Genomic DNA, 142,184 nt, shown 5'->3' on the forward strand with positions numbered 1-142,184 from the left:
AAAATTGCCACATTGGTCAGTCTTACAGCCAAGCAGTGGTACACACCTCTTTAATCCCACTAGCATCAGTAGTTGCCAAAGAAACCAGCAAAGCATGACTAGAGAGGGTTATAAAATGGAAGGAGACAGCTCTCACAGTCTCATTCTGAGATTCCTGGAGGTAAGATCACCATTTTCAGACTGAGCTCTAGGTAAGAGCCAGAGACTGGCTGCTTCGCTATTCGGATCTTCAGGTTGAACCCCAATTTCTCTCTTGAGTTTTTACTAATTGTGCTTCATTTCACATCCAATTGTTTTGTACACAAGTTTATGAAAAAGTCGTTTGCCTGAGTCTTTTTGGCCACCATCCCAGGGAGTCTTGGGACTGGAATTCTATCTAGCTCCAAGATTTGGAACCCAAACCTAGCCACCTGGGTTCAGGAGAAGCATTTGTGATCCCAACTGAGTTCAAGACCAGCCTGGTCTAGAGTTAGATCCAGGACAGCCAAAGAAACACAGAAAACCTATCTCAAAAAGCCAAAACCAGTGATAAAAGACATTTGAGTAGAAGTCTGCTGGATTATTCCAACCTAGATATTTGAAAAAGACCTTGAGTTCAAAATGTTTAATTCAAAGGATATTTTACTTTGGAGAAGTTGTGCATTTGTTTCCACATGAAGGGAGAGGTTGTGGGTTCATTCAGGGTTAAAAAAAATAAGGATTGTTCAAGACAGACCTCCTGAAATATCTCATAGGGACAGATGGCCCAGATGATCCAACGTTGCTGAGCACCACTGTTGCTGTTTCCTCTGAGTTCCACTTCCACAATAGTTTCAAGACTGCTGCTGAGATGATCCAGCCTCAAGAATACTCCAGCCAGGACTTGACCATAATCCTAAATGTTCTTTGTGTCCCCATAAGATTGTCAGCTCTTCCGATCATCAGGAAGCAGCCTAGGAAACAATGCCCCTTTCTCCCCACAATGGATTATGGATGGTTTGTCTTTGTTTAGTGTGTTGGTTACAAGTTATGGATAATGGTCAGGAAAACAGCTAAACAAAGGAAATTAGATTCAGTGTTTTTCTGAGATGAGGTTTCTCTACATAGCTTTGTAGCCTGTCCTGTCAGTAGCTCTGTAGACCAAGGTGGCCTTGATCTGAGAGATCTGCCTGCCCCTGCCTCCTGAATGTTGGATTAGAGGTGTGTGCCACCCTTTCAACCTCCCATTGGCAATGCTGACGTTTTTGTCAATTTAAGATAGGTATTCTACTTTGGGGTGGGGGATATAGAGCTTATTAGTGCGTGATGTAAGGAAAGGGGAAGGGAGAGAGAGGAAAGGAGAGAGGCAGCAGCCAATTTGCTGAAATGAGACTGTGAGAGAAAGAGAGAGAAAGAGAGAGAGAGATAAACTACTTATTCTTGAGCATGCCTTAAATCCCAGCAATAGGGAAGCAGAGGAAGGCTGATACTTACTTGTGAGTTTGAGATCAGCCTAGGCTTCACAGTGAGTTCCAATCCAGGAGGTGTTGGAATGCCATTTCATCCTAACATGTAGCAGACACAGGGAGGTGGATGTCTGAGTTGGAGGCCAACCTGGTCTACAGAGATTTCCATGACAACCAGAGTTCACAGTGAGTTCCAAACAGTCAGGGTTAATATCTTGTTTTGAAATAGAAAATGAAAAAAAAAATTGCATCTGTCGATTGATGCATGGAGCCTATAGTGTCCTCGAATTTGCAGAAAGCAGCCTGCTTTCATTCAGTGTCCATCTGACATTTAATTAGAAATCCTGCCCCCTGCAGTCTCACTAGATTCAGAAGAACTCAGGAAGCCATTCTGGTGCTCAAGAAGGGAACAGTTGTGGCACTGTTCTAGTGAGTTTCCTTCTCCAGAATGTGAATAATCGTTTCCATCTCTAGTCCTTTCCCTTTTAGTTGTATTTTTCTTTTTGCCTGTTGTCCTGTCCTCTTTCTTTGGAGAGACTACACACCACAGAGAGGTGAATCGTGGCTTTATTTCCAGCAGAAGGTGATCAAAATTGGTCAATGGAGATCTCAACAATCCCTCAGCACTGACTGCCCTGACAGCTCCCTGTGTGTGCAGAAGGACTTCCTAAGTGCATAGGCATTAATGGTATCTTTCTTTACCTGCTTCCCCAGGATCATTATTCCTGAAAACCAGTCACAATGAGAGTTCAAGCCCCACCAACACTCCAGCAGCTAGCGATAGAGAGCCTACTGAAGAAGGAGGCCGTGGCCATTTCTGCTCTGCCGGGCTTGCCCTGGTTGCTGTTCCCAGCAACATTTGAGGTGGCCTTCAGGAACAATCAGACCAACATCCTGCGGGCCATGGTGCCTGCCTGGCCATTGACATGCCTTCCTGTAGGAGCCCTGATGATGGAGGGCCCACACCTGGAGACTTGGAAAGCTCTGCTTGATGGACTAGATGTGTTGATTACAGAGGAGGCTTCCCCCAGGTAAGCAAGATCCAGCTCGATTGGAGGAGGCTCTGTGTGTACAAAGCAAGAACATGTGGGGCCAAGGACTATTTGGTCAAAGAGGGTTGAGAATTCTAATAGCATCTGCTTAGAGGATTTTAGAGGCTTTGGCCTGGTCTCAGCCGTCTTGGCAATAATAATGTGGAGAACACAAGAGAACAGCCCCTGACGAATCCCTCAAGGGTATTTGTCACTCTAAGCTCCAGATGGAATGAGGCTGGGATTAAGGGGAATGGAAGGACGTGGGACAGGGCTGAGGATGCCTCCCTGGTAAAGTTCCCTTTACACTGAGCATGAGGGCCTGGCCTTGATTCTATGCAAAGGAAAAAGCAAACTTTTGGAAGGGAGAGCTGAAGTGTGAGATGTGGATGAGAAGATTGTAATATGTGTGTTATTTGCTGAGATTGCTACCTGTTTCTCCCACAGCAGCGGGAAAATCAGAGTGCTGGATTTGGCAAGTAGGTATTTCGCTACCAGATGGAAAAACTGTGACTGGGAGTTTTCTCATCAGGTCACGAGACAGAAGAAGCAAGTGGAGACGTGTCCTTATTCTGGAGTAAAGAAATATTTAAACGTGGTAACTGACCTAAACTTTCTGCAGAGTGAGTACAAAGAATGTTACGCATACTTGTGGCAATGGGCCCAGCAGAGAAAAGGTTCTGTTCATTTATGCTGTCGACAGCTTGAGATTTTGTTTTCAGACTTTCTCATTGCCATAGACTTCTTAAAGTCTGTAGATCTCCACTGTGTAAGAAATCTGCAGTTGAGATATACATGGACATGGCTCCTTTTGGACTGTACCTGAGACAGATGAGAAACCTTCACACACTCAAATTGCACATTAGGACGAATTCAAGCATCAGTGAATCTGAACAGCTGGAAAAGGAGTGCATGAACAAATTGGTATCACAATTACCCAAACTCCACTGTCTCCAGCATCTCTATATCCACTATTCTAATGTTCTAGTTGGCAGCCTGGCTGATTGTCTCAGGTAAGGAACGATAAAGAGAGGTTCTGCAGACAAATAACCCACCTTTTGCTTATAGGTTAGGAGGTCCTTGAATGTCAGGTATGCACTATCAACCTTGTACATCCAAGGAGATGAGCTCTGTGCTAAGATACCTGTGACCAGGCCACCAGGATGCCAGTAATTGCTCATTAGAGAAAGGTTGTTGAGTGCATAGAAAGGGACTGAATTAGTGGAAAATATGTGACACCTGTATTGAAGTTGTGGGACCAGGACATGGCAGTGTTGAGGAAAGGATGTCAGGGGACCCTACAGGGAAACCGCTATGGTGTTGTTGAAGCTTGCTTGGGGTAGGTAGTCCTTACAGTCATCATATTTACTGCTCCTGAGAGGAAAATCACTGGTTTTTGTCCTGTGGCCTGAGCATGGCCCATGCTAGAGTTCTGTGATTTGTGAGCTGACCACAAAAGGGAGAGTCATGGGGGTTGACCTCTATCAGAATGAATGCGGGAGAAATACCAGCTGCTACATTGTCAGTTCTAACCATCCTCTTTCAACACCATTTGACAGAAATCTCATTCTCTCTCTAGGTGCACGAAGAAGCCCTTGGAGTCCCTGTCCATCACCTACTGTCTCATCATACAGAGAGACTTGGATTACCTGCCCCGATGCCTGAACCTTTCTGTGCTTAAACATCTCGACCTGTCTTGCACAATGTTTGACAGGTGTATAAAGCCACTTAGCGATCTCCTTGAGACAGTGAAAGGCACCTTGCAAACTCTGAACATGTTCAGATGTGGGCTGGGGGATTCTCATTTTCGTGCTTTGATGCCTGCCCTGAGTCAGTGCTCCCAGCTCCTTGAGATCAATTTCAGCTGGAATGAACTGTCTCTACCTGTCCTGAAGCAACTGCTTCACCACACGGCCAAGCTGAACAAGCTAACCAAAGAGAGATACCCTATCCCTCTGGACTGCTATGATGGATGCCGAGTGCCTCTTCACAGACTTGATGAAGTTGGTCCTGAGCTTCTGGATATACTCAGGTCCGAAAGACAGCTCAAGGCAGTCTCTTTTGGAACATTCGAGTGCCCTAAATGTCAGGTGAGCTTTGTCTATGACCTGAACGGCAGCCGTTACTGGGGAAATCCTGCGTCACCACGTTGCCGCGTGAGGCCGATGGAATACGGGCATGAACAATGGTTGAAATTCTTTGGTTTTATTGCACCTTGAGACTGCTCCCCACAGAGACCCCTACAAGGAGTAGCAGTGCCCTTCTGTCCACTGCACAAAATAAATGTGCTGTGATTCTGGGTTGCTGGTGTCAGAGCTTCATGGCACAGAGTCCACTCATTCCGGCATTATGTTTCTGTTTTTTCTTTCTCCATCCTACTCACCTATAAGTCTCAAAGTTGTATGGGCCATGAAATTCTTTGGGACACAGGGCACATGACTTGAGACCCTTCAGTCTAGTCGTCTGAATTCTAAGATTGCTACCCATTACCAGCAGGCCCATCTCATAAGCCTCATAGAAGTGGGGCCTTACTCTTCAAAGCTCCTCCCCTGTGGGTGTGGCTGGTGAGCTTCACAAAAACCTCCTTTACAGGGGCTGAGGAGATAGATGGCTCAATGGTTAAGAGCACTGACTGCTCCTCCAGAGGTCCTGAGTTCAATTCCCAGCAGCCACATGGTGGCTCAACTATCTGATCTGGTCCCCTCTTCTGGTGTGACAGGCAGAACACTGCATCATAATAATATACATAATAGTAATCTTAATCTTTTGTAAAAAAATATTCATTACTAGGGCATGCTTCATTTTAAGAAGTGTACTTTAACCTTACAATTTTGGTGTTGCTGTTCCTGATGCTACCCTATTCCCTTTGTATAATTTGGTGCCACATTTTTCTTAATCATACTTATTGTTAGAAGATGATGAATAGAAGTCCTACACTCATTCATCACAGGTGTTATGTGCTTATTTCCTAAAACACGACTGAAGAAATGTTCCAGGATACTACACATGCAAGTAATATTGGGTACCAAGTGATAACCAAGAGGGACAATGTCCTTGTATTTGACCCTTGCTAGAATTTCAAGGTGACATTATTTACAATACATCAACATTCAGAGACCTAATCTCACAGTGAGATGGGCACTTTGGAACCACAAAATATGTATTTCTTCATACAGCCAGAAGAGTTTGTGTATTTGCTAGGGAAGAGCACTTTCTTTAGCATATCCCCAGGTAGAGATGTCAAATGCCATTCAATAAGAGTCTTACATTCATCCATCTGCTGTGATCTGAACCCACGCTCAGTTGTTGCAGTTTTTTAGGTTCTCGACAGTGTCACACCCTGTTTCATGCCTGTATGCATGGCAGACAGTAATGTGTCCTTTTAAAAGGTGAATCTCCACATTCATTCTCCTTTGTCTCTCTCTCTCTCTCTCTCTCTCTCTCTCTCTCTCTCTCTCCTTCCCTCCCTCCATCTTCCTTTCTCTCCCTCTCCTTCTTCTGCAGCTCCTGTCCCCAGAGACTGGTCCCTTCCCTGCCCTTTTTCCTTCTATCAGTAAACTTAGTTAAACTCTGTCTGCATAACCCTTTAGTCTGTCCCTCACTTGCCTTGGGCTCTCACCTGCCACGAAGGCAAACACTCGTAAAATAAAAACAAGTGAATCCTAACAGACACACACACACACACACACAGAGAGAGAGAGAGAGAGAGAGAGAGAGAGAGAGAGAGAGAGAGAGAGGAGAGATATTCACGTCTTTAATCCCAGCACTCAGGAGGCAGAGGCAGGTGGACCTGCCTGGTCTACAAGAGCTAGTTCCAGGACAGGCTCCAATGCTACAGAGAAACCTGTCTCGACAAACCAAAACCGAACACAAAAAAGAAAAAACCGCCTGGGCATTGGTGGTGCACAACTTTAATTCCAGCACTCGGGAGGCAGAGGCATGTGGATCTTTGTGAGTTTGAGGCCAGCCTGGTCTACAAGTGCTAGTTCCAAGACAGGCTCCAAAGCTACAGAGAAACCCTGTCTCAAAAAAACCAAAAAAGAAAAAAAAAAGGAAAGAAAATCAAGCAAATAAAAAACAAAATTAAATAACAGCAACAACAACAAAAAAAAAATAGTACTGGGTTTAAACACCCAGTAAATAAGTTGGGAACAATCTACCTGTTATTAGATTTTTCAGAAGTCTGATCCAAGTTGTCAAAGGAAATCTGCACTGGCTTTTTATTCTTACCACCTCAAACCTGCAGTGACCCCCCAGCCCCACCCCAACTGTATGACACCTGCAGGGGACCCAATCAGAAAGACAAACTGTACGAGATACCGAGGGGAACATGGATGGAGAGCTAGCTGTCCACCCACAGCTAAGCCCTTCTGACTTGCACCAAATAGAGACGCTATCTGCTGTGCTCTATGTGCAGGAATGGGACAGCTAAGGATGACTGGGAAGCTACTGCAGTCCTAATGTCCCCCAGAATGACCCCTGCCAAACCAGCAGGTTCAGCTGCTGTGGGTGGACTGGAAAATGCCAGCGGGTGTGGTTTACAGCCTGAGTCCAGACCTCGAGAGGGTTTCCCCTTAAGGAGAAAGGAGCCAGCAGGAAGGAGGCCCAGATGGAAAGGTGCTCTGGCATCTCCAGGGTCTCCAGATGTGCCCTTGCTCAGCAACTGTGTGAGCCTGCTTGCATGCTAGTTTCTGTTTTGTTTTTTGTTCCAAATTCTAGCAAATAGGAGTCGCTAATACAGACATCTCTGAGATGGGACAATTTTCTGTATTCTGTCAATCATATTTTAGATAAATGCTGATTGATCAGTAGCCTGGTAGAAAGTATAGGCGGGACAACCAGACAGGAAGTAAGGCGGGTCAATGAGAACAGTAGAATTCAGGGAGGGAGAAAGCCCATTCCTTGGCAGTTGTGAGCCCACCACAGAAGAAGCAAAATGCAACTGCATCGCTGAAAAAGGTACAGAGCCATGTGGCTGGATAGACAAGAATAATGGGCAAATATAAGTTATAAGAGTTAATAAGAAGCCTGAGCTAATGGGCCAATCAATTTATAACTAATGTAGAACTCTGTGTGATTTCTTTGGAATTTAATGACTGTGGGAACTGGGCAGGACAGAAACTCCAACACAAGCAGGCCCTCATGTTACACATTTCCCTGGTAATTATGGATTTGCACACCAAGGGCATTTAATTATTCTGTCCTTTACAAACTCACTTATTTCTTTTTCTTTTTTTATAATTTTTTTACAAGTAATGGCAATTTTTATTTAGGTGTTCCATGTCCCTACACTTCCATTTTTTCATTTGTAAGATGGAAAGAGTCATGTTTACCTTTTTCTTTTTTTTATTTATTAAAAATTTCCACCTCCTCCCCTTCTTGCACTTCTCTCCCCTCCCCCTTCCGCTCCTTCTCCAGGTCAAAGAGCAGTCAGGGTTCCCTACCCTATGGGAAGTCCATGATCCTCCCCGTTCCCCCCAGGTCCAGGAAAGTGAGCATCCAAGTGAGTTAACCCAGACCCAAAAAGAGGAATATGGTATGTACTCACTCATAAGTGGATTCTGGCCATAAATAAAGGATGTTGAGCCTATAATTCGTGATCCTAGAGGCACTAAATAAGAAGATGAACCTAAAGAAAAACATATAGTTATCCTCCTGGATATTGGAAGTTGACAAAATTGCCAGGAAGGGGTTGGGAGCACGGAGTTAGAGGTGAGGTGGGGATAAAGCGAGATGAGGGGAGAGAAGGGAGAAGGTGAGGATGGGGAGAGCTTGTGGGAATGGGATGGGTTTTTTTTAGAAATTTTATTTATTTACTATGTATCCAGTGCTCTGCCTGCATGTATCCCTGCAGGCCAGAAAAGGGCACCAAATCTCATTACAGATGGTTGTGAGCCACCGTGTGGTGGCTGAGAATTGAACTCAGGACCTTTGGAAGAGCAGGTAGAGCTCTTAACCACGGAGCCAACTCTCCATCCCATAAAACATACATGTTGTTGTTGTCCTTTTGGGGGGGGGACAAGGTTTCTCTGTAGCTTTGATGCCTGTCCTGGAACTAGGTCTTCTAGATCAGGTTGGCCTGGAACTCACAGAGACTCACCTATTTCAAAGATAACTCCTCGGGGTCAATAATTCATCTGTTGTGTTGACTGTATTTTGCATAGTGCCCCGTGCTCAGTTCACACTAAAATGCCATCTGAGAAGCAAAGGTTCTGGGTTAAATTCTTAGAAATAAGTGACAAAATGCACCTGTGGAAAAGGTGGGGGTGAGCGAGCTAGAGCCCGACAAACAATAGATATGATGTGTCCATTAACTGTGCGCCCAAAGTCCAGAGGTCAAGGTTTGTGGAATCACCTTCTTGAGTTTGTGCACTTCCTCTGTACCCAGCACAGCAAGATAATGTTCCTTTTAAAAATGATTTTCTGGAGCTTGGTGAGGTGGCTCCTGCCTTAAACCACCACACTCTGGAGGCTGGTGAGTCTCTGTGAGGTCCAGACCTGTCAGGGCTGTTTACACACAGAAACCATGCCATAAAATTGATTGATAGATAAATGATAGATAGATAGATAGATAGATAGATAGATAGATAGATAGATAGATAGATGACAGATAAAATGACTTTCCTTTCTATTATTTTGAATTTGAGCTGGGGAATATTTGAATTCCATGTATATAAATGAAGCTCAGTGCAGTCTTGGGAGTCAGCACTTTTCTCTTCTTCCATCAGGTGGGTGTTGCAGATCCAACTCAGGTCTTCAGGCTTGGCTCTAAGGCCCTCGTTTACTTGGTGGACCCTTACCCATCTCACCAACCCTACACTGTCCCAGGGATTGGATTTAGGGTCTCACAGGTGGGGCAAATGCTCTGCCATTGAGCTACGATCCCAGAAACCCTTTCTGTTTAAATTTTAGACAGGGTCTCATTAAGTTCCCTGAGATGGCATTTTAGATTTATATCCTGACTCAGTCTCCAAAGCATCTGTGATCACAGACTTGCACTAACAGATGCAGCTCTTCTTTTTATGGGGTACCGGCATGCAAAATCTCTGTTCTGCCACTGCTTCACCCCAGCCTCTTAGTCTATCTATCTTTTTAAATTCATCTCTTTTTTATTTATTTCACATACCAATCAGTTTCCCCTCCCTCTCCTCCTTCCGTTCCCTCCACACACATCCCTCCTATCACCCACCCAATCCAATCATCCTCTGTCCCCATTTAGATGGGGTAAAGTCATCCATGGGAATCAACAAAGCATGGCATATCAGGTTGAGGCAGGACTAAGCTCTATCCCCCGTCCCCCACTCCCCATCAAGAATGAACAAGGCATCCCACCATAGGGAATAGGTTCTAAAGAGCCAGCTCATGCATCAGGGACAGGACCTGGTTCCACTGCAAGAAGCTCCATAAAGACCAAGCTACACAACTGTCATCCAGATGCAGAAGGCCTAGGTCGGTCCATGCTGGCCCCCCAGCTCTCCATGCACAGTCTGTGAGCTCCCATAAACTCAGGTCAGCCATCTCTGTGAGTTTTCCCATCAGGATCTTGATACTCCCCCGCCCCCACACACACAACTATTCATAATCCCTCCACCCTTTCTTAAACTGGATTCCTGGAGGTCAGTCCAGGGAACACAGTTAATGTATCTATTTTTTTTAAAAAAAAAAATTCATTTATTGAGACAAGTTTTCTCTGTTGCATTGGAGCCTGGAACTCGTTTTGTAGCACTAGCTGGCCTCAGACTCACAAGGATCTACCTGCCTCTGCCTCCCAAGAGCTGGGATTAAAGGCATATGCCACCAATGCCTGGCTTTTTTTTAATCTTAGTTCTATTTTACGTGCATTGGTATTTCGCCTGCATGTATGACTGTGTGAAGTTGTCAGATCTTAGAGTTAGAGACAGTTGTGAGCTGCCATGTGGGTGCTAGGAATTGAACCTAGGTCCTCTAGAAGAGCAGTTAGTGTTCCTAACTACTGACATAACTATCCAGCCCCTAAAGTATATATTTTTTCTTTTAATTTTTTTGTTTGTTTGTTTTTCATGACAGCATTTCTCTGTTGCTTTGGAGCCTGAAGCTTGATCTGTAGCCAGGGCTGGCCTTGAACTCAGATCCACCTGCTTCTGCCTCCCAAGTACTGGGATTATAGGCATGTGACTTTGCATGGCGCATGTGCCACCATAGGTTTTTTTGAGACAAGGTTTCTCTAGCTTTGGAGCCTGTCCTGGAACTAGCTCTTGTAGACCAGGCTGGCCTCAAACTCACAGATATTCATTCACTTGCCTCTGCCTCCCGAGTGCTGAGATTAAAGGCTGGTGCCACCACCGTCCAGTGATATTCAATTCTTAAGCTGGACTTTGGTAATGGGCCCCAAGAGGAAGAGGTGGCTAAACAAAGGAATAGACCTTGAGGATTAGTTTCAGGAGTGAAATCTAAGGGTTTTTAGAAGGCAGAGGGAATCAGGGAGAAGAACAACGCCTGCCAGAGCCAGATGCTGAAGTGGGCTAGTGTTCCTTTACTAAAGTTTGTTTCTTTATTTTTTGCTTTTTTTTCTTCAGAGGCAGACCATCTTGGAATCTAGGCCTTGGGACCTTATAAATTGCTCTTGTTAATGACCCTTAACTCCTAATATTCCTGTGTAGTGAGGGGCTGCAGGCAGGCCTGCTTTTCATCCCACCTGGCTCCCACATGGCTAGCTTAGCCCCAGAAATAATAACACATAAGTTGTATTCATTTAAATACTGCCTGGCCCATTATCTCTAGAGAGTTAGTTACTGACTAACTCTCATATCTTGATATTAACCCATTTTCTAGTAATCTGTGTAGCACTACGAGGTGGTGGCTTACCGGAAAAGATTCAGCATGTCTGACCTGGTGGCTGGCTCCATGGCTTCTGCCCCATTGCCCTCTTCCCAGCATTCTGTTCTGTTTACTCCACCTACCTAATTTTCTGTCCTATCAAGGGGCCAAGGCAGTCTCTTTATTGACCAATGAAAATAACACAATAGACAGATAACCCTCCTCCATCATTCCTGCCTATATGTAATGATCACGTTCTAAAGCAATCCGGGATACCTGACCCTGGGAAAGGCAATTACAGCAGAATTAAACCAAATAAGACACAGCAGGGCCCTAGTTGAGGGAGCCTAACATGGCAAAGCCCAGCAGTCTGAGGAGCCACAAATAGTGACCTGCACTCAGGTGAACAGGATCTGTGATGTGGGCTCTGGAAGGGAGTTTAAGAAAAGTCATAAAGAGTAGGTCAGTAGTGGGACAGGCCTTTATTCCAGCACTCGGGAGGCAGAGGCAGGTGGATCTCTGTGAGTTCGAGGCTAGCCCAGTCTAAAAAGCAAGTTTCAGGACACAAAACAAAGCCAGCATCAATACACACAGAAACCCTGTCTTGGAAAAGAGAAAAACAGGGATAGTCAGAGTGAAGAAAAGTCAGGGAGTTTATTAAGATTAGGGGAGTATACTCTTATGACATTGATTGATTGATTTTATATGCATGAGGGCTTTGCCTGCGTGAAGTTGTTTAAACTTCGGGGCACAGGGCTACCTGGCCACACATAATGGGGCCTAGGTCATGTGGGGCCCAGTGGAGCCTGGCCATTCACGGGGCTCAGGCCTCACAGCTACCACAGCAGGCAAGACAGGGTTCAATTAAAAGTCATAAGCTAACCCCACCCAGAAAGAGATAACATCTAATGGGAAGTTCCTGACAATCCAACCATTAAATAAGATGAGATAAGACCACCAGATGTGCCCGAGCCCAGGACTCACCCTATTCTCCTTTTGCCAAGACCCCTAGACAAATGTCAGCCAATCAGGGTCCTGAACCCTAGAAACTCTGTCAACCCAACATCTACTATGATAAAAACCCTACCCTGACTGGGCTTGGCACCCTCCGCTCTCAACCACTGCATCAGACAGATGGAGAGTCCAAGCTTCAGCTTGAATAAAGAAAGGCTCCTTGCTTTGACATGCAAGACTCGGTCCTCTAGTTAGTTTTTAGGGGACTCTGTGATCTTGGCATAACATAAACCATGTGTGTGCCAGGTGCCTCCAGAAACACTGGATTCCCTACAACTGGCATTAGAGATGATTATGAACCACCATGTTGGTGTTGGGCATGGAACTCTGTAAGAGCAGCAAGTGTTCCTACCACTGAGGGCTCTCTCCAGGCCTTAGTGTAGATATCTTTACAGTCCCTATGGGAGCCTGAGGCTTTCTTAGAATCATTGTTCAAAGGTTTGATTTACAATAAACTGCAAATATTAAGCAAAATTTACAAATAAAGTTTGGGCTGAGCATGGTGGCAAACAACTTTAACCCCACCAATTACTTGGGAGTCAGAGGCAGGCAGATATTTCTGAGTTCAAGGCCAACCTGGTCCATACAGTGAGTGAAAAGTTGTGGCCCCGATAAACCTCTCCACTGATGCAATAATCGAAATTAGACCAAATCAGTCTGAATTAGAAAAAGCCCAGGTTTAATGGATACCAGAACTCCCAGGTGGAATTCCAGCCCCCAAAAAGGAAATGGAGAAGGAAGGTGGAAAAACCAAAACCTTGTGTTCATTCTCTGGGTGTAGTTTAAATACCCTGAGAGAATGGTCTTGAGCCTCTCAGAAGAGGGGTTATTTTTTGGTGGCTTTCTTGGAGGTGGAGTCTGGAGTGAGGCAACTCCCAGGAGATGGGGCTTGGGATGGAACTTTCCACCCAAACATTCCAGACTCCTTTGATATAGGGATGTCAGGGGCTGAGGTGAAGCTTTAACCCAAACAGGGAGTTACAGGAAAGCCATAGATAAACAGTGAGTCTATGTTACAAAAAATTAAGTTTGAATTTGAAGATGACTCATAGGCTAAGAGTGCTTTTTGGTAAAATAATTTCCAATACATTTTTTCTTTCTCTTCTTCTTCTTCTTCTTCTTCTTCTTCTTCTTCTTCTTCTTCTCTTCTTTGTTTTTTTTTTTGAGACAGGTTTTCTTTGTAGTTTTGGAGCCTGTCCTGGAACTCACTCTGTAGATCAGGCTGGCCTCAAACTCACAGAGATCTGCCTGCCTCTACTTCCAGAATGCTGTGATTAAAGGCGTGTATAACCACTACCCAGCAACTTTCAACATTTCTAACATTTGTGTAGGTATATTTTAACTAACCAAAACTGTGAGGAAAAATATAAAGTTTATTTATAAACTCCAACTTAGTATTTCCTCTTACCTAAGATGCTGTGGATGCTGAACCTGGATTTGCTGTTCTTGCTGACTTTGTGGTAGAATTCTGCTTGTTACTGGATAAGAAAGTTCAAGCAAAGATCTAGCCACTTCAGTACTGCCTGAGTATATGCAGTTGGTACACCATGATGGTGGTGTGTAGAAGGAGTGGTGGGCCGCTTCCCGCCGCCCGCCTCCCAGCTAGCTTTTCCCCTGAAATAATTACACAGAAACTGTATTCTTTTAAAGACTGCTTGGCCCATTATCTGTAGCCTCTTATTAACTAACTCTTACATATTGATCTAACCCATTTCTAATAATCTGTGTAGCACCACGAGGTGGTGGCTTACCAGGAGGATTCTAACCTGCAGCTGTCTCGGAGAGGAGAGTTATGGCGACTACCTCATTGTCTTCTTCCCAGCATTCTGTTCTGTTTACTCCACCTATCTAAGCTGCTGTCCTATCAAAAGCCAAGGCAGTTTCTTTATTAACCAATGAAAGTAACACATAGACAGTTAAGCCTCCTCCATCAGTGGTGGTGGTCTGCTGGAACTCCTGAAGAGCTTCTGGTCCCTTAGAAACCAGTGAGTCCAGAAATCCCTTCATCCTGTGTTGGGGGACAGTCCTCACCTTCACTCAGATGTACACTTCAAATGAAATGGTATTGTCCAGAGAATTATTCACATTTAGGGTTCCTAAAATTAAAGAACGGTACTCAACTTCATATGGCAAAAAAAAAAAACAGGATAACCAAACAATCCTGTACAATAAAAAAACTTCTGGAGGCATCACAATCCCTGACTTCAACCTCTACTACAGAGCTACAGTACTGAAAACAGCCTGGTATTGGCACAAGAACAGACAGGAGAACCGATGGAACTGAATAGAAGACCCGAATATCAATACATCCATCTTCGAATACCTGACATTTGATAAATAAGCAAAAAATATCAAATGGAAAAAAAGAAAGCCTATTTAACAAGTGGTGCTGGCATAACTGGATATCAACATTAGAAGAATGAAAATAGACCCATATCTCTTACCATGCACAAAACTCAAGTCCAAATGGATCAAAGACCTCAACAGAAAGCCAGGCACACTGAATCATATAGAAGAGAAAGTGGGAAGTACCCTTGAAAGCACTGGCACAGGGAACCACAGGTTTTGACTGGGAGGGTGGGGCGACAAAGGGGAGGGTTCTGTGGAAAGGTGTATAAGGGTCAGAGCTGTCCAAAAGCCCCGAGGCTTGGATCCTGGAGTTCCTTGGAGTCACTGCCTACCCCTTCTGGAAACTGGGGATCTGTTGTCAGTGTTCAGAACAGTTAAGCCCCTTAGCTCCATCAAGACACCCTATCTCACCCAGCAGAGCCTAGAGTTGGGTTCACCTCCACAGTCACTTACATCTCTTATAGTTTGCTGATTTTTTTGAGATAAGGATTTCCTACTTAACCCTGTTTGCCCTGCAAGAGATTTTGCTAGATAACAAACAGCCAGGGACTTTTGTTTCTACCAAAGTCATTACTTGAGTCAGTTTGTGTATTCTGTTCTGGGTGACCTTGTGTAGCACGTCATGCCTGCCCATCTACACTCTTCCCTGCTACCACACAGTTCATGAAGCAGGCAAGGGACTGGAGAGTGAAATACACAAAGACTCACAGACAGAGACACAGGTCATCGTTGATTCCAGAATGCCCCCCAAAATGCCCTTTTATTGTGTCCAGGGGCAGCTTATATAGGGATAGCCATGCCCCAGTCAAACCCACCAGAAACCACTCCCTTACCATCAGCATCTTCTAAGGGTTTCCTGCTAAGAGAAGCTGTAAGCTGTCTCAGAGCAGAGGAAACAAGTTGTTTACAAGAAATTCAGGATCTGGGGGTTCACAGCTTCCAACTACCTTGAACTCCAGGAAGTTTTGGGGACTGGAGATTGCAGATGTGTGTCATTCAAAATGCTTTGATGGGCGTTCGTTGAAAATCATCTTCAGCTTTGGCTGTAGCCGGAGGTGAGATTCGGCGCCCAGAGCCACAGGGGCCTCAGCTCACCACCTGCTGCCCCAGTGTGGGAGGGTGAAACCCAGGCCCCTACATTCCTGAAAAAAAAAATGCTTTGAATGACTTCTTCAAAATGACGACTTCTTCTTCTTCTTCTTCTTCTTCTTCTTCTTCTTCTTCTTCTTCTTCTTCTTCTTCTTCTTCTTCTTCTTCTTCTCCTTCTCCTTCCTCTTCTTTTTCTCTCTCTCTCTTTTTTCTTTTTTGGTTTTTCAATACAAGACAGGGTTTCTCTGTAGCCCTAGCTGTCCTGGAACTCTCTCTGTAGACCAGGCAGTCTTGAACTCATAGGAATTCACTTCAAGTGCTGGAAATAAAGGCATGTGCCACCAATGTCCAGCTTGTGCTGATCTTTAGTTTTATTTCCACCAGGTATGGTTCTGTACATCTTTAACTTCAACATTTGGGAGGCAGAAGCAATCTCTCTGAATTCCTGGCCAGCCTGGTCTACAGAATGAGTTCCAGGACTGCAGGGTGACATCCTGTAATCAAACAGCAATAACAAGAAGCTCTTCTCTGCTAGTTGATTCATGGTCCCATCATGGAGACTAGGATGTACTCAATCTGGCAGGAAGCATTCTGCTTCTCTTGTCTCAGTGTTCAAATTAAAATTGAGAAGCATCATTTTACACTTAATTTAAGATTTTATGCTTTTTGTTATTGTCTTCCATTAGTTTCTAGAGACCTCAGGTACGATGTTCTAGAACTCTAGAAGTAACCAACCATAACATTGAACTAGTGAGTTTCCTGACTGTAGCATCTAAATTATCATCTCCATCTTAAAGTCCTGTCTTTCCCAATGTTGTACAGTTGCAGACCACGCTAATGATACTGAATCTTTACTTTTTCTATTGAGTCTTTCTTTCCCACCCTGTCCATCTCTGGAGCCCAGAGTACAAGCTTGCAGCCCTTCTGCCTCCTTCGCTGAAACATCAGCACAGGTGACAACTGGCAATTAAAATCAATAACTAATGATGCCCATTTCACAAATGCTTTCAATTGTTTCAGGAAGGGTCATCTAGGTGAATGGAGACTCAGAAGCTGGGAAACTGGGTGTTTCCTTTGCTTCTTTGAGATCATGGAGAACCAATCACCTGGACTGATTCTTTGCTTCCTGTGGACTGTTTCTCCCTGTGGACTGTTTCTCAGTGTGAGTGGATTCAACTGCACTGTGGTTAGAATTCGACAGGGTATTTGGGAAAGAACATTCTATTGACAGGCTTCACACCACAGACAGAAGGATGACTTTAAAGCCAACAGATGGTGATCAAAATGTGTAAACTTAGACCCCCACCTTCACCTGTCAGGAGTGTTTAATCGTGAGCTATTGTGGCCATGATGCAATTAAAGTTTATGGCAATTGATGATTCAGATGTCAACCCTCTTGAGAAGTTACTCTCAGATGGAGGAACCTGCCTGGCAGAGCCGGCAATAGCACTGACTCTGACAACTCTGAATTGCTTTCATCTGTAATTATGTTTTGTAATAGCAGATTTAATATCTTCCCATTAGCATGCATTTTCGTGTAATATGTACATGTAATCTCATGATTACATCTCAAACTTATGGGCACACAACTTTCTGGAATGTCAAAAGATGACCTCTCTCTCTACTATATTCTCCACATTATGGTAAGAAACTCGAAAGTCTTTTCCTATCATTAGCCTTACCGACAGAGGAAGTTGGTCAGACACATGTCCTTCTGGACAGATCACAAATGGAACTTTTGCAGATTTACTTATGAAATCACAGGTCTCTGGCCTTGTTGGATCTAAGCCCTTCAAACAATTTATTTCTCTTTCCTTCTTTCTTTTTTTTAATTTCCTTCTTTCTCTTTTTCTTTGGGTCTTCTCTTTGGTTCAACTGCTTACTGCAAATTATAAGCTTCAGTGATTTGGGATTCCCCTCAGTATGCTGTGAATACTATTGGTTAATAAAAAAACTTTCTTGGGCCTACACAAGGAATATAGGTAATCAGGGAAAACTAAGCTTAATTCTGGGAGAAAGATGGGTAGAGTAAGAGGGAGGAACCATGTAGCCCTGCCAGAGACAGATGCCACAGCCACATGGCAATACACTGATTAATAGAAATGGGTTAGATTAATGTGTAATAGTTAGCCAATAAGAAGCTAGAGCTAATGGGCCAAGCTGTGATTTAAATAATATAGTTTCTGTGTGATTATTTCAGTTCTGGGCAGCAGGGATGAACAAGCAACCCCTTTCCAACAATTGAGATGCAAAAGGCCCTCGTATCTTGCAACAATTGGCAAATATGCTAATATATCAAGGACCACAGCTTCCTCTGGTTGTTTACATAGGTTGCCTGGTTACCTGATACTTTATATGCATGCTGGGAGAAAGTGGCATGCTGTGTAAAAAGATAATTCTCACCTCACTCATGATTTTATTGAATATGAACTCTTTTTTTCTTTACCTAACCACATAAAAATGTAACATAGTACACTAGTCTCCCCCTCTAGAATTCCCTGATGATTTAATCTCTTTCTTAATGAACTTTTCTCTCCCTTAAGGACTTCATGGGATCTTTCCAAAGCTACTCCCACATTAGCTGATAGCCACGGATTTGTGTGTGTTTGCAAATTCTTATCAGTCCTTTATGGTGCTAAAGAAGTTCAGTCCTAGACCCCATTAGGATTGGGGAATTGTTGGTTATAAGTTGGTTATAACTTGGAACATTTATAACAAAGAAGAACAATAAAGAGACATGGACAGAAAGAATGTACTGTGAGGAGATTTTTTTTTCTTTTAGTTCTTTTCAACTATTGAGGAGTCTTTCTTTTGAAGCCAGAGAAAAAATCTTCAGGGCTAAACCTTTAAGGGACTCAATATCTTCTTTTTTCTCTAAATAAAAAGCAAATCTTTGTTGTTCAAAAGGCAGAGAGAACATTCAAATTAACAAAATCAGAAATGAAAGGGGGCATAATAATAGACACTGAGGAAATCCAGAGAATCATTATGTCATACTGCAAAAACCTGACTCCACAAAATTGAAAAAGTTAAAAGAAAAGGACAATGTTCTGGATTGATACCAGATAGAAAAATTAAATAAAGACCGGGTGAATGATTTAAAGAGACCTATAAACTGCAAGGAAATATAGGCTGTCACCAAAAGCCTCCCAACCAAAAAAAGCCCAGCTCGGATGGTTTTAACACAGAATTCTACCAGAACTTCCAAGAAGAGCTAATACCTGTAATCCTTAAAATGGTCCACAGAATAGGAACAGAAGTAACATTGCCAACCTCTTTTTCTGATGTTACTGTTACCCTGACACTGAAGCCACACAAAGATTCAACTAAGAAAGAGAGTTACAGACCAATCTCACTCATGAACATTGCTTTAAAAATACTCAATAAAATACTGCAAACTGAATCTAAGAAATCATCAAAAAAGTCATCCACCATGATCAAGCTTGTTTCATCCTAGAAATGCAGGAATGGTTCAATATACAAAAAGCTATCAATGTAATCCATTATATAAATAAAATGAAACAACCATACAATCATCTCATTAGATGCTTATAAAGCATTTGACAAAATCCAACAAATCTTCATGATAAAGGTCTTGGAGAGAGAGGGATACAAGGAGCATACCTAAACATAGTAAAAGCCACATACAGCAGGCCAACAGCCAACATCAAATTAAATGGAGAGAAACTCGAACTGATTCCACTAAAATCAGGAATAAGACAATACTGCTGTAGGAAGTCCTACAGCCAATAACCAAAAGTGGCCACTGGGGCTTGGCCACTTTTACTATTCATACCAATGTAAAGCATGTGTCCACTCTCTTTATCAGCTGTAGGATTTGATTACTGTTCCCCGTTCCAGCAGAGGATATTGATTTGTGGGTCTACTCCTCAATAAATAACCATCTACTCTTCTCAATTGTTGTAGAAAGGGGCTGCAGGCAGGCCTGTTTTTCATCCTGCCCGGCTCCCGCACAGCTAGCTTAGCCCCAGAAATAATAACACACAAATTGTATTCATTTAAGCACTGCCTGGCCCATTATCTCTAGAGAGTTAGTTACTGACTAACTCTCATATCTTGATATTAACCCATTTTTATTAATCTGTATCACACCACGAGGTGTGGCTTACCGGGAAAGATTCAGCATGTCTGACCTGGTGGCTGGCTCCATGGCATCTGGCTCATTGCCCTCTTCCCAGCATCCTATTCTGTTTACTCCGCCTACCTAATTTTCTGTCCTATCAAAGGGCCAAGGCAGTCTCTTTATTGACCAAAGAAAATAACACAATAGACAGATAACTCTCCTCCATCATTTCCCCTTTTTCTGTTTAAACAAAAAAGAAAGGCTTTCATTTTAACATAGTAAAATTACACATAACAAAACAGTTATGAAGCAAGAATTACAGTCACAATATTTATAACTATATCTTTATCATAATAATGGAAAACTATAACTGTGACGATCTATTCTTCAACTCCAAAGACTCCAGAAGGATATATTACCTAAGTAAACAAGAAGTAAGCAACTTCCAAAACTCTAGAAATGACAGAGACATCTCGCTGCCTGGCACAGTCACCCAAAGTTCCTCTGTATCGTTGGGGCACCCATCTTCAGCCTTCAGGCCCATAATATCCAGAGACATTTCCATGAAGCAGGAAATTTCAAAGGCAGTTCAGTCACTATCTGTTGTGTCCTGCAGAATGTCTCGCAGACTCTTTCATGAATCAAGAACCTCGAAAGATCATCTCACCCTTAGGCAAGTTCAGCAGTCCTCTCTCTGTGGGTTCTCTGTGTCCAGTTTATACAACAGTCCAGGCAAGAGCAGTTTCTTGCCCAAATGGCTAACCAACTCCATAAGGAGCCTCTTCGATGCCCATCTTCCTCTTGAAGTAGATTGGTGCTGCCAGGAGCAGACGTGTCTCATTGTCATGAAAAGTCCTAAGTTATTAAAACATTAAATGCCATGCTCTGTAGTCTTTGAAAGATATGAATGTCTATCTGAAATATATCTGTGCACTTCTAGAAAATCAGACTAACATTACTACAAGCTTGACTATTATCGATATTATCCATTAACAGCCTATATTTTCTAATTATACATTACATTTTTAAAATGAACTACACAATCACAATACATCAGTCAAGATCAGAAATATATATACATATAACAAAATTGACCTTAAAATCCATACCAATGAAATTATTCATAACTATATCATATCCCCCTTTAAATGTAAAAGAACATTTATAAACAATATTTGGGAATATGAACGTAGTTATTTCTCTCCAAACTTCTTCCTGCTGTATAGGGGCGCAGTTAATCAGGTCTTTCATGGTATAACCTGTCTGCCAGGTTCATCTCAGTCGGCAGTTGAGTGAAGAAATTTTTTGAGGGTGTTCACAGAAACCTTTCAGGAGGGCGTGGTCTATCATACCACATTGGGATAGAAGCAATCCACAGGGTCTCATCCTCTGTGAAAACAAAAGAAGGACCTCCTTCCCAAAGCATCATATTCTTAGACCCAAATTCTGAAGTCAAGGTATTTTCAAAATATCTATCTTGGATTAATTTCTGCAGCATTTATAAGTAAATGTTTTTTGGCGACTGTTGCTCCTTCCTCAGCATTCAAACAATTAAAAGAGAGCATAATAGCATACAATATCAAGATTCTCTGTGTATTTTCCATCTTTATGATGGCTTTATTTTAACCTCTATTTCTTTTATTTTTACTTTTACTTTTTGAGACTGGTTCTCTGTATATCTTTGTCCTGGAATAACTCTGTAGACCAGGCTGTCCTTGAACTCAGAGACCCTACCGTCACTGAGAGAACTCAGAGAACCTCCCCAGCACTGGGATTAAAGGTGTGTGCTACCACACCTTGAACTCACAGAGATCTGTCTCTGCCTCCCAGGCATTGGGATTAAAGGCGTGTACTACCACACCTTGAGGTCACAGAGGTCAATCTCTACCTCTGTCTCTTGAAGTCACAGAGGTCAACATGCCTCTGACTCCCAGGCATTGGGGTTAAAGGTGTGTACCACCACACCCTATATCTCCCTTTCTTTTTTATTTTTAATGACTTTAACCTTTTAACCTGCATATATTTTTAACTCATAGTAAACCATTTAGAGGTTTTCTTCCTCTTTGAATCTCTTTTTACTGTATATCTCTCTTTTTCTGACCACATGAGTCTAAAACCGTGGCTTTGACGGCTAGATCCAGTCCATTTCTTAGCTTTCCAGACTCATGGTAGAGGTACCACTGGAGCCTTTTACTGCCACAACTCTATGGCATTTCAAGGTCCATGCCAGCAAGCAAGCTGGAGCATTCTGCTCACAGACCACACTCAGTCAGACTGCCTGCCTGAAAGAGTCAGAGATTGCCCTGGCAGGACAGTCCAGAAAGCCGGCATTTTAAAACAGCACAGCCTTTTTTCCTGCTACGGCTGAAAACCGAAAAGCATGCGTTCAGCTTTTGATCAACACCCATAAGTGTTTCGTGGCAGGACCTCTTAAAGGAGCTACAAAGTTTTGCAGTTAAAGCTGAGTCAGGAAGCCTCTCTTAGATGAGAGCACTTGCTTGCCTCTAGCAAGCAGAGTAGAACCAAGAAATTGCTGCCACCAAGAAAACATGCTTTACTCTATTCTTTCTCAAACTTTCTCAGGCTTTCTGTGGATGCAGTTATCCACGTGAGCGCCATATGTAGTGAGGGGCTGCGGGCAGGCCTGCTTTTCATCCTGCCCGGCTCCCGCACAGCTAGCTTAGCCCCAGAAATAATAACACACAAATTGTAATCATTTAAGCACTGCCTGGCCCATTATCTCTAGAGAGTTAGTTACTGACTAACTCTCATATCTTGATATTAACCCATTTCTATTAATCTGTATCACACCACGAGGTGTGGCTTACCGGGAAAGATTCAGCATGTCTGACCTGGTGGCTGGCTCCATGGCATCTGGCTCATTGCCCTCTTCCCAGCATTCTATTCTGTTTACTCCGCCTACCTAATTTTCTGTCCTATCAAAGGGCCAAGGCAGTCTCTTTATTGACCAATGAAAATAACACAATAGACAGATAACCCTCCTCCATCAAATTCTGAGCTAATGTAGAATTAATTTTAAGCTTCCATCTTCATCTGGCACACATGTGGATTCAGACTCTAAACCAAGGTGGATGGCCTAAAGGCCTAGCCAGTCCATGGCCCAGAAATTCTCCAAACCCTGCCCACTTGGCTTGCTTTTACTTAACGCAGTTTTTTGTAGAACTCCCACCACAGTGGAGCTTACTGAGTGTGGTAACTTGAAAATTTCCCAAGCACACACACAATTGCTGTGTTCCCTGGTGCAGTTCCCTGGCAGGGTTCCTTGCTACATGGGGATTTCTGATGCTTCCGGTTTGTACTCCCTGCCCGTGAGTTCTGGGTTTCTTGCTCCATGTATGGAATTGATTTAATTGCTTTTAATTAGTCAATCAAAGTATACTTCTCAGAATTTAACCAGTACCAAGGCAGGAAACTAAAGCGGCTCAGGACCATTCCTGTCGCCACAAGTTGCATTGTTCCTAGTCACAACTCTGCAACCAAGACATCTCCTGGATAATAAAGTCTACAATTTACCAGATCACATAACAGGTAATTAATACATCAGTATGGCAGACTACATTAATAGTGAAACATTTAGTAACTTTTTTTGCTAAAACTCTAGATTTTATATTGCAAGGCTTATATCATTATGGTGATACTTCAATTTATTGGCTATTGGGACTCAGGTTTTTCCTTCATATTCTATCATTAAGAAAGAATATGGCACTTCTAAGAAGTTTATATTCTTAGGAATGATACAGTCTTTATAGACTAATAATGTACAGCTAGTTGACAGGATTAATACCATCAAAAATCAGAAGTTACCTGAAAAAATTAATACTAATAAAATTGACATTAATTTAGCATACAAAACTGAATCCATATCTAAGAGTACTGAGAGATTATCTGAAAGAATTCATACTGTTGAATTTGACAATCAAAATTTGTTAAAAATTTATTATAGGTCCCAGGAGATGTCATCAAGCGATGGGCCCACACTTCAGAAGACAGAGCATCTTATTGAAGTGAAATGTTAATTAGGACAGGAATTCTTGGAATGCAGCAGCAAGCAGAGGGTTTGGGCAGTGGGGAATCTGAAGCATTATATTAAGGTATTACTCTGTGAGCAAAATATAGAATTAGATCCTTCACTCTGAAGAGAAACTAATAGCTACTGCTTTTACAAAGCCTGGAAGTTTCACAGTTTCTTTCTGTGAACCACCAGCCACCTCTGCAACTATTTTCACCTTGGACAACTGAAATTCACAACCATTGAATTATTAGCTTGGCTCTTATCTCTTCCTTCAATCCCTGGCATCTATTATCCTCCTTCTGTCACTATAAGCATGACTGTTGCGTGTGAGTATACTAATACACTAACTGTCCCTTCGTGACTGCTTCAGTTCTTTTAATTTTGTGGTAGATTGAATAAAAATGGCCCCAGGTGCCATTTTTATGGCACTTTAGGAGATGTGGCCTTGTCCGTGTAGGTGTGGCCTTGCTGGAGGGAGTGAGTAACTGGGGGTGGGCTTTGACATTTCAGATGCTCAACCCAGGCCAGTGTTTTGCATTCTCTTCTTGTCTACAGATCTGAATATAGAACTCTCAACTCCTTCTCTAGCACCATGTCTGCCTGCATGCCTCCATGCTTCCCACCACAACAACAACGCACTTAACCTCTGAACTGTAAGCTAGCCTCAATTAAATGTTTTCCTTTATATAAAAAAAATTATTATAGGTTAGCTGATAGAGTATCTCTCTTGGATGGCAATCTGCATGCAATCCAAGTAATTTTCAAGGATGAAGTGTTATCTTTAAAGGAAAAACTTTAGATCTTGGAATCACATGTACAGAATGAGAACCAGAGGCTAGGTGCCACAATGAAATCACTAGAAATATATACAGGCCAGGAGACTCAAGCTTTACAAAAGACAATAGTAAAAAGATTTGAAATAATTGAGGAAATTATTGGAACTGATTTACAGGAAAAGAAGGCACAAGGACAGGATTCAACATCGCCAATAGCTGTCAGAGATGACTCAACCAGGGTTTTAGCTTCCTACCCTGTAATCTACTCTGACAAAGCATCAAGTTCTAAAAGACCAAAAGGATCCAAAGAAGGAAGGTGGATACCTATAGGAATGAATGATCTAAAAGAAAATAAGCCAGCAGTTGTAACTTATGGCTTAGAACACAAAAAGATACTTGTACCATTAAAGGTTAGATCGGCACTTATGGAACAATGGATCCTGTATACAATGAACATTGAGACATTTGACTATAATAGTGAATCTTGGCTGGGAGAAGCCATTTCCAAACAAATAAGGAAACATCAAAATGCCAAATGTTTTAATTGTGGTAGAATAAGACATCTGAGAAGGGATTGCAGACAAGGAAATCTAGGAATAATGTCTCCTCTGGTAATGGTAAGAATAGGAGGACTCAGTCTTCAGGTATATGCAGAAAGTGTGGCAAAGGCCGACATTGGACCAATGAATCCAGATCAACAAAAAAACAGACAAGGCAACCTGATACCATGGGGAAACTCCTTGAGGGTTCGTTCATAGGTCCCCAAGCCTAATGTGGCCCAGTCATTCCCAGTCACTGTGGAGGACATGTCTCACCGGTAAAAGTAAAACATCCAGAACTTTTTGTAAAAGACCATACTGTTTTATATGATGGCATAAACATCGGGGATAAGTCAAAAATTCCAATAGGAAACGTATATTCTAGCAGACTCTATAAATGATCAAAGACCAAGGTTAAGAGTGCATATAAATGCCAATGTATTTGTTGGTTTGATAGGCTCAGGTGCTGATGTGAGTGTCATTACTCCAGAATCTTGACATCCAAATTGGCCTCTTCAAGAGGCAGATGTTCAATTACTAGGAAATGGAACCATAACTCAAGTTAAACATAGCACAAGATGGGATGACTGTCCTGGACCAGAAGGACCAAGAGGAAAACTGAGGCAATATTTGACTAATATTGCAGTAAATTTGCTATTTATGCTGATGAAAAGTGTGCATCTGCTTTCTTTTCAAGCTGTGGGATTCTGCTACTGTTCTCTGTTTCAGCAGTGAATATTGATATGTGAGTCTACCCCTAAATAAATAACTATCTATTATTCTCAATTCCGTGTTACTGTGGAATTTCTATTAAGCATCCATATTCACAAGGCTCTCCAGTATCTCCAAATCTATTCACCATAGTTCTTTTAGGTCTGGATATAGCAATAAGACTTCAAAAGGAGATCAGGCAGTTAAAATTTTAAAGGAAGAAGTCAAACTTTCATTATTTGCAGATGATATGATAGTATATCTAAGTTACCCCAAAACTCTACCACGGATCTCCTCAAGCTGATAAAAACCTTCAGTAATGTGGCAGGATACCAGATAAAACCAAAAATATCAGTAGCCCTCCTTCTATATACAAATGATAAAGAAACTGAGAAATAAATCTGAGAAATATCACCTTTCATAATAACCACAGATAAAATAAAATATAACCAGAGAAGTGAAAGACCTATTTGACAAGAACTTTCAGACTTTGAATAAATTGGGAAAGATACAAGAAAATGAATAGATCTCCCATGTTCTTGGATAGCAAGGATCAACATAATAATAACAGCAATCCTACCAAAATCAATCTATAGATTCAATGCAACTCCCATCAAAATCTCAACACAATTCTTCACAGACCTTGAAAGAACAATAATCAACTCCATATGGAAAAAAAATTCAGGATAGCCAAAACAATCATGAACAACAATGTAACTTCCAGAGGCAATACCAACCCTGACATCAAGCTCTATTAGAGAGCTACAGTAACGAAAACAGCTTGGTATTGGCATAAAGACTGAGAGGTTGATGAATATAATTGAATCAAAGACTTGGATATTAATCCACATACCTATGAATACCTTATTTATGACAAAAAAACTAAAATTATACAATGGAGAAAAGAAAGCATCTTCAAAAAAAATGGTGCTGGCATAACTGGATGTCAACATGTAGAAGAATGAAATTAGATCCATATCTACTGCCACGCACAAAACAGAAATCCAAATGAATTAAAGACCTCAGTATAAATCTAACCACACTGAACCTAATAGAAGAGAAAATGGGACGTGTCTTTCAATGCATGGGCACAAGAGACCACCTCCTAAATATAACACCAATAGCACAGACACTGAGAGCAACAATAAATAAATGGGACCTCCTAAACATGAAAAGATTTAGTAAAGCAAAAAACATGGTCAACAAGACAAAAAGAGTCTACTGAATGGGAAAAGATCAAAACCAACACCACATCAGTTAAAGGACTAATCTCCAAAATATACAAAGAACTCAAGAAATTGTTCATCAAAAGGACAAATAATCCAATAAAAAATGGAGTACAGACCCAGAGAACTCTCAACAGCAGAATCTAAAATGGTTGAAGACATTTAAGGAAATGCTCAACATCCTTAGTCATCAAAAAAATGAAAATCAAAACAACTCTGAGATTCCATCTTATACCTGTAAGAATGACCAAGATCAAAAACACTAATGATAACTTATGCTGAAGAGGATGTGGAGTAAGAAGAACCCTCATCCACTGTTGGAGGGAATGAAAACTTGTACAACACTTTTAGAAACCAGTATGGTGATTTCTTAGATAATTAGGAAACAACCTTCCCCAAAACCTAAAAATAACACTTTTCAGTATATATCTAGAGGATGCTCAATTGTACCACAAGGATATGTGCTCAAATATGTTCCTCAAAGCATTATTTGTCAGAGCTAGAAACAGCAAACAACCCAAATGCCTTTGACCAAATAGTGGATAATGAAAATGTGGTACATTTACACAATGGACTTCTATCCACTTGCGATTAAGTACATATCCTGTTTGTTTTTGTGAATCTGGGTTACCTCAGTCAGGACAGTTTTTCCTAATACCATCTATTTGCCTGTAAATTTCATATCATTGTTTTTTTACAGCTGACCAATACTCCATTTTGTACATATACCATATTTATTTATTCTTTCTTTTGTTGAGGTGCATCTAAGTTTTATCCACATTCTGACAACTGAAAGTATTGCAGCTATGAACATTGTTGAGCAAGTATCCTTGTGTTATGATTGAGTATTCATTGGGAATTCACCCCAGAGTGGTATCACTGGGCCTTCTGTTAGATTGATTCCCAATTTTCTGAGAATCCACCACACTGAATTCCAAAGTAGCTGTACAAATTTGCAGTCCTGCTAACAGTGGAGAGTGTTTCCTGTTCCACAACCTCTCTAACATAAGCTATCCTCAGCACTTTAGATCTTAGCCACTTTGACAGGTGTAAGATGGCATCTCAGAGTCATTTTTATTTGGATTTCTCTGATATAAGGAAGTTAACTGATTCCTTAAATGTCTTTTGGCTGCTTGAGATTCTTCTGTTGAGCATTCTCTGTTTAGATCTGGACCCATTTTAATTGGATTATTTTGTATTTTGGGATCTAACTTCTTGAGTTATTCATATATATTGGAGATCATCCCTCTTCAAATTTAGGATTGGTGAAAATCTTTTCCCATTTGGTAGGCTTTTGTTTTATTTATTTACCATGTCCTTTCACTTAGAGAAAAAATTCAGTTTCAGGAGGTCCCATTTATTTACTTTTTGCTCTCAGTTTCTGTGTTAGTGATGTTATATTTTAGAAGTGGTCTCTTGTGGCAATGCATTCAAGGCTCCTCCCAGTTTTTCTTCTAACAGATTCAGAGTGTCTGGATTTATGTTGAGGTCTTTGATCTACTTGGGCTTGAGTTTTGTGCATGGCAGTAGTTATGAATCTCTTTGCAGTTGGTGCATGTCACCATCCAGTTATTCCAGCACTCCTTGTGGAAGAAGCTTTCTCTTTTGAATTGCAAAAGTTTGGCTTCTTTATCAAAACTCAGGAGTTCATATGTGTACAGGATAATACAGGAAATTTGATTCAGTGATGATGTTCCCTGCATTTGTTTTTATGTCAATACAAAGCTGCTTTTATCAGACAGATGGTGGTGGCACACGCCTTTAATTCCAGAACTCAGAAAGCAGTTGCAGGCAGATCTCTGTGAATTCGAGGCCAGCCTGGTTTACAAGACCTAGTTCTTTTTTTTTTAAGTAAATTTTATTAAATTATAAAAGTTTCCATTTCCGCCCCTCTTTCCAACACCCTCCCACTCCCCCCACTCCCCCTCCTCCTCCCTCTTTGTCCCTTAGGGCAGTCAGGGTTTCCTGCCCTGTGGGAAGTTCCAGTTCCCTCCCCCTCCCTCCAGGTCCAGGAAGGTGAGTGTCCAAACAGACTGGATCCCCAAAATCCAGTATATGCAGAGGAAACAGGTCCCAGTATCATAGTCAGTGGCTTTTCAGAAAGACTCCGGGCCAGCCACAGTCAGAGAATCCGGCCAAATTCCGAGAATCTGGTTAGATCACCTCCTCGTTCAGTCCCAGTCCAACTGGCCTTGGTAAACTCTCATTAGATCCGTTCCCTTGTATCAGTGGATGATAGCATCCCTCGCAGTACTGATTTCATTTTTCATGTTCTTCCTTCTTCTGCTCCTCATTTGGACCTCGGGGGGCTCAGTCCGGTGCTCCAATGTGGGTCTCCGACTGTATCGCCGTCCTTCGCCAGATGAAGGATCTATGGTGATAAGCAAAATATTCATCAGTATGATTATGGGCCAAGGCCGGTTCAGGCACCCTCTCCTCTGTCCAGAGAACAATCTGGGGGATCTCTCCTTGGACCTGGGATCCCATATATAATCAAGTCTCCTGTAAACCCTAAAATGACTCACTTAGTTGAAATATATTCTTCCCTGATCCCATATTCATCCTTCCTCCCTCCCCCCCCCCATCCCAGGCCACCGAGCTTTCCCCGTTCCTCCCCTACTCCCTTCTCTCTAACCCTCTCCCCTTCCATCAACCCTCCCACCCCCTCAAGCACCCGAGGTTACCTGGGACTCTTGTCTATTTCCTACCTCCTGGTGGATAGCTAAATAATCTTCATCAGGTTCATCTTCTTATTTAGCTTCTCTAGGATCACGAATAATAGGCTCAAAGACCTTTAATTATGGTTAGAATCCACTTATGAGTGATTACATACCGTGTTCCTCTTTTTGGGTCTGGCTTACCTCACTCAGTAAAGCGTTTTCTATTTCCATCAATTTGCATGCAAAATTCAAGATGTCATTGTTTTTTACCACTGAGTAAAACTCTAATGTGTATATGTTCCACACCTTTTTTAACCATTCTTCTATTGAGGGGCACCCAGGCTGTTTCCAGGTTCTGGCTATTACAAATAGTGCTGCTATGAACATAGTAGAACAAATGCTTTTGTAGTATGTTAGGGAATCTTTAGGGTATATTCCCAAGAGTGGAATTGCTGGGTCCTGAGGGAGGTTGACTCCCAGTTTCCTGAGAAACCGCCACACTGATTTCCACAGTGGCTGCACGAGTTTGCATTCCCACCAACAATGGATGAGTGTTCCCCTCACCCCACATCCTCTCCAGCATAGGCTATCGTTGGTGTTTTTGACTTTAGCTATTCTGACAGGTGTAAGATGGTATCTCAAAGTGGTTTTGATTTGCATTTCCCTGATCGCTAAGGAGGTTGAGCATGACCTTAAGTGTCTTCTGGCCATTCGAAGTTCATCTGTTGTGAATTCTCTGTTAAGTTCAGTACCCCCATTTTTTAATTGGGTTAATTAGAGTTTTAGTGCCTAGTTTCTTGAGTTCTTTGTATATTTTGGAGATCAGACCTTTGTCTGATGAGGGGTTGGTGAAGATCTTCTCCCAGTCAGAAGGCAGCCTTTTTGTCCTACTACAAGACCTAGTTCTGTGATAGGCTCCAATGTTACAGAGAAACCCTTGAAAAACCTAAAAAAGCTTTTTTAATTACTATAACCCTATTGTCAAGTTTGCAGTCAGGGATAGCAATGTCTCTAGAAGTTCTTTTCTTGTCCAGGATTGTTTTGAAGAATTGTGTAGGGATGGTGATGGGGATTGCCTTGAATCTGTGGTAAGATGGCAATTTTTATTATGTTGATCTTAACTATCCAAGAACATGGGAAATCTTTCCATGTTCTGATATTTTCTTCAATTTCTTTCTACAAAGACTTAAAGTTCTTGTCATAAGATCTTTCACTTATTTGGTTAGAATTACATTGAAATATTTTACATTTTTGGCTAAGGTAAATGTTGATGTTTCACTGATTTCTTTCTGAATCATTCATTGATCACTTGTATATAGGAGGACTACTGATATTTTTTTAATCTAATCTTGTATCCTGCCACATACTGAAGGTGTTTATTAGCTGTGGAAGTCCCCTGATAGAATTTTTTGGAGTCATTAATGTAAATCTGCAATTAATGAAAGTTGGAGAATTTTGATGTTCATTGATGATACTAATATGGAATGGATCCCATGATTTTGAATGATCCTTTGCTGTAGACTAGACTTGCCTCAATAGCATAGGGACACATCTGTTCAACGTCCTTAGTACGGAGAATAACGGCATGTATATCTCCCAATATTGTTCACCTATTTTAAATGTATACCAACATTATCATTTATTTGTATTGGTTGTATATGATCAACATATTTTTTTCTACAGGTGAGATCCTCCCGGCTGAACAGCCCAGATCATAAAGTTTTTCACATGTTTATTTTTGGTTTTTATTTTTATTTATTGATAGATTTTTTTTGATTTTTCAAGGCAGGGTTTCTCTGTAACTTTGGAGCCTGTCATGGAACTAGCTCTTATAGACTAGGCTGGCCTCAAACTCTAGAGATCTGCCTGCCTCTGCCTCCCAAGCACTGGCATTAAAGGCATGTGCCACTACTGCCTAGCCCATGTTTATTTTGAAATATACAATGAGATCTGAGGAGAACACTAGTTCTCTTTGCCTCATCTCAAACACTAAATTAGTCTTGTCATCACCCACAGCAAAACGCTTGCCCTAGATTTGTCTTACTTTCTCTGTAGTACATTTCCTCTAAAAGATGCTTTCCAGTCTGCACTCAGCAGAACACTCCCACACTGACAGTACAGATTCCAAGTGCAAACTAAATAGAATACTAGGAAAATGGAATAAGAAGAATTTACACATAAATACAACATCACTTCCCAGTTTCTCTTTGCTTCAAAGATACTAAACAAGACTTCTTTATAGGCATTATGGGATTATAAAATGAGTAAAATAATGTAGGACCAAGAAGAAATGGGTCAAAACACAGTATTGATCTGCTTGAATGGAGGACCAGACAGTGAGATCATGTTTAGAAATCTAATACTTGGCTTCTCATTAATAATGATTGGCTGGGAGGAGGAGTGGTAGGTCTTGTGTAGTATTAGTAATTAGGCACAAAGATTTGGTTTTCTCTCTGAATCTTTTGAATACTTAAAATCAGCATTCAACATGGAAATGAACTGTGGTTCCATGATGAGCTGGGTGGTTTTGGAGCAGTAGGATTCAGAAAATTTCTGGGTTTGGCCTGATTAATGGTTTTCAAGACAATGGAAGCACAGGCTTTGGTTAGATATTTTGGACCTGTCACATGTGTAGAATAGGCCCCACCGTGTGTGCTGTATGCTGTTCAATTGCTCTAAACATGGAGCTCTTTTCCATGACATGGACTTAGTCAAATATTTCCAGTGAGGAACCATGAATTCTGACATCGTGAGTCCTTCTGAACCAATGTGCAAGTCTCACTGTGGATCATCGAACGAAATCCACTGACATCATTTCTAAAGGTGTTAGCATAAACACCTTGATAACACAGCCATAGGACCAAATTTTCTCAAATTGTCATCTTCCCAGGGGCATAATTTCCACAAAAATGAGTGGTGTCATGAAACTAGCGTAACTGTCCTTGTGTCTGTTTATAAACCAAATTTCATCACATGGACTGTGGAAATCAGATGCAGAGCTGCAGGGAGGAGAGTGTCAAAGTTTCCCAATGGATAAGAAAACATCTGCACACACACAAAGAAAGGATTCATGAATGCATAAATAGCTTCTCATACGGCCACAGAAATAAAAGCAGGTGCCGACTGGAAGTGCTGATTTGCATGGAAGTTCATAATTCAACTCCCCAAGCTTAGAGCAGACAAACATGCTTACTTTGGTTTTGTTCTTCTTGCTCCAGAACATTTTACCTCAGGAGCCCAGTCTCATTCATCCCAGGTGCTTTTGGAGAATGAAGCAGAATGAAGAGAATGATGGAGACACATTGGGATATTATACCTTCCTTATTTTCCCAACAAATAGAACAGATCTTGCAGAGTTTTTGGGAGAATTCTCTCATGAAGAGTAAGTGCCTTTGAATTTTCTATGTAAATGTCATCATGGATATTTCATGAGGGGCCAAGAGGGTGAACATCTGAACAATGCCTTGTATATTCTGTCCTCTTCTCCCAACCTGCACCCAAATAAAAAACATCATATTATTTAGAAACTACATGTTATTTTTCTTCATTTAAATTTCCAGAGAATGTTCTATTTTTCTCCCAGTCACACTCCAAATTACCAGACTGGGTGCTGTGCGAATAAGTATTCTATACCTAAATGTACATTAATACTGTCCATATACACAGATGCATTCAGACATACATCTTTATAAAATACAACTCTGGTATTTGAATACATTTAAAAATATATCTTTAAAAGGTTATATGACTGAAAAAGATAAACAAGAAAGAAAAAGAAAAAGATGAAGATGGATAGGATGGGATATGTTAAGTATATCACCCACTGATTATAAATAATTGTAAGCAAGAGAGCCAAATATTGCCCATACTACTTTACACTCATCAGACATTTTGACTGCCTTAGCTAATTCAGTTAATTTCACAGAAAATGCAGTAAATTCAATGGTTCACACATCACATACATTTTTATTGTTCAATAATTTAAAACTGAAACCATGACCAGGTTTACTCTTTGGTCAAAGCCTATGGCCTTATCTTTACTTTCTGAGCAAGCACTCAAAAACCAGAGATGGACACGGTTCTCTGTGAAAGATAACAATGGCGCATCTTCTTTGTTGGAGATGCACTCTCATGAAATTTTAAAGTTTTTTCAAGCTTTCAGCTTCTTATGTCATTTGAACATCACAACACAGAGGATTCATTTCAAACATTGGGGGTGGTTGGGGATACCAATCAGTACTCCTTGTATTCATTGCACATGATTTTCTGTAGGTATTTGTCCTATTAAACACCGTATCATTTTACAGAATACTAAATGAAAACTATCAGTTTGTATTGGCCTTAATTTTTTCCGTGGATGAAGTCAACAGGGACCCTGATCTTTTACCAAATATGCCTTTACTATTACAAATTTTTCCAAGTGGGTGTAAGACTGTGCCACAATTACGCATTTGCAATCAATATTATTATACTATCCATGGTCAAGATACTGGTGGCATGTATCCTAATTATCACTGTAAAAACTTGGGAGCATGTACAGTAATGCTTACAGGACCAAGCTGGATAGTATCTTCTATGGATGGAAAAGGCATGCACGGCTTATTTCCTTATCAGGTGAGATTTTGTGTGGTCATGGGTGGCAAGAAATCCTGTCTCCATTGGTGCCATTCTCAGGTGCTAAGAAAAGTGTGAGGAGGAGACCGGCCTACACTTATCTCAAGCTGTTTAGTCCATGGGTACTATTCAGGGGACTTCTGTATTTACATTTTGGAAATAGAAATGAGGGAAGAGTAACAGGCAAGGATATGATTTAGAACTCTTTGCAGAAAAGTGTGTTTAACAAGTCCTTAGCAGTGCATGCTACCTCACGCTGCTCTCTGTTTCCTAGTTTTTTCAGCTCACCTATGGACCCTTCCATCCCACCCTGAGTGATCGTGAACAATTTCCTTTTCTGTATCAAATGGCCCCTGAAGACACATCTCTACCCCTGGCCATGGTCTCCCTCATTCTTCACTTCAACTGGAACTGGGTTGGACTGACCATCTCAGACAATGATCAGGGTATCCAATTTCTCTCATATTTGAGAACAGAGATGGAAAAAAATACACTCTGCTTTGCCTTTGTTAACATGATTCCGCTCAACATTTATTTGTACATGTCAAGAGCTGAAGTGTATTATAACCAAATCTTGACATCATCCTCAAATGTTGTTATCATTTATGGTGAAACAGATAGTACTCTATCTGTCAGCTTTAGAATATGGACATCTCGAGGTATGCAGAGAATATGGGTCACAACCTCACAGTTTGATGTCACTACAAGTAAGAGTGACTTCTTGCCTGAATTGTTCCATGGGACTCTGGCATTTGCACACCACCATGCTGAGATTTCTGGTTTTAAAAATTTTTTCCAGTCAAAGAACCCACTCAAATATTCAGATGAATACCTTGCAAGGCTGGAGTGGATGAATTTTAACTGTGGAGTCTCGGCTCCTATGTGTAATACACTGAGGAACTGCTCATCCAACAGCTCATTGGAATGGCTGATTGCACAGACATTTGACATGGCTTTTAGTGATGGCAGCTATGACATATACAATGCTGTGTATACTACGGCACATGCTGCCCATGAGAGGCTTCTTCAGCCAATGGACAATCAGGAAGTACACCTGGGTAACTGCTTGAAGGTGATATTTCTATTTGATGATACTCATTGTTTTCCATATCAGTCTCTATTAGAGTCTCAGCTGTCCCATTCTAGTGGGTTAGAATATATTTCCCCAAATAGAAAGATTTTTGAACATTTTTCCTCTTGAGGAAGTAAATTTATAGATTTAAAAAATCTCAAATGCAAACGCTGTGGGTTGGGAGACACAATTTCTCGATGAAAACCAGTGATTCTGTTATAGCACACCTGAATATCATCACCACTGCTGTAATACTGGAAACACGGGAGTCTTCTTCATTAATCCTCTCCATGATAAAAAGATGAGCTTTTGTTCCTTAATTGACAGATATGTGGCAATCATTGTAGGGGTGGTTTGCACAGATATTCTAAACTGAATCTGCCCCAACTCTGGGCTCTGGAAAACTCACGAGTGTGTGAATGGATGGTTCTCATTGTATATGGCTGAATGTTTGTGTGTTTCTCTGTACTTCTGGGTATATCTGTGTAGATGTTAAATATGTGTTTCTATCTATCTGCACACCTACCTGACTGTGTAAGTGAGAATAAATTGGTCTTTGTCAATGACTTTCTCTATGGGTGTGCTTCTGTGTGTCTCTCCCTATGTCTATTTGTCGGTGCATGTATCTACAAGTGCCCATGTGTGTGATTTGTCTGTTTTGTGGTTGAGCTTGCACTTATGCATATTTGTGTTAGTGTGTATGGGCGTGTTTGGTGAATGTGTTGTACATATGTATATCTGTGTTTCTGTTCCTCTGTATGTGTATCTGTCTGTCTTTTCATTTGAGGATAAATTTGTCTCTGTCAATGTCTCCCCACATTTATATCTGTTTATATCAGTGTATGTCTCCTTGTGCATATTTATCCATGAATTTGTGAGCATGTGTATGAGCCTGTGTAAGTTTTTGTGGGTTTCTCTTTCTCTGTGTCTGAGTGCATAAGTCTGTCTCTGTGTGTCTGTATTTTCATATCATTTCTTGGCTTCAGGTGTATGTATGTGTAAATAGTACATGCCTATATTATGTATGTATCTATGTATGAATATGAATCTGTGTGTATGTGTTTATGAATATTTAATTCTTACAATTGGTGTTGTCCTGTATGTCTGTGCTTATATTTGGTAGTTCCTTTGAAAAAATAATTTTCTAGGACTGTTATTATATTTCCATTTATCTACTTGCTTTCATTGAGATTTCTCACATGGGCACATTCAAGAAAGTTGCATTGAAGATGAAATCAGAGTATATTTTCTGACTTCAAGGAAGGGCACATTCACTAAAGAATGTTGACTGTCTTTCAGTTGTACTCCATACTTAGGAAGACCCACTTCACTAATCCAGTTGGGGACAGAGTGACTATGAACCAGAAAGAAAAACTGCAGCCAGAGTATGACATTTTCCAGATTTGGAATTTCCCAAATGGTCTTGGACTTAAGGTGAAGATAGGAATGTTTAGCCCATATTTTCCACATGGTCAACAGCTCCATTTATATGAAGACATTCTAGAGTGGGCCGCAGGAAGTAGACAGGTAGGTCTGACCTGATGTACTGATTTACATTACACAGCAGTAACACTGTCACGTGGGTCCAACTGTGCTTCAATGTAACTTAGTAAAAATAGATTGTCACTTTAGGTACCATTTTCTAGCTTCCTACAAAATGTTTCTTCTTTTCACTTTTTTGATGTGACATTGTATGAATTGTTTCAGGATTTTATACATGCATACTGTGATTTTTATCATATAAGAACATGTTTCAAGATTTTAAAATAAATAGCAAACTGGTGGTTACCACTATTTAATCTTATTTCCTGCAATTCAGAAATATTCTGTTGGTCCCATTCTAATTACTACACAGTGGTTTTCCTCTTTTCTGCTGTACTTCTGACACAGATGCTGAAACACTGAGCAAATTGTAAGGGAGGAGTAAAGTAAACATATGCCAATCAATGATTTTTATGAAATAATTTGCTTTAAGCATTTTTGTTAACAAGTTCTAAATCGCCAATATCTTTAGCCATGCATTGACATAACATTTTTTGACCCGTTTAGAAACCTTATGAATTGTAACCTTGTTTTATCTTTCTGTCTTTTTCTTTTCTGTTGGTATGAGTGTTTTTCAGCATGTTTTTGTACAGTACTGCAATGTGTGGTACGTATGCATGTCAGAAAAATGATTTTGATTTCCACGAAACTGGAGACAGCTTAGTTCCACAAAGGGTGAACTATTAATGAATCTTGCATCTGTTCATGAAGAGCAATTGTTATTGACGGCTGAGCCATTTCTCTAGCCCTGAAGCTTATACTGTAAAAGAAATTTCTCACTAGAGGAACATTGCTTGATCACGTTAATTCTTTCATAGTTCACCCAAAACAAACAAGTGTGTATCTAGTTTCCTTATCTCTTTGTGTGGAGTTATTGGTAGTAAAGAAATTTGCTTTTGAAAATTTATAAATGATATATTGTTCTATGGGTTCTATGTAAGTTATAGATAAGAATTCTCATGAAGGTGATTTTAAGGTATCTAATTCAAACTCCCAAACTACAAAGTGGCTAGAATTTTAAAGGAGTTAACTTCAAGAAAGACTCCAAGCTTTATCTGAAGTTATATCTCAGGTTGCCCAGTATGAAATCTACAGTTAATATCCTTTCTCAGAGTGATGAGGAGAGTCATTCTCAGAGAACAGGACATTTGATCTGAAGGCTTAACTACTGAGCTACATGTCCATTCAGAGATCAGCAATGATTTCACATGTGTTGTAAGCTAGCCTCCCTTGAGCATTACGAAAACATCCACTGCAGGAATCCAGAGGATTACGAACAGTGCAATCAGGGCTATACTCCTAGATATGCAAATTTCAATAAACAAACAAGTGAAGAAACTATGAAGACATCCATGCAACAAATATTAGAGTCGGAGGTTTAAACAAGAGTGTGTTCAATGATGTACTGAACAAAGAATTCAAAGATGATGTTGAAAGTCAAACAACCTCCAGAACAAAGAAAGGAGTTCACAAAAACTTGCATACAATACGGATCTGTATGAGTATGTGACAGATACATCCCACAAGTTACAAAATAATTAAAAAATTCAATCTAAAATATGTAAAGGAAAGACAAATGAAATCACTTAAAAATATCAGTGAAAAGTCTCACTAACAGAATACCTCAAGATTATGACAGGATGGCAAGACTCGAAGACCAGGCTGAAAATAGATATCTGAAACTATGATGAAGATAAAAAAATAAGAAAAATTAAAAGATGTGTGAGACCACGAGGGTAAAATTAAAGGATCCAGCTTTTAACCTATAGCCAGAAGAGAAGAAGGATACCCCATAAGCATCAACAGTGTATCCAATAGTATGTAAAAGTGACTTTCCAGAATACAGTGGGACGTGTGGCTATCTAGACACAGGAGGCATTTAAATACCAAACACATAATATCAGAAGAGAATCTTCTCCTGATATACTTTATTTATAGTGCATTTCATAGAAATTTCCCATCTGAATTACAGTAGATTCCTTCATGAACTCTCTTAAAATGGGACAGTATCAGTGATAGAATTGAAGCAGTTTGATTCATAACTGTCAAACCCCAAATACTATACTCAACAAAGTTATCTTTCATAAAAGAAGACTGTGTTACCCCCTCTTGAGTATCAAGTTGACAATATTTAGAATTTAATGAAACCCAAATATGCAGAGCAAAATTGAAAGGGATTTTTGCTTAATGTGAAGTGGGATGATCCACTTCTTATCCATCCATATCTTTGAGATAGGAAAAAACACCTTTCAAAGAGGAGGGGTGGTGCATGCCTTTAATCACAGAACTCTTGAGGCACAGGCAGGTGGATCTCTGAGTTGAGGGACAACCTGGTCAACACAGTGAGTTCCAAGACAGCTAGGGTGAAATATAAACCTTGTCGTTAAAAACAAAACAAAAAAATATAGAAAAAAGAAGTATGACATATAGAAAGGAAGGTTAAATGACTGAAAGGGAGAGGGAGAGGGGGAGAGAGAAAGAGAAAGAGAGAGAGAGAGGGAGGGAGAGAGAGAACCTGCTATTAATTGAGATCTTTTAAGTGTGGAAAGAAGATTTTTATCTGGATTTTCAGTTGGGGAGACACAACTTTAATCCAGATCATTTCATTTAGGAAAATCCACCTCTTATCTGGGATACACCCTTTGCTAGATACACATATAAGGAAATAGAAAAAGAAAATCTTTGCTCTTTGTGTGCTTCTTCCCAAGTTCATTATTTCACTGGAATTAAGGGTGTTTCTTTGGGATTCCAGGGTAGAATGGAGATCAGCTGAGGCATTAAGCCTCATGGACTGAGAAGTTGTTGGATTCTTGAACTTTCCATTCATATCCAGCAATTACTGGGTTAGCTAGATCACAAGACATTCTAATAAATTTCATATGTGTATATATAGAGAAGAGAGCCGGAGATAGAGAAAGAAACAGAGACAGTTTTCTTCTACATGTTTGTTACTCCAAACAACCCTAACAAATACAGATATAGAACAAATTTCAATGATGAAAATGAATTATTGGAATTCACAACCATTCTAACACTATTATGGAATTCATATTAAGACCAATAATAATTAGCTAAAACTTTTCAATGCCAATTTATTGTTAATCTTCCCATTCTCTAGTCAAAATACACAAACATCAAGATTGGCTATAAAACCAGCAGTCATTTTTGCTTCCAAAACCAAACCTCACTTACAAACATGAAGAGACTACTTCTATAAATATGGGGTGGGAGAATTTTGAGGAAATGTAACATAATAAAAAAAATTAGGGACTAAACATTTTGATGGACATAGATGTAAAATTTCTCAACTAATTTTAATAAGTTAATAATAAGACTCAACAACATGACTTTCCATCTCTCTCTCAAAAAGGCAGTTTCTGTCTCTCCCTTCTTCCCACTTTCTCCCCCCTCTCTTCCTCTCTCTTTACTCCTTTCCCTTTTGTGCTTTTCCCTTCCATAATCCACTAAATAAATATCCAACCTCATTCTGCAAAAAACAAAATGAAACAACAACCAAAAAACCCCAAACCTTAACAATACAACAGAAATATCTGCTCCTCTGGTAAAGATGACTGTATTTCAGAGATACAAATTTGATCCAACATATGCAGATCAGTTATGCAAATGTGACACATAAATAGACTCATGGATAGAACTAGAGGATCATCCAAATATGTGCAGAAGGTGTGCATAACAATTTCAACATTCATTCAGAGATAAAATTTAAAAACCAGCACAAAAGAAAGATCACATCTTAACAAAATCAGGTTTTCTTTTCATTAATTAATATTTTCCAGCCTGATCACTTTAAAAATGTTTAGTGTGGCAAAGCATTTGACAACATTGTCCTACAAGAAGAGAAACTCAAGATCTTCCATTAAAATCCTAAGTGAGGCCAGATGTATGTTGAGGTACTTATCTTAATCTAAACTCTTGGGAGGCAGAGACAGTCAAAGCCCTGTCTTTTTATCGCAAGTCTGGCCTACATAGCAAGTCCAAGCCAGCTAAAGATGCATATAGAGACCACACTTCAAAATACATGGGCAAAAAGTGGAAAAGTATATACATGTACTCTACTCTCATTCAAAATAGTCCTTAATATCTTAGCAAGTAGAAAAGGAAATTGCAACCATGAAAACCAGAAACGAATGGAAGAAATATGTCCACTGGTAGCATACATGTCTAACCCCAGCATTCAGGAGGTAGAAGAGGCATATCCTTGTGGGATCTAAGCCAGCCTAGTCTATAGAAAATGTGCGGTCTACAACCACTACACTGTGAAACCCTCATTCAAGGAGGCAGAAAACAAAGGAAAATTTGTCCCTAACCATATTGTGGAGAATATGAAAGAGCCTGGGCATAGGAGACACTGCACTTAACTCAGCACTGAACAGAGCTTGCAATGTGAGCCTGCAATATTAGCAGCATTCCGAAGCAGCGTAAGGAACTCTATCACCAGGTTTTTGATGATTTGAAGATATTTTATTTTAAACTTTAAAAACTCATTCAATTAACCTTAAGTTATTTAACTTTCATCCAGGTTCTGCAGAGTCTGCAGCCTTTGTCAAGCACATTATTCTCAGGAAACACCCCACCTTCCAGCTCAGTGCACATCAACTCAGCACTTCATCACTAGAAATGCACCAGGCTCTACCTAGTCATCTGTCTCTTTACACTATGTAATGCTTTGCAATGTGATTTTAGTGGAATTCATGTGTGCTATCTCAGATTTGAGGAGTATTTCCTTGTTTTAGATTTCTCCCTTAGTCCTAGTTTGCTATGCTACTGCTGTGATTAAACAGACCATAAGCAAAGGGAGAAGAAAGGGTTGGTTTGACTCATGGGTTATAGAAGAGGGAAGACAAGGCAGGAATCTGAAGACTGCAACTAAAGTACTGAACCTGAAGGAACACTGCTTACTGGCTTCTTCTACTTGATTTCTCCTACAGTCTGCCTAGGCAACAGCACTGCCCACAGTGAACTGGAAACTCCTAAATCAAATATTAATGAGTAAAATGTTTTGCAGTTATAGTGACAGGTTAATCCAATGGAAAGAATATTTTGGTTAAGGTTCCCTCTATATTTTTAATGTACTTTGTGTCAAATTTCAAAAATTAAGTAGAAAAAAAACGGTTTGCATGCTCTGTCATGTTTATTTGTCCAGACTGAACAATTCATTCTTCTTCCTAAATTTCCAGCAATATGATGCTATCAATTTTATATTAAATTGTTTCTACACATTCACATAAATTGGCATTCTATAATATGCTAAGTGAAATATGGTGACTCTTTGGTGTATATAAAATAAATTTATTGATATTTTATCAAGGTATTTAAAGTAGTTATGTAATGAATAGGCATATCTCCTGATACCATCATTTGTCTAATTTTCCTCAGATGCCGCCCTCTGTGTGCAGTGCTGATTGTGGTCCTGGATTCAGAAAGTTCAGGCAGGAAGGAATGGCAGCCTGCTGTTTTGAATGCACTCCCTGCTCAGAAAATGAAGTTTCTAATGAGACAAGTGAGTATTTACTTTGACCTTGGTCATCCTCTCTAACATACAGAAGGATGATCAAAGGGTCTAAAATCTGCTGCACAGATTAAATATATCCCTTTCCTAAGTTAGATTTAACGGAATGTGATCAATATCAATGTCCCTTTAAGTCATACTGTTTGCTATGACATACAACTTTAACTCACTGAAAATTCATGGCATATGTCAGTTTCTCAAAGAAACAGTTTTGATCATCAAACTGCAGTGTGAGAGAATTCAACACACTTGGTTGTTGAAAACAAGGTCTTTCCTAGTGATTGTTTAATCTAACTGCATGTGTGTATGTGTCCCTACAGACACTTATAGGCACCATGTACAATATAAGAATCAATGAAGTTCAGAATAGGACATTAGATCCACTAAACTCTGATCCTTCTATCAGTCTCTCACTACAGAACTTTGTTATGTAGATGTTAGGAACCAATTGCAAGTTCTCTGTATAGTTAATGAAAACAGGAATAATTACTTGTACAGTTAAATCAGAAACAGTTAAATATGAGAGACAAGACTTTAAGCAATATCCAGAGACCCCCTTTCAAAGGATCAATGTGATTTGAACTCTAGGGAATATTAATAAGTACTGACACATGATATAGAACATATGAGGAGTCCTGCATTTAATATTTTATGTACAAAACCCACTTAATAATGTCACAAATATGATATTAAAACAGTTTGGTATGAAAATACCATAGGCACAATTATCTGAATGGTGTTGTCACCTACAAGCTCTTATTAATCAGATGATTATTTGTTTAGTGTTGGGTATATACAGATGACAGACTTACTGTTTTTCTGTGGTTCTCACCCCATGTAATAAGATAAAAATCTTTAAGGCATATTAATGCCCAATAATATGACAAAGTAATTAATTCCCTTGCTACTACAGCTGATAATGAGTTCATCCCCAGGACCCATGTAATAAATAGAGGTAATGAATTCCTAGAAATTATCTTCTGACTGTTGGGGGAGGCTGCATGTTCATCCCAACTGCCCAGACTCGAAATAATCACACAGATATTGTATTCAATAAATCACTATTTGGCCCGTTATGTTTAGCTTCTTATTGACTGACTCTTACGTAATAATATAACCCATTTCTATTAATATGTATATCGCCACATGGCTGTGGCTTACCGGGTAAAGTTTTCAATCATCCATCCCTGGCAGCAGCTCCATTGCTTCTCTCTCCTTCTACCTCCTTCTCCCAGCATTCTGCCTCGCTTTCCCTGCCTACCTCTATTCCCTGCGCAGGCCCAAAGCAGTCCTTCATTTACTATCCAATAAAAGCAACACATAAACAGAATGTCTTCCCACACCATTTGACCTCTATACACTCACACATATAACATACAACAAAGTAATGAACAGCATCTAATGAAATGGCTTTAAATGGAAAAATTTATAAGAGTAAATGGTATTGACTGTGCTATCAGTCTTACTTGAGTATTCTTCTGTTATTGTCCTCATGGTGCTATATCTGTATCTATTTCCCACCTGACTACACTCTGTGTCTGTATCTCACAGAAAAGGAAGAAGGAAGGAGCTTGTCTGTTCACAAATTGATGGCAACAAGATGTAGGGCTTATTAATGCTAAATATGCAGAGAGGATTCTACCCTCAGTGATAAGAGTTACTGCTCCTCTTCTACATTTATTTTCATTGCTACTTGTTTGCTAGCTTGTTTTATGTAAGCTCATAGGATTGTGAGTGGTTTTTTGCATTTATTTATTTCATATACCAACAATCATTTCTCCTTCCTCCTCTCTTTCCAATCCCTTCTTTCCCTCACATCTACTTCTGTCTCCATTTAGAAAGGATAAGGCCTTCTATGGAGCCAACAAAGCATGGCACACCAAATTAAGGCAGTACCTAGACCCTTCCTTTTGCATTGCTGCTGAACAATCCATTTCACAACAGGGAATGTGTTCCAAAAGGCCAGTTCATGTGCCATGAACAGATCCTGGCTCACTGCTAGGAATCCCATAAACAGACCAGCCTACACAACAGTTAGACACAAGCAGAGGGCCTAGGAGAGTCCTATGCCAGCTCTCTAGGTGTTGGTACAGATTCCATGAGCTCCCTTGAGCTCAGGTCAGCTGTTTCTGTGAGTTTCCCTGTCATGATCTTCATCCTCCCCTGTTGACTGAGGTTTCTGTCCTGACTGGTTCCCTCAGTCATTAATTCCCAAAGTAATACACAGAGGTCTACATTAGCTATTAACTGATTGGCCCAGTGTATTAGGCTCTTCTTATTAACCAATTCTTATAACTTATATTAACCCATTATTTTTGTCTATGTTAGCCATGTGGCTTAGTACCTTTTTTGGCCAGACAGTCACATCTTGCTTGCTCTGCACCATGTCACAACTCCAGACTGAGACGTCCTTCTTCCCTGAGTTCTCATTGCTGTGCCTCTACTTTCTGCACCCCTCCTACTCTTTCTGCCTGGCTACTGGCCAATCAGTGTTTATTTAGAATAAAATTGACAGGGTACAGACCACTGCCCCACAACACTCCCCTTACTTATATAATCCCTCCTCCCTATTGTCACCTGGTCTCTGTACACTGCCATTTTGTCTTACTGACAGTGTCCTGCCACCAACGAACCCAGTTGGGTATGGAGATCTTGTAAGACATGGTTCCTCAAAGACCATATGTGTATGGATTTAATGGTGACAAACAGAAACAAACACAGAGGCAGTTTGAATCTGAGTGTATTTTGCAGCTCTCAATTAAGGGTTTTTATACAAGATGAACAGGTATTACAATTCTTCAAATCTGTATTCAGTAAATCAGTTACAAAGATCAATTATCATAATCACCTGGCACAAGAAGACACAAAATCAAACAGGTATTACATTTCCTGAACAATGGGTTCAAAGAATCAATTACGAATGGAACAGATAACATCTTTAGACACTAAACAAAGCAATTTAATAAATCACTTATAGATAATGGATGACTCCTAGGTCCAAATCTATACTACAATGTCAAAGCCAACCTCATCTACACATGGATAGCCATACAAATTCATATATTGTCGGGAAGATATTCTATCAAAGTATTATTTTATAATTATGCAAATGATTATGAAGCAAAGTGCTAAATCTCTAAGAGAAGAGGTCATGGCCAGTGACCCCAATTTAAGGGGGTAGCTTTGTCTTGGCCCGGACTCTAAGAAACCTCTCATAAGTACAGAAAGGAAATAGAAGCAAACAAACTGCCATGAGAACTATGGATCAATATTTTCTCTCTGGCTAGAGAGTTCCACAACTGGTTGCGGGAGACCTCCTCCCTTTGGAGTCAAATGCCTCAGTCTATGGAACTTGTCACACAGATTCTACTGGGTTGGTGTGGCAGTGTCCTTGGCTTACAGAAACTTTTCAGGTTTAAGAGGTTCCATTTATTAATTGTTGATCTCAATGTTTGTGCTGCTAGTGTTCTATTCAGGAAGTAGTCCCCTGTGCCCATGTGTTCAAGGCTATATCCTACTTTCTCTTCTATCAGCTTCAGTGTAATTGAATTTATATTGAGGACTTTGATAAACTCGGACTTTGAGTTTTGTTCAGGGCAATAGATATGTTTCTATTTGCATTCTTCTACTTGTTGTTACTAGTTATGCTAGCATTACTTGATGATGCATTCTTTTGTTGCTGTTGTTGCATGATTTTGGTTTCTTTTCAAAAATCAGGAGTTTATAGTTATATGGATTTATGTCAGAGTCTTTCATTGAATTCCATTCATTCCTGTTTCTGTTTTTATGCCAAACCAATCTGTTATTACTATAGCTCTATAGTAGATCTTGAAATCACGATGGTGATACTTCCAGAAGTTTCTTTACAAGATTCTTTCAGGTGTCCGGAGTTTTTGTTTTTTCATATGAAGTTGTGTATTATTCTTTCAAGGTCTTGAAGGATTTTGTTGGGATTTTGATGGAGATGAATTGAGTCTGTAGATTGCTTTGGGTAAGACTTCCATTTTTACTATATTCATCCTAACAATCCATAAACATGGGAGATTTTCTATTTTCTGATCTCTTTTCCAACATCGTTTTTCAAAGACTTAAAATTCTTACAAGTCTTTTATTTGTTTGTTTAGAGCTTCCCCAAGATACTTTACATTATTTGTGGCGATCGTAAAGAGTGTTGCTTCTCTGATTTATTTCTCTGCCATTTATCATTTGTATAAATGAAGACTACTGATCTCTTTGAGTTAAACATCTATCCAGTCACATTACTTAAGGTCTTATCAGATGTAGAAGTTCCATGATATAATTTTTGTGGTCACTTATATATACTATTATATCATCTACAAATGGCAAAAATTTGACTTCTTCTCTTCAATTTCTATCCCTTTGATCTCTTTTTGTTGTCTTATTGCTCTAGCTAGAACATTAAGTATTATATTGAAGAGAAGTAGAAAGAGTGCACAGACTTGTTTTGTTTCCTTTTTCAGTGGAATTACTTTGAGTTTCTCTTTATTTAATTTACTGTTGACTTCTAGCTTGCTATTATTGCTTTTCTCATGTTTAGGAATGTTCCTTGTATCCCAGACTGCTGTGGAATAATTCTCTTGTACCCTGTAAAGATTTGTCACTTGTACTGATGTACTAAAACACTAATTGGCCAGTAGCCAGCCAGGCAGGAAGTGTAGGTAGGGTGAGCAGACTAGGAGAATTCTAGGAAGGGGAAAGGCTCAGTTTGCAGTCACCAGACATATGGAGAGGAAGGAAAATGAGAATGCCTCACTGAGTAAAGTACTCAGTCACATGGGTAAATATAGATAAGAATTATGGGATAATTTAAGTTTTAAAAGATAGTTGATAGGAAACATGAGTTAATACACCACCAGTTTATAATGAATAAATACTGTGTATTTGGAATGAATGGCTGTGAGCCTGGGCAGGAAGAAACTTCTATCTACACCTGATCTCTCCAGATCCGTTATCCTGAAGGGTGTTGGATTCCATCAAAGGCTTTTTGGAATCTAATGTGACGATCATGTGGGCATTTTCTTCAACTCTGTTTCTATGGTGGATTACATTGACAGATTTTCAACAAACGAAAATCTGTAAACCAGCCCCACATCTCTGGGATGAAACTTACTTGGTCATAGAGGATGAATTCTTTTCTTGTGTGTGTCTTGGATTCATTTTTCCAGTAATTTATTGAGAATTTTTTCATCAATTCTCATGAAGGAGTTTGATCTCTAATTCTATTTCTTTGTTATATCTTTTTCTGGTTTGGCTATCAGGGTAACTGTGGCAAGGTGAAGACTATTGGTTGCTCCAGGGCAAAGAGCGACTTATTCATCCTGGTATCCTGGCTAGTTTACACCTGAAATAACCACACAGAAACTGTATTAATTAAATCACTGCCTGGCCCATTAGCTCTAGTTTCTTCATGGTGTGGGAGGTCCTTCTGTCCATGTGCAGCTATTGGTATTATCTCTTCTGTGAAATGCTGATAGAATTCTGCACTGAAGCCATATGACCATGGTGTTTTTTGGTTGGGAGATTTTTAATGACTGTTTCTATTCTTTATGATATTGGTTTAATTTTGGTTTGTAGTAATTGTTAACCAAGTTTTCCTTTTCCTTTAGATTTTCCTGTATTTTGCAGTATAGGTTTTTGAAATATGACTTAATGATTGTCCTTTCTCTCTCTCTGTGTGTGTGTGTGTGTGTGTGTGTGTGTGTGTGTGTGTGTGTGTGTGTGTTTATGTCTCTCTTTGGGTTTTCAAGAGAGGGTTTCTCTGTGGCTTGGAGTCTGTCCTGGAAGTAGCTCCTGTAGGCCCAGCTGACCTCAAAATCACAGAGATGCACCTGCCTTTGCTTCATGAGTGCGGGAATTAAAGGCCTGCACCACCACTACTGAGACCCTAATGATTCTCTGGTTTCTTCAGTGTCTGTTGTTATCTCTACCTTTTCATTTCTGAGTTGGTTAACTTGGATTTTCTTTCTCTGTTTTTTTTAGTTAATATGGATAAGCATTTGTCTATCTTGCTGACTTTCTCAAAAAAGAAATTCTTTGTTTCACTGATTCTTTTTATTGTAGTCTTTGTTTAAATTTCATTGATTTCAGCCCAAGTTTGATTATTTCCTGTCATCTACTCCTTCTGTTTGGGTTTCATTCTTTTTGTTCTACAACTTTCAGTTGTGCTGTTAAGTTGATCGTATGAGGTTTTTCCAAATTCTTTTAAATTTTTTGTTTCTCATCATGTTTTTTCTTTATTTTTATTCCGCTCTACATTTTCCTCTGCTCGAATCTCTGCCTTTCCCCTCCCATTCAACCCTCACCCAAAGTCCCCATGTTCCCAATTTACTTAGGAGATCTTGTCTTTTTCTACTTTCTATGTAGATTAGATCTATGTATGTCTCTCTTAGAGTTTTCATTGTTTTCAAGGTTCTGTGGGATTGTGATTTTTAGGCTGGTTTTCTTTGTTTTATGTTTAAAAACACTTATGAGTGAGTACATATGATAATTGTCTTTCTGAGTCTGAGTTTCCTCACTCAAAATGATATTTTCTAGCTCCATGCGATTGAATGCAAATTACAAGATGTAACTATTTTTTCTTCTATGTGGTAATGTACCACATTTTTCTTATCCATTCTTTGTTCAAGGGGCATTTAGGTTGTTTCTAGGTTCTGGCTATGACAAACAATGCTGCTATGAACATAGTTGAGCACATGTCCTTGTGGCACGGTTGAGAATCCTTTGTATATATACCCAAAAGTGGTATTGCTGGGTCTTGAGGAAGGATGATTCCTGATTTTCTAAGAAATCACAAGAATGATATCAAAGAGGCTGAACCAGCTTGCACTCCTACCAGCAATACAGGAGAGTTCTCTTTTCCACACAACCTCTTCGGCATAAGATGTCATCCTTGTTTTTTATCTTGACCATTCTTACAGGTGTAAGGTGGAATCACAGAGTTATTTTGTGATGTGATAAGATACATGAGGTTAATCCAGGTTTTTATGTGCCTGGAGGTTTGTTTGGTTACCGAGTATGTGGTCAGTTTTTGAGAAGATTCCATGAGGTGCTATGAAGAAGGTATAATCTTTTATATTTGGCTGGAATATTCTATAGATGTCTGTTAAGTCCATTTGTGTTATAACATGTTTTAGTTCCTTTATTTTCCTGTTAATTTTTTGTCTGACAGACCTGTACAGTGGTGAGAGTGGAGTGTTGAAGTCTCCTACTATTAGTGTGTGGGGTTTAGTGTATGATTTAACCTTTAGCAGTGTTTCTTTTATATGTATCTGTGCCCTTGTATTTGGGACATAGATGTTCAGTACTGAGATTTGCTCTTGATGGATTTTCCTTGTGACTAATATAAAATGTTCTTCTTTATCTCTTTTGATTGATTTTCATTTGGAGTCTACTTTGTTAGATATTAGGTAGCTACACCAGCTTGTTTCTTAGGTCTATCTGATTGGAAATTTTTTCCCCAACCCTTTACTCTGTGGTGATGTCTGCCTTTGAGTTTGAGGTGTGTTTGTTGTATAAAGTAGATGGATGGATTCTGTTTTGTATCCATTCTGTTAGCCTGTTTCCTTTTAAATGTGAGTTGAGTCAATTTATATTAAGGGAAATTATGACCAGTGATTGCTATCTCCTTTAACTTAGTTTTCATTATTGTTGATGTTAATTTGTATGTTTTTCCATATTTTGGGATTTTTGGCTGTGAGATCATGAATTGTCGGTTTCTTTCTTTTTTTTTAATGTAGCAAACTTTCTTGAGTTGGAGTTTTTCTTCTAACACTGTGTGGGGCTGATTTTGTGGCTATGTATTGGTGAAATCTAAATTTGTCATAAAATATCTTGTTTTGTCCTTCTATCGTGATTGAAAGTTTTTCTGGGTATAGTAGTCTGGGCTGGCAGCCATGGTCTCTTAATGGCCGCATAATGCTTGGTCATGACCTTCTGGCTTTCATTGTCTCCAATGAGAAGTCAGGTGTGATTTTGATAGGTCTGTCTTTATATTTTACTTGGCCTTTTTCCTTTGCTGCTCTTAATATTCTTTCTTTATTCTGTATGTTTAGTGGTCTGATAAATATGTCCCAAGGGGAATTTTTTTTGATACAGTCTATTTGGTTTTCTCTATACATTCTGCATCTTCATAGGCATATCTTTCTTTAGGTTGGGAAAGATTTCTTCCATTATTATGTTAAATATATTTTCTCTGCTTTTGACTTGAATTTCTTCTCCTTCTCCTATACCTATTATTCTTAGGTTTGGTCTTTTCATGGTGTCCCATATATCCTGGATAATATGGGTTAAGCTATTGTTATATTTAATGTTTTCTTTGACTGATGAATCTATTTTCTGTATTGTAATCTTCAACGCTTGAGATTCTCTCTTCCATTTCTTGTAATCTGCTGTTTATGCTTGCATTTGTGGTTCCTGATCATTTTCTCATGATTTCTGTTTCTATAAATTCCCTGGCTTGTGTTTTTTTAACTGTATATATTTCAGTTTTTAAGGCTTGAATAGTTTCTTACATATGTTTGATTGCTTTTTCTTGGTTTTCTTAAAGTATTTGCTAATGTCTTCCAATTTTTGTCTGTCTTTTCCTCAATTTTTTGAGGGAATATCTCATTTCCTCTGTAAGAGTCTCAAACATTCTCCTGAAGTTATTTTTAGGTCCTTTTCTTCTGCTTCGTCTATATTTGGTGGATCAAGTCTTGTTGTTGAAGGGTCTCTAGATTTTACTGGTGTTGTATTGTTCTTTTTGTTCTTGCATGTGTTTTTACCTTGTCTACTCACTTTTTATTCTAAATGATATGTTTTGGGCTGTCTGTGACTCTGGTCATTAATCTAGGTGCTAGGGGATCCAAGGCTGAGATGGTTGTTCCTGGTGGTAGAGTAAGTACCATGGATCTAGTTATCCCATTGGTCACTCAGTGGTCCTAGAGGTCACTTGTGCTTCTGGGGTTTTCCCATCTCCCATGGATTTTGCTGTCTCAGGCTTGCTCTGGCTTAGGCTGCCAACTCAGACCTGTTTCTGTAAATGTTCATGGTCTGGATCTGCTTGTGCAAAGGACAATGCCTCAGGGTTTGGTGCGGAAGAATTATCTGTATTCTGTCTATCATATTTTAATAAAACACTGATTGGCCAGGCAGGCAGTATAGGCAGGAAAGCCAGACAGGAAGTAGAGGTGGAGCAAAGAGACTAGGAGTATTCTACGAAGTAGGAAGCTCCCTCTGCCACTCCTGCGCAGACCACCAGAGAGGCAACATGTGAGCTGTCACACTGAGAAAGGTACTGAGCCGTGTGGCTAACATAGATAATGATAATGGGTTAATATAAGCTATAAGAGTTAACAAGAAGCCTGAGCTAATGGGCCAATCAGTTTATAATCTTATGGAGTCTTGTGTGTGATTTTCCTTGGGGTATGCCAGCTGTGGGGTACCAGGTGGGACAGATATCCCAACAAGCCGGTCCTCATGTTACAGGGGTTGGTCTTGCAAAGGTCTCTGGCTTCTGTCTACCCATTCAGAGATCCCAGACTTGGGTATGCCATGACCCACAGAGGACCTGGCTCAGGCCTACTCCCTCAGAGGACCCAGACTCACATACAGACCTGCAAGGGTTCTGGTTTGTGTCTACTCCCTGGAAGGTCCCAGATTTATGCCGGGATCTGCGGTGGTCTCTGGCTCTGGCCCACTCGCTCAGTGGTTGCTCCCCTGTACCTGCTCCTGTGGAGTTTGCTGTCTCAGCTCTTCTCAGACCCAGGTTTCTGGCTCAGTCCTGCCTCTGAAAATGTCCCTGGTCTAGATCAATTCCTCTTCCAAGGCTGGGACACCATAAACTAAGCTGAGCTTACTTAGTTCTATTCCTGTAAAATTTTATACACATCTCTCTTTTGCTAGTTCCTCTCCCTGTATGCAGCTTTCCATGGCATATGTCTCACAGCTTGGGAATCTCAACATCCTATCATCTCAAAATACAAATGTGGCTCATCTTTATATTTGCATTATATGAACTCACACAGGATCTTCACTGACTTTCTGACTCTGGGAAGTTCTTCATCAAAAAAGGGGTCACATACAAACAGTAACTCTTTTTACTGTGTCACATGTTGTGGTTTCCCAGCTTGCCAAAGCTCTCAGTTCATCATCTCCCTGCAGTAGGATCTTCACCACAGCACCAGGCTTTCCAGAGTCTTTATGTAGGCACTTAGTGCTATGAACTTTCCTCTTAGTTTATACTTTCCTAGTGGCCCATTAGTTTGGGTATGTTGTGGATTCATTTCATTGAATGCTAGGATGTCTTTAATTTCTTTCTATATTTTTCCTTTACCCAGTGATGGTTCAGTTGAGAGCATTTCCATGAGTTTGTATGGGGTTTTTTTTTGGTTTGTGTTGCTGCTGAACTCTAACTTTAACCCATACTGGTTCCATATAATACAAGGAGTTATTCAAATTTCATTATATCTGATGAGATTTTATTTATGACCAAGTGTGTGTCAATTTTAGATAAGGTTCCATGAAGTGCTGAAAAAGTACATTCCTTTGTCTTTTGGTAAAAATATGTCATAGTAGACTCATAAGTCCATTTGAGTCTGATGTGTGATTTAAGCTTTAGTAATGTTTCTTTTAAAATGCTGGCGCTCTTTTATTTAGAGAATAGATGTTCAGAATTAAGACTTCATCTTGATGGATTTTCCTATCATGAATATAAAATGTTTTTCTCTATCTCTTTTCAGTAATTTTACTTTGAAATTTATTTTTTTAGATATTAGGGTAGTTACACTAGATGATATCTTAGATTCATTTGATTGGAAATTTTGTCCCAAACCTTTTACTCTGAGGTAATCTCTGTCTTTGAGGTTGAGGTGTGTTTCTTATAATCCACAGAAGGGTAGATCCTGGTTTCATATCCATTATTTTAGACTCTTCTAATAGCGAATTAAGTACATTGATACTATGAAATGTTAATGATCAAAAATTATTAATTCTTGGTGTTTTTTGGCCTTGGTCGTGTTAGTGTTTGAGTTTCCCTTCTTTTGAGATTATCTGTTGTGAGATATCTATTGTCTGTGTTTTCATGGATGTAGCAAGCTTCCATGGGTTGGAGATTTTATTATAGCACTTCTGTAGTGCTGGGTTTCTGGATAGGTATTGTTTAAATCTGGTTTTGTCTTGAAATACATTGCTTTTCTTGTCTATGGTGATTAGGTGTTTTCCTGGGCATAGTATTCTGTGATTGCGTCTGTGGTCCCTTGTTGTCTGTAATACATCAGTCCAGCACTTTCTAGCTTGTAGTGTCTCCTTTGAGAAGTCAGGTGTTATTCTGGTAGATCTGCCTTTATATGTTTACTGGCCTTTTTCATCTACAGCTCTTAAAATTCCTTTTTTCATTCTGTTTGCTTAGTGTTTGATTATTATGGGGTTAGTGGACTGTATTTTGGTCTAGCCAATTTGGTATTGTGTAAGCTTCTTGTACCTTCATACACATGTTCTTCTTTAGGTTGGGATTTTTTTTCTGATTTTGTTAAATATATTTTCTGTGTCTTTGAGATGAGATTCTCCTCCTTCTACCCTGATTATTCTTAGGGTTGGTCTTTTCATGGTGCCACAGATTTCCTGGATATATTATGATTGAAACTAATTGGATTTAACATTTCCTTTGTCTTATGAATCTATTTCCTCCATTGTATCTTTAACATCTGTGATTGTCTCTTCCATGTCTTGTATTCTTTTAATAATGCTTGAATCAGTAGTTCCTGTTCACTTAGCCATATTCTTCATTCCCTGAATTCCATCAGTTTATGCTTTGCTTATTGTTTCTACTTCAATTTTCAAGTCTTGAACTGTTTCCTTTAATTATTTGACTGTTTGTTCTTGCCTTTCTTTGTTTCTTTCAGGGATTTATTGATTTCTTCCAATACTTTCTTTGTCCTTTTTTTGATTTCTTAAGGGAATTTTTCATTTCCTCTTTCAGAGCCACTACCATCTTTCTAAAGTCATTATTAAGACTGTTTTCTTGTGTTTCAGCTGTATTGGAATGTTCAGGTCTTACAGTTATAGGATCACTAGCAGTCCCACATTGCTCTTTCACTTGTTGAATGTATTTTTGTGCTGGCATTTACTCGTCTGTTCTTCCAACAGGTGTGGGTCATGGCAGTGCCTAAGTGCTTCCATCTGATATGGCTCGTGTCTGTACATGATCTTCAACTACTGAGGTTTGCCCTTGTACCTATGTAGTCTTCTAAGGTTACAAGGGATTACTGGCCATGGAGAGGATATTCGGGTGCCTGCTTGCTGCCTGTGGCTGGGCCAGGACTGCAGAGGAATGGACTTTTTCTTCCCGGAATTATACTGTTCTCGTTGACCTGCCTCTACTTTCTGTCTCGTTGTCCCACCTATACTTCCTGCCTGGCTATTGGCCAATCACTGTTTATTTACAATATAATTGACAGAATACCATTATTTCATTATTATTTCACAGAAAAGGTGGTGATGCAGCCTGGAGGCAGGTCTCTCAACTGCGTGCCACTCATGGGAACTGCCATGTTGCTGCTTATTATGAATAATACTGAGGAGTACAGCATCCTTACTATCAGATGAGGACACAGCTAAGAGCATACTTATTTAACTTATTAGATTATGTTTGCATTTCCCAACATCAAAATTATATTTATATAACCTTCCTTTCTCATTTCTACCTCCTACTTGCCTCATATAAATCCAACTGACCTCATAGTCACCACCTCTTTTGATACTTTATATGTAAACACATACAAATTAGTGATCCTTATAGGACTGTAGCCATCCCAAGCACGGCAGATACATCTCTGACAAACCCTATCCTTCTCTTACATTCCATTTGCCTTGCTATAAACCATTAGATTTTAATGGTAGCTTGAATAAAATTTGCCCCCACGACATCATGGGGAGTGATCCTATTAGGTTATTTGGTCTTTTTAGAGAAGATATGGTCTTATTGGGTGAAGTGTTTCACTGTGGAGGCAGAGTATGAGGTTTCATATAAACTTAAGAAACACACAGTGAGTCTGTTTACTTCCTGTTGCTAATGAATAAAAACAGAAATCAAAGCCCCTTCTACAATTCCAGGTCCATCTGCTTACAACCATATCCGAACAAGATGACAATGGACTGAACTTCTGACTATAAGACACCCAATTAAATGTTTTTCTTTAAAAGACTTGCCATGGTCATCATTTCTCTTCAGAGCAATATAAAGCCTAAGACAATTACATTCCCAAAGCTAGCCACTAAGATCTGTTGCCTTAATCAGCCACTTCCACCTGAGACTGACTATCATTGTCCAGATATCAAAGTGTGAAGTCAAGCTAGAAAAAAAAAATTCCTTCTGACTGTCCTAATTAACCTGATAATCCAATTTAACACTTCATCCTAAAATGGGGTAAACCTTTTACCTTTATAAATTGTCATTTTCCCACAGGTTATGCCTGTTTCTACTCTAATCAGAGAAAGCTTTGTCTTCTTGGTCCAAATATCCACTCCTTCTCTCCTTTGTTCTGTTCCCTTCTCCCTCATTCTCTATCTCCTGTCTTTCTACTAAAAACATCTTTCCTTATAACATGACAAATGATGACATTAACACACATTTAATAGACAAGGTAGTGATTATTTGGATTCATTCTACTAAAGGATAATGAATGAGTATTGTGAAATGGAAGCACTGCTACGCAGCATTAACTTTCAATGTCACCCTCAGCACAAGTGCACATACTGCAATGCTAGTTTCAACACTCATAATTGAAATGTCTTATCAAGAAAAATGCTCAATATTGATTAATCATTGTTTTCTTTCTCCATCAGATGTGGATCAGTGTGTAAGGTGTCTAGAGGACCAGTATGCCAATGCAGAACAGATCCATTGCACTGACAAAAGTGTGAGCTTTCTGACCTATGAAGACCCCTTGGGGATGGCTCTGACCTTAATGGCCTTGGGCTTCTCTGCATTCACATCTGTGGTTCTTGGGGTCTTCATAAAGCACCATGACACCCCACTTGTGAAGGCCAATAACCGGAATCTCAGCTACACCTTGCTTGTCTCACTCATCTTTTGTTTCCTGTGTCCCTTGCTCTTTATTGGTAATCCCAATGCACCTAAGTGCATCCTGCAGCAAATCACATTTGGAGTAGTATTCAGTGTGGCTGTTTCTACTGTGTTGGCCAAAACAGTGACTGTGGTTCTGGCTTTCAAACTCACAATCCCCGGAAAAAGGATGAGGTACAACCTGATTCCAAGGGCATCCAATTTCATTATTGTCATCTGTACCCTCATCCAAATTATTCTCTGTGCAATCTGGCTGGGAGTTTCTCCTCCCTTTATTGAAATTGATGCCAAGAGTGAACAAAGCCACATCATCATTGTATGTAGCAAGGGCTCAATTTTTGCTTTTTACTGTGTCTTGGGATACCATGGCTCCCTTGCATTAGGGAGCTTCATTGTGGCTTTCTTGGCCAGGAATCTACCTGACACATTCAATGAAGCCAAGTTGCTGACATTCAGCATGCTGGTGTTCTGCAGTGTCTGGGTCACCTTTCTTCCTGTCTACCACAGCACCAAGGGCAAGGTCATGGTGGCTGTGGAGGTTTTCTCCATCTTGGCCTCCAGTGCAGGCTTGTTGGGGTGTATCTTTATCCCCAAGTGCTATATAATGTTGTTAAGACCAGAAAAAAATTCTCTTAAAAAGTTAAAGAAAAAAGCATCTTCCTGAACTACCATTTCCTAAATTGAAACTGACAGCTGTTGTTTGATACAAAACCACTTGTTATGATACAAGGAAAGATGTATGCATTAGCTAGTGACTCTCACTCTTTCTTCTAATGAAGATGCCTAGAATTGACATACATACTACTTTTCTGAACATAATGTCTTGTAATCTTCCATTCATCCACTTAATTTACAAGACCTGGCTATTGGACATAGCTGCATTATAGAAGGCTTTTTCTTTCTTTAATATACAATCAGTTTTAAAATAAACAAAAAGTCCATATATGGTTGTCTGAGTGAATGTGTCTTCAACCGTCAGTGAGTGTTGAGACTAAAGACTCACATGATCCATCCCTATACTTTCTTCCAAATTCACTATGTCTCTATTACCCTTCTAGAAAGTGCAGGACTCCAAGAAACAACCACTCTACAGGAAAAAAAATGTACAGTGAGACAAGGAAAAAAGAACATCTTGTTAAGTGTTTCTGAGCAATCTGAGTTTCCCTTTTGAGAATTCTAAGTTTATTTCAGGACGCATTTAATATTCCATTCTTTGTTTTTGATATATAGTCTCTTGAGTTCTCCATATATTTTGGATATTAGACCTCTGTCAGATGTGGAGTTGGTAAAAATATTTTCTCATTGTTGCAGGGAGAGGGCTGCTTGTTTTTCCTGGCTGCCCAGCTAGCTTAACTCCAAAATAATCACACAGAAACCATATTAATTAAAACACTGCTCGGCCCATTCACTCTAGCTTCTTATTGGCTAAGTCTTATATTAATTTAACCCATTTCTAGTATTCTGTGTATTGCCAAGTGGCAGTGGCTTACCAGGCAAAGTTCTAACTGGCATCTGTCTCAGGTGGAGAATCCATGGCATTTCTCTCTTACTCTGACTTTCTTCCTCCCAGCATTCAGTTCTGTCCTCTGCACCTAAATAAGTTCTGCCCTATCAACTCACCAGGCAGATTCTTTATTCATTAATGCTAATCACAGCACACAGAGGAGACTCCCACATCATCTCATTATCTAGGTTGCCTTACAGGAGCTTTTCAGTTTGATGAGGCCCTATTTATTAATTATTGATCCTATTTTGTACACTACTGGTGTTCTTTCCAGAAATTTTTCTACCAATCCAATTATTTTGAGGCTATTTCTTACTTCTACCAGGTTCAGTGTATCTCTTTGTATATTGAAAGCTTTGATAAATTTGGACTTGAGTTTTGTGCAGGATGATCAGTATGGATATATTTATTTTCTACTATATGCAGACATCCAGTTAGGTCAGCACCACTTGTTCAAGATGCCATTTTTTTCATGTTTGCTCTTCTGATAAGTCAAAACTAGGTGCCTGTAGCAGTATGGATTTATATCTAGGTTTTGTTGTTTGGATGTTTTGTTTTTTTTTGGTTTCTGTTTTGTCTCTGACTTTTAGGAGACTGTGATGGATGTGTGGTACCTGGTAGGAAGTTTTCTGTTGACCTGATTGGTGTGAATGGTGAGGGTTTCAGTTAAATTTTGTTTCAGGGCATTAGACATGGCACTTAGGAGTGGGGATAGGCTATGAGTCTGAAGTTTTTCCAAGGAATGGAAGAGTGTTCAAACAGGATGTGTTCATTTAGTCTCCTTGAAATGAGGATACAAGGTAAAGAGAGGACACCAGAGGAGTTCTGCTATAGAACTGAAGATTCAGATACGGAGGAAGAGTGCTGAGTTAATGATCTACACGTAGTCTATCTTCTTTCCTGGCAGGACTAGCATTTTCGGTGACAGAGCATAGTTCCTGGGAGTGAACCTAGGTCTCCAAGACTGCAGATTTACTGTTTTTACTGGCAGAGTTATCTTGTTGGCCTAATATCCAGGAAAGCAGAATAAAGATCAGTTTCCATTCTGCAAGAAACATTAAATGTCATCTATATCAAATATCACTTTTGTTTAATATAAAAAATTCTAAACATTTCTTATATCCCACTCTGCAAATGTTTATGCATATACACTGGTGCATAAACACCCAGTTACTACAGAGCTCCTTTACCTGTTAAGAGCACTTTCTGTTCTTACCGAGGACCCGGGTTCAATTCCCAGTCCCCACATGGCAGCTCCCAACTATCTGTAGCTCCAGTTCTCAGGTATTTGACATCTTCATACCAAAACACACAAAAATATAATTTAAAGAAAGAAAAAACAATAATGCCTGAGCAGTCATTCTGGCTCTGACTTGAGTTCAATGATGGGGAGGACCAAGTTCTAATGCCTCATTCAGAAAACAAAGTCTTCCCTCGATGCTTCCCAAGAAGCCTACAGATGGAAAATCCAGGGGGATGGGCTCCCAGGCCCCAGTTACACTGCAGGATCTCATAGTGCAGGTGCTACAAAGGGATGAAAATCTTGGTCGTCTCTGTCCTGAGTACCGGCCAGAAGAAGCTCTTTCCATCACTGTTCAAGGGGGCCTTAATTAACACACAAACTAACACCCAGGAGGCAATGTCGCAGCTTGGCCCTTTCTCTGCCTCACTGTGGAATCTTCAATGAAGATGTCCCACCTAGAGACTTTCAAGGCTGTGCTGGGTGGAATGGATGTGCTGCTAACCCAGAAGATTCATCCCAGATAACCAATGATAATGGGTTTCTGGAACACACTCTGTAGATCAGGCTGACCTCAAACTCAGAGATCCACTTGCCTCTGTCTCTTAGAATGCTGGGACTAAAGGTGTGTGTCACCACTGCCTGGTGCCTACAGCCACATCTTTTTTGTTTTTGTTTTTCTGAGATAGGGTTTCTCTGCAGCTATGGAGCCTGTCCTGGAAACTAGCTCTTGTAAACCAGGCTGGTCTCAAACTCACAGAGATCCACCTGCCTCTGCCTCCTGAGTGCTGGGATTAAAGGCATGCACCGCCACAGCCCGGCTTCCTACAGCCATATCTTATGGAGACATTTTCTCAATTTAGGCCCTGCCTCTCTGACGACTTTAACTTGTATGATGTTGACATAAAACTATCCAGTACACCACCTAACACAGTTATCCCAAGGATAAACTGTTTTTTTTAAATCTATTGATTTATTATGTATACAGTATTCTGTCTACATGTATGCCTGCAAGCCAGGAGGGCACCAGATCTCATTACAGATGATTGTAAGCCACCAAGTGGTTGCTGGGAACTGAACTCAGAACCTTTGGAAGGGCAGGCAGTTCCCTTAATCATTGAGCCATCTCTCCAGCCCGATAAACTGTTTTTTGGGGTTTTTTTGTTTTTGGTTTTTTGTTGTGTTTTGTTGTTTTGATTTTCAAGACAGGGTTTCTCTGTAGTTTTTGGTGCCTGTCCTGGAACTAGCTCTTGTAGACCAGTCTGGCCTTGAACTCACAGAGATATACCTGCTTCTGACTCCCTAGTGCTGGAATTAAAGGTGTACACCACCACCGCCCAGCCCGATAAACTGTTTTTTGCTACCACACCAAACCATTCTCTTTTACATTAGGGAGCAGTGGGCACCTGAGGTGTGGTCAGCCACTAGATTTAACAGTGAGGAGGGCATCAGCATGTCTGAGCATGGTCTTATTTCCACTCTCCCTAAATTGAGGTCTCAGATGACCACCCAGGGATCAGAGGACTGAACTGTGGTAGGAGATGTATAGAGGGCTATCATGCTATAAGACTAGCTGGGTGGGTAAGAGCTACAGAATGGGTTGTGAGCTAAGGGGATGGGAACAGGCATAAGAGACGCTGAAGATGAGGACTCACAACTGCATGGTCCCCTAAGTGAGCATTTTGCTCAGATCTATGAAAACAGGAAGGAATTCCTGCTGTGGGTGAAGGCCTATTCTGAGGAGAGAGGTAAACGGGAAGTGCATGACACTGGCCTGGAAGGTGAGGGTAGGAAGAATGTTATGAACAGAGACATAGGCTCTGTTGATACAGGGGTCAGTGAGTTAGGCCAGAGATCAGCAGTCCCCCCCACCCACAGTATGTCGCTAAGGCTTGGTATTTAGTCAGTCTAGCCTCTAACTCTTACCCTGTAACCCCAGTTTGATTCTGTAACCTCCAGAGGCACACAAATGGTACAAACTGCCCCCTCCTTGTGTGTGTGTGCACGTGTGTGAGAGAGTGCTTTCATTTGGTTACAGTTTGGTGTGTTTGGGGGAAGGAATATTTTCTTTTCTCGAGTTTTGGAGTTTTGTTGTATTGGGTTTTGTTTTTTGATTTTTGAAAAAGAGACAGTTTCTCTGTAGCTTTGGAGCCTTCCTGGAACTTACTCTGTAGACCAGGCTGATGTCAAACTCAGAGATCTGTCTCTCTGCCTCCTGAGTGCTGGGATTAAACATGCATGCCACCACCATACCCCGGTGCCTTTTTTTGAGAAAGAATTTAAAATTGGATGGGTGAAGGGGAGAAGATCTGGAAGGACTTGTAGGAGAGGAAGAATATGATTTAAAGTTAAAAATTTTTGAAGTTAAAAAAAATGGTAATGGACAGGAAAAATCTATCACCTCGGACTGCACACCAACCTAGAAGACTGCCTGAGGCTGGGTTGGTTGTGTTCTCATTGAGTCCCTGCAAAGAGATGGAACCAGCTTAGCAGAACAGACTCCAAGTCCGGCAGCAGCCTCGATGCTGGCACTCCAGGCCTTTCCACTGGCTCCCCTGAGACCTTTTGTTTTTGCTGCAGACTCTCCTGCCTCTACTTCCCAAGTACAGGAATCTGAGGAGTGCCCAGCCTTCACAGAAGCTTGAAGGACCTTTGGAATCCCATTTGCACTGCACCCTGGTTTGCACATTCCTTTAATACCAGCACTGAGACAGCAGAGAAACAATCCCATGAGTTCCAGGTGAACTTGAGATAAACAGACCATTGTTCTAAGTATTTTTTAATATTTAGTGTTGGGTATATGTGTACATGACACAGCACTTGTCTTGGCCGTGTTTATCTCAGCACTTTCAGGAGAAGCCTGGCTTGATAGTGGGGGGACTTGAGGGCTGGAGAGATGGCTCAGTGGTTAAGAGCACTGGCTACTCTTCCAGAGGCAGAATGTTGTATACATAATAAATAAATCTTAAAAAAGAATACCACATGATCTTAACTTCTAAGCCATCTCTCCAGTTCTCCACATATATGTATATATACATATATAAATACATGTTTTTGAGACAGTTTCTTTATGCAGTCCTGGATATCCTGGAACTAGCTCTGTAGACGAGGCTGGCTTCAAACTCTGATTTACCTGCCTCTCCGACTGCAAGGATTATAGGCCTGCACCACTATCTTCCGGGCCTCCCTTATATTCTTAACACATATAGAAATGAAAACAAGAAAGAAGGCATGAAACAAAATTCTTTATTGCTACAAATACAAATACAGGGGGGAGTGCAATGGGTAGACTTAGGCACTCATTAACAAAACAGGTTTACTCCAGACATTTACAATACAGTTCTTAAAGTCTATCAATCCTTTAAGACAAGACAGGGACATTTGTCCATATGCTGGAGACCTTTATGCTTAGGGACAGCCAGAGGGCTGGAAGCATCAAATAGCACCCCACAGACATGTGATTTACCATGACATACTTCAGAAATCTCTGCGTGTAGGTTAAGGCAGGTGGATTTCAAGGCCAGCCTACGCAATATACAACTATGAAAGAGACAGAAAGGGAGCAAGCTATGTGGCTTGTATCTGTGACCTCCCAGTACAAATGTACTAGATAGAACGCCTTGACTATTCCCCAAACCCTCATAGGAATGCAGTGCTCGTTTTAGGCTGAACTTTGTACACAGAGGCACTAGCACTAAGCAGACCCACAGTGGGACATAACCGACACCCAGGCAGAAGAGAAGACAAGGTCTGCCTGCCTTTGATTAGTCAGGATTCTCTCAGAGTTAAAGGAACAGAACTGACAGAACTATACATAGAAGAAATACATGAACTTTAGCAGTAGGTGCTAAGAGCACCTGTTCCTACAGAGGACCCAGGTTAGATTCCCAGATGCACACGGTAGTTCACAGCCACCTGTAACTTCAATTCTAGGGAATCCAATCCTTCGTCTGACCTCCACAAGCACCAAGCACGCATATATGCAAGGAAACCACTCGTACCCTTGATGAAACACCTATTGCTAGGCTTTCACTTCTCAGTATCAAGAAGCAACCTTTCCCGTTTACCGCCAACAATGACAAAGTCTGGTCTCCAGGTCATAGATACAGCGCTGACAACATTTGTGGCAGATATGTGTAGCAAAGGAGACTCTCTTGGGCTGCCTGACAGTAATCAGTGTATCCATGAGCTCAGGACAAAGTTGAGCAAATCTTCCCACACGGACATCACCCCTGTCATCATAGCATTCTAGAGGGGCAGGGTACAGCTCTTGGATCAGCTGGTGGAGGCTGGCTGTGTGATACAGAAGGTCCTTCAGGACAGCCATGGAGATGTCATTGTCATAGAAATTGACCCTAGTGAGTTGGGAGCACTGGCTCAGGGCAGGCAGGAGGGTAATGAGCTGGGAGTCCACCATCCAGCAGCCCTCCAACTCTAGGGTCTGCAGAGTGCCCGCAACACTGTTTAGGAGATCACGGAAAGGCATAGGATATAGGTCAATTAACTTCACAAGCCTCAGATTCAGGTGTTTCAGCTGATGGAGACTCTGACTCTGGGACAAGGAATTCAAGTCTAACTGCGAAAGTTTGCACACAGTGATGGACAGGGTCTCCAAAGGGGTCTTCAGGTACCTAGGGAGAGACCAAGAGATTAGTTCTGGCACAATGAGATGGAGAGAGCTGCTGTTAGAGGGAGCATAGAGGTAAAGGTGACCACTTGTTTAGAAGTCATGTGACTATGTAATGGAGATCAATATCCAGGATCCAGAATGTTGCTTATTGGGGAGTCTCACCATTCTTGGCAGAGAGAGAGAAGCCTGTGGGTACCAGTAATGGGACTTCTTCAGTCCATGGGTAGCAGCTTCCATTACTATGAAGAAGAGAACCTGTGCTGGCCACATTAGCCCAGGGCACACACTGGAAAAACTAACCCATGAAAGATCTGGAAGTCTTGAACCATCTTTTGCCTCCCCCGGAACGGTCTCTGCCCTTATTCAGTTTTTCATCTCTACCCCTCACCCACACAATCGGTATCACCCATTTCTACCCATCTCTATTCAGGCCCTATCTGGGCTCAAAAAAAAAAAAAAAAAAAAAAAGGATTTTACATGTGGGAAGTTAGAAGACACACAAATGCTAAGCACCAAGTTCCCCCATGGATCTGTGCAGGTAAGGGTCCTCTCCAGTTCTGGGCCCACTGTTCTGACTTATTCCCTGCCCCTTATCTTAGTCAGAATCCCAAGGAAGAACACAGAGCACATACTTCCTACATTTGATGCCCCCTTCCCCAGCTGGTCTTTTAGCAGGACTGCTCAACACATCTCCTACTCAGCTCAGCCTCTGCTTAATAAGTGGCCACTGAACACACCGAGCTCCCAAATCAGTTAAGACAGAAACAAAACCTGACTTAGACGCTGCAGTGACTCCATGATTGTGAAATCCAGTGGCTGGCTGGTTTCACCCAGGTAGCCACTACTCTATTGTCAGAGGAAATCGCTCGCCACCCCACCTTACCTGAACAACTGTTTCATGTGCTCACTGGAAAAGTAGACGCCATTCATGGAGAGATGCTGCAGACAGTTGAGTTTGGAGAACTGAGAAACAAACTTAGTGATACACTTTTGTATGTCTGCAGGGGTATTTAGAACCTTGAAGGTGTTCTTGTGGATCCGTGTTAAAAGGAGTTTCTGAAGATTTCTCATCTGGTCCAGGTAAGATACAAAATGCACCAGAGTGGACAAACTCCAACCCGTATTCAGTTCCAACTCCTGGATGCTGTCAGGCTGGAAAACCATCAGGACTTTCCTGACAGTGTACACAGGCAATGCCCAGATCTGCATCTTCACACAGCACAGCCGTATGAAACTTTTTCTCTGCTGGGCCCACTGTAACAAGTACGTTTGGTGTTCATTCAGATGGAACCTGAGGCAAAGGTCTGCGACCACCTTCAGACGCCGCCTCAGGGCGTATCTAGGAGAGCGGTTCACTACTCGCTTCTCACACACAGCCTCTGCTGAGCACTCTCCATCCTCTGTGCCAGTCCAAACATCCCAGAAGTTGTGCTGCACATTCCTCAGGTCGAGCACCTGGAGCTTCCCCTTCCTGTGAGCAGAACAGGTAGAAACAGTAGAAGATACAAAAGACCAAACCCAGCCTGGCAGTGGCGGCGCACATCTTTAATCCCAGCATTCCTGAGGCAGAAGCAGGAGGATCTCTGTGAGTTAGATGCCAGCCTGGTCTACAGAGTGAATTCCAGGACAGCCAGGGCAGTCATAGAAACCCTGTCTCGAAAAACAAACAGCAACAAACAAAAAAAGACTACACCCAGGCCAGCTTTTCCTCTCCATCTCTACCACCACACCTGTGCCCTGCTGTTATGTATGTTTATGCTTCTCAGTCCTGGGTCTCCCAGAGCAGCTCATGCCTTCCAGGTAAGGGCTCTTTACCAGAACTGTCCTGCTTCCTCCCTGCAGTGACTCTTGACTCAGTCTTCCACTTCTAGAACCTGGGAGAGCCAGAGTAAGGCTTGTTTCACTGTGGCCACAACTGCTTTAAGATGTACTCCATACCCAACTGTCCTTTTATATTGGGGCTCAACAGGGGTCAAGGCTTCTGCAATCTTCCAAGATGATACCATCAATATCCTCTCATCTACCTTTGACCTCATTCTTCCTTACCCCCAGATGTCCTTCCCCTGTACCCGTGTCCACCATTCTTCCCTACCTGGATCTTGCTTACCTGGGGAACACCTTCTGTGTTCGTAGCATGTCTACTCCATCCAGGACAGCCTGCAGGGTCTCCAGGTGGGAAGTCTTCATCAGGGTCCCCACGGGAAGGAAAGTGAAGGGCCATACTGCTACCATAGCCCTCAGGATGTTACTTTGTCCGTGGTTGAAGGCTTCCTTGAACAGTGGTGGGAACAGCACCCTGGGCAGACACTTCAGAGCAGAGATGGCCAGGGCTTCATCCCTCAGCAGGCTCTGCACTGCCAGCTGCAGGAGTGTGGGTGGGTCCTGATCACTCATTCTTCAAATCTTCAACCTGAAATAACCTGGTGAAATATAAAAGAGGCTATGTCTTAGGAAACCCCACTTCTCACCTGTCTTAGTTACTGTTCTATTGTTGTGATGGGACGCCATGACCAAAGCACCTCATAAAAGCATTTAGTTGGGGGCTTGACTACAGTTTCAGAACGCTAATTCAAGACCATCATGGTAGGTAGGCACGGCACCAGAACAGTAGCTTACAACCCATCTGCAAGCACACTGCAAAAGGAGGACCTGGCATGGGCTTTTGAAACCTCAAAGTCCACCCCTAGTGACATACCTTCTCAAAGAGGCCACATCTCCTAGTCCTTCCAAAGCATTGCACCAACTGGGAACCAAACATTAAAATATAGAAACAGCATATGGCCACACCTTTGGCCCCTTGACTTTCTTTGCCTGCAGCTGCTATGAGCAGCTTGATAGCAGGCTGGTGGACCTGCAGCTGAAAGATCCCAAGAGCTGGGTGTGGCTAGGGATCCCTATATAAGCTGCCCCTGAGCACAATAAAGTGGGACATTTGGCATTCTTCTATCAAGGATAGCCCGTGTCCCTCCATCTCTCTCTCTCTCCGCCTGTCTCTATGTTTAAGTCTCAGCTTAGTTCGGTTTGCATACCGGTCCTGTAACGGCATGGGAGCTACATGATCGCTTTCGTCCAGGTTTTTATAATTTCATGCCTAACCTTCCCATATTATATTTGTTTTATTTCTTTATTTTTATTTTGGATATTTGAGACAGAGTTTCTTTGTAGTTTTGGAGCCACCACTACCCAGTAACTTAACTGCTCTTGTCAAGGACCCAGATTCAATTCTCAGGACCTGCATGATGGCTCACAACTACCTGTAACATAGCACCAGTTCCAGGGGATTCAATGGGCACACATGTGGCACACATACATGCATGTAAGCATAAAGTAAAATAAATAAATCTAAAAAAAAAATTTTAAACCTGGGTGGTGGCGGCACACATCTTTAATCCTAACATTTGGGAAGCAGAGACAAGCGGATCTCTGTGAGTTCGACGCCAGCCTGGTCTACAGCATAAGTTCCAGTAAAGTCAGGACTGTCCTAACAAAAAAACCCTATCTTGGCGTGGGGGTGGGGGAGGAGCTAGCCAGGTGGTGGTGGCACACACCTTTAATCCCAGCACTCGGGAGGCAGAGGCAGGCGGATCTCTGTGAGTTCAAGACCAGCCTGGTCTACAAGAGCTAGTTCCAGGCCCCAAAGCTAGAGAAACTCTGTCTCGAAAAAAAAAAAAAAAAAAAAAAAAAAACTGGCTGATCTTCCGGACAACTGAGCACCAGGCAAAAGCATCCATACACAAATAAAATTTAAAAATAACAAAATAATTTTGAGGTACTGGGCACTCATCCTAGGGCCTGGCCCATGCTAGACAAGTGCTTGACATTAAACTACACTTCCAACACATTTTCTAACACATTTATTTCACTTCGTGTAGAGACAAGGTCACTCTGTGTACCCGACAGCCTGGAACTGGGCTTTCTTTCTCCATTGTGTCCCTAGTGCTATGGTTCCAAGAGTGCTAGCAGCCCACCTAGCTTTGTTTTCGTTTGAAAGGCAGTCTTGTTAAATTGACCAGGCTGAATCAACCACATTCCTACAGCTTCAGTCCCCAGAAGAGATGAGATGTCTTGCGTTACCAAAGCTCATTCCCAGTACTGTTGTAAAGAAACTTCAAGTTATATAGCCACACAACTTCAGAAGTATAATTTGAGGGACTGCAAACTAATTAACCAAATGTAGAGTCGGAAAGTCAGCAGTTCAAGACCAGTCTGGAATTAATGAGACTTTATGAGACTCAAAAGTCTTTTTGTTTGTTTCGTTGTTTTGCTTTTTCAAGATGGGGTTTCACTGTGTAGCTTTGGAGTTTGTACTGGAACTCACTCTGTATGACCAGGTTAGGCTCAAGCTCACAGAGATCCACCTGCCTCTGGCTTCCAAGTGCTTGGGATTAAATGTGTGCATCACTAGAGCTCGGCAAGACTTGTCAATCTTAAACTTAACATAACCAAATAACAACAAAAAATTCCATTCAATGGGCATTTCTCATTACAGCCTGGTCTACAGAGCAAGTTCCAGGATAGCTAAGGATACACAGACAAACCCTGTCATGAAAAAAATAAATAAATAAAATCCAAACACTAATGAGGTAGAATTAAAAAGATCAGTTACTTAAGGTCAGACTAGACTACATAAGACCATGCCTACAAAATAAAATAAAAATTTTAAGTACCATCATATGCGACTTAAAATTTTTATTCTATTTTGTAGGCATCGACAGACTTATAACCTGTGACCCAGTCCTTGGGAGGAATATCAAGAGTTCAAGGCCAACCAGGCAGTGGTGGCTGGCGCCTTTAGGCCCAGCACTCAGAGAGGCGGAGGAAGGCGTGAGTCCAGCCTGGTATGCAAAGCATTCAGGACAGTCAGAGATTAACAAAGAAACCGTGGGGGGGGGGGGACATGAAAAGCAAACAAATAAAACCAAACAACAACAAAAAAAGAGCCCCAGTTATATAGTGAGCTAAAGATTATCCTTGGCTACAAAGATTCTATTTCAAGCAAAAATTGTGGGTTCCACTTCAATCTGTTCTGCATGTGACTATCTCTAAAATGAAAGGGAATTTAAGCCTTAAATAGTGAATCTGGGTGTCCTGGAACTCACCATATAAACCAGGCAGGCCTCAAACTCAAGAGATTCTCCTGCCTCTGCCTTTAGAGTGCTGAGATTAAAGGCGAGCGCCGCCACCGCCAGGCTGTTTACAACTCTAACAGGAGGATGAGGCAGTCTGAGGCCATCCTAGAGACTGAGACCCTATGTGAATAACCAAAGAACATAAATTTTAAACGGATACAAATGAAAGCAAAATTCTAGATATTCGAGTAACTACGCTATTCGAGTTCCAGAATGGGGAGGAGGAAGCAGAACTGCCAGGAGTTTAACGGCACTCGGCTACGGAGTACAACCTTGTCTCAAAACCCAAACAAAAAATAATTCAATATTAACCAGAGGTTGGTGAAACACACTGGTAAACACACAACAGTACGGAGGCTGAGGCGGGAACTGGGAGTGGGGGCTGGAGGTGGAATGTTTGATTTCTGGACCAACCTGAGCTACATTCTAGGCAAGCCTGGGCAGCACAGGCTACCGCCCCCGCCTCAAAAAAAATTAATAAAAATGAAACCAACAGATTATGTGCGAAAGACATTTAAGATGATGGCAAACTTATTAGTAAGCCCAAAGCTTGACACCTTGAGTCCAATGCCCCTGAATCAGTGTGCACGGATGGAGGTCACTAACTTACCAGGAGCAAGCACTAATTACAGAACTCAGAACCCCAGAAGAGTCAGGCAGCCACTCCAAGCTCGCGCTCCAAGGCTGTGAGTGTCTTTCCCGGCTCCTCTGAAGACTTTTCAGCCATCTTCACTTCACACTTCCGTCCTGAAGCTTCCGCATCCCGTGTTCCGCCTTACACTTCCGGTCTGAAGCTTCCCCCGCCCCTCCGTATTCCGTCTCATACTTCCGGTTTGTAGCCCCGCCTGCCAACCACAAGCTGTTACCCGATTGGATGACTGAGTCTCCGCCCTGTCGGCTTTTTCTGGCTCTGGATTTCGATACAAATGCTCTGTGCAATAGAGAAAAACAAAAACAACAAAAAATAAATAAATAAAAAACCAGAAAAGTTCGCGAAAGGACACATGCCTTTGATTCCAGCCCTCTAGAGGCAGAGACAGGCCGAAGTCTGTGTGTTCAATGCCAAGTTCTCTAGGGCTGAGAGGAAAAAACAAAAAACCTGAAAGCCGAGGGGAAATGGTGACTGGTGCACACCTTTAATCTCAGCCCTCCGGTGGCCTATTCAGGCAGATCACTGTGAGTTCGAACCCAGTCTGCTCTACACAGAGACCGCCAATATAGCCAGATCACCATAGTGAAACATTGTTTATGAAACAAAAAACACCATTAAAAATTTAAAAAACACTGGGCGGTGGTGGTGCATGCCTGTAATTCTAGCACTAGGGAGGCAGAGGCAGGCGGATCCCTGTGAGTTCAAGGCCAGCCTGGTCTACCAGAGCTAGTTCCAGGACAGGCTTGCTACAGCGAAACCCTGTCTCGAAAAAACAAAAAAAAAAAAACAAAAAACCACCAAACCTTGATTCTGTGAAAGTCAAAAACTCAATCACTACCACTTATGCCCTTCATTTTGGATTTGTTCCTTAAATGAAAAAAGTAAAAATAAAAAGGAAAGGACGTTAGTGTTCCTAGGTATGATGGAGTTTGGTTTATGTATTTGTTTTACTTATTTATGCACTACATTTTTGGTTTCCTGAATGAACAATACAAAAAGAAAAAGGTATGACTGTTCCTAGACCTGGTGGAGGAGAAGGTTACTGTAGATAAAAGGAGAGCATAGCCGGAGGTAGAGACTTCTGGGAGAGTCCAGAGGGGACAGGACCCTGAGCCAGGTGAGGAACCAGGAGAGAGGAAGGGAGGGAGACAGGAAACCAGGTCCTGCTGCAGTCACAAGGGCAAAAAGTCCAAAAATATAAAATAAGTAAAAGGGGTGTGGGGAAGGTAATCAAAATAACTGGATTGCATTGAGAAGAACCTCTGGGAGAAGGGCACCCCAAACACTGGGGTAGAGGGTACAATCAGGAACTGAGGGATGCGGGAGAACCCAGTGCCCTGTCCATTTTGGTATGTTAAATAGGCACATCAGCCATTCGTCCCAAGGTTTAAGACTTAACATTTCCCAGATGGGGTCTTGCCCATCTTGGTTTGAAACGCCAACTCTTAGCAATTCTCCTGCCTCGGCCTTCTTCCTGGAATGGTTACAGTTGTGAGCCAACAGACCTGGCTGAACTATATTCATTTGTGGCCCTCCTAGTTCTAACTGTGAGTCGGTGGGGGGAGGGGGATGTTACTCTGTGCCTGGCAATAGACGTAGAAAGTATAAAGCTGGAAATATTGTTGACAATAATTATGAACATGTCCTGGAATTAGGGACTGAGCTGAATGCTCTACAAGTCACCTGCTGTGACAGCCACTGAGAAGGCTGAGGCAGGAGGATGGCTTATATACATTAATATTGTGACAAGGGACCCGGAAAGGGAACTGAGTTTATAGAGTGCTTGCTGCCCAGCAGCCTCAAAATTCTCTGTCCAGCAAGCACTATACTTAACTAAACAGGACGCTGCAGGGCATACCTGTAATCCCACAGCTCAAAGAGTTGAAATCAAGGGGATCAGGGTTTTTTTGTTGTTGTTGTTTTGGTTTGGTTTTTTGTTTTTTTCAAGACAAGGTTTCTCTGTAGCTTTTGGTGCCTGTCCTGGAACTAGCTCTTGTAGACCAGGCTGGCCTCGAACTCAGAGATCCACCTGCCTCCTGGGTGCTGGGATTAAAGGCGTGCGCCACCAATGCCCGGCTGTTCTTGTTTTTTGTTTTTTTGTTTTTGAGATAGGGCCTCACTCTGGAGCTCGCTGTAGCTCACTAACTAGACCAGGTGGATCTTGAACTCACAGAGACCATCCTGCTTTTGCCCCCTGGGGCTGGGATTAAAGGTGTGCACCACCACACCCCGAGAGATTTCTTTTCTTTGAGATAGGCTCACACCCTATAATCTGGGTGGGCTCCTACTCACAGTACTCTGCTTCTTTTGTCCTTGCCACTTGGCAGTTGAGACAGGAGGCCTGCAAATTCGAGTTCTGCCTGGGCCACAGAGTAAGTCTGCATCTGAGACAGGGCAGGGTGGTCTCAAACTCATGGAGATGTGCCTGCCCCCTCCTCCTGCATGGTGGGATTACAACAATTTCTGTTTGTTGAGATAAGATTTTTGTATCTGCCTGCCTCTGCCTCCCAGGTGCTGGGATTAAAGGCGTATGCCACCACTGCCCAGCTTGACCCAACAATTCCTTAAAAACAAAAATTTTATGTGTTGCTGTCAAATGAGAAAGGCCTCTTGGATTAAAATTTACTTTATTTTTACTTTGGGATCTTATGTGAAAAAACACTGCATCTACACACCCTGTGCTGAAGATTAGAGGTCCAAGCCTCTAATGTGAAGGGATCTGTTTTCATGTTTTTGAGTGGTTTTTGTTTGTTTGGTTGGTTGGTTGATTTTTGTTTTTTGAGACAGGGAACAGTCCTGGCTGTCCTGGAGTGAGCTCCTGTAGGCCAGGCTGACCTTGAATTCACAGAGGTCTGCCTGCCTCGGCCTCCGGAGTGCTGGGATTAAAGGCACCGCCCGGCAGGCCCAGCAGGATTTGTTTTCTTAAAATATGTTCACCAGGCACAATGCCTTGCAACCTTGGGAGTCAGAAAAGGCCATCAGATCCTCTGCAACCAGAGTTACACACAGGACTGTGGTCTGCCATGTGGGTGTTGGGAACACAGCTCAGACCATCTGCCAAAGCAGCAGTGCTTTTTAGCCTTTCAACCATTCAACCATCTCCCGCTGTATCCAGACGCTTCAGAAGAGAAACCCTGTCTCGAAAACAACAAAGAAACAACCTTCCACCACCACCCGGCTGAAAATGCCTTTTTTTAAGATTTATTATTGGCCGGGAGGTGGTGACGCGCGCCTTTAATCCCAGCACTCGGGAGGCAGAGGCAGGCGGATCTCTGTGAGTTAGAGGCCAGCCTGGTCTACAAAAGCTAGTTCCAGGACAGGCTCCAAAGCTACAGAGAAACCCTGTCTCAAAGAAAAAGAAAAAAGAAAAGAAAAAGATTTATTATTATGTATGCAGTATTTTTTCTGCACGTATTTCTGCAGGCCGGAAGAGGGCACCAGATCTCATTACAGATGATTGTGAGCCACTATGTGGTTGCTGGGAATTGAACTCAGAACTCCTGAGCCATCTCTCCTGCACCAAAAATGCCTTTCTTTCTTACATTAAATACACACACACACACACACACACACACACACACACACACATAAAATAAATGATAATGTAAAACCATTAAACTGCCATTCAGTTGGAGTTCCATTCCTTTGTTTGGGTTAGATGGCTGTATTGCTGTGTACCCAGACTGGCATCAAATTTACAACCCTCCTGCCTCATTCTCTCAAATGCTGAAATACAGCTAAGCATGGTCACGGCAAGTTCTAAAGCTTTTGAAAGTAAGAGTGGACACCGGGACCTGGAGAGATGGCTCGACAATTAATGGCTTGTTTGTGCTTCTCTTGCAGGTGACCCGAGTTCAGTTCCCAGCACTCACACTGGACAGCTCACACCCCCACACGCAACTCCAGCTTCAGAGGACCTTACCACTCCCTCTTCTAGCCTCTGTAGGCACCTGTACCCATGTGTGTGCGTACGCACATGCGCACGCACACACAAACACAATTTTATTAGTAACTTCGCCCATTTCAGATTCTCAGCTGTCCTCAGCCAGGTCCCATTAGTTGGATAAAGAGGACAAGTCGGCTGACATTTGCCTTCTGTTGAGGGGGTGAGTGATGCTCAGGGCTCAGCATTCAGTCTCATGTACCCCCACAGAACAAGATTTGGAGGAACCAAGGTTGGGACCGGGGTTGGAATAATGGTGGAAGGAAAGCTCACAGGAGTGATTGTGAGTCCACCATGCTGCCAGGGAGGGCCCCACAGCTGACACTGTCAGAGGCTGAGTGGACCGGAGGCCAGCTGCGGTCTCCTCCACTGTCCCAGCACGGACTCTCAGCCTGCTGTGTTCCTGCTGGGTAAGAGAGCAGGGCTCCAAATCTTAGCCTGAAAGGATGGCAGAAAACAACTTGCAACAGTTAAGAGAAAAATTCTGCCATTCAGATCACAGCAATAGAAATGTATCTAAGACACACAGCTATGTCTTGAGTCTCCTGAATATTTCTAAGTTATACCCAGGAATTGGAAGTGAACACATGGTGAAAGTCGCATTCCCTGCCAAGGTTCCCCTCTAACATGGGCCAGGAGATAAAAAACGTTTTCTCTAGGGCTTCACAGAGACCATAAACCGAACAGAATAGATGTGTACAAACCTGGAAGAGGGCTGCTGTAGTGTGAGGGTTTTTGCTCTTTTACACTTTAGCTTTTTGGACCTTTGGGGAGCCCACCACCCAGCTCTCAAATCACACATGGAGGCTTGTTCTTAGTTATGAATGCCCTGCCTTACTTGGCTTGTTTCTAGCCAGTTGTTCTCATCTTAAATTATCCCAGTTACCTTTTGCCTCTGGGCTTTTAGCTTCTCTATTGATGTATATCTTACTTTTATGATGTGGCTGGCTGGGTGACTGGCTGGGTCCTGATGTCCTCCTCCCCTTCTTCTCTTGTTGCTCCTCCTCTTCCTTGTTTCTCTTAATTTTTATTTTTTCGAGGCAGGGTTTCTCTGGGGCTTTGGAGCCTGCCCTGGAACTTGCTCTGTAAACCAGGCTGACTTTGAACTCACAGAGATCCGCCTGTCTCTGTCTCCTGAGTGCTGGGAATAAAGGCAGGTACCATCACTACCTGGCCTCTCCTTCTATTTATACTCTCTGCCTGCCAGGCTTGCCTGTCTTTGCTCCGACCTTGCTATTGGCTGTTCGGCGCTTCATTAGACCATCAGGTGTTTTAAAGAGGCAATGAATCACAGCCTCAAAGAGTTAAGCAAATGCAGCCTAAACAAAAGCAACCCATCTTTACATCATCAAGCAAATGTTCCACAGCCTGAACAAAAACAACACACCTTGAAATACTTTTTCCCAACAGGGTGCATTGCCACAATCATCGTCCAGTCACCCAAATCCATTGCTCTCTGACATCTCTCTATGAATGGTGTGCATTTCCTCAAGGCCCATCTGGACCAGGTGCTCAGGTGAGGAAGGATGGAGAACTTTCTCCACAGTCCAAAACAAAGCCTGTCTGTGTCACATTACAGCATGAGTGCCCACCTGTAGCTTCCCAGACACAGGGGTGAGACATTAGACCAGTGGTTCTCAACCTCCTTAATGCTGTGGCCCTTTAATACAGTTCCTCACAGAGTGGTGACCTCCCCCTCCCTACCAGAAAATTATTTTCATTGCTACTTCAGCACTGTAATTTTATTGCAGTTATGAATCGTAATGCAAGTATCTGTTTTCCTATGATCTTAGGCGACCCCTGTGAAAAGGTCATTTGATCCCCCCCAAAAAAGAGTCTTGACTACCAGACTGAGAACCACTGCATTAGACTTAAGTAGAGGCATGTTTCCACTCTAGCTCTTACTAAGGTGGGGTCACCTTAAAGTCAGAGTCATGTCCAGGTAGATGGATTGGGAAAGGGTCTCCAACTGTTGGGGAAACAAAGTCAGTGAGGGTGAGTTGTCCTTTCTTTCTTAGGAAGCCTGTCTACACTAAGGGGACAAGCAAGAGAGGACAGCACTGGGGGAGGGGAGGGTTCACCTTCACAGCCTCCAGGAGCTCTGGCTCAGCTGCTGTGACAAGGTACCAGCCTGTCTCAGTCTCCCGTCTGTAAAAGGCTGAACGTAGGTAGGGGCTGACGAGAAGAGCAACGGGGGACACTGGGAGTGAGGCTGAGCTCTAAGGGAAGCCTTGTGAACAGGAGCAGAGGCTGTCCTGGCGAGGCAGGGCTCAGTGAGCCCAAGGTTGGCACACCCAGGGATGGTGCCAGCTGTCTCCTTGTTGGTCCTTCTGAGTTTTCCTGCTGACATCATCTGCCCACTGATGTGGTTTTGTGCTAGACAGTGGGAAAGAACTGCAGAGCTGGGGATTGAGCTGGTCATGGTGATGATATATGTCCTCTGCCTAGAGTGAGAAGACTTGAGTAAGTAGATGCTCCATCAGGGAGCGTCCTGGGCTTGACCATCCTGCTGTGCTCAGAATGGCCTTGAGCCAAGCCTTCCTCTTTTTGTTTGAGGTTGTATCCCGGTCTCCGCTACTGTCCTAGCCCAGCCCGCTTTGTCTCTCTTTTCTCAAAACCACTCCCTGGCATCTTCACGGTGAAAACTTGTCAGTACCAGACCCCAAGTATCCATCAGCTCAAATGCCTGAACTTGAGTGCTGTCAAAAAATTTCCAATTAGATATTGGACCCCTCTAAGTTTTGCTAGAAAGAATCACAGCCATTCTGTAGACCCTGGATTAGGAGGAGTATTATATGCAGGACTCCCAGCCCTGAACCAATACTCCCAGCTCACTGAGGTCAGTTTCCATGGGAACTATATCTGCATGCCTGCCCTGAAGAACCTGATACACCACACTCTGTCAACCAAGACCAGCTGACCCTGGAGTTGTACTCTGACCTTTTCAAATGCTATGATGGCTTGGATGGTTTCCTTGTGGAGAGATTTACTCAGCTTGGTCCTGAACTCATAGATACACTTAGGGCCATAAGGTAGCCCAAAACAGCCTGGTTTACTACGAGTACCTGCCTTCAATGTAATGGCCATTCCATCTATCACCTGGACATGTGTCTATGTTCCTGTTGGCAGTAACTAGAGGAAGGTTACTTCTGGACACTGAGAAAAGAAATTCTAGTGTCTCATTTGGGGGGCACAGAGAGTGTTCCTTTACAGGCTGTAGCACAATTAGTAAAAACCCAGAGACAGAAATTGGGATTCAACCTAAAGATCAGAAAAGCAAAGCAGCCAGCCACTGGCTCTTACCTTTATCTCAGTCTGAAATGGCAATCCTGCCTCCAGGAATGTAGGGTGTGGAATCTTCAGGATTTGTGGAGATAGTGTAATAGATTAAATAAAAATGCTGCAGCTGGTCCGGGGCAGGGAGCTACCAGACGAGCAAGAGACAGAGACATGGATAGGCATGCCCTGCTTTCTCCTGAAGAGGCAGCTTCTTCCTCGCTCCATTCTCCCCACTTACTTCTCCCCTTCTCACCCCCCTCCCTCTCTCTGTTCTTCCTCTTTCTTCTCTTAACCCCTCTCCCCTTCCCTTCCATAACCCACTAAATAAAATTCAACCTCACTCTGCATGGTATGCCTATCCATATCTTGGTCTCTCGCCCCCAGCATGGCTTCCTGCCTGGGACCAGCCGCCTTCGAAGAGCTGTGTCATGGTCTCATGGCCCACTGCCCGCTGCAGCCACTCAGAAACCCGCAGCATTTTTACTTAATCCATTACAACTGGTAAGTGAGACACTTGCAAACACAACCCATACAACAAGTGTGCAGGTCATAGGATAACTTGACAGGGTCTGTTCTAGTAAATCTCAGGTCACTAGGCTTGTCCCTATGTGCCTTTATCCTCTGAGCCATCTCCCTGTCCCAAGATGTCACTTTAGACATCCTTCTTTTAGGTCTGAAAGAAGACAAGTACATGCTGGGCAGTGGTGATGTACGTCTTTCATCCCAGCACTCCGGAGGCAGAGGCAAGCCCTCCAGAGTCTCTGCCCGCCAAGTGCTGGGATGAAAGGCGAGCACCACCACCACCTGGTGGAATAGCTGAGATCTTGAAAACCCACCACAAGTTCAGAGCTCCTGCCAATAATTTAGGAAGACCATGAGAGAAATCTGCCCACATATTTGGAGGCCGCAAGTGGCCAGCTAGTGGTTAGGAGCAACATAGTCCCACAGAAATATGGCTTATGGTCTAGGCATGGTGGGACATGCCTGTGAATGCCATAGAGGAAGTAGAGGCAGGAGACCTTAACATTTGCATTCCAGCTTATCTCTTCCCCAAACCTCTTTGATATGTAAGTTTATTTATTTATATTTTATTTTTGGTTTTTCGAGACAGGGTTTCCCTGTGTAACAGTCCTAGCTGTCCTGGAACTAGCTCTTGTAGACCAGGCCTGCCTCAATCTCACAAGGATTCATCTGCCTCTGCTTCCCCAGTGCTGGGATTAAAGATGTGCGCCACCACGGCCCGGCCTATGGACATGTGAGTTTATTTGGGTCACAGTGGGAGAGGGTACAGTTCCCGGAGAGAAAGGTGTAGTATCAAGAGTCTGAGCAGCTGGGGACACAGTGTCCAGTCAGGAAAAGGGGATGCAAATGCGCATGTTCTACTCACTTTTCCATTTTTAATTCACTCCAGGACCACAGCCTACAGGATGGTGCCACCCATGCTAGGTGAGTCTTTCCTCACAGTCAGCTAAATTTCTCTGGAAACAGTCGCACGGTACAAAAACCAAGTTCGACTCCTGATGATCCTAGGTCTTACCTTGATAAGGTCTTAGCAAGGTTGACCATTATAGTGGGCAGATGGTCCCTCACAGTGTCCTGGACTGCCAGCACCTGCTACTCCTCCATACTGGTCCACTGGACAGTAAGTCTGCCTTACTCCCAGTCTGCATGTCTGTACATGTCACCCTGATGTGACAGCCTGGTTGTATATGTTGATGCTAAGAGCTCTTGGACTTCAGTTTCATTGGTCAAACAAACAACATAATGCCTTTGTCTTCCCTATGTCCCTATGGTCACAGAATATCGTCCTATGGACATTGTTTTGGGTCAACGTGACCGCTTTTTCTTTCTTTCTCTTCCTTCTTTTTTCACTAGGTAGTCTTGTCTGGCCTGGAACTCACAGAGATCCACTTGCTTCTGCCTCCCAAGGACTAGGATTAAAGGTGTGTGTCACCATGTCCAGCTTATACCATGACTACTTCTAATGAAAATTCCCTGTGTTATTTTTCTTTCAGAGAAATTAAACAGTGCCTGAAGCCTACTTCTCTGTGCCCCCTTGATGACACAAGCCACTCCTGATCTCATTTCTCAGTGCCCAGGAGTAACTTTTTCAGATGCCAAGAAGGACATAGTCTGGTCTCCAGGTTTCAGGCACAGCACATTTAGGGAAGACTTCAGTACCAAAGCTGATCTTCTCAGGCTGCCTTATGTCCCTCAGCGTATTCATGAGTAGAGAACAAAGTTGGGCAGATCTTTAAAATGAGCTTATGGGTCAGCTGGCTCAGGTTGGCTGTGTGGTACAGAAGGTCCTTTGGGATGACCATGAATTTGTCACTGTCATGACCTTGGTGAGCTGGGAGCACTGGTTCAGGACAGGCAGAAGGGCACTAATGTGGGAGTCCTCTGGCCTACAGTCTTCTAATTCAAAGGTCTGCACAGTGGCTATAAGGCTCTCTAGGAGAACCTGGATGGGCTTAAAACATAAATGATATAATGGAGCATCACTGAGGTTCAGGTATTTGAGCTGCCAGAGGCTGACATTGGGATAAGTGGTTCAAGTCTGACTGTGTGAACAGGCAAAGTGATAGAGTCCCCAAGGGGCTCTTCAGGCACCTAGAGAGAGACCAAGAGGTTAGTTGTGGCAAATGGTATAGGAATGTGCTCTTGGCAATGTTTATCTTGAGTAGAGGGAACCACCTGACCCAAGGTCAATGGGTCATATTGGAAATACCACATATTGGAGGTCAGTACCACAGATCCTGCCTATGAGAATCAGCAGATGCAAGCTACCCCTCTGGGCTGAGGTATCTGCCTATCGCTGTGATACCGGTACAGCCCATCACTCTACAACTTCCTTTCATATGCAGTAAGCCAGAGTGCTGTTCACATCAGGCCAAAAAGGTACGCATAATGGACCAACCTAGCCAAGACCTGTCACCATGTACCAACTGCGGGACTCACCAACTCCCTACATCTAAGAACAGCACTGTCCCTGTTCACAGTACTTCCTCTCTGCCCCTCACCCTCAACTGCAGAGTCATTTTTCACCTGTTCAGTCCTTATCTGGGCTCAAAACAGCTTTTCACACAAGGGGAATTGGAGGCAGACCCAGTCGCTGGCCTGGAAACTGTAGGGGTGAGTATGAGCTTCTTTCTGGGCTCCCTGTTCTCACCCCCTTAGCTGAGACGAACTTCCTATGGTCATCTAGCATGGTAGCTCTCTACTCATCCCCTACCCCGGTTCAGTCTTCCACTTCCTGAGTGGTCCTCTGAGACCCTGATGCAGAGAGAGCAGAAATATGATCATGCATAAGGATGCTGACGCCTCCCTCACTGTTAAATGCACAGTAGCTGACCAACATCCCGTGCCCATTAACCTCTAAGGTAAAAGAGTAAGGTTTGCTGCAGTCGCACAAACAGCCAGCTCTCTGTCCTTCCTTGCCAGACCAAATGTTTCATCTGGCCAGTGAGACAGTAGACCTGGTTGACGCAGAGGTGCTGGAGACAGCGGAGTTTGGAGAACTGAGGAAGAACCCGGCTGGCATGCTTCCCCTCGGGAAAGGTCCTCTCATCCCAGCTGGTATTTGCATAGACTCCTATGACAAGGATTTTGAAGATTTCTCATCCAGCCCAGCTAAGGTGCAAACCATGCCAGGACTCCCGGCTGCCACCATGAATCCCCTTCCAGCTCCTGGATACCGTCTGGCTCAAATACTTTCAGGAGCTCTAGGGTACTACGGACAAGCAGCACCTAACTCTAAACTTCCCGCAGCAGAGCTGCAGGGAACCCTTCTGTGGCTTGGCCCACTACAGCGAGTAGGTAAGATAGCCATCAAGTTTGTGGAAACTGGCGCAAAGGTCTGCTATTATCTTCAAGGGCTGTCTCACCTCCGATCCTGAAAGGTTGCTGTTCCTTCCTTGTGACCTGTGGTAAGCAGGCATGATCTTCAGCTCCAGCCCATACATGCCAAAAGTTGTGAGACATGGCCCCCAAATCCAACACTTTTAGCTTACATGTCCTGTAGTTACAATAGGCATCCGTTTCAGTAGACAGGCCAGCAAGGTTCTCAGCCTCTGGTTTCAGTCTACATCTCAAAGTCAGCTGTTCCCTTTGTACCCTGCTGGGGATACATGAAGGTTTTCATGCAAGGGCTCTTATAACCCTCTATTTTATTCTCTCTATTCGATTACCCTTGAACCCAGTCTGGTCCTACTTCTGGCTTGATTGTAGGAGGAGGCATGGATAAGCTCTTTTTACTTTGGTTGTGTCTAAGTTCTCAGCTGTCCCCCGTATCCAAGAGTCCCTTACCAGATAGCTCAGCAAGAGTCAACAAACACCAAAATAGTGCCATCAGGTATCTGATCCATTTTTACTCTATGCTACCTGACCCCGGCTGTCTCTTCCTTCCACTGCCAGAGTCCCTCGTCCTCACTACCTGGACCAAACCTGTGTAAGCAGCATATTCAGGCCATCAAGCACAGCCTTCAAGACTGAGATTAAAGACATGCACCACCACCGCCTGTCCTGGAAGCTCATCTTGGTGGCTCTTCAAGACACCTCTTGGAGAAGTTTCCAGGGAAAAAAAATGCTTCAGGTCAAGGACTTAGGAAAGTCTACTTTATCACAGCAACCAACTCAGGGCCACAGTCACTACTGTGGCAATGAAGAAGATGCCCGTTTACCCCACTGCACTCAGCACCTCTTGGTCTCAAGGCCAAACTTCCTAATGACAGCATCGGGATCCTTTCACAAGGGCCCACATTCCCTAATGCTGCATCCAATCCAAGCACTGTTTCTCTCAGTCCATCCTCACTGGGAAGGGGGTACCTGGGAGCCTGAAGGCTGAGGACTGTCCGTTGATGGTGAAGGCTGTGCTGAGCTCTCTTGAGCATGTTTTCAACTCGAGCACGCAGGCTTTCGTAGGAAGTAAAGGAAACACCCTAATTCACCCTGCTGACCCCAGATGGCACAAGTGAGGGAATTTGGGGCAGCATTATATATTGTCTTCCAACACTTCCAAGCAGCCGGGTGGTGATGGTGCACGCCTTTAATCCCAGCACTCAGGAGGCAGAGGCAGGTGGATCTCGGCAAGTTTGAGGCCAGCCTGGTCTACAGAGCGAGTACCAGGACAAGCTCCAAAGCTACAGAGAAACCTTGTCTCAGAAAAGAAAAAGAAAAAAAAAGAAAGAAAAGAAGAAAAAAAAATTCCAAGCCTGATATGGTGGCGCTCACCTGAGCCAGTGTTATGGATAGGCAGGAAAACTGTAAACTCATGCTAGCCTGACACAGAAACAGTCTGAAGTATAACACAAACCTAAATACAGTCAGTGAATTTAGAAATCAGAAGAAGCAATCAGTTCCTCGAGAGTTGAGTTACGTATAGCTGTGAGTTGCTATGTGGGTGCAAGGTATGGAACTCGGAGCCTTTGAAAGAGCCTGTGCTCTTAACAGCCTAGCCATCTCTCCAGCCCGACCCCACATCAGTTTTTAAATAAACTCCTCAAGCTGGGCTTGGTGGGGCATGCCTTTAATCCTAGTACCTGGAAGCACAGAGGCAGGTGAATCTCTGTGAGTGGGAGGCCATTCTGGTCTTCATAGAAGAGGTCCAGGCCAGCCAGATGTCTCTCTATTAATTAAAACTCCCTTGTCCCTTGGGGTTATAGTAGCAACACATGACCTTGGGGTCATAGTACCAACACGTGAGGGAGCCAGTGGAGTACGCAAGTTTTGAGGCGAGGCAGGCCTACACAGTGAATTCCTGTGCATCCTTGTACTTCTGGCATTAAACAAGGAAGTAAACTGTAAAGCTGCCTGTAGTGTAGGAGGTCCTTCTGTATTTGTGTTGCTGTCATTGCTTATTAAAGAAACTGCCTTGGCCTAGTTGACAGGGCAGAACTCAGGTAGGTGGGGAAGACAGAACAGAATTCTGGGAAGAAGGACAGAGTGACAGATGCCATGAAGCTCCCTCCAGAGACTGATGCTGGTTAGAATGTTTCCCGGTAAGCCATGCCCTCATGGTAGAAATGGGTCAGATCAGGATGTGAGAGTTGGCCAAGAAGAGGCTAGATATAATGGGCCAGGCAGTAATTTCATTAACACAATTTCTGTGTAGTTATTTTGGGAGTTAAGCTAGCCGGGCAGTGGGATGGAGTCCGCTCACTCCTGTTACATGCATGGGGTCTGGGGATGGTGGTGCACACCTTTTTCCCCCCTACAAGACATTTTCTTGAGGTGGCGCACACTTTTAACCCCAGAATCAGGTGGATATCTGTGAGTTAGAGGCCAGCATGGTTGCAGGGTGAGTACCAGGACAGTCAAAACTAATTAGAGCAGTGGTTCTCATCCTTCCTAATGCTGTGACCCTTTAATACAGTTTCTCATTTGTGGTGACCCCCCAACCATAAATTTATTTTCATTGCTACTTCATAACTGTAATTTTGCTGTTATAAATTGCAATGTAAATATTTTTGAGATGAGAGTTGCCAAGACTCATGAGTTGATAGCCACTGAGAGACCCTGTCTCAAAAAAAAAAAAACCCACAAAAACAAAAGCAAAGGCAGGGCGGTGGTGGCACACGTCTTTAATCCCAGCGCTCCAGAAGCAGAGAAAGGCAGATTTCCTGCGAGTTCGAGGCCAGCCTGATCTACAAGAGCTAGTTCCAGGACAAGCTTCAAAACTATTAGAGAAACCTGTCTCGAAAACAAACAAACAAAAAAAAAACAAAAAACAAAAAGAAACAAAAAATTTACATAAACCCAAACCACAATTCAAGATCTTTGATTGGCTAACACTTATAAGATCATCTGTTTCAAGGCAGGAGAGCTGTCATTCAAAACATAAACGACTAACCATTTGCTAGGTGGTGGTGGTGGTGGTGGTGCACACCTTTAATCCTAGCACTTAGGAGTCAGAGGCAGGCAGATCTCTGATTTCCGGGTCAGCATTCTTTACATACTGAGGTAGAGGTCAGGCAATCTATGAAGACACGCTGGCTTTAAAAAAAAAAATTGTCATAAGCCTGCAGTGGTCATTCAGGGTGATTCAAGAGACTGAGACAGAATTACTGGAGCATTCTGTCCTTGTGGATACAACCTTGGTCTCCACAGAAAGTAGAGGAAAGTTTCAGACACTATCAGCTCAGCTGACATCCTCTAGAAGATGAAATCACAGGGCGGGGGGTGGGGGGAGGAGAGCATGTTCAGAGAGCATCATGACTCCTTAGGGAAGTGCATTGTATCCAAGCCTTGAAAGTTCTGGAGAGTGCCAGCTGCAGCAATTTGGAGTGTTGGAAGGAAGCAAGGCAAGGAATGTATCCCTGGCACCAGAGTGGCCACTACCTGGGACCTTTTCAGATTTGGATCCATAGGAATGGTCCCCAGGCAACACTGAGTCCCAGAGTCAAATTGTCAAAACTCTACAGTGATCATTCAAAGACTGAAGCATTGTTGCTGGAGCCTTTTGTCCTTAAAGAAAGGAAGCTGAGGTAGGAGGATTCCAAGTTCAAGGCCTGCCTGGAATACAGAATAAATTCTGGACCCCTCTCAATGGAAAGCCAAAGAGACTCCTGTTATAGCCTTTATTTGAAAAGAGTGCACCACTGTGCCTGGCTAAAAACTGCAGGATGGCTCAGTGGTTAAGGGAGCGTGTGTTCTCGCAGAGGATTAGGGTTTGATTTCCAGCACCCGATCAGGAGCTCACAACCACATGTAAGTCCAGTTCGAGGGAATGACACCCTCTTCTGGCTTCCCAGGTACTGCATGGACATGGTACACGACAAACAGGTAAAACACTCATGTGCAGTGAACACACTTCTCAGAAACAGATACACACCATCTTTAGAACACATCAGAATTTATTAAATAACAATAAATCTGCATACTACAACAATTTTGTTGTCTACAATTCACTAAGGACTATGATCTCACTTGAGATTCATAGCCACTAACAATCCAAAAATTGGTCCAAGCTTATTCACACATTACACTTCAGACAATGAAATGCAGGCTACAGTGCAGCTAAGGGTGAAAGAATTGGAGATGCCAGGCTTGGTGGGGCAGGCCTTACTTCCAGCACTGAGAGGCAGAGGCAGGCCATGGTTTTCTGTGACTTGAGTCCAGCCTGGTTGCTGGACAAAAGAGACAATCTCAAACACCAACGACTACAAAAATTAAAGAGGCAGGCTATAGATGTTGCTTAGTGGGTAGAATGTAGATTGCTTGCCTGGTAAGCAGGAAGCTATATGTTCAGGACAGGGAATTGGTTCTCTAGGTAGACAATGAAAAACCAAGATCAATTCTAGGTCTCTACAGAACTATCTCCTACAAATTGGTTCAGGACGCCCCCCCCAACACATCAATGATAACTATTGTTCATGTAAACACACACTATGCAAATGAAAAACTATGGGCTTCTTTTTCCCAGAAAAGGGGCCATAAAGCCTCTGGTTCCATGAAGACTCTTGTTAAGGAGAATCAACCAGAGTAGGAGAGAGGATGGCTGATGTTTTCCACAGCCTTGCTTGTAGACACACAACATGGAGCACGTATTCATGTACACACACACACGCGCGCGCACACACACACACACACACCAATTCCAGAGGTCCATCAGTCATGGTATTGTGTTGTATGCAGTCCAGGGACAAGAGTTGGGAGCTCTAAGATATGGTCTAATGACACAGGTGGTGGACATTGCCATGGCCCAAGGATAAAAGTCCCTCTTTATCTGATGGGGGCAGGACCGCAGTCTTCAGTGGTTTGGAGTTGGTAGCAATGCCACAAAAGCTGATTTTCTGCTAGGGTTTATATCTACTTGCCCTGCTTCCATTCATAAACTGACAGGTGACAGTATTTTAGGAGTACAAATACATGACTTACCATGTATGTCGCAGTAATGCTGGGTGGCAGCTGACTAGCAGACAAGACAGACATCCAGCCTCAGCAGTACAAACCTAAAATACCTAAATAACCTAATAAGTTAAATTATTTTAGGTCTATGTGTTATATTTTGTCTACAAGAACGTAAAGGCAGGACAACAAATATCATAGAACTGTATTATATTAAAGGTAGAAACCAGGCTAATCCCCCAGGTAGAACTAACTGATGGTTCTAGTTTAAAACTATGTGTTATGTGTTTTCTCAGACACCTGTGGATTGCCTTTTCCTCCCAGGTGTCCACAGGAGAGCTTGATATGTGCAGCAAGCTTAATATGTGCTTGATATGCCCAACACGTCCCAACATATCATGCGCACATCACAACACACATCCTTCAAAGCGGGAAGACAATGCTCTCTGGCTGTACAACAGTTCTCCCCTTATCTATACAAACTAAATAAGACTGGACAACCACCTCAAAGTTCTGGAGACAGATCATCACACCCAGGCACGAAGACTACCGCTGACCCTTCTGACCTCAAGGTTATCTCGTGATCTCTCAACTCCCTCAAGAAATTCCCCGAGAAATGGTTTCCAGAGAAGTTAAACCACATAAGCTGGGTACAGCACCTCAGGGCAGGCAGGACAGCACTGAGGTGGCAGTCCAACAAATGACAGGACTCCAAGTCCAGAGTTAGCAAAGTAGACGCAGATTTTTGCAGTATAGTTTGCAAGGGCTCTGGGCTAAAATGAGTCAGTTTGACCCTTTTCAAACTCAGATGTTTTAACTGGCTTGTGCACGGGAATTCAGCTATATGGGCCCAGTCTGAGTTTGAGAGCAAACAGTTAGTCGCCGACAGGGTCTCTAAGGGAGTCTTTAGCGACCTACAAAAGAAAAACACAAGAAGACAGTTCTGGGAACATGAATGTGGTCCAAGATCCCTTTAATCACACGATAAAAGCCAGTAGCCACCATGCTCCATGAAGGAGTCTGCTCACTCTAACCTGTACTGAGGCCTTTCACCATCACGGTAGGATCAGCTCTACCCAAGACTGCGATTCCCGTCAACACAGGGAGGACCAAGGCAGGCAGGATCTGCCTATGGGTTCACAGACCTGCCTCTTCACAGAATTCACCATGACCCCGATTCTCAACTCTGACTTCACGCTTCTCATCTCCTCACTCTCTGAGGTCCAAACAAAGCTGGGGACGGTGGTCCACACCTGTGCTACTCCTAGGGCGCTGACACAAGAGGAGGGCTGGGGAGAGTACCAGCCAATCCTGCTCCCCATCTGGACCACATACACCTCATCTCCAAACCCAGCCTGTCCTAGATGGAGAGCTGAAAGCAAGCTGAGCAGAGCTCAGTGTACATTGTCCCCCCAACACGGCCCTCCTCCTTTTCCTTTTTTCCGTTCACCTTAGACACTTGCTAAGAAAGAAATAAGTCCCCATTCTTACTAGATCTCATCCCTGAGAGGCTTCCTAGCATGATACCTTTCTAAACCACCAACCCCAGCTCGGCCCTACTCCTTCGGATTAGTAGCTATGTGAGAATCCGCTCCAGGGCAGCAGATGCAGAACAATGCCCTGATATTCTCATGCTCTGACAAGGTTAATCTACCAGGGCTACAGAGAGCAGGTGGTCGCTAATGTCTAAAAGAAGAAGGCTTGGCCTGACACCCCTCCTTACCGGAAGAGCTCCTCTAGGTGATCCTCTAGGAAGAAGACATTATCCAGAATCAGGGCCTCCAGGTGCTTCAGCTTGACAAACTGTGAGGTAAACTGGGTAACAATCTGCTGCTTCTCCAGCGGTGTGTGACGGGCCCATGGCCAAAGGCTGGAGAGGAGGAGAATGTGCAGGTACCTCATACGACCCAGGTAAGGAGTGAAGTTAAGCAAGCAGGTAAGATCATTTATGTTATACAAACCCAGTTGCTGAACAGAGTTTAGGTCCAATGTCTCCAGGACATCTTTGTGGTAGTAAGCAGCCAGAGACCAGATCTCTAGATAGTTACAGCACAGACTCAGACCTTCTCTCTGCGCCACCCATTCAACAACAAAGGCCTCCAAGGACTCTAGTGGGCGTTCCTGCAAGATCAGGTCTATAGCCACCTTCACCTGCGGCTTCACCTCCTTATCTGAAAGACCCACTGCTGTTTGATTCTCACTCAGGTCAGGAGCCTTGAACACAGACCACTGGTCCCACATCCTCAAAGGCAGAATCCGTAGATCCAGCACTTTCAGTCTGCACCTCCTGGGGTAGAGCAGGGAAGAGCATCAGCATGGAGGTTTTAACCACTGCCCTCTTCCCACAGCTTCTCCTTAAATCCAGCCAGTCCCACTCTAGTACCTGTGTGAGCACTGACTGGGTCTTTCAGTCTCTGCTGATTAGTGAGGCCTGCATAAGCAACAGCCCTTTTCCAGATGGATGGGCGATGGCCAAAGACTCTGGAGTTCTCCAAGTTGGTCCCCCCAAAACCTCCACCCCATTCTATGTCCACTCCCTCACCCTGATTCTACCTGTCCCCAGCTGTCTCTGCTTTTTAATTCCCAAGGCCTTCCTTCAGGGCATCCGGGTGTACTCACCTGTGAGGAACCTCCTGGCACAGCATGCCATCAAGCCCAGACAGGATAATCTCTAAGACTCTCCTGTAGGAATCATCCCTCTTGATCATGGCTCCCAGCGGAAGGCAGGGGAAGGGCCAGGCCTGCACCATTGCCTTCACAATGCTCGTTTTTCTCCTTCTGCAGGCCTTTTTGAACAGTGATGGGAAGAAAACTGAGGGTATATTGTCCAGATTAGAGATTGCCACGGTCTTGTTCCTCAAAAGGCTGTTCTCTGCCAGCTCCTGGAGTGTGCGTGGGGACCTGAAGCTCATCCTGATGAATCTTCAGTAAGAAGGTTTCTGGAGCAACATTTAGAAAGATACTCTTTCAGTCAGGCTGTGGTGGCACACACCTCCTCTATCCCAACACCCTGGAGACAAAGGCCTGGTCTACAGAGTCAGTTCCAGGACAAGCTCCAAAGCTACAGAGAAAACCTGCCTCGAATACCAAAAAAAGAATGAAACCCATCCTATCAAATGAGTGCTGAGACACTATTCTCACCCATGAGGGGAGCTAACCCAGGTACAGTCACTGCTCTGAGAGCGGCAGGGACCTCAAATTAGCTCACTCCACTCAGTGCTCCATGGACCACAAACCTTCAAAGTTCCTGCTGGTCCCAGGAGAATGGTCTCTCAAGCATCCACGGCCACAGCTCATCTCATTACCACCCATTTCCAGGTTGTGCACTGGATTTCATGTCTAGTGGGAAGTGAGTCCTGCACGTCCTAGAAGCTAAACTCGAGCTTCGGGGAAATGTGTCTCATTCAATACCCAATAGGGCCAGGAGTGCTGGCATGAAGGCGCCATCCCTGCCCTCAGGAGGCAGGGAAGAGGGAGTAGCAATAGCTTCAAAGGAAGGTGTGGTGATAGCTGAGAGTTGAGAGAGGCCTGTAATCTCATCACTTGGAAGGCAAAAGAATCAAGGGTTTGATGCCAGCCTCGGCGACACAGAAAATTGGATGTTAGCTCAGTTTACATCAGATCCAGTCTTAAACAAGAAATATCAGCCGGGGCTAGGCAGTAGTGGTGCACACCTTTAATCCAAACACGTGGGAGGCAGAGGCAGGTGGATTTCTGTGAGTTGGAAGCCAGCCTGATCTACAGAGACAGTTCTAGCATGGGTTCCAAGGCTATACGGTGAAACCCTGTCTCAAAAAAACAAACTAAAAAATCTTCCTTATCTCAAATCCTAAATAGAAAGCATTATACATCCATGCCCTGTTTCAGGGAACGTTCACCTTCCCTGGTGCCTATGCTCAGACACCCTGGGGTCTGCTGGCAATGAATGATGCAGGCTGAGAACTCCTTACTTCAATGGCATCAGTATCCTAAAATACAACTACCGCATCCACACTGGAAGTTGGGTGTTAGCTTCAGAATTTTTGCTTCTTTTTTGAGACAAGGTCTTCCTATGCAGCCGTGCCTGGTCTCAACTCACGATTTGGGCTGGACAGCTGGCTCAGGACTGAAGAGAACATGCTGTTCTTCTATCTAGAGGGTCTGGGCTCAGTTTCCCAGTCCCACCTGATGCCAATTCTGAAGCTGTGATGCCCACTTCAGAGCACCAAACACGCAAGCACTGCTATAAACACACACATGCAGGGAAAACACTCACACATAAAATAAATCTCTTTAAAAAAAAATTTTTTACCAGGCTGGCTTCCAATTCACATAGACCTACCTGGCTCTCAGCCTGAGCGCTTGAGATTAAAGGTGTGCACCACCAAGCCTGGCCAGCAACATTTTTTATTTCGTTTTGTTTTTTGAGACAGGATTTCTCTGTGAAACAGTCCTGGCTGTCCTAAACTCATTCTGTAGACCAGGCTGGCCTCAAACTCAGAGATCCACCTGTCTCAGCCTCCTGAGTGCCAGGATTAGAGCCCCCACTGACCATAAAACTTTATTAAGACAGGGTTTTTACTATGTGGCATAGGGGACTGGAACTCAGGTATCCAACTCCCTCTCAGATTTAGGAAATATTTTGATCCAATCTATTAATATATGTATATATATATATATTTGGTTTTTCGAGACAGAGATTTTCTGAATAACAGCCCTAGCTGTCCAGGTACTAACTCTTGTAGACCAGGCTGGCCTTGAACTTCAGAGATCCCTGCCTCTGGAGTAAAGCCACGAGAGGCATGCACCACCACCACCGAGTAACTAAACTAAATTTGTATTAAAGTATCTCAGCAAGTAGATTTACATTATTTTTATGGTGCTGAGAACTGAACCTGAGTGTCATATATGTTAGGGCATTTTTACTAGTAAGCTACATCACCAAATTCTCAACCAACTCTTTATTTTTCCATTTATTTATTTATAACTTCTTTGACACGGACTATCACTGTGGAACAGTCCTGTCTGGCTGGGCAATTTTACTAGTGCCCTACATCACCAAGCTCTCAATTAAATAGTTACTTTTCATTAATTAAAAGAAACATCTATTTATTTGTTTGTTTATTCACACAGGGTTTCTCTGCGTAATAGCCCCAGCTGACCTGGAGCTAACTTTATACACCAGGCGGCATACAAATTCAGAGATTAGCCTGCCTCCGCTTCCCCAAGTGCTGGAATTAAAGGCACGGACCACCACCACCGGGCTCCAACTAAGTATTTCAAATGCCAAGGATGAGAATTTCTGTGCAGAAAAGAGTTTCTTGAAAGTGCAGAGTGAAGATTCACATCATCACCCAAGCACTCATAAAGGTGTGGTAGTGGGACCTACATGACACCCAGGCTACCCAGTGAGTTGGTACAGACCTGTTAACCCAGCACTCTGGGAGCAGAAGCAGGATTGGAAGTTCAAGGTCATTTGAACACTCTTAGGGCTGGAGGTAGAGGCTGGACAATATCTGTGAGTCAACCCAGACTACAAGGTGAGTTCCAAAACAGCCAAGGAGACCCTCTCTCAAAAACAAAATAAATAAATAAGGCTGGGTTCCAGGACAGCCAGTGATACGAAAAGTAATCCTGTCTCAAAACAGCAAACAAAACCAAAAGACAAGCTAGGCGGTGGTGGTGAACACCTTGAGTCCCAGCACTGGAGAGGTGGGGGCAGTTGGATCTCTGAGTTCAAGGTCAGCCTGGTCCAAGGAGTGAGTTCCAGGACAGCCAGAACATCTACTCAGAGAAACCCTGTCTCAAAAAAGCAAAGCAAAAAAGGGACAAAAACAACAACAAAAATCAAAATATAAAAAGATGAGAGAGCGCCGCGACTGTGCATGACTTTAATCTCAACAATCCAGCGGCTGGAGTTGGTCCGTCAGCTGAAGGCCAGCCTAAGCTGCAGTGAACTCCAGTCTCAAAAATACATAAATCTGGCTGGGAGGTGGTGGGAGACACCAGTAATTTCAGGACTTGATGCAAAGAGGCAGTCAGATCAAGGTCAGCCTGGTCTGCAGAGTTCCTGGACAGCCAATGCTATGCAGAGAAACTTTGCCTCAAAAAACAAAAATATACACAAATCTGTAAGCATATAAATTAAATAAACAAAATAAGGGCTCCAAGCCAGGCTTGATCGATAGATCACACCTGTAATGCCAGCATCTGAAAGGCTGAGGCAGGAGGATTCCTATTTCTTCTAGGATAGCCTAGTATACAAAGTGCCCCACATGGCGATGCTAACACCTCCATTCTGCAGGCTAGAATTAAAGGCACTCGGCACTATGCCCACTTTTAAAAAGCTGCCTACCACCCCTTCCCAACTACAGGCGTGTGCCACCTCACCCAGATTGCATAGTAAATTGGGAAAACATCTGCTGACCATAGACAGGACTCCAGCAAGACACCAAAGTCAAGAACGACCCTGCCCAAGTCTGGCTCATGAATCGGTGAACTGATCAGGCTCAGACAGAATTACAGATACCTAGGAGGAGCCAGAGGCCCAGGTTCAGATCAAGGTTAGAAGACCCAACCCCTCCCCATCGTATTAGGAGGGAACCTGCACCAAAAAGCCCTATCTAGTGAGGATCTTAGCACTAAAGGGGTAATGGTTGTGAGTCTAAGAAGCCAAAGTTCAAACCAAGCAATCTTTGATTGCAGAAGCAGCTTGGTTGATCGAGCACATGCCTAAAGGCTCAACATAAACAGAATATACCAACTCGGATGTGCAAGCTAGAGAATCAGAAGTTCAATTCATGCCTCAGTTAAATAGGTTCAATGACTCAGCATTTAATCCTAGCACTCCTGAGAATTACCTGTGTTTGGATAGGCAAGTCGCCAGTGCGCATCTAGATTAATATGGAATGTTTGGGATCAAATGATCCTGCCGCCTCGGCCTCAACAAGTAGGTGAAATCATCGTCTGCTACCACTAAGTTCTTTTTATTTTCTGGTTTTTCGGGTTTCGAGACAGCATTTCTTCTGTGACTGCCCTAGCTGTCCTGGAACTAGCTCTGTACCAGTGTACCAGGCTGGCCTGGACTCACAAAGACTTGCCTGCCTTGGCCTCCCGAGTTCTGGGATTAACTGCGTGACTGCTGGGCAAAAGTGACTTACGAGAGTTGGACAGAAGAGAGAGGTCCGCAGCAGGGCCAAGAAGTGATTCCTGTCTCCAGGACTGTTTTCTTCGGTTCCTCTGTTGACCTGGCTGGCTGGAAACTCAGTATGTAATTGAGGCTAACTTCAAACTCACAGCGACCATTAGCCCACCAGGCTCGGGCACTCCATGGGCTGCTGAAGTTTCCACGCCCACTAAACAAACCCAGACCCCACTACAAACTGCCACCTGATTGGCCGTTTCAGTCTCCACCCGCTTCATCTGAATTTGGTTTTTCCCCAAAGAGCTTGCATCTATAGCCAGCTGTGGCAGAACACATTCTTTTTGTTTCTTTTTTGTTTTTTTCCTTTTGCTTTTTCTTTTTTTTTTTTTTTTTTTTATTTTGAGACAGGTTTTCTCTGAAGCTTTGGAGCCTGTCCTGGAACTAGCTCTTGTACACCAGACTGGCCTCGAACTCACAAAGATCTGCCTGCTTCTGCCTCCTGAGTGCTGGGATTAAAGGTGTGCGCCACCAACACCTGGCTGGCCAAACACCTTCCTTTCATCACAGTCCCAGGCTGGGGGTCCCTGCGACTTTGATACCAGCCTGCTCTAACTAAATATTGACTTCTGGGCTCTAGCCAGGCCTATCTGATGAAAACCTGTCTTTTTTTTTTTATGGGGATGGGCAGGATGATGCCTAACTTTAATCTCTGTGCTCAGGAATCAGAGGCAGGAGGATCTCCGTGAGCAAGCAAGTGCGTGTGCCCCTACAGGAGCAAAGGCACAGGCAGTGTTTGAACCTGATCTGTGTTCCCGAAAGGTAAAGAACTAAGATGGAAGCAGGGAGGTGGTGGCACACGCCTTTAATTCAGGCACTCCTGAGGCAGAGGCAGGCAGATATCTGTGGTTTCAAGGCCAGCCTAGTCTACAAAGCAAGTTCCCGGACAGTCAGGACTGTTACACAGAGAAACCCAGTCTAAAAGAAGAAAAGAAAAAAGAAAAAAAGAAAAGAAAAGGAAAAACAAATGCTTGTGAAGTAGGTCATGAATGAGCTTCAGATTTCATCCCATCCCTAACTTCTGTCATTTTGGGATGGCACGTTTGAGTTCCTTGAACCTTCCAGGACCCCATGAGGATGTGCTGGGTGGGGATTCAGGAGTGTGGTCGGTCATCCCTGGGACTGGACGGTAGGAGTTGAAAAGGGAAGCTGTGGGCTGTAGAGATGGTTAAGAGCACCTGCTGCTCTTGCAGAAGGACCCAGGTTTGCTTGGAGCCACCAAATGGCAGCCGGCAATCATCTGTAACTCAGTTCCAGGGGCAATAAAAAAAGAGACAGGCAGTCTATAGGTTTCCTAAAGGAAAATTTGAACTTTAAACCCCATGAAAATTGTGGCCCTCCTATCCTAGGCCCCCAAGTAGTTAGTACTACAAGCTGGTACCACCTAGCCTGCTAACCTGGCATATGCTCCTTCCTTTCTTCCTTTTTTCTTTCCTTCAACTTCCTCGGTCTTCCCCTTTTCTCCCCCCCCCCCCCCACATCTTATCTCTGGTTTCACATCTTGTCAAGTTGACAGTCAGCATTAACTATTACATCTGTGATATTGAATAAAAAAAGAAGGATGTTGGGTAATTGTCTACATTTGTAGACACCGTCCCGTTCTACCAACAAGTGATAGAAACTGCAGGGGCTGGACTTCTGGACACTGCAGCAGACTATATGGAATGTACTAGCAGGTGGTGTTATCAAGAATCCCAACAGTCTAAATGCTGTGGCAGTAGAATTGATTGTTAGAGGCAAGTCTAGGCCTGATAGTGAGATCCAGTTTCAAAACAAACAAACAAACAAAAAAAAAATCAAAGAACCAAGACCCTACTACCCTGTCTTTCATCCCAGCTCTTGGGAGGAAGACGCAGGCAGATGTCTGTGAGTTAGAGGTAGCCTGTTCCACAATAGCTAGTTCCAGGACAGGCTCCGAAGCGATAGAACAAAAAAAAAAAAAAAAAAAACAAAAAAAAAAACCCCACCAAGACATATAAAGCCAAACCACAATTCAAGATCTTTGATTGGCTAACACCTATAAGCTCATCTGTTTCAAGGCAATAAGGGAGCTGTCACTCAAAACCAACTAACCATTTGCGGGGTGGTAGTGGTGCACACCTTTAACTCTGGCACTTGGAAGGCAGAGGCAGGCAGATCTGATTTCTAGATCAGCATTCTTTACATACAGTGTTCCAGGACAGCCAGGGTTGTTTAAAGACCATGGGAGAAAAAAAATTGTCAAAACTCTACAGTGATCATTCAAAGACTGAAGCATTGTTGCTGGAGCCTTGTGTCCTTAAAGAAAGGAAGCTGAGGCAGGAGGATTCCAAGTTCAAGGCCTGCCTAAAATACAGAATAAATTCTGGACCACTCAACAGAAAGTCGAAGAGACTCCTGTTAGAGCCTTTATTTGAAAGGAGTGCACCACTGTGCCTGGCTGACAACTACAGGATGGCTCAGTGGTTAAGGGAGCTTGTGTTCTTGCAGAGGACGAGGGTTTGATTCCCAGCACCCACTCAGGAGCTCACAACCACATGTAAGTCCAGTTCGAGGGAATGACACCCTCTTCTGGCTTCCCAGGGACTGCATGGACATGGTACACGACAAACAGGTAAAACACGCATGTGCAGTGAACATACTTCTCAGAAACAGATACACACCGTCTTTAGAACACATCAGAATTTATTAAATAACAATAAATCTGCATACTACAACAATTTTGTTGTCTACAATTCACTAAGGACTATGATCTCACTTGAGATTCACAGCCACTAACAATCCAAAAATTGTTCCAAGCTTATTCACACATTACACTTCAGACAATGAAATGCAGGCTACAGTGCAGCTAAGGCTGAAAAAAAAAACTGCAAGGGTTAACATCTACTTGCCCTGCTTCCATTCATAAACTCATAGGTGACAGTACTTTACGAGTGTAAATACATAATTTACCATGTATGTCGCACTAATGCTCGGTAACGGTGCCTCAGCAGACAAAACAATTGCTGAATTACTTTATGTCTATATGTTATAAGGATTTTGCCTACATGTATGTCTATGCACCACACGTGTGCCTCACGCCCCGGCGGCCAGAAGAAGGCATCTGACCTCTATCACTAGAGTTATGGATGATTCCCACATCAGAGGCATGTGGGAAATCAAACCAGGTCCTCTGCAAGAACAGCAAGTGCTCTAAGCGGATGAGCCAACTCTCCAGCCCCCACAAATGGCTGCCATAAAATGCTACTATTTTCCTGAGGAACGCAAGGCACAGCCACAGAATCGATTAAAAGACAGATAACCAGGTCTGGTGGTGCGAGCCTATTCTCAGCACTAACAAGGTAAAGGCAGGACAACCCAAAGTCATAGGACTGTATTAGACTAAAGGTGGAAACCAGGTTAATCCTCCAGGGAGAACTAACTGATGGTTCCAATCTAAAACCATGTGTTGTGTATTTTCTCAGATACCTGTGTATTGCCTTTTCCTCCCAGGTGTCCACAGGAGAACTTGATATGGGCATCAAGCTTAATATGTGCTTGATATGCCCAACACGTCCCAACACATCATGCGCACATCACAACACACATCCTTCAAAGCGGGAAGACAATGCTCTGGCTGTACAACAGTTCTCCCCTTATCTACACACTCATAACAAGGCTGGACAACCACCTCAAAGTTCTGGTGACAGATCATCACACCCAGGAATGAAGACTACCCTTGACCCTTCTGATCTCATGGTTCTCTCGTGATCTCTCATCTCCCTCAAGAAATTCCATGAGAAATGGTTTCCAGAGAAGTTAAACGAGATAAGCTGGGTACAGCACCTCACGGCAGGCAGGATGGCACGGAGGTCGCGTTCAAACAAATGACAGGACTCCAAGTCCAGAGTTAGCAAAGTAGATGCAGATCTTCGCAGCACAGCTTGCAGGACCTCTAGGTTCAGTCGGACCCTTTCCAAATGTAAATGTTTTAGCTGGCTTGTGCACGGGAATTCAGCTATATGGGCCCACTCTGACTTTGAGAGATAGCACTTAGTCACAGAAAGGGTCTCTAAGGGAGTCTTTAGCGACCTACAAAAAAAACAAGAAGAGAGCTTTGGGAACATGCATGTGGTCCAAGATCCCTTTAATCACACGATAAAAGCCAGTAGCCACCATGCTCCATGAAGGAGTCTGCTCATTCTAACCTGTACTGAGGCCTTTCACCATCACGGTAGAATCAGCTCAACCCAAGACTGCGATTCCCGTCAACACAGGGAGGATCAAGGCAGGCAGGATCTGCCTATGGGTTCACAGACCTGCCTCTTCACAGAATTCACCATGACCCCGATTCTCAACTCTGACTTCACGCTTCTCATCTCCTCAGCCTCTGAGGTCCAAACAAAGCCGGGGACGGTGGTCCACACCCGTGCTACTCCTAGGGCGCTGACACAAGAGGAGGGCTGGGGAGAGTACCAGCCAATCCTGCTCCCCATCTGGACCACATACACCCCATCTCCAAACCCAGCCTGTCCTAGATGGAGAGCTGAAAGCAAGCTGAGCAGAGCTCAGTGTACAGTGTCCCCCCCACACGGCCCTCCTCCTTTTCCTTTTTCCGATACACCTTAGACACTTGCTAAGAAAGAAATAAGTCCCCATTCTTACTAGATATCATCCCTGAGCTGAGAGACTTCCTAGCATGGTACCTCTTTCTAAACCACCAACCCCAGCTCGGCCCTACTCCTTTGGATTAGAAGCTATATGAGACTCTGCTCCAGGACAGCAGATGCAGAACAATGCCAATATTCTCATGCTCTGACAAGGTTAATCTACCAGGGCTACAGAGAGCAGGTGGTCGCTAATGTCTAAAGGAAGATGGCTTGGCCTGACACCCCTCCTTACCAGTAGGACTGGCCTAGGTATCATTCTGGGAAGGTGACATGACTCAGAATCAGGGCCTCCAGGTGCTTCATCTTGGCAAAGTGCGAGGTAAACTTGGAAACAATCTGCTGCTGCTGCGCCGTTGTTTGACACCACTCATAAAAGCCAAGGAGGCTGAAACTGCGCAGGTACCTCATACGACACACGTAAGGAGAGACTTTAAGCAGGCAGGTAGCATCATCCATGTTACCCAAAACCAGGTGCTGAATACAGTTCAAGTCCAATGTGTCCAAGACAGCTTTGTGGTAGTAATTATGTCCGTAGACCAGATCTCCAGCTTGTTACACCATAGACTCAGACCTTCTCTCTGAGACACCCACTTAATGACAAAGGACTCCAGGGACTCTTCGTCGTATGCCTTTAGGACCAGGTCTATAGCCACCTTCACTTGCGGCTTCACCTCCTTTTCTGAAAGACCCACCGCTGTCTGGTTCTCACTCAGGTCAGGAGCCTTGAACACAGACCACTGGTCCCACATCCTCAAAGGCAGAATCCGTAGATCCAGTACTTTCAGTCTGCACCTCCTGGGGTAGAGCAGGGAAGAGCATCAGCATGGAGGCTTTAACCACCGCCCTCTTCCCACAGATTCTCCTTAAATCCAGCCAGTCCCACTCTAGTGTCTGTGGGAGCAGTGACTGGGTCCTTCAGTTTCGGCTGATTCACGAGTCCTGCATAAGCAACAGCCCTTACCCAGAGGGCTCAGCGATGGAGCTCTCCAAGTTGGTGCCCCCAAAACCTCCACCCCATTCTATGTCCACTCCCTCACCCTGATTCTACCTGTCCCTAGATGTCTCTGCTTTTTAATTCCCAAGGCCTTCCTTCAGGGCATCTGGGTGTACTCACCTGTGAGGAACCTCCTGGCACAGCATGCCATCAAGCCCAGACAGGATCATCTCTAAGACTCTCCTGTAGGAAACACCCCTCTTGATCATGGCTCCCAGCGGAAGGCAGGGGAAGGGCCAGGCCTGCACCATTGCCTTCACAATGCTCGTTTTTCTCCTTCTGCAGGCCTTTTTGAACAGTGATGGGAAGAAAACTGAGGGTATATTGTCCAGATAAGAGATTGCCACCGTCTGGTTACTCAAAAGGCTGTTCTCCGCCAGCTCCTGGAGTGTGAGTGGGGACTTGAAGCTCATCCTGATGAATCTTCAGTAAGGAGGTTTCTGGAGCAACATTTAGAAAGATACTCTTTCAGTCAGGCTGTGGTGGCACACACCTCCTCTATCCCAACACTCAGGAGGCTGAGGCAGGCAGATCTCTGATTTCGAAACCAGCCTGGTCTACAGAGCCACTTCCAGGAGAAGCTCCAAAGCTACAGAGAAACCCTGCCTCGAAATACTAATAAAAGAATGAAACCCATCCTATCAAATGAGTGCTGAGACACTATTCTCACCCATGAGGGGAGCTAACCCAGGTACAGTCACTGCTCTGAGAGCGGCAGGGACCTCAATTTAGCTCACTCCACTCAGTGCTCCATGGACCACAAAGCCTTCGAAGTTCCTGCTGGTCCCAGGAGAATGGTCTCTCAAGCATCCACGGCCACAGCTCATCTCATTACCACCCATTTCCAGTTTGTGCACTGGATTTCATGTCTAGTGGGAAGTGAGTCCTGCACGTCCTAGAAGCTAAACTCGAGCTTCGGGGAAATGTGTGTCATTCAATACCCTTTTCGGCCAGGAGTGCTGGCATGCAGGTGCCATCCCTGCACTCAGGAGGCAGGGAAGAGGAAGTAGCAATAACTTAGAAGGAAGATGTGGTACTGAGCGTTGTGACAGACCTGTCAGCCCTTGGAAGGCAGAAGGATCAAGGGTTTGAGGCCAGCCCCAGCTATATAGAAAATAGGATGTTAGCTCTGTTTACATCAGATCCAGTCTTTAAACAAGAAATATCAGACAGGGCTGGGAGGTGGTGTCACACGCCTTTAATCCAAGCCCTTGGGAGGCAGAGGCAGGGGGATTTCTGTGAGTTGGAAGCCAGCCTGATCTACAAAGACAGTTCTAACACAGGCTCCAAAGCTATACAAAGAAACCCTGTCTCTAAACAAAAAAACAAACAAAAAATCTTTCTTATCTCAAATCCTAAACAGAAAGCATTATACATCCATGCCCTGTTTCAGGGAACGTTCACCTTTCCTGGTGCCTATGCTCAGACACCCTGGGGTCTGCTGGCAATGAATGATGCAGGCTGAGAACTCCTTACTTCAATGGCATCAGTATCCTAAAATACAACTACCGCATCTGCGCTGGAAGTTGGGTGTTATCTTCAGAATTTTTGCTTCTGTTTTGAGACAAGGCCTTCCTACGCAGCCGTGCCTGGCCTCAACTCACGATTTGGGCTGGACAGCTGGTTCAGGACTGAAGAGAACATGCTGTTCTTCTAGAGGGTCTGGGCGCAGTTTCCCAGTCCCACCTGGTGCGTCACCCCATCCATAATTCCAGTTATGAAGCTCTGATGCCCACTTCAGAGCACCAAACACGCAGGAGTAGCATATAAACGCACGCATGCAGGCAAAACACTCACACATAAAATGAATGTCTTAAAAAAAGAAACTTAACGTGTAGACCAGGCTAGCCTCCAACTCACACAGACCTACCTGGCTCTCTGCCTGAGTGCTGAGATTTAAGGTGTGTGTCACCAACACCGGACTCCAACTAGTATTTTAATGCCAAGGATTGAATTTCTGTGGAGAAAAAAAGGTTCCTGAAAGTCCAGAGTGAAGATTCACATCCTCACCCAAACACTCATAAAGCTGGGGTAGTGGGATCTATATGACTTCCAGGCTACCCAGTGTGATGGTACAAGCGAGTGGGTGAAATCATGGTCTGCTACCACTAAGCTCTTTTTAGTTTCTGGTTTTTCAGGTTTCAAGATAGCGTTTTGTCTGTGACTGCTCTAGCCGTCCTGGAACTAACTGTGTATCAGTGTACCAGGCTGGCCTCGAACTCACAAAGACTTGCCTGCCTCAGCCTCCGGATTTCTGGGATTAAAGGCATGACTGCCACTGCCGGGCTAAAGTAACTTACCAGAGTTGAACAGAAGAGAGGGGTACAAGCAGGGCAAGGAAGTGACTCCTGCCTCGAGGTCTGTTTTCTTTGGATCCTCTGTTGACCTGGCGGCTGGAAACTCAGTAAGTCGTCAAGACTAACTTCAAACTCACAGCGACCTGCCCACCAGGCTCTGGCACTCCACAGGCTGCTGATATTTAGGCAGAAAGTTCGATTCCACGCCCCCTAAGCAAGCTCAGACAGCATTAAAAACCGCCACCTGATTGGCTGTTTTAGTCTCCACCCACTTCATCTGAATTTCGTTTGTCCCCAAAGAACTGGCACCTATAGCCAGCTGTGGCAGAACACCTTCTTTTTGCTTTGTTTGTTTGTTTGAGACAGGATTTCTCTGAAGCCTTGTAGCCTGTTACAAATAGAATAGAACTAGCTATTTTAAACCAGGATGACCTTGAACTCACAAAGATCTGTCTGCCTCTGCCTCCCAGTGCTGGGATTAAAGGCGTGTGCCACCAACGCCTGGCTGGCAGAACACCTTCTTAACATCAGAGCCCGAGGCTGGGGGTCTCTGCGACTTTGACACCTGCCTGTTCTAACTAAATATTGGCTTCTAGCGTCCAGCCAGGCCTACTTGATGAAACCCTGTCTTTAAAAAACGGAGGGAGAGGGCAGGACGGTGCCCACCTTTAATCTCTGTGCTCAGGAATCAGAGGCAGGAGGAGTTGGGGAGCAAGCATTGCGCATGCGCATAGGTGAGAAAAGGCACAGGCAGTATTTGAACCTTATCTGTGATACCCAAAGGTAAAGAATTAAGATGGAAGCCAGGAGGTGGTGGCACAGGCCTTTATTCCAGGCACTCTGGAGGCAGAGGCAGGAGGATCTCTGTGAGTTCAAGGCCAGCCTGTCTACAAAAGCTAGTTCCAGGACAGTCTCAAAACTGCAGCAAAACCCTGTCTCGAAAAACCAAATATAAATAAATAAATAATGAAAGTTAAAAAATAAAAAAAAAGAAAGATCGAAAGAAAGAAAAGAAGCCTGACCAGCAGGGGCCCTGACTTCTAGCAGAGGGCCTTCTGTGGGGTGAGCTGGCTTCGGGGCCGTGGCAGGGTCCCGGCGAGGAGGAGCTTGGGCGTTCCCCGACTCCATAGACGCCCAGGTCGCCCTGCAGTGCTGGCTACCCCCTCCTGCCTGCCATCCCGGCTCCCATCCAGCAGGGGCCCTGACTTCTAGCAGAGGACCATCGGTGGGGTGAGTTTCCTTCCGGCCATGGCAGGGTCCCGGTGAGGAGGAGCTTGGGTGTTCCCTGACCCTATACGCCCAGGTCGCCCTGCAGTGTTGGCTACCCCCTTCTGCCTGCCATCCTAGCTCCCATCCAGGTACGAATTCCTATATTTCTCCCTTCCTCCTGGGGCCATAAAATTTCCCCAGCTCAGCTGCCTTGCAAGCTGGGCCTTGGCTGTAGGCGCAGCTCGGCTCCAGGCAGTTCCTGGGTCCTAAAGGCCTCCCCGAGGACAGGTGGTCCAGGTGCCAGCTCAGCGACATTCCTGACCAGCAGGGGCCCTGACTTCTAGCAGAGGGCCTTCTGTGGGGTGAGCTGGCTTCCGGCCGTGGCAGGGTCCCGGCGAGGAGGAGCTTGGGCGTTCCCCGACCCCATAGACGCCCAGGTCGCCCTACAGTGCTGGCTACCCCCTCCCGCCTGCCATCCCAGCTCCCATCCAGGTACGAATTCCTATATTTCTCCCTTCCCCCTGGGGCCATAAAATTTTCCCCAGCTCAGCTGCCTTGCAAGCTGAGCCTGCATTGTAAGCGCATCCAGGAAAGAGGGAGTGCCTGTGCTTCAGTAGCCTGCCTGAGGAAAGGTGGGCATTCTGTCAGTGAAGTCCCTGCCCAAGAAGGGAACCTGACCCGGTGACAGAAGTTCCAATAGAGAACATTTGAAGTAAGAGATGGGCAGACGCCAAGGCAAGAGCTCATCCAACAATCTGAAAAACAACATGAAAACACCAGATCCCAAGGACCCTACAACAGAAGGGCTTGAACACCTTAACCCAGAAGAAGTGGAAAAAAGTGCCATTATGAAAGCAATAGAGTCCCTTAAACAGGATATGAATAACTCCCTTAAAGAATTGGATGAGAAATATAACAAAAAGTTTGAAGAAATGAGTATAGAAATTGACGAGAAATATAACAAAAAGTTTGAAGAAATAAGTAAATCTGTGAATGAGACCCTGAGAAACCAAGAAAAAACAATCAAACAAGTAAAGGAAACAGTGCAAGAATTGAAAACTGAAATGGAGGCAATGAAGAAAACACAAACCGAGAACCGGCTGGATATGGAAAACCTAGGTAAACGAACGGAGACTACAGAATCAAGCATAACCAATAGAATACAAGAGATAGAAGAACGAATCTCGGAATCTGAAGATACCATAGAGAAAATAAATGCTCTGGTCAAAGAAAACGGTAAATCCAACAAATTCTCTTCACAAAACATTCAGGAAATCTGGGACACAATAAAAAAAACAAATCTAAGAATAATAGGGATTGAAGAAGGAGAAGAACTGCAGATCAAAGGCCCAGAAAATATATTCAACAAAATTATAGAAGAAAACTTTCCCAACCTAAAGAACGATATTCCTATGAAGGTTCAAGAAGCATACAGAACACCGAATAGACTGGATCAGAAAAAAACATCCCCTCGCCATATAATAATCAAAACACAAAACATAAATATGAAAGAAAAAATTTTAAGAGCTGCAAAGGAAAAAGGTCAAGTAACTTATAAAGGTAAACCTATCAGGCTTACACCGGATTTCTCTATGGAAACCATGAAAGCCAGAAGATCCTGGATAGAGGTACTGCAGAAACTAAGAGACCATGGATGCAAACCCAGACTACTATACCCAGCCAAGCTATTGTTCACTATCAACGGAGAAAACAAAATATTCCAGGATAAAAACAAATTTAAACAATACGTAGCTACTAATCCAGCCTTACAGAGAATATTAGAAGGAAAATCACTACCGAAGGAATCCAACATTCCCAACACGGCCTACAATAACTCGAACATCTAGCGACCATTCACAAGCACAAATCAAAGAAGAAAAACACATACACTCTACTACCCAAAAAAAAAAAAAAATGACCGGAGTCAACAACCACTGGTCATTAATATCACTTAATATCAATGGACTCAATTCATCTATAAAGAGGCACAGACTTAGAGATTGGATACGAAAACAGGATCCAACATTCTACTGTTTACAAGAAACACACCTCAACCACAAAGACAGACACCTACTCAGAGTAAAGGGTTGGGAAAAGGTTTTCCAAGCAAATGGACCTAAGAAACAAGCGGGCGTGGCCATTCTAATATCTAACAAAATCGACTTCAAACTAAAATCAATCAGAAGAAATGGAGATGGACATTTCATACTCATAACTGGAACAATTCATCAGGAGGAAGTCTCAATCCTGAATATCTATGCTCCTAATATAAAGGCACCCACATATATAAAAGAAACTCTTCTAGAACTCAAGGCGGTCATCAAACCACACACACTAATAGTAGGAGACTTCAACACTCCTCTCTCACCAATGGACAGGTCAATCAGACAGAAACCAAACAGAGAATTGAGAGATCTATTGGAGGTATTGAATCAAATGGACTTAACAGACATCTATAGAACACTCCACCCAAATAGGAAAGAATATACCTTTTTCTCTGCAGCTCATGGAACCTTCTCGAAAATTGACCACATACTCGGTAACAAAGCAAACTTCCACAGATACAAAAAAATATTAGTAACTACCTGTGTCTTGTCAGATCACCATGGAATAAAATTAGAATTCAACAACAATGCTCCCCCCAGGAAGTCAACAAACTCATGGAAACTGAACAGTCAACTACTAAATCACCCCTGGGTCAAGGAAGAAATAAAGAAAGAAATTAAACTCTTCCTTGAATTTAATGAAAACAAAGACACAACATACTCAAACCTATGGGACACTATGAAAGCAGTGCTAAGAGGAAAGTTCATAGCACTAAGTGCCCAATTAAAGAAAGCAGAGAAAGCACACATTGGAGACTTAACAGCACACTTGAAAGATCTAGAAAAAAAAGAAGCTGATTCACCCAGGAGGTCTAGAAGACTGGAAATAATCAAACTGAGGGCTGAAATCAACAAAATAGAAACAGAGAAAACAATCCAAAGAATCAATGAATCAAAAAGCTGGTTCTTGGAGAAAATCAACAAGATTGACAAACCCCTATCCAAGTTAATCAAACGGCAGAGAGAGAACATGCAAATTAATAAGATCAGAAATGAAAAGGGGGACATAACCACAGACACAGAGGAAATTCAGAGAATCATTAGATCTTACTATGAAAGTTTATATGCCACAAAGTTGGAAAATGTAAAAGAAATGGACATTTTTTTAGATAAGTACCATATACCAAAGTTTAACCAAGAACAGGTGAACAATCTAGATAGACCTGTTAGTCGCGAAGAATTAGAAGCTGTTATCAAAAATCTCCCTACCAAAAAAAGCCCAGGATCAGATGGTTTCAATGCAGAATTCTACCAGAACTTCCAGGAAGAGCTAATACCTATATTCCTTAACGTATTCCACAATATAGAAACAGAAGAGTCATTGCCTAACTCCTTTTATGAAGCTACAGTTACCCTAATACCAAAACCACACAAAGACACAACCAAGAAAGAGAATTACAGGCCAATCTCACTCATGAACATCGACGCGAAAATTCTCAATAAAATACTGCCAAACCGAATCCAAGAGCACATTAGAAAAATTATCCATTATGATCAAGTCGGCTTCATTCCAGAGATGCAGGGCTGGTTCAACATATGCAAATCTATCAATGTAATCCATCATATAAATAAACTGAAAGAAAAAAACCATATGATCATCTCACTAGATACTGAAAAAGCATTTGACAAAATTCAACACCCATTTATGATAAAGGTGTTGGAGAGACTGGGGATACAAGGATCATACCTAAATATAATAAAAGCAATATACAGCAAGCCGACAGCTAACATCAAACTGAATGGAGAGAAACTCAAAGCCTTTCCACTAAAATCAGGAACGCGACAAGGCTGTCCACTCTCTCCATACCTCTTCAATATAGTGCTTGAAGTTCTAGCAATAGCAATAAGACAACATAAGGAGATCAAGGGGATTCGTATTGGAAAGGATGAAGTTAAACTTTCGTTATTTGCTGACGATATGATAGTTTACATAAGTGACCCCAAAAACTCTACCAAAGAACTCCTACAGCTGATAAACACCTTTAGTAACGTGGCAGGATACAAGATCAACTCCAAAAAATCAGTGACCACTGTGGAAATCAGTGTGGCGGTTTCTCAGGAAACTGGGAGTCAACCTCCCTCAGGACCCAGCAATTCCACTCTTGGGAATATACCCTAAAGATTCCCTAACATACTACAAAAGCATTTGTTCTACTATGTTCATAGCAGCACTATTTGTAATAGCCAGAACCTGGAAACAGCCTAGGTGCCCCTCAATAGAAGAATGGTTAAAAAAGGTGTGGAACATATACACATTAGAGTTTTACTCAGTGGTAAAAAACAATGACATCTTGAATTTTGCATGCAAATGGATGGAAATAGAAAATGCTTTACTGAGTGAGGTAAGCCAGACCCAAAAAGAGGAACACGGTATGTAATCACTCATAAGTGGATTCTAACCATAATTAAAGGTCTTTGAGCCTATTATTCGTGATCCTAGAGAAGCTAAATAAGAAGATGAACCTGATGAAGATTATTTAGCTATCCACCAGGAGGTAGGAAATAGACAAGAGTCCCAGGTAACCTCGGGTGCATGGGGGGGGGGGGGAGGGTTGATGGAAGGGGAGAGGGTTAGAGAGAAGGGAGTAGGGGAGGAACGGGGAAAGCTCAGTGGCCTGGGATGGGGGGGAGGGAGGAAGGATGAATATGGGATCAGGGAAGAATATATTTCAACTAAGGGAGTCATTTTAGGGTTTACAGGAGACTTGATTATATATGGGATCCCAGGTCCAAGGAGAGATCCCCCAGATTGTTCTCTGGACAGAGGAGAGGGTGCCTGAATCGGCCGTGGCCCATAACCATACTGATGTATATTTTGCTTATCACCATAGATCCTTCATCTGGCGAAGGACGGCGATACAGTCGGAGACCCACATTGGAGCACCGGACTGAGCCCCCCGAGGTCCAAATGAGGAGCAGAAGGAGGAAGAACATGAAAAACGAAATCAGTACTACGAGGGATGCTATCACCCACTGATACAAGGGAACGGATCTAATGAGAGTTTACCAAGGCCAGTTGGACTGGGACTGAACGAGGAGGTGATTTAACCAGATTCTCGGAATTTGGCCGGATTCTCTGACTGTGGCTGGCCCGGAGTCTTTCTGAAAAGCCATTGACTATGATACTGGGACCTGTTTCCTCTGCATATACTGGATTTTGGGGATCCAGTCTGTTTGGACACTCACCTTCCTGGACCTGGAGGGAGGGGGAAGGAACTTGAACTTCCCACAGGGCAGGAAACCCTGACTGCCCTAAGAGAGGAAGAGGGAGGAGGAGAGGGAGTAGGGGAAGTGGGAGGGTGTTGGGAAGAGGGGCGGAAATGGAAACTTTTATAATTTAATAAAATTTACAAAAAAAAGAAAGAAAGAAAGAAAGAAAGAAAGAAAGAAAGAAAGAAAGAAAAGAAAAGAAAAGAAAAGAAGACACAGATAAACAGTGGTGGTAGTTATCATTAATTCAGGCAGATGCAGGTGGATCCCAGTGAGCTTAAGGCCAGCCTGGTCCAAAAATCAAGTTCCAGGACAGCCTGGACTGTTACACAAAGAAACCCAGTCTTGAAAAAGCAAGAAGAAAAGAAAAGGAAAAACCTGCAGGCACAGTGACAGAGTACTTTGCTACATAGAGGAAAGAGAATCCAGGGCCAACCAAGCTACACACTAACAGTCCAACCTGGGCTACATGAGACCCAGTCTCAGAAATGACTGGTATATACCTGACATCATTCCTGCAGGATTCGTTGGCCACTTCAAAACAACAAAGATAGTGCACAGTGAGGCAGCCTAAGGAGGACAGCCAGATCCTGTGCACAGAAAACATTAGCAACGCTGTTACCAGTGCCATTGCCGTTTTTCCCTTTATTTCTGTTACTGACTCAAGGCTTTGGATGAGCAATCCAGACTGGTGTGGGACTTGCTACGTAGACCAGGCTGGCCCTGAGAGGTGAGTTTCAGTCTGTCCAGTGCTGGCTCACAGAGCAGAAACACCACAGCTGGCAAGCCAGCTTTTAGGAGACATGCTTTATCACCCCACATTTTTATAGAAACTGGGTGTCAAATTGGGACTCAGTCTGTAAACCAGACTGGCGTCGACCACACAGAGATCCAATTTCCTCAGCCTCCCAAATGCTGGGATTAAAGGCGTGCACTGCCAGTGCTCTGCCCAAGTCCAGCTTTTTGTTGGTGTTGGTATTAGGAATGGACCTGGGGCCTTCTGCATGCTCTCCAAGCGCTCTACCACTGAACCACATTCTCATCCCACCCCATGTCCCGCTCTTTAGGCCACAAAGTCAGTTCCACAGCCAGGGGCCCCCATAAGCCTCCTGCCTTGCCTGGGGAGTACCTAGTATTATTGCTGTGTACCAATACACCTGGGCACCCGCCAAGTGCTTTTTAGGTAGTAAATCTGTCTTTTATTCCTGGTGAATATTCAACCCTTAATTCAATCTTCAATGTCTCTTGGCCATTTTTATAGGAGTTAGAAAAAAATCAGTGGATGGGACTGGCAAATGCAATTTTGGAGACAGTATTCCCGGGATGTTTTGGGGCAGGTCCAGGGGCCTTCATTGTACTGTTGTTTCCTCTGAGTTCATAGAATACACCCATGAATGCGTATACAGCACACGTAGCCATTCCTATGCATATTTCCTGATGAAATATATTACACCCATTTTTCTTCATAAAGCCTGAGGCTGGAGTCCAGTGCCTCAGGTGTGCTAGGCATGGAATCTCCCTCCAGCAACATCCCATCTTTGTCTCAGTATTACTCACAAAGGCTCGTCTACTAATAAATTTAAAAACACAAGTCTAATGTGTGTGGTGGTGGTGGACTTCTTTAATTGCAGCTCTCAGGAGGCAGAGACAGGTGGATTTCTGTGTGCTCAAGGCCAGTCAGGTCCACAGATTGAGTTCCAGAATAGCCTGAACTGTGATGTGAGACCCCCCCCCCACCCCCGTCTGAAAACAAAACAAACAAACCTAAAAGGATCAACTTCAGAGGACACAGAAAACAAAACTGATTAAAAAACAAACAAACAAACAAACAAAAAACAACTTTAATCCTGGCAGGTGGGAGGCAGAAGCAGCTGGATCTCTGTGAGTTCAAGACCAGTCTGGTCTACAGAAACCTCGGTTCAGACAGAGCTACATAAAGAAACCATGTCTCGAGTTGGGGGTGGGCAGGGGGTAAGAACTGCAGTCATTCGTGTGCAACCACACTCTACTTTCCATAATTTTGTTCATTTTCTCCTTCATATTTATTTATTTACATATTTTGAGATAGGGTCTCTTTGTGTATTTCTGGATACCCTGGAACTCTCTATGTAAGCCAAAATGGCCTGGAATTGGCAGAGATCTGTAACATGAGGACCGGCTTGTTGGAGTATCCATCCTGCCCAGTACCCCAACAAGCCGGTCCTCATGTTACATATGGCTTCAAACGTGGGTAACTGAATCCACAGAATGCCTGAGAATGTTTGGGAAAGAATAGAGTAAAGCATGCTTTCTTGGTAGCAGCAATTTCTCAGGTCTGCTCTGTTTGCTAGAGGCAAGCAAATGCTCTTATCTAAGAGAGGCTTCCTGACTCAGCTTTAGCTGCAAAACTTTGTAGCTCCTTTAAGAGGTCCTGCCGCGAAACACTTAAACGGTGTTGATGAAAAGCTGAAAGCATGCTTTTCGGTTTTTCAGCTGTAACAGGAAAAATGCTGCACTGATTTAAAATGCTGGATTTCTGGGCCATCCTGTCAGGGAAAACTCTACCTCTTTCAGGCAGGCAGTCCGACTATGGAGGATTTGAATGTGGTCTGTGAGCAGAATGCTGCAGCCTGCTGGCTGGCAGGGACCTTAAAATGCCACAGGGTTGTGGCAATAAAAATGGCTCCAGTGGTACCTCTGCCATGAAGCTGGAAAGCTAAGGAATGGGCTAGATCTAACTGTCAAAGCCACAGCTTTCATCCTCTCCTTAAAGACTCATGTAGTCAGAAAAAGAGAGAGAGATTCAAAAAAACACTCTAAATGATTTACAGTGTGTTAAAAATATATGCAAGCTAAAAGTTAAAGTTCTTAAAGTTAAAAAGAAAAAGAAAGTAGTTGGTTGTGGTGGTACACACCTTTAATCCCAATGCCTGGAAGGCAGAGACAGGCGGATCTCTGTGAGTTCAAGGTGTGGTAGCATACACCTTTAATCCCAGCATTTGGGAAGAAAGAAGTGGATCTCTGTGAGGTCAAGGACAGTCTGGTCTACAGAGTTATTCCAGGACAAACATATACAGAGAACCTGTCTCAAAAAGTAAAAGTAAAAATAAAAGAAATAGAGGGTAAAATAAAGCCACATAAAGATGGAAAATGCACAGAGAATCTTGATACTGTATGCTATTATGCTCTCTTTGAATTGTTTGAATGCTGAGGAAGGAGCAACAGCTAAAAGGTATTTGTTTATAAATGCTACTGAACTAATCCAAGATCGATATTTTGAAAATACCTTGACTTCAAAATTTGGATCTAAGGTTATGATGCTTTGGAAAAGTTCTTCTTTTGTTTTCACAGACTATGAGACCCTGTGGATTGCTTCTATCCCAAAATGGTATGATAGACCACGCCCTCCTGAAAGGTTGCTATGAACACCCTCAAGAAATTACTTTGCTCAACTGCCGACTGAGATGCACCTAGCACACAGTTTATACTATGATACCTTATTAACAGCGCCCCTATACAGCAGGAAGAAGTTTGGAGAGAAATAGCTGCATCCATATTCCCAAATATTGCTTATAAATGTTCTTTTACATTTAAAGGGGGATATGATATAGAAATGAATAATTTGCATTGGTATGAATTTTAAGGTCAATTTTGTTATATGTATATATATTTCTGATCTTGATTGAGGTATTGTGATTGTGTAGTTCATTTAAAAATGCAATGTATAATTAAAAATATAGGTTGTGAATGGATAATCATTGATAATAGTCAAGCTTGTAGTAATGTTAGTTCGATTTTCTACATATGCATAATATATTTCAGATAAACATTCTTCATATCTTTCAAAGACTACAAAAAATGTCATTTAATGTTTTAATAACTTAGGGCTTTTCATGACAATGAGACACGTCTGCTCCTGGCAGCACCAATCTACTTCAAGAGGAAGATGGGCATCGAAGAGGCTCCTTATGGAGTTTGATAGCCATTTGGGCAAGAAACTTCTCTTACCTAGACTGTTGTATAAACTGGACACAGAGAACCCACAGAAAGAGGACTGCTGAAATTGCCTAAAAGGTGAGATGCTCTTTTGGGGTTCTGATTCATGAAAGAGTCTGAGACACATTCTGCAGATAGTGACTGAACTGCCTTTGAAATTTCCTGCTTCATGGAAATGTCTCTGGATACTATGGGTCTGAAGGCTGAAGATGGATGCCCCCAACAGTACAGAGGAACTTTGGGTGACTGTCCAGGCAGCAAGATGTCTCTGTCATTTCTAGAGTTTTGGAAGTTGTTTACTTCTTGTTTACTTAGGTAATATTATATCCTTCTGGAGTCTTTGATGGAGTTGAAGAATGGTTAGTTATAGTTATAGTTTTCCTTAGTTATGATAAAAGATAAAGTAGATACAAAAATTGTAACTGTAATTCTTGTTTGATACCTAAATTGAATGCTGGGAGAAAGAAAGAGGAGTCAGAGAGAAGCCATGTATCCCCACCACAGACAGACACCAGAACTTTAGACAGTTAACCGCAGTCATATGGCGATACAGGGATGAATAGAAATGGGTTGAATTAATATGTAAGAATTAGCCAAATAGAAGCTAGAGCTAATGGGCCAAGCAGTGATCTAAATAATACAGTTTCTTTGTGATTACTTCAGGGATAAGCTGCCAGTAACTAACTAATGGCCTCCTCCAACAAATCCCAGAAATCAGGAGACAGAGGTGGGCCAACCTCTATGAGTTTGAAAAACAGTCTGATCTACTAAGGAAGTTCCAGGACACCCAAAGTAACATGATAAAACTTGTATAATTTTTTTAAATTAAAAAAGCTATGTGTATTTTGCCTACACGTATTTTTGTGTTCAACATGCATTCCTGATGCCCCATAGAGGTCAGAAGAGGGTCAGCAACTGGAGACATAGACAGTCGTGAGCCATCATATTGATACTGCGAATTGACCCAGGTCCTTTAAAGAATGGCCAGTCATCTTAAAAACTGAACATCTCTCCTGTAGGTACCCAGGTCTTTCCCCTGCTCCCTGGCGATTTGCAGGGCTGTTTGACCTCTGGCTCCCTGGAGATTCTGCACTAGCACTGGCTTGAGGGTATAGTTTACAAAGAACCTGACTCTCTTTGTTATGGTGATTCCACCTGTAAACAAAGTTCTAGCAGTGGGCCCCATATGCCTGCCCCTCCCAGCTGATTCTGCCTGAGGCACCTGGGCCTGTAATCTCCTTCTCCTGATGGGAGGAGGCCTTGCCCTTTTGATCCCCCTTGCCCACTGGTATAAATACCCGACTTGAGTTTAATAAAGTTGCCATTTACTTCTTGGTAAGTGAGCAAGGTCTCTTTTGTGTGTATCTGTTCAAACCCTCAGGACATTCGTCCATTCTCGTGGGCCCGAGTTCGGGAAGGCGCGCGCCTGGATCGGGTGTGGGTATCCACAGAAAAGGCGAGGCCTTACACTCTCCAGCCCCAGTATTATTGTGTTTGCTTTGTTTTTTGATTGTATTTTGTTTGTTTGAAAAGGCATAGTGGTGTATTCCAGTATGGTGGAAACCCAGTATTCCAGAGCCAGAGTCAGGAGAATCTCTGTGAGTTAGAGACCAGACTGGTCTACAAAGTTCCCTCCAGGACAGGACATTATAAGATCCTGTCTCAAAAACAAACAAAAAAAAAAAACAAATAAACAAAAACAAACTGGGGTGGGGGCTGGAGAGATGGTCCATTCACGAGGAACTCTTGGTTGCTCCTCCAGAGGAACCGAGTTCAATTCTCAGCAACAACATAGAAGCTAGCAACCATATGAAATGCCAGTTCCAAGTTCTTTTGGGTCTCTGTTGACACAGGGCACGAACACAAACAAAAATATGCATACACATTAAATAAAGGGTTTTATAACCCAAAAAATAAAAATAAACTAAAAATATATTTCATCTTATGTAGATGATGTTTTACCTGCATGTTTGTAAGTGACCCCAAGCTTGTGTGGTGTCCTTGGAAGTCAGAAGAGCATGTCAGCTTCCCTGGAACTGGACTTAGTAATGTTTGTGGGTGCTGGGAATCAAACCTGGGTCCTCTGCAAGAGCAAGTGTTCTTATCCAATGTTGTTGCTCATTCTTTCTTTATTTTGTTGTTTGCCATCTCATAAACCAAATAATTGAAAAGAATACAACAGTTTTTCCATCTCTATCTTTTTTCTAGACCCCAATGCAGCACAGGAAATGCCCTGTGTCACACATGCATCAGCATCTCCTGCTGAGAATGGATCTTTCCAGATGCACAGTCTTGTTTTCACTCTCCCTGAACTGAGGTCTCAAATGTCCACTCAGGAAGCTGAGGGCTGAACTGGGGTAGGGGATGAGCCCAGCACTGCCATGCTAGACAACCAGGTAGGTGGGCCAGATTGAGAGAGGCTGGGTTGTGTTTTCCTCCACAGGAAGTGTGTCTGAGATAAAGGATGGGAACAGGAAAGGAATGGGGACTCTGAAGAAAGGGGGTCTCTCACCTGCACTGTGGCCAGGGCTTGTAGGAATAAGCACCAGCCAGAGGAATTCTGTATGGGTCAAAGGCTGTTTCGTGCTCATGGGAAATGAGAGATACTGAGCTTGGTGAGGGACAGTCGGGAAAGCATTATGAACAGGGACAAAGGCTGAAGTGACGCAGAGATCAGTGAGTTTAGCAGACCCCCAAGCCCCAGAATGATGTGGTCTCTGGTCAGCACCAATTCTTGTGAAGTAGGTCATGAATGAACTTCAGATTTCACCCCATCCCTAACTTCTGCCATTTTGGGATGGCACGTTTGAGTTCCTTGAATCATCCAGGACCCCATGATGTTGTGCTGGGTGGGGATTCTGGGGTGTGGTCGGTCATCCCTGGGACTGGAAGCTAGTAGTTGAAAAGGGAAGCTGTGGGCTGTAGAGATGGTTAAGAGCACCTGCTGCTCTTGCAGAAGGACCCAGGTTTGCTTGGAGCCACCAAATGGCAGCCGGCAATCATCTGTAACTCAGTTCCAGGGGCAATTAAAAAGAGACAGGCAGTCTATAGGTTTCCTAAAGGAAAATTTGAACTTTAAACCCCATGAAATTTGTGGCCCTCCTATCCTAGGCTCCCAAGTAGTTAGTACTACAAGCTGGTACCACCTAGCCTGCTAACTTGACATACGCTCCTTCCTTCTCTCTCTCTCCTTCTTTTCTTCCTTTTTTCTTTCCTTCCACTTCCTAGGCTTTCCCCTTTTCTCCCCCCTCCCACATCTTATCTCTGGTTTCACATCTTGTCAAGTTGACAGTCAGCATTAACTATTACATCTGTGATATTGAATAAGAAAAGACGGATGTTGGGTAATTGCCTACATTTGTAGACACCGTCCCGTTCTACCAACAAGTGATAGAAACTGCAGGGGCTGGACTCGTGGACACTGCAGCAGACTTTATGGAATGTACTAGCAGGTGGTGTTATCAAGAATCCCAACAGTCTAAATGCTGTGGCAGTAGAATTGAGAGTTAGAGGCAAGTCTAGGCCTGATAGTGAGACCCAGTTTCAAAACAACAACAACAACAAAAAAAAAATCAAAGAACCAAGACCTTACTACCCTGTCTTTCATCCCAGCTCTTGGGAGGAAGACGCAGGCGGATGTCTGTGAGTTTTGGGTAGCCTGGTCTACAATAGCTAGTTCTAGGACAGGCTCCGAAGCTATAGAACAACAAAAAAATAAATAAATAAATAAAAAACACCAAGACATAAAGCCAAACCACAATTCAAGATCTTTGATTGGCTAACACCTATAAGCTCATCTGTTTCAAGGCAGAAAGGGAGCTGTCACTCGAAACCAACTAACCATTTGCGGGGTGGTAGTGGTGCACACCTTTAATACTGGCACTTGGAAGGCAGAGGCAGGCAGATCTCTGATTTCTAGGTCAGCATTCTCTACATACAGTGTTCCAGGACAGCCAGGGTTATTTAGAGACCATGGAAGAAAAAAAATTGTCAAAACTCTACAGTGATCATTCAAAGACTGAAGCATTGTTGCTGGAGCCTTTTGTCCTTAAAGAAAGGAAGCTGAGGCAGGAGGATTCCAAGTTCAAGGCCTGCCTAAAATACAGAATAAATTCTGGACCATTCTCAATGGGAAGCCGAAGAGACTCCTGTTAGAGCCTTTATTTGAAAGGAGTGCACCACTGTGCCTGGCTGACAACTGCAGGAAGGCTCAGTGGTTAAGGGTGCGTGTGTTCTTGCAGAGGACGAGGGTTTGATTCCCAGCACCCACCCAGGAGCTCACAACCACATGTAAGTCCAGTTCGAGGGAATGACACCCTCTTCTGGCTTCCCAGGTACTGCATGGACATGGTATAAGACAAACAGGTAAAACACTCACGTGCAGTGAACACACTTCTCAAAAACAGATACACACCGCCTCTAGAACACATCAGAATTTATTAAATAACAATAAATCTGCATACTACAACAATTTTGTTGTCTACAATTCACTGAGGACTATGAGCTCACTTGAGATTCATAGTCACTAACAATCCAAAAATTGGTCCAAGCTTAATCACGCATTACACTTCAGACAATGAAATGCAGGCTACAATGCAGCTAAGGGTGAAAGAATTGGAGATGCCAGGCTTGGTGGGGCAGGCCTTACTTCCAGCACTGAGAGGCAGAGGCAGGCCATGGTTTTCTGTGACTTGAGTCCAGCCTGGTTGCTGGACAAAAGAGACAATCTCAAACACCAACGACTACAAAAATTAAAGAGGCAGGCTATAGATGTTGCTTAGTGGGTAGAATGTAGATTGCTTGCCTGGTAAGCAGGAAGCTATATGTTCAGGACAGGGAGTTGGTTCTCTAGGTAGACAATGAAAAACCAAGATCAATTCTAGGTCTCTACAGAACTATCTCCTACAAATTGGTTCAGGACGCCCCCCCCCAACACATCAACGATAACTATTGTACATGTAAGCACACACTATGCAAATGAAAAACTATGGGCTTCTTTTTCCCAGAAAAGGGGCCATAAAGCCTCTGGTTCCATGAAGACTCTTGTTAAGGAGAATCAACCAGAGTAGGAGAGAGGATGGCTGATGTTTTCCACAGCCTTGCTTGTAGACACACAACATGGAGCACGTATTCATGTACACACACGTACACACACACACACACACACACACACACACACACACACACACACCAATTCCAGAGGTCCATCAGTCATGGTATTGTGTTGTATGCAGTCCAGGGACAAGAGTTGGGAGCTCTAAGATATGGTCTAATGACACAGGTGGTGGACATTGCCATGGCCCAAGGATAAAAGTCCCTCTTTATCTGATGGGGGCAGGACCACAGTCTTCAGTGGTTTGGAGTTGGTAGCAATGCCACAAAAGCTGATTTTCTGCTAGGGTTTATATCTACTTGCCCTGCTTCCATTCATAAACTGATAGGTGACAGTGTTTTAGGAGTATAAATACATGACTTACCATGTATGTCGCAGTAATGCTGGGTGGCAGCTGACTAGCAGACAAGACAGTCATCCAGCCTCAGCAGTACAAACCAATTGTTAAATTATCTTAGGTCTATGTGTTATAAGGATTTTGCCTACAAGAAGGTAAAGGCAGGACAACAAATATCGTAGAACTGTATTATATTAAAGGTAGAAACCAGGCTAATCCCCCAGGGAGAACTAACTGATGGTTCTAGTTTAAAACTATGTGTTATGTGTTTTCTCAGACACCTGTGGATTGCCTTTTCCTCCCAGGTGTCCACAGGAGAGCTTGATATGTGCAGCAAGCTTAATATGTGCTTGATATGCCCAACACGTCCCAACATATCATGCGCACATCACAACACACATCCTTCAAAGCGGGAAGACAATGCTCTCTGGCTGTACAACAGTTCTCCCCTTATCTATACAAACTAAATAAGACTGGACAACCACCTCAAAGTTCTGGAGACAGATCATCACACCCAGGCATGAAGACTACCGTTGACCCTTCTGACCTCAAGGTTATCTCGTGATCTCTCAACTCCCTCAAGAAATTCCCCGAGAAATGGTTTCCAGAGAAGTTAAACCACATAAGCTGGGTACAGCACCTCAGGGCAGGCAGGACGGCACTGAGGTGGCAGTCCAGCAAATGACAGGAATCCAAGTCCAGAGTTAGCAAAGAAGACGCAGATTTTTGCAGTATAGTTTGCAAGGGCTCTGGGCTAAAATGAGTCAGTTTGACCCTATTCAAACTCAAATGTTTCAACTGGCTTGTGCATGGGAATTCAGCTATATGGGCCCAGTCTGAGTTTGAAAGATAGCACTTAGTCAGAGACAGGGTCTCCAAGGGAGTCTTTAGCGACCTACAAAAAAAACAAGAAGAGAGTTTTGGGAACATGCATGTGGTCCAAGATCCCTTTAATCACACGATAAAAGCCAGTAGCCACCATGCTCCATGAAGGAGTCTGCTCATTCTAACCTGTACTGAGGCCTTTCACCATCACGGTAGGATCAGCTCTACCCAAGACTGTGATTCCCGTCAACAAAGGGAGGATCAAGGCAGGCAGGATCTGCCTATGGGTTCACAGACCTGCCTCTTCACAGAATTCACCATGACCCCGATTCTCAACTCTAACTTCACGCTTCTCATCTCCTCACCCTGAGGTCTAAACAAAGCTGGGGACGGTGGTCCACACCTGTGCTACTCCAAGGGCGCTGACACAAGAGGAGGGCTGGGGAGAGTACCAGCCAATCCTGCTCCCCATCTGGACCACATACCCCTCATCTCCAAACCCAGCCTGTCCTAGATGGAGAGCTGAAAGCAAGCTGAGCAGAGCTCAGTGTACAGTGTACCCCCCTCCCCCCCACACGGCCCTCCTCCTTTTCCTTTTTCCCGTTCACCTTAGACACTTGCTAAGAAAGAAATCAGACCCCATTCTTACTAGATCTCATCCCTGAGAGGCTTCCTAGCATGGTACCTTTCTAAACCACCAACCCCAGCTCGGCCCTACTCCTTTGGATTAGAAGCTACGTGAGAATCCGCTCCAGGGCAGCAGATGCAGAACAATGCCCCGATATTCTCATGCTCTGACAAGGTTAATCTAACAGGGCTACAGAGAGCAGGTGGTCGCTAATGTCTAAAGGAAGATGGCTTGGCCTGACACCCCTCCTTACCGGAAGAGCTCCTCTAGGTGATCCTCTAGGAAGAAGACATTATCCAGAATCAGGGCCTCCAGGTGCTTCAGCTTGACAAACTGTGAGGTAAACTGGGTAACAATCTGCTGCTTTTCCAACGGTGTGTGACAGGCCCACGGCCAAAGGCTGGAGAGGAGGAGAATGTGCAGGTACCTCATACGACCCAGGTAAGGAGTGAAGTTAAGCAAGCAGGTAAGATCATTTATGTTATACAAACCCAGTTGCTGAACAGAGTTTAGGTCCAATGTCTCCAGGACATCTTTGTGGTAGTAAATAGCCAGAGACCAGATCTCTAGATAGTTACAGCACAGACTCAGACCTTCTCTCTGACCCACCCATTCAACAACAAAGGACTCCAAGGACTCTAGTGGGCGTTCCTGCAAGATCAGGTCTATAGCCACCTTCACCTGCGGCTTCACCTCCTTATCTGAAAGACCCACTGCTGTTTGGTTCTCACTCAGGTCAGGAGCCTTGAACACAGACCACTGGTCCCACATCCTCAAAGGGAGAATCCGCAGATCCAGCACTTTCAGGCTGCACCTCCTGGGGTAGAGCAGGGAGAGCATCAGCATGGAGGTTTTAGCCACCGCCCTCTTCCCACAGCTTCTCCTTAAGTCCAGCCAGTCCCACTCTAGTGCCTGTGTGAGCAGTGACTGTGTCCTTCTGTCTCTGCTGATTCACGAGTCCTGCATAAGCAACAGCCCTTACCCAGAGGGATCGGCGATGGCCAAAGCCTCTGGAGTTCTCCAATTTGGTCCCCCCCAAAACCTCCACCCCATTCTATGTCCACTCCCTCACCCTGATTCTACCTGTCCCTAGATGTCTCTGCTTTTTAATTCCCAAGGCCTTCCTTCAGGGCATCTGGGTGTACTCACCTGTGAGGAACCTCCTGGCACAGCATGCCATCAAGACCAAACAGGATAATCTCTAAGACTCTCCTGTAGGAAACACCCCTCTTGATCATGGTTCCCAGCGGAAGGCAGGGGAAGGGCCAGGCCTGCACCATTGCCTTCACAATGCCAGTTTTTCTCCTTCTGCAGGCCTTTTTGAACAGTGATGGGAAGAAAACTGAGGGTATATTGTCCAAATTAGAGATTGCCACGGTCTCGTTCCTCAAAAGGCTGTTCTCCGCCAGCTCCTGGAGTGTGAGTGGGGAGTTGAAGCTCATCCTGATGAATCTTCAGTAAGAAGGTTTCTGGAGCAACATTTAGAAAGATACTCTTTCAGTCAGGCAGTGGTGGCACACGCCTCCTTTATCCCAACACCCTGGAGACAAAGGCAGGCAGATCTCTGAGTTCGAGATCGGCCTGGTCTACAGAGTCAGTTCCAGGACAAGCTCCAAAGCTACAGAGAAAACCTGCCTCGAATACCAAAAAAAGAATGAAACCCATCCTATCAAATGAGTGCTCAGACACTATTCTCACCCATGAGGGGGGCTAACCCAGGTACAGTCACTGCTCTGAGAGCGGCAGGGACCTCAATTTAGCTCACTCCACTCAGTGCTCCATGGACCACAAAGCCTTCGAAGTTCCTGCTGGTCCCAGGAGAATGGTCTCTCAAGCATCCATGGCCACAGCTCATCTCATTACCACACATTTCCAGTTCGTGCACTGGATTTCATGTCTACTGGGAAGTGAGTCCTGTATGACCTAAAAGCTAAACTCGAGCTTCGGGGAAATGTGTCTCATTCAATACCCAATAGGGCCAGGAGTGCTGGCATGAAGGCGCCATCCCTGCCCTCAGGAGGCAGGGAAGAGGGAGTAGCAATAGCTTCAAAGGAAGGTGTGGTGATAGCTGAGAGTTGAGAGAGGCCTGTAATCTCATCACTTGGAAGGCAGAAGAATCAAGGGTTTGATGCCAGCCTCGGAGACACAGAAAATTGGATGTTAGCTCGGTTTACTTCAGATGCAGTCTTAAACAAGAAATATCAGCCAGGTCTAGGCAGTAGTGGTGCACACCTTTAATCCAAACACTTGGGAGGCAGAGGCAGGTGGATTTCTGTGAGTTGGAAGCCAGCCTGATCTACAGAGACAGTCCTAACACAGGTTCCAAAGCTATACAAAGAAACCCTGTCTCTAAACAAAAAAACAAACAAACAAAAAAACTTCCTTATCTCAAATCCTAAACAGAAAGCATTATACATCCATGCCCTGTTTCAGGGAACGTTCACCTTCCTTGGTGCCTATGTTCAGACACCCTGGGGTCTGCTGGCAATGAATGATGCAGGCTGAGAACTCCTTACTTCAATGGCATCAGTATCCTAAAATACAACTACCGCATCCGCGCTGGAAGTTGGGTGTTAGCTTCAGAATTTTTGTTTTTGTTTTGAGACAAGGTCTTCCTATGCAGCCGTGCCTGGCCTCAACTCACGATTTGGGCTGGACAGCTGGCTCAGTACTGAAGAGAACATGCTGTTCTTCTAGAGGGTCTGGGCTCAGTTTCCAAGTACCCACCTGATGCCAATTATGAAGCTCTGATGCCCACTTCAGAGCACCAAACACGCAAGCACTGCTATAAACACACACATGCAGGGAAAACACTCACACATAAAATAAATCTCTTTAAAAAAATTTTTTACCAGGCTGGCTTCCAATTCACATAGACCTACCTGGCCCTCAGCCTGAGCGCTTGAGATTAAAGGTGTGCGCCACCAAGCCTGGCCAGCAGCATTTTTTATTTCGTTTTGTTTTTTGAGACAGGGTTTCTCTGTGAAACAGTCCTGGCTGTCCTAAACTCACTCTGTAGACCAGGTTGGCCTCAAACTCAGAGATCCACCTGTCTCAGCCTCCTAAGTGCCAGGATTAGAGCCCCCACTGACCATAAAACTTTATTAAGACAGGGTTTTTACTATGTGGCATAGGGGACTGGAACTCAGGTATCCAACTCCCTCTCAGATTTAGGAAATATTTTGATCCAATCTATTAATATATGTATATATATATATATTTTTTTTTTTGGTTTTTCGAGACAGAGATTTTCTGAATAACAGCCCTAGCTGTCCAGGTACTAACTCTTGTAGACCAGGCTGGCCTTGAACTTCAGAGATCCCTGCCTCTGGAGTAAAGCCATGAGAGGCATGCACCACCACCACCGAGTAACTAAACTAAATTTGTATTAAAGTATCTCAGCAAGTAGATTTACATTATTTTTATGGTGCTGAGAACTGAACCTGAGTGTCATATATGTTAGGGCATTTTTACTAGTAAGCTACATCACCAAATTCTCAACCAACTCTTTATTTTTCCATTTATTTATTTATAACTTCTTTGACACGGACTATCACTGTGGAACAGTCCTGTCTGGCTGGGCAATTTTACTAGTGCCCTACATCACCAAGCTCTCAATTAAATAGTTACTTTTCATTAATTAAAATAAACATCTATTTGTTTGTTTATTCAGACAGGGTTTCTCAGTGTAATAGCCCCAGCTGACCTGGAGCTAACTTTATACACCAGGCGGGACACAAATTCAGCCTGCCTCCGCTTCCCCAAGTGCTGGAATTAAAGGCACGGACCACCACCACCGGGCTCCAACTAAGTATTTCAAATGCCAAGGATGAGAATTTCTGTGGAGAAAAGAGTTTCTTGAAAGTGCAGAGTGAAGATTCACATCATCACCCAAGCACTCATAAAGGTGTGGTAGTGGGATCTACATGACACCCAGGCTACCCAGTGAGTTGGTACAGACCTGTTAACCCAGCACTCTGGGAGCAGAAGCAGGATTGGAAGTTCAAGGTCATTTGAACACTCTTAGGGCTGGAGGTAGAGGCAGGACAATATCTGTGAGTCAACCCAGACTACAAGGTGAGTTCCAAAACAGCCAAGGAGACCCTCTCTCAAAAACAAAATAAATAAATAAGGCTGGGTTCCAGGACAGCCAGTGATACGAAAAGTAATCCTGTCTCAAAACAGCAAACAAAACCAAAAGACAAGCTAGGCGGTGGTGGTGAACACCTAGAGTCCCAGCAACTGGAGAGGTGGGACAGTTGGATCTCTGAGTTCAAGGTCAGCCTGGTCCAAGGAGTGAGTTCCAGGACAGCCAGAGCATCTACTCAGAGAAACCCTGTCTCGAAAAAGCAAAGCAAAAAAGGGACAAAAACAACAACAAAAATCAAAATATAAAAAGATGGGAGAGCGCCGCGACTGTGCATGACTTTAATCTCAACAATCCAGCGGCTGGAGTTGATCCGTCAGCTGAAGGCCAGCCTAAGCTGCAGTGAACTCCAGTCTCAAAAATACATAAATCTGGCTGGGAGGTGGTGGGAGACACCAGTAATTTCAGGACTTGATGCAAAGAGGCAGTCAGATCAAGGTCAGCCTGGTCTGCAGAGTTCCTGGACAGCCAATGCTATGCAGAGAAACTTTGCCTCAAAAAACAAAAATATACACAAATCTGTAAGCATATAAATTAAATAAACAAAATAAGGGCTCCAAGCCAGGCTTGATCGATAGATCACACCTGTAATGCCAGCATCTGAAAGGCTGAGGCAGGAGGATTCCTATTTCTTCTAGGATAGCCTAGTATACAAAGTGCCCCACATGGCGATGCTTCCACCTCCATTCTGCAGGCTAGAATTAAAGGTACTCGGCACTATGCCCACTTTTAAAAAGCTGCCTACCACCCCTTCCCGACTACAGGCGTGTGCCACCTCACCCAGATTGCATAGTAAATTGGGAAAACATCTGCTGACCATAGACAGGACTCCAGCAAGACACCAAAGTCAAGAACGACCCTGCCCAAGTCTGGCTCATGAATCGGTGAACTGATCAGGCTCAGACAGAATTACAGATACCTAGGAGGAGCCAGAGGCCCAGGTTCAGATCAAGGTTAGAAGACCCAGCCCCTCCCCATCGTATTAGGAGGGAACCTGCACCAAAAAGCCCTATCTAGTGTGGATCTTAGCACTAAAGGGGTAATGGTTGTGAGTCTAAGAAGCCAAAGTTCAAACCAAGCAATCTTTGATTGCAGAAGTAGCTTGGTTGATCGAGCGCATGCCTAAAGGCTCAACATAAACAGAATATACCAACTCGGATGTGCAAGCTAGGGAATCAGAAGTTCAATTCATGCCTCAGTTAAATAGGTTCAATGACTCAGCATTTAATCCTAGCACTCCTGAGAATTACCTGTGTTTGGATAGGCAAGTCGCCAGTGCGCATCTAGATTAATATGGAATGTTTGGGATCATATGATCCTGCCGCCTCGGCCTCAACAAGTAGGTGAAATCATCGTCTGCTACCACTAAGTTTTTTTTATTTTCTGGTTTTTCGGGTTTCGAGACAGCATTTCTTCTGTGACTGCCCTAGCTGTCCTGGAACTAGCTCTGTACCAGTGTACCAGGCTGGCCTGGACTCACAAAGACTTGCCTGCCTTGGCCTCCCGAGTTCTGGGATTAACTGCGTGACTGCTGGGCAAAAGTGACTTACCAGAGTTGGACAGAAGAGAGAGGTCCGCAGCAGGGCCAAGAAGTGATTCCTGTCTCCAGGACTGTTTTCTTCGGTTCCTCTGTTGACCTGGCTGGCTGGAAACTCAGTATGTAATTGAGGCTAACTTCAAACTCACAGCGACCATTAGCCCACCAGGCTCGGGCACTCCACGGGCTGCTGAAGTTTCCACGCCCACTAAACAAGCCCAGACCCCACTACAAACTGCCACCTGATTGGCCGTTTCAGTCTCCACCCGCTTCATCTGAATTTGGGTTTTCCCCAAAGAGCTTGCATCTATAGCCAGCTGTGGCAGAACACATTCTTTTTGTTTCTTTTTTGTTTTTTTCCTCTTGCTTTTTCTTTTTTTTTTTTTTTTTTTTATTTTGAGACAGGTTTTCTCTGAAGCTTTGGAGCCTGTCCTGGAACTAGCTCTTGTACACCAGACTGGCCTCGAACTCACAAAGATCTGCCTGCTTCTGCCTCCTGAGTGCTGGGATTAAAGGTGTGCGCCACCAACACCTGGCTGGCCAAACACCTTCCTTTCATCACAGTCCCAGGCTGGGGGTCCCTGCGACTTTGATACCAGCCTGCTCTAAATAAATATTGACTTCTGGGCTCCAGCCAGGCCTATCTGATGAAAACCTGTCTTTTTTTTTTATGGGGATGGGCAGGATGATGCCTAACTTTAATCTCTGTGCTCAGGAATCAGAGGCAGGAGGATCTCCGTGAGCAAGCAAGTGCGTGTGCCCCTACAGGAGCAAAGGCACAGGCAGTGTTTGAACCTGATCTGTGTTCCCGAAAGGTAAAGAACTAAGATGGAAGCAGGGAGGTGGTGGCACACGCCTTTAATTCAGGCACTCCTGAGGCAGAGGCAGGCAGATATCTGTGGTTTCAAGGCCAGCCTAGTCTACAAAGCAAGTTCCCGGACAGTCAGGACTGTTACACAGAGAAACCCAGTCTAAAAGAAGAAAAAAAAAAGAAAAAAAGAAAAGAAAAGGAAAGGAAAAACAAATGCTTGTGAAGTAGGTCATGAATGAGCTTCAGATTTCATCCCATCCCTAACTTCTGTCATTTTGGGATGGCACGTTTGAGTTCCTTGAACCTTCCAGGACCCCATGGGGATGTGCTGGGTGGGGATTCAGGAGTGTGGTCGGTCATCCCTGGGACTGGAAGCTAGTAGTTGAAAAGGGAAGCTGTGGGCTGTAGAGATGGTTAAGAGCACCTGCTGCTCTTGCAGAAGGACCCAGGTTTGCTTGGAGCCACCAAATGGCAGCCGGCAATCATCTGTAACTCAGTTCCAGGGGCAATTAAAAAGAGACAGGCAGTCTATAGGTTTCCTAAAGGAAAATTTGAACTTTAAACCCCATGAAAATTGTGGCCCTCCTATCCTAGGCCCCCAAGTAGTTAGTACTACAAGCTGGTACCACCTAGCCTGCTAACCTGACATATGCTCCTTCCTTCTCTCTCTCTCCTTCCTTTCTTCCTTTTTTCTTTCCTTCAACTTCCTCGGTCTTCCCCTTTTCTCCCCCCCCCCCACATCTTATCTCTGGTTTCACATCTTGTCAAGTTGACAGTCAGCATTAACTATTACATCTGTGATATTGAATAAAAAAAGAAGGATGTTGGGTAATTGTCTACATTTGTAGACACCGTCCCGTTCTACCAACAAGTGATAGAAACTGCAGGGGCTGGACTCGTGGACACTGCAGGAGACTTTATGGAATGTACTAGCAGGTGGTGTTATCAAGAATCCCAACAGTCTAAATGCTATGGCAGTAGAATTGAGAGTTAGAGGCAAGTCTAGGCCTGATAGTGAGATCCAGTTTCAAAACAACAACAACAAAAAAAAAATATCAAAGAACCAAGACCTTACTACCCTGTCTTTCATCCCAGCTCTTGGGAGGAAGACGCAGGCGGATGTCTGTGAGTTTTGGGTAGCCTGGTCTACAATAGCAAGTTCCAGGACAGGCTCCAAAGCTACAGAACAATAACAAAAATAAATAAATAAAAAACACCAAGACATAAAGCCAAACCACAATTCAAGATCTTTGATTGGCTAACACCTATAAGCTCATCTGTTTCAAGGCAGTAAGGGAGCTGTCACTCGAAACCAACTAACCATTTGCGGGGTGGTAGTGGTGCACACCTTTAATTCTGGCACTTGGAAGGCAGAGGCAGGCAGATCTCTGATTTCTAGGTCAGCATTCTTTACATACAGTGTTCCAGGACAGCCAGGGTTATTTAGAGACCATGGGAGAAAAAAAATTGTCAAAACTCTACAGTGATCATTCAAAGACTGAAGCATTGTTGCTGGAGCCTTTTGTCCTTAAAGAAAGGAAGCTGAGGCAGGAGGATTCCAAGTTCAAGGCCTGCCTGGAATACAGAATAAATTCTGGACCACTCTCAACAGAAAGCCGAAGAGACTCCTGTTAAAGCCTTTATTTGAAAGGAGTGCACCACTGTGCCTGGTTGACAACTACAGGATGGCTCAGTGGTTAAGGGAGCGTGTGTTCTCGCAGAGGACGAGGGTTTGATTCCCAGCACCCGATCAGGAGCTCACAACCACATGTAAGTCCAGTTCGAGGGAATGACGCCCTCTTCTGGCTTCCCAGGTACGGCATGGACATGGTACACAACATGTAAAACACTCATGTGCAGTGAACACACTTCTCAGAAACAGATACACACCGTCTGTAGAACACATCAGAATTTATTAAATAACAATAAATCTGCATACTACAACAATTTTGTTGTCTACAATTCACTAAGGACTATGATCTCACTTGAGATTCATAGCCACTAACAATCCAAAAATTGGTCCAAGCTTATTCACACATTACACTTCAGACAATGAAATGCAGGCTACAGTGCAGCTAAGGGTGAAAAAAAACTGCAAGGGTTAACATCTACTTGCCCTGCTTCCATTCATAAACTCATAGGTGACAGTACTTTACGAGTGTAAATACATAATTTACCATGTATGTCACACTAATGCTCGGTAACGGTGCCTCAGCAGACAAAACAATTGCTGAATTACTTTATGTCTATATGTTATAAGGATTTTGCCTACATGTATGTCTATGCACCACACGTGTGCCTCACGCCCCGGCGGCCAGAAGAAGGCATCTGACCTCTATCACTAGAGTTATGGATGATTCCCACATCAGAGGCACGTGGGAAATCAAACCAGGTCCTCTGCAAGAACAGCAAGTGCTCTAAACGGATGAGCCAACTCTCCAACCCCCACAAATGGCTGCCATAAAATGCTACTATTTTCCTGAGGAACGCAAGGCACAGCCACAGAATCGATTAAGACAGATAACCAGGTTTGGTGGTGTGAGACTATTCTCAGCACTAACAAGGTAAAGGCAGGACAACCCAAAGTCATAGGACTGTATTACACTAAAGTGGAAACCAGGTTAATCCTCCAGGGAGAACTAACTGATGGTTCCAGTCTAAAACCATGTGTTGTGTATTTTCTCAGACACCTGTGTATTGCCTTTTCCTCCCAGGTGTCCACAGGAGAGCTTGATATGGGCATCAAGCTTAATACGTACTTGATATGCCCAACACGTCCCAACACATCATGCGCACATCACAACACACATCCTTCAAAGCGGGAAGACAACGCTCTGGCTGTACAACAGTTCTCCCCTTATCTACACACTCATAACAAGGCTGGACAACCACCTCAAAGTTCTGGTGACAGATCATCACACCCAGGAATGAAGACTACCCTTGACCCTTCTGATCTCATGGTTCTCTCGTGATCTCTCATCTCCCTCAAGAAATTCCATGAGAAATAGTTTCCAGAGAAGTTAAACGAGATAAGCTGGGTACAGCACCTCACGGCAGGCAGGATGGCACGGAGGTCGCGTTCAAACAAATGACAGGACTCCAAGTCCAGAGTTAGCAAAGTAGATGCAGATCTTCGCAGCACAGCTTGCAGGACCTCTAGGTTCAGTCGGACCCTTTCCAAATGTAAATGTTTTAGCTGGCTTGTGCACGGGAATTCAGCTATATGGGCCCACTCTGACTTTGAGAGATAGCACTTAGTCACAGACAGGGTCTCTAAGGGAGTCTTTAGCGACCTACAAAAAAAACAAGAAGAGAGTTTTGGGAACATGCATGTGGTCCAAGATCCCTTTAATCACACGATAAAAGCCAGTAGCCACCATGCTCCATGAAGGAGTCTGCTCATTCTAACCTGTACTGAGGCCTTTCAGCATCACGGTAGAATCAGCTCAACCCAAGACTGCGATTCCCGTCAACACAGGGAGGATCAAGGCAGGCAGGATCTGCCTATGGGTTCACAGACCTGCCTCTTCACAGAATTCACCATGACCCCGATTCTCAACTCTGACTTCACGCTTCTCATCTCCTCAGCCTCTGAGGTCCAAACAAAGCCGGGGAAGGTGGTCCACACCCGTGCTACTCCTAGGGCGCTGACACAAGAGGAGGGCTGGGGAGAGTACCAGCCAATCCTGCTCCCCATCTGGACCACATACACCCCATCTCCAAACCCAGCCTGTCCTAGATGGAGAGCTGAAAGCAAGCTGAGCAGAGCTCAGTGTACAGTGTCCCCCCCACACGGCCCTCCTCCTTTTCCTTTTTCCGATACACCTTAGACATTGCTAAGAAAGAAATAAGTCCCTATTCTTACTAGATATCATCCCTGAGCTGAGAGACTTCCTAGCATGGTACCTTTCTAAACCACCAACCCCAGCTCGGCCCTACTCCTTTGGATTAGAAGCTATATGAGACTCTGCTCCAGGACAGCAGATGCAGAACAATGCCCCAATATTCTCATGCTCTGACAAGGTTAATCTACCAGGGCTACAGAGAGCAGGTGGTCGCTAATGTCTAAAGGAAGATGGCTTGGCCTGACACCCCTCCTTACCAGTAGGACTGGCCTAGGTATCTTTCTGGGAAGGTGACATGACTCAGAATCAGGGCCTCCAGGTGCTTCATCTTGGCAAAGTGCGAGGTAAACTTGGAAACAATCTGCTGCTGCTGCTGCGCCATTGTTTGACACCACTCATAAAAGCCAAGGAGGCTGAAACTGCGCAGGTACCTCATACGACACACGTAAGGAGAGACTTTAAGCAGGCAGGTAGCATCATCCATGTTACCCAAAACCAGGTGCTGAATACAGTTGAAGTCCAATGTGTCCAAGACAGCTTTGTGGTAGTAATATATGTCCGTAGACCAGATCTCCAGCTTGTTATACCATAGACTCAGACCTTCTCTCTGAGCCACCCACTTAATGACAAAGGACTCCAGGGACTTTTCGTCGTATGCTATTAGGACCAGGTCTATAGCTACCTTCACCTGCGGCTTCACCTCCTTTTCTGAAAGACCCACCGCTGTCTGGTTCTCACTCAGGTCAGGAGCCTTGAACACAGACCACTGGTCCCACATCCTCAAAGGGAGAATCCGCAGATCCAGCACTTTCAGGCTGCACCTCCTGGGGTAGAGCAGGGAGAGCATCAGCATGGAGGTTTTAACCACCGCCCTCTTCCCACAGCTTCTCCTTAAGTCCAGCCAGTCCCACTCTAGTGCTTGTGTGAGCAGTGACTGTGTCCTTCAGTCTTTGCTGATTCATGAGTCCTGCATAAGCCACAGCCCTTACCCAGAGGGCTCAGCGATGGAGCTCTCCAAGTTGGTCCCCCCAAAACCTCCACCCCATTCTATGTCCACTCCCTCACCCTGATTCTACCTGTCCCCAGCTGTCTCTGCTTTTTAATTCCCAAGGCCTTCCTTCAGGGCATCTGGGTGTACTCACCTGTGAGGAACCTCCTGGCACAGCATGCCATCAAGCCCAGACAGGATCATCTCTAAGACTCTCCTGTAGGAAACACCCCTCTTGATCATGGCTCCCAGCGGAAGGCAGGGGAAGGGCCAGGCCTGCACCATTGCCTTCACAATGCTCGTTTTTCTCCTTCTGCAGGCCTTTTTGAACAGTGATGGGAAGAAAACTGAGGGTATATTGTCCAGATAAGAGATTGCCACCGTCTGGTTACTCAGGAGGCTCTTCTCCGCCAGCTCCTGGAGTGTGAGTGGGGACTTGAAGCTCATCCTGATGAATCTTCAGTAAGGAGGTTCCTGGAGCAACATTTAGAAAGATACTCTTTCAGTCAGGCGGTTGTGGCACACACCTCCTCTATCCCAACACTCAGGAGGCTGAGGCAGGCAGATCTCTGATTTCGAAACCAGCCTGGTCTACAGAGCCACTTCCAGGAGAAGCTCCAAAGCTACAGAGAAACCCTGCCTCGAAATACTAATAAAAGAATGAAACCCATCCTATCAAATGAGTGCTGAGACACTATTCTCACCCATGAGGGGAGCTAACCCAGGTACAGTCACTGCTCTGAGAGCGGCAGGGACCTCAATTTAGCTCACTCCACTCAGTGCTCCATGGACCACAAAGCCTTCGAAGTTCCTGCTGGTCCCAGGAGAATGGTCTCTCAAGCATCCACGGCCACAGCTCATCTCATTACCACCCATTTCCAGTTCGTGCACTGGATTTCATGTCTAGTGGGAAGTGAGTCCTGCGCGTCCTAGAAGCTAAATTCGAGCTTTGGGGAAATGTGTATCATTCAATACCCTTTTTGACCAGGAGTGCTGGCATGCAGGTGCCATCCCTGCACTCAGGAGGCAGGGAAGAGGGAGTAGCAATAACTTAGAAGGAAGGCGTGGTACTCACTGAGAGATGTGACAGACCTGTCAGCCCTTGGCAGGCAGAAGGATCAAGGGTTTGAGGCCATCCCCAGCTACATAGAAAATAGGATGTTAGCTCAGTTTACATCAGATCCAGTCTTGAAAACAAGAAATATCAGACAGGGCTGGGAGGTGGTGTCACACGCCTTTAATCCAAGCCCTTGGGAGGGCAGAGGCAGGTGGATTTCTGTGAGTTGGAAGCCAGCCTGATCTACAGAGACAGTTCTAACACAGGCTCCAAAGCTATACAAAGAAACCCTGTCTCTAAACAAAAAACAAAAACAAAAAATCTTCCGTATCTCAAATCCTAAACAGAAAGCATTATACATCCATGCCCTGTTTCAGGGAATGTTCTCCTTCCCTGGTGCCTATGTTCAGACACCCTGGGGGCTGTTGGCAATGAATGATGCAGGCTGAGAACTCCTTACTTCAATGGCATCAGTATCCTAAAATACAACTACCGCATCCGCGCTGGAAGTTGGGTGTTAGCTTCAGAATTTTTGTTTCTGTTTTGAGACAAGGTCTTCCCATGCAGCCGTGCCTGGCCTCAACTCACTATTTGGGCTGGACAGCTGGCTCAGGACTGAAGAGAACATGCTGTTCTTCTAGAGGGTCTGGGCTCAGTTTCCCAGTCCCACCTGGTGCCTCACCCCATCCATAATTCCAATTATGAAGCTCTGATGCCCACTTCAGAGCACCAAATACGCAGGAGTCACATATAAACACACGCATGCAGGCAAAACACTCACACATAAAATGAATGTCTTAAAAAAAGAAACTTAACGTGTAGAACAGGCTAGCCTCCAATTCACACAGACCTACCTGGCTCTCTGCCTGAGTGCTGAGATTTAAGGTGTGTGTCACCAACACCGGACTCCAACTAGTATTTTAATGCCAAGGATTGAATTTCTGTGGAGAAAAAAAGGTTCCTGAAAGTCCAGAGTGAAGATTCACATCCTCACCCAAACACTCATAAAGCTGGGGTAGTGGGATCTATATGACTTCCAGGCTACCCAGTGTGATGGTACAAGTGAGTGGGTGAAATCATGGTCTGCTACCACTAAGCTCTTTTTAGTTTCTGGTTTTTCAGGTTTCAAGATAGCGTTTTGTCTGTGACTGCCCTAGCCGTCCTGGAACTAACTGTGTATCAGTGTACCAGGCTGGCCTCGAACTCACCAAGACTTGCCTGCCTCAGCCTCCAGATTTCTGGGATTAAAGGCATGACCGCCACTGCCAGGCTAAAGTAACTTACCAGAGTTGAACAGAAGAGAGGGGTACAAGCAGGGCAAGGAAGTGACTCCTGCCTCGAGGTCTGTTTTCTTTGGATCCTCTGTTGACCTGGCGGCTGGAAACTCAGTAAGTCGTCAAGACTAACTTCAAACTCACAGCGACCTGCCCACCAGGCTCCAGCACTCAACAGGCTGCTGATATTTAGACAGAAAGTTCGATTCCACGCCCCCTAAGCAAGCTCAGACAGCATTAAAAACCGCCACCTGATTGGCTGTTTTAGTCTCCACCCACTTCATCTGAATTTCATTTGTCCCCAAAGAACTGGCACCTATAGCCAGCTGTGGCAGAACACCTTCTTTTTGCTTTGTTTATTTGTTTGTTTGTTTGTTTGAGACAGGATTTCTCTGAAGCCTTGGAGCCTGTTACAAATAGAATAGAACTAGCTATTTTAAACCAGGCTGGCCTCGAACTCACAAAGATCTGTCTGCCTCTGCCTCCCAGTGCTGGGATTAAAGGCGTGTGCCACCAACGCCTGCCTGGCAGAACACCTTCTTAACATCAGAGCCCGAGGCTGGGGGTCTCTGCGACTTTGACACCTGCCTGTTCTAACTAAATATTGGCTTCTAGCGTCCAGCCAGGCCTACTTGATGAAACCCTGTCTTTAAAAAAAGGAGGGAGGGGGCAGGACGGTGCCCACCTTTAATCTCTGTGCTCAGGAATCAGAGGCAGGAGGAGCTGGGGAGCAAGCATTGCGCATGCGCATAAGTGAGAAAAGGCACAGGCAGTGTTTGAACCTCATCTGTGATACCCAAAGGTAAAGAATTAAGATGGAAGCCAGGAGGTGGTGGCACAGGCCTTTATTCCAGGCACTCTGGAGGCAGAGGCAGGAGGATCTCTGTGAGTTCAAGGCCAGCCTGTCTACAAAAGCTAGTTGCAGGACAGTCTCAAAACTGCACCAAAACCCTGTCTCGAAAAACCAAATATAAATAAATAAATAATGAAAGTTAAGAAATAAAAAAAAAGAAAGAAAAGAAAACGCAGAAAAACAGTGGTGGTAGTTATCTTTAATTCAGGCAGATGCAGGTGGATCCCAGTGAGCTTAAGGCCAGCCTGGTCCAAAAATCAAGTTCCAGGACAGCCTGGACTGTTACACAAAGAAACCCAGTCTTGAAAAAGCAAGAAGAAAAGAAAAGGAAAATCATGCAGGCACAGTGACAGAGTACTTTGCTACATAGAGGAAAGAGATTCCAGGGCCAACCAAGCTACACACTAACAGTCCAACCTGGGCTACATGAGACCCAGTCTCAGAAATGACTGGTATATACCTGACATCATTCCTGCAGGATTCTTTGGCCACTTCAAAACAACAAAGATAGTGCACAGTGAGGCAGCCTAAGGAGGACAGCCAGATCCTGTGCACAGAAAACATTAGCAACGCTGTTACCAGTGCCATTGCGGTTTTTCTCTTTATTTCTGTTACTGACTCAAGACTTTGGATGAGCAATCCAGACTGGTGTGGGACTTGCTACGTAGACCAGGCTGGCCCTGAGAGGTGAGTTTCAGTCTGTCCAGTGCTGGCTCACAGAGCAGAAACACCACAGCTGGCAAGCCAGCTTTTAGGAGACATGCTTTATCACACCACGTTTTTATAGAAGATGAGTGTCAAATTGGGACTCATTCTGTAAACCAGACTGGCCTCGACCACACAGAGATCCACCTGCCTCAGCCTCTCAAGTGCTGGAATTAAAGGCGTGCACTGCCACTGCTCTGCCCAAGTCCAGCTTTTTGTTGGTGTTGGTATTAGGAATGGAACTGGGGCTTTCTGCATGCACTCCAAGCGCTCTACCACTGATCCACATTCTCATCCCACCCCATATCCAACTCTTTAGGACACAAAGTCAGTTCCATAGCCAGGGGCCCCCAAAAGCTTCCTGCCTCAACTGGGGAGTGCATAGTATTATTGCTGTGTACCAATACACCTGAGCACCCGCCGAGTGGTTTTTAGGCGGTAAATCTGTCTTTTATTCCTGGTGAATATTCAACCCTTAATTCAATCTTCAATGTCTCTTGGCAATTTTTATAGGAGTTAGAAAAATATCAGTGAATGGGATTGGCAAATGCAATTTTGGAGACAGTATTCCCGGGATGTTTTTGGGCAGGTCCAGGGGCCTTCATTGTACTGTTGTTTCCTCTGTGTTCATAGAATACACCCATGAATGCGTATACAGCACACGGAGTCATTCCTATGCATATTTCCTGATGAAATATATTACACCCATTTTTCTTCATAAAGCCTGAGGCTGGAGTCCAGTGCCTCAGGTGTGCTAGGCATGGAATCTCCCTCCAGCAACATCCCATGTTTGTCTCAGTATTACTCACAAAGGCTCGTCTACTAATAAATTTAAAAACACAAGTCTAATGTGTGTGGTGGTGGTGGACTTCTTTAATTGCAGCTCTCAGGAGGCAGAGACAGGTGGATTTCTGTGTGCTCAAGGCCAGTCAGGTCCACAGATTGAGTTCCAGAATAGCCTGAACTGTGATGTGAGACCCCCCCCCACCCCCGTCTGAAAACAAAACAAACAAACCTAAAAGGATCAACTTCAGAGGACACAGAAAACAAAACTGATTAAAAAACAAACAAACAAACAAACAACTTTAATCCTGGCAGGTGGGAGGCAGAAGCAGCTGGATCTCTGTGAGTTCAAGACCAGTCTGGTCTACAGAAACCTCGGTTCAGACAGAGTTACATAAAGAAACCCTGTCTCGAGTTGGGGGTGGGCAAGGGGTAAGAACTGCAGTCATTCGTGTGCAACCACACTCTACTTTCCATAATTTTGTTCATTTTCTCCTTCATATTTATTTATTTACATATTTTGAGATAGGGTCTCTTTGTGTATTTCTGGATACCCTGGAACTCTCTATGTAAGCCAAACTGGCCTGGAATTGGCAGAGATCTGTAACATGAGGACCGGCTTGTTGGAGTATCCATCCCGCCCAGTACCCCAACAAGCCGGTCCTCATGATACATATGACTTCAAACATGGGTAACTGAATCCACAGAATGCCTGAGAATGTTTGGGAAAGAATAGAGTAAAGCATGCTTTCTTGGTAGCAGCAATTTCTCAGGTCTGCTCTGCTTGCTAGAGGCAAGCAGATGCTCTTATCTAAGAGAGGTTTCCTGACTCAGCTTTAGCTGCAAAATTTTGTAGCTTCTTTAAGAGGTCCTGCCGCGAAACACTTAAACGGTGTTGATGAAAAGCTGAACGCATGCTTTTCGGGTTTTCAGCTGTAACAGGAAAAAAGCTGCGCTGTTTCAAAATGTTGGCTTTCTGGGCCATCCTGTCAGGGCAAACTCTGCCTCTTTCAGGCAGGCAGTCCGACTATGGAGGATTTGAATGTGGTCTGTGAGCAGAATGCTGCAGCCTTCTTGCTGGCAGGGACCTTGAAATGCCACAGGGTTGTGGCAATAAAAATGGCTCCAGTGGTACCTCTGCCATGAAGCTGGAAAGCTAAGGAATGGGCTAGATCTAACTGTCAAAGCCACAACTTTAATCCTCTCCTTAAAGACTCATGTAGTCAGAAAAAGAGAGAGAGATTCAAAAAAAACTCTAAATGATTTACAGTATGTTAAAAATATATGCAAGCTAAAAGTTAAAGTTCTAAAAGTTAAAAAGAAAAAGAAAGTAGTTGGGTGTGGTGGTACACACCTTTAATCCCAATGCCTGGGAGGCAGAGGTACATTGACCTCTGTGACTTCAAGGTGTGATAGCACACACCTTTAAACCCAATGCCTGGAAGGCAGAGACAGGCGGATTTCTGTGAGTTCAAGGTGTGGTAGCATACACCTTTAATCCCAGCACTTGGGAAGAAAGAAGTGGATCTCTGTGAGGTCAAGGACAGTCTGGTCTACAGAGTTATTCCAGGACAAACATATACAGAGAACCTGTCTCAAAAAGTAAAAGTAAAAATAAAAGAAATAGAGGGTAAAATAAAGCCACATAAAGATGGAAAATGCACAGAGAATCTTGATACTGTATGCTATTATGCTCTCTTTGAATTGTTTGAATGCTGAGGAAGGAGCAACAGCTAAAAGATATTTGTTTATAAATGCTACTGAACTAATCCAAGATCGATATTTTGAAAATACCTTGACTTCAAAATTTGGATCTAAGGTTATGATGCTTTGGAAAAGTTCTTCTTTTGTTTTCACAGACTATGAGACCCTGTGGATTGCTTCTATCCCAAAATGGTATGATAGACCACGCCCTCCTGAAAGGTTGCTATGAACACCCTCAAGAAATTACTTTGCTCAACTGCCGACTGAGATGCACCTAGCACACAGTTTATACTATGATACCTTATTAACAGCGCCCCTATACAGCAGGAAGAAGTTTGGAGAGAAATAGCTGCATCCATATTCCCAAATATTGCTTATAAATGTTCTTTTACATTTAAAGGGGGATATGATATAGATATGAATAATTTGCATTGGTATGAATTTTAAGGTCAATTTTGTTATATGTATATATATTTCTGATCTTGATTGAGGTATTGTGATTGTGTAGTTCATTTAAAAATGCAATATATAATTAAAAATATAGGTTGTGAATGGATAATCATTGATAATAGTCAAGCTTGTAGTAATGTTAGTTCGATTTTCTACATATGCATAATATATTTCAGATAAACATTCTTCATATCTTTCAAAGACTACAAAAAATGTCATTTAATGTTTTAATAACTTAGGGCTTTTCATGACAATGAGACACGTCTGCTCCTGGCAGCACCAATCTACTTCAAGAGGAAGATGGGCATCGAAGAGGCTCCTTATGGAGTTTGATAGCCATTTGGGCAAGAAACTTCTCTTACCTAGACTGTTGTATAAACTGGACACAGAGAACCCACAGAAAGAGGACTGCTGAAATTGCCTAAAAGGTGAGATGCTCTTTTGGGGTTCTGATTCATGAAAGAGTCTGAGACACATTCTGCAGATAGTGACTGAACTGCCTTTGAAATTTCCTGCTTCATGGAAATGTCTCTGGATACTATGGGTCTGAAGGCTGAAGATGGATGCCCCCAACAGTACAGAGGAACTTTGGGTGACTGTCCAGGCAGCAAGATGTCTCTGTCATTTCTAGAGTTTTGGAAGTTGTTTACTTCTTGTTTACTTAGGTAATATTATATCCTTCTGGAGTCTTTGATGGAGTTGAAGAATGGTTAGTTATAGTTATAGTTTTCCTTAGTTATGATAAAAGATAAAGTAGATACAAAAATTGTAACTGTAATTCTTGTTTGATACCTAAATTGAATGCTGGGAGAAAGAAAGAGGAGTCAGAGAGAAGCCATGTATCCCCACCACAGACAGACACCAGAACTTTAGACAGCAGACAGACACCAGAACTTTAGACAGTAAACCGCAGTCATATGGCGATACAGGGATGAATAGAAATGGATTGAATTAATATGTAAGAATTAGCCAAATAGAAGCTAGAGCTAATGGGCCAAGCAGTGATCTAAATAATACAGTTTCTTTGTGATTACTTCAGGGATAAGCTGCCAGTAACTAACTAATGGCCTCCTCCAACAAATCCCAGAAATCAGGAGACAGAGGTGGGCCAACCTCTATGAGTTTGAAAAACAGTCTGATCTACTAAGGAAGTTCCAGGACACCCAAAGTAACATGATAAAACTTGTATAATTTTTTTAAATTAAAAAAGCTATGTGTATTTTGCCTACACGTATTTTTGTGTTCAACATGCATTCCTGATGCCCCATAGAGGTCAGAAGAGGGTCAGCAACTGGAGACATAGACAGTCGTGAGCCATCATAAGATACTGCGAATTGACCCAGGTCCTTTAAAGAATGGCCAGTCATCTTAAAAACTGAACATCTCTCCTGTAGGTACCCAGGTCTTTCCCCTGCTCCCTGGCGATTTGCAGGGCTGTTTTACCTCTGGCTCCCTGGAGGTTCTGCACTAGCACTGGCTTGAGGGTATAGTTTACAAAGAACCTGGCTCTCTTTGTTATGGTGATTCCACCTGTAAACAAAGTTCTAGCAGTGGGCCCCATATGCCTGCCCCTCCCAGCTGATTCTGCCTGAGGCGCCCAGGCCTGTAATCTCCTTCTCCTGCTCCTGATGGGAGGAGGCCTTGCCCTTTTGATCCCCCTTGCCCACTGGTATAAATACCCGACTTGAGTTTAATAAAGTTGCCATTTACTTCTTGGTAAGTGAGCAAGGTCTCTTTTGTGTGTATCTGTTCAAACCCTCAGGACAGTCGTCCATTCTCGTGGGCCCGAGTTCGGGAAGGCGCGTGCCTGGATCAGGTGTGGGTATCCACATAAAAGGCAGAGCCTTACACTCTCCAGCCCCAGTATTATTGTGTTTGCTTTGTTTTTTGATTGTATTTTTGTTTGTTTGAAAAGGCATAGTGGTGTATTCCAGTATGGTGGAAACCCAGTATTCCAGGGCCAGAGTCAGGAGAATCTCTGTGAGTTAGAGACCAGACTGGTCTACAAAGTTCGCTCCAGGACAGGACATTATAAGATCCTGTGTCAAAAAAAAAAAGAAAACAAATAAACAAAAACAAACTGGGGTGGGGGCTGGAGAGATGGTCCATTCACGAGGAACTCTTGGTTGCTCCTCCAGAGGAACCGAGTTCAATTCTCAGCAACAACATAGAAGCTAGCAACCATATGAAATGCCAGTTCCAAGTTCTTTTGGGTCTCTGTGGACATTGGGCACGAACACAAACAAAAATATGCATACACATTAAATTAAGCGTTTTAAAACCCAAAAAATAAAAATAAACTAAAAATATATTTCATCTTACGTAGATGATGTTTTACCTGCATGTTTGTAAGTGACCCCATGCTTGTGTGGTGTCCTTGAAAGTCAGAAGAGCATGTCAGCTTCCCTGGAACTGGATTTAGTAATGTTTGTGGGTGCTGGGAATCAAACCTGGGTCCTCGGCAAGAGCAAGTGTTTTTATCCAATGTTGTTGTTCATTCTTTCTATATTTTGTTGTTTGCCATCTCAAAAACCAAATAATTGAAAAGAATAGCAACAGTTTTTCCATCTCTTTCTTTGTTCTAGACCCCAATGCAGCACAGGAAATGCCCTGGGTCACACATACATCAGTATCTCCTGATGAGAATGGATCTTTCCAGATGCACAGTCTTGTTTTCACTCTCCCTGAACTGAGGTCTCAGATGTCCACTCAGGAAGCTGAGGGCTGAACTGGGGTAGGGGATGAGCCCAGCACTGCCATGCTAGACAACCAGGTAGGTGGGCCAGATTGAGAGAGGCTGGGTTGTGTTTTCCTCCACAGGAAGTGTGTCTGAGCTAAAGGATAGGAACAGGAAAGGAATGGGGACTCTGAACAAAGGGGGTCTCTCACCTGCACTGTGGCCACGGCTTGTAGGAATAAATACCAGTCAGAGGAATTCTGTATGGGTCAAAGGCTGTTTCGTGCTCATGGGAAATGAGAGATACTGAGCTTGGTGAGGGACAGTCGGGAAAGCATTATGAACAGGGACAAAGGCTGAAGTGACGCAGAGATCAGTGAGTTTAGCAGACACCCAAGCCCCAGCATATTGTGGTCTCTGGTCAGCACCAATTCTTGTCCAGTAGGTTATGAATGAGCTTCAGATTTCACCGCATCCCTAACTTCTGCGTTTTTGGGATGGCACATTTCAGTTCCTTGAACCATCCAGGACCCCATGAGGATGTGCTGGGTGGGGATTCAGGACTGTGGTCGGTCATCCCTGGGACTGGAAGCTAGTAGTTGTAAAGGGAAGCTGTGGGCTGTAGAGATGGTTAAGATCACCTGCTGCTCTTGCAGAAGGACCCAGGTTTGCTTGGAGCCACCAAATGGCAGCTGACAATCATCTGTAACTCAGTTCCAGGGGCAACAACAACAACAACAACAACAAAAAGAGAGACAGGCACTCTATAGGTTTCCTAAAGGATAAGTTGAACTTTAAAGCCCAAGAAATTTGTGGCCCTCCTATCCTAGGCTCCCAAGTAGTTAGTACTACAAGCTGGTACCACCTAGCCTGCTAACCTGACATATGCTCCTTCCTTTCTTCCTTCTTTCTTTCCTTCCACTTTCTAGGCCTTCCCCTTTTCTCCCCCCTCCCACATCTTATCTCTGGTTTCACATCTTGTCAAGTTGACAGTCAGCATTAACCATTACATCTGTGCTATTGAATAAGAAAAGAAGGATGTTGGGTAATTGCCTACATTTGTAGACACCGTCCCGTTCTACCAACAAGTGATAGAAACTGCAGGGGCTGGACTCGTGGACACTGCAGCAGACTTTATGGAATGTACTAGCAGGTGGTGTTATCAAGAATCCCAACAGTCTAAATGCTATGGCAGTAGAATTGAGAGTTAGAGGCAAGTCTAGGCCTGATAGTGAGACCCAGTTTCAAAACAAACAAACAAAAAAAAAAAATCAAAGAACCAAGACCCTACTACCCTGTCTTTTATCCCAGCTCTTGGGAGGAAGAGGCAGGCAGATGTCTGTGAGTTATAGGTAGCCTGGTCTACAATAGCTAGTTCCAGGACAGGCTCCAAAACTATAGAACAAAAAACAAACAAACAAAAAAAAACCCACCAAGACATATAAAGCCAAACCACAATTCAAGATCTTTGATTGGCTAACACCTATAAGCTCATCTGTTTCAAGGCAGAAAGGGAGCTGTCACTCGAAACCAACTAACCATTTGCGGGGTGGTAGTGGTGCACACCTTTAATACTGGCACTTGGAAGGCAGAGGCAGGCAGATCTCTGATTTCTAGGTCAGCATTCTTTACATACAGTGTTCCAGGACAGCCAGGGTTATTTAGAGACCATGGGAGAAAAAAAATTGTCAAAACTCTACAGTAATCATTCAAAGACTGAAGCATTGTTGCTGGAGCCTTTTGTCCTTAAAGAAAGGAAGCTGAGGCAGGAGGATTCCAAGTTCAAGGCCTGCCTGGAATACAGAATAAATTCTGGACCACTCTCAACAGAAAGCTGAAGAGACTCCTGTTAGAGTCTTTATTTGAAAGGAGTGCACCACTGTGCCTGGCTGACAACTACAGGATGGCTCAGTGGTTAAGGGAGCGTGTGTTCTCGCAGAGGATGAGGGTTTGATTCCCAGCACGCACCCAGGAGCTCACAACCACATGTAAGTCCAGTTCGAGGGAATGACACCCTCTTCTGGCTTCCCAGGTACGGCATGGACATGGTACACGACAAACAGGTAAAACACTCATGTGCAGTGAACACACTTCTCAGAAACAGATACACACCGTCTGTAGAACACATCAGAATTTATTAAATAACAATAAATCTGCATACTACAACAATTTTGTTGTCTACAATTCACTAAGGACTATGATCTCACTTGAGATTCACAGCCACTAACAATCCAAAAATTGGTCCAAGCTTATTCACACATTACACTTCAGACAATGAAATGCAGGCTACAGTGCAGCTAAGGGTGAAAGAATTGGAGATGCCAGGCTTGGTGGGGCAGGCCTTACTTCCAGCACTGAGAGACAGAGGCAGGCCATGGTTTTCTGTGACTTGAGTCCAGCCTGGTTGCTGGACAAAAGAGACAATCTCAAACACCAACAACTACAAAAATTAAAGAAGCAGGCTATAGATGTTGCTTAGTGGGTAGAATGTAGATTGCTTGCCTGGTAAGCAGGAAGCTATATGTTCAGGACAGGGAGTTGGTTCTCTAGGTAGACAATGAAAAACCAAGATCAATTCTAGGTCCCTACAGAACTATCTCCTACAAATTGCTTCAGGACGCCCCCCTCAACACATCAACAATAACTATTGTACATGTAAACACACACTATGCAAATGAAAAACTATGGGCTTCTTTTTCCCAAAAAAGGGGCCATAAAGCCTCTGGTTCCATGAAGACTCTTGTTAAGGAGAATCAACCAGAGTAGGAGAGAGGATGGCTGATGTTTTCCACAGCCTTGCTTGTAGACACACAACATGGAGCACGTATTCATGTACACACACACACGCATACACACACACACACACACCAATTCCACAGGTACATCAGTCATGGTATTGTGTTGTATGCAGTTAGGGACAAGAGTTGGGAGCGCTAAGATATGGTCTAATGACACAGGTGGTGGACATTGCCATGGCCCAAGGATAAAAGTCCCTCTTTATCTGATGGGGGCAGGACCGCAGTCTTCAGTGGTTTGGAGTTGGTAGCAATGCCAC

At 43.5% G+C, this 142,184-nt stretch overlaps 8 protein-coding genes and 1 non-coding gene across 13 annotated transcripts in view; 3 read left to right on the forward strand and 6 right to left on the reverse strand.

Annotated features, from left to right (window-relative positions):
* Window positions 1–2,165: 2,165 nt before the first annotated feature.
* Window positions 2,166–7,143, forward strand: LOC146894084 (oogenesin-1-like). Its single transcript, XM_087906761.1, has 4 exons — window positions 2,166–2,455; window positions 3,196–3,468; window positions 4,035–4,643; window positions 6,873–7,143. Exons 1-4 carry the CDS (start codon window positions 2,166–2,168, stop codon window positions 7,141–7,143), a joined length of 1,443 nt encoding a protein of 480 aa, XP_087762887.1.
* An 8,486-nt stretch (window positions 7,144–15,629) lies between these two features.
* Window positions 15,630–15,756, forward strand: LOC125395284 (small nucleolar RNA ACA64). The gene has a single exon (XR_007230516.3). It is a non-coding gene; the product is annotated as a small nucleolar RNA ACA64 (small nucleolar RNA).
* An 18,299-nt stretch (window positions 15,757–34,055) lies between these two features.
* On the forward strand, window positions 34,056–57,237 carry LOC125395281 (vomeronasal type-2 receptor 116-like). Of its 4 annotated transcripts, none has more exons than XM_087906690.1 (5): window positions 34,056–34,298; window positions 34,621–35,418; window positions 36,718–36,945; window positions 42,358–42,481; window positions 56,333–57,237. In XM_087906690.1, the coding sequence occupies exons 1-5, from the start codon at window positions 34,125–34,127 to the stop codon at window positions 57,235–57,237; spliced, it is 2,229 nt and encodes a 742-aa protein (XP_087762816.1). In that variant the 5' UTR covers window positions 34,056–34,124. The 4 variants fall into 4 exon arrangements, with proteins under 4 accessions (XP_087762816.1, XP_048282543.3, XP_048282544.3 ...); XM_048426586.3 differs by lacking the exon at window positions 34,056–34,298 and adding an exon at window positions 54,980–54,982 and having other exon boundaries at window positions 34,633–35,471; window positions 36,735–36,945; XM_048426587.3 differs by lacking the exon at window positions 34,056–34,298 and having other exon boundaries at window positions 34,633–35,471; window positions 36,735–36,945.
* A 5,312-nt stretch (window positions 57,238–62,549) lies between these two features.
* On the reverse strand, window positions 62,550–69,863 carry LOC125395282 (PRAME family member 8-like). Of its 2 annotated transcripts, XM_085690307.2 has the most exons (5): window positions 69,687–69,863; window positions 69,047–69,196; window positions 66,055–66,367; window positions 64,831–65,418; window positions 62,550–63,948 (listed from the first exon to the last, which is right to left on the reverse strand). In XM_085690307.2, exons 3-5 carry the CDS (start codon window positions 66,339–66,341, stop codon window positions 63,381–63,383), a joined length of 1,443 nt encoding a protein of 480 aa, XP_085546433.1. In that variant the 5' UTR covers window positions 66,342–66,367; window positions 69,047–69,196; window positions 69,687–69,863; the 3' UTR covers window positions 62,550–63,380. The 2 variants fall into 2 exon arrangements, with proteins under 2 accessions (XP_085546433.1, XP_048282545.2); XM_048426588.3 differs by lacking the exon at window positions 69,047–69,196.
* A 14,922-nt stretch (window positions 69,864–84,785) lies between these two features.
* Window positions 84,786–93,518, reverse strand: LOC148121640 (preferentially expressed antigen in melanoma-like protein 1). Its single transcript, XM_087906692.1, has 4 exons — window positions 92,937–93,518; window positions 88,417–88,736; window positions 87,521–88,084; window positions 84,786–86,711 (listed from the first exon to the last, which is right to left on the reverse strand). Exons 2-4 carry the CDS (start codon window positions 88,707–88,709, stop codon window positions 86,303–86,305), a joined length of 1,266 nt encoding a protein of 421 aa, XP_087762818.1. The 5' UTR covers window positions 88,710–88,736; window positions 92,937–93,518; the 3' UTR covers window positions 84,786–86,302.
* Window positions 93,519–97,857: 4,339 nt separating this feature from the next.
* On the reverse strand, window positions 97,858–99,012 carry LOC125415382 (preferentially expressed antigen in melanoma-like protein 1). The gene is made up of 3 exons (XM_087906762.1): window positions 98,720–99,012; window positions 98,197–98,400; window positions 97,858–98,008 (listed from the first exon to the last, which is right to left on the reverse strand). Exons 1-3 carry the CDS (start codon window positions 99,010–99,012, stop codon window positions 97,858–97,860), a joined length of 648 nt encoding a protein of 215 aa, XP_087762888.1.
* A 16,803-nt stretch (window positions 99,013–115,815) lies between these two features.
* LOC146894085 (preferentially expressed antigen in melanoma-like protein 1) lies at window positions 115,816–124,387 on the reverse strand. Its single transcript, XM_087906693.1, has 4 exons — window positions 123,996–124,387; window positions 119,448–119,767; window positions 118,552–119,115; window positions 115,816–117,740 (listed from the first exon to the last, which is right to left on the reverse strand). Exons 2-4 carry the CDS (start codon window positions 119,738–119,740, stop codon window positions 117,332–117,334), a joined length of 1,266 nt encoding a protein of 421 aa, XP_087762819.1. The 5' UTR covers window positions 119,741–119,767; window positions 123,996–124,387; the 3' UTR covers window positions 115,816–117,331.
* A 4,504-nt stretch (window positions 124,388–128,891) lies between these two features.
* Window positions 128,892–130,073, reverse strand: LOC148121641 (preferentially expressed antigen in melanoma-like protein 1). Its single transcript, XM_087906763.1, has 2 exons — window positions 129,781–130,073; window positions 128,892–129,462 (listed from the first exon to the last, which is right to left on the reverse strand). Exons 1-2 carry the CDS (start codon window positions 130,071–130,073, stop codon window positions 128,892–128,894), a joined length of 864 nt encoding a protein of 287 aa, XP_087762889.1.
* Window positions 130,074–141,247: 11,174 nt separating this feature from the next.
* The window catches only part of LOC148121642 (preferentially expressed antigen in melanoma-like protein 1), a 6,049-nt gene continuing 5,112 nt past the window's right edge, over window positions 141,248–142,184 (reverse strand). Inside the window, exon 4 of the mRNA XM_087906694.1 lies at window positions 141,248–142,184. This exon is cut by the window's right edge and continues 968 nt beyond it. The gene's annotated coding sequence lies outside the window, so the exon portion shown is untranslated.

The sequence above is a fragment of the Myodes glareolus genome, chromosome 6 (assembly GCF_982192425.1).
Source record: "Myodes glareolus chromosome 6, mMyoGla1.1, whole genome shotgun sequence".
Classification (NCBI taxonomy): Eukaryota; Metazoa; Chordata; class Mammalia; order Rodentia; family Cricetidae; genus Myodes; species Myodes glareolus.

Excerpts from the sequence above, each read along its gene's own strand:
- LOC125415382 (XM_087906762.1), bottom strand. The coding sequence starts at position 99,012 with ATGAGCTTCAAGTCCCCACTCACACTCCAGGAGCTGGCGGAGAACAGC. Across the intron at positions 98,401-98,719 it reads TGCCAGGAGGTTCCTCACAG|GAGGTGCAGACTGAAAGTAC; the intron begins GTGAGTACACCC and ends GCTCTACCCCAG. Across the intron at positions 98,009-98,196 it reads CTGGAGTCCTTTGTCATTAA|GTACCTGCGCAGTTTCAGCC; the intron begins GTGGGTGTCTCA and ends GTGTCGTATGAG.
- LOC148121641 (XM_087906763.1), bottom strand. The coding sequence starts at position 130,073 with ATGAGCTTCAAGTCCCCACTCACACTCCAGGAGCTGGCGGAGAAGAGC. Across the intron at positions 129,463-129,780 it reads TGCCAGGAGGTTCCTCACAG|GAGGTGCAGCCTGAAAGTGC; the intron begins GTGAGTACACCC and ends GCTCTACCCCAG.
- LOC125395282 (XM_048426588.3), bottom strand. The coding sequence starts at position 66,341 with ATGAGTGATCAGGACCCACCCACACTCCTGCAGCTGGCAGTGCAGAGC. Across the intron at positions 65,419-66,054 it reads ACACAGAAGGTGTTCCCCAG|GAAGGGGAAGCTCCAGGTGC; the intron begins GTAAGCAAGATC and ends TTCTGCTCACAG. Across the intron at positions 63,949-64,830 it reads CACATGAAACAGTTGTTCAG|GTACCTGAAGACCCCTTTGG; the intron begins GTAAGGTGGGGT and ends GTCTCTCCCTAG.
- LOC146894085 (XM_087906693.1), bottom strand. The coding sequence starts at position 119,740 with ATGAGCTTCAACTCCCCACTCACACTCCAGGAGCTGGCGGAGAACAGC. Across the intron at positions 119,116-119,447 it reads TGCCAGGAGGTTCCTCACAG|GAGGTGCAGCCTGAAAGTGC; the intron begins GTGAGTACACCC and ends GCTCTACCCCAG. Across the intron at positions 117,741-118,551 it reads CACCTAGAGGAGCTCTTCCG|GTCGCTAAAGACTCCCTTGG; the intron begins GTAAGGAGGGGT and ends TTTTTTTTGTAG.
- LOC125395281 (XM_087906690.1), top strand. The coding sequence starts at position 34,125 with ATGCCTTTACTATTACAAATTTTTCCAAGTGGGTGTAAGACTGTGCCA. Across the intron at positions 35,419-36,717 it reads ACCTGGGTAACTGCTTGAAG|TTGTACTCCATACTTAGGAA; the intron begins GTGATATTTCTA and ends ACTGTCTTTCAG. Across the intron at positions 36,946-42,357 it reads GGGCCGCAGGAAGTAGACAG|ATGCCGCCCTCTGTGTGCAG; the intron begins GTAGGTCTGACC and ends AATTTTCCTCAG.
- LOC146894084 (XM_087906761.1), top strand. The coding sequence starts at position 2,166 with ATGAGAGTTCAAGCCCCACCAACACTCCAGCAGCTAGCGATAGAGAGC. Across the intron at positions 2,456-3,195 it reads ACAGAGGAGGCTTCCCCCAG|ACTTCTTAAAGTCTGTAGAT; the intron begins GTAAGCAAGATC and ends TCATTGCCATAG. Across the intron at positions 3,469-4,034 it reads AGCCTGGCTGATTGTCTCAG|GTGCACGAAGAAGCCCTTGG; the intron begins GTAAGGAACGAT and ends TTCTCTCTCTAG.
- LOC148121640 (XM_087906692.1), bottom strand. The coding sequence starts at position 88,709 with ATGAGCTTCAGGTCCCCACGCACACTCCAGGAGCTGGCAGAGAACAGC. Across the intron at positions 88,085-88,416 it reads TGCCAGGAGGTTCCTCACAG|GAGGTGCAGACTGAAAGTGC; the intron begins GTGAGTACACCC and ends GCTCTACCCCAG. Across the intron at positions 86,712-87,520 it reads CACCTAGAGGAGCTCTTCCG|GTCGCTAAAGACTCCCTTAG; the intron begins GTAAGGAGGGGT and ends TTTCTTTTGTAG.